The sequence below is a fragment of the Phacochoerus africanus genome, chromosome X, assembly GCF_016906955.1.
Source record: "Phacochoerus africanus isolate WHEZ1 chromosome X, ROS_Pafr_v1, whole genome shotgun sequence".
In the NCBI taxonomy this organism is placed as follows: domain Eukaryota; kingdom Metazoa; phylum Chordata; class Mammalia; order Artiodactyla; family Suidae; genus Phacochoerus; species Phacochoerus africanus.
The window spans coordinates 45,449,886-45,585,447 of NC_062560.1; the positions used below are offsets into that span (position 1 = coordinate 45,449,886).

Here is a 135,562-nt window from a genome sequence, read left to right on the forward strand (position 1 = left end):
GCTGCAGCTCCGATTCAACCTCTAGCCTGAGAACTACCATACCAAGGTAGTTGATAGGTAGGACCAAGGGTGTGGCCCTAAAATGCAAAAAAATAAAAAATAAATTAAAAAATATATCCACAATGGAGCAGGACTAAGAGGAGGTTTGGCCTTATCCAGTCTGATTGTAATCAATATTGATTAAAGATAATATTCCAGAGCTGCTGCCAAAGAGCTTGGCTGGGCATAATGCAGGTGGTTTGGAAGCTTTATTCTTAATCCCTTGGCAATTTTACCATGCACGTCTCATTACCGCCACTTCCAAGAAGGGTACACTGAGGCACCAGACAAAGCAGTAGTTAGGATTCCTCTTTCTGTAGGTCTGCCTTTTGTCTGGAGCCCCCAACCCTGCCAGCTGCCTTGGTGACCTGAGCACGGCTCCTTCAACTCCAGTCCTGGCCTCTAATCCCCAGATTCGTGGCGCTGCTGGTATCAGCTCTGAGGGATCTCCCATCCAGGGTAATGTCCCTACAGTTCGTCCAAGGCCATCCTTGGACCTTTCATACCTTGCAAACTCCCCCAAGAACGAGCATCTCCCAGCCTCAGACAATTCCCCATCTCCAAACCCATGAACCTCCATCCAGTTGGCAAATTCCTTGTCCCATTTCTCAAGCATCTTGGCTGTGGGATACTTAGAGCCCGCCCCTTACCATCCACCCATCCTGAACTTTTTTTTTTGTCTTTTTCTAGGGACACACCCGCACCCACGGCATATGGAGGTTCCCAGGCCAGTGGTCCCATCGGAGCCACAGCTGCCGGCCTACACCAGAGCCACAGCAACGCCAGATCCGAGCCGCGTCTGCGACCCATGCCACAGCTCACGGTAACACCAGGTCCCCAACCCAATGAGCAAGGTCAGGGATCGAACCCGCAACCTCATGGTTCCTAGTCAGATTTGTTAACCACTGAGCCATAACAGGAACTCCCATCCTGAACTTTTGACAATACTTCTCTGCAAGGCTCTCCCATTAAGTGATCTATGGAACCTCAAGCACCCATTCCTCACTCTTTAAGCACCCCTCCACCACAACCACTGGATCCCAAAGCCTTGAAACCCAGATTGGAAGCTACCATCGCCATCTCCAGTGCTTGGTCTCCATAACAACAGGGTTAGGCAGGAGCTTTCGCTGTGGCAAAAGGGGATCAGCAGTGTCTGGGGAGCCCTGGGATGCGGGTTCGATCCCTGGCTGGGCACCGTGGGTTGGGGATCCAGCATTGCTGCAGCTGTGGCTTGGTTCCCAGTTGTGGCTGGGATCTCGGCTCTGATCCCTGGCCTGGGAGCTCCATATGCCCGGGGATGGCCAAGGGAAAAAAAAAAAAAAAGAACAGGATCAGGCCCGAGGGAAAGTTACTTATACTCTCTGGGCTTCCATTTCCTAATTTATAAAACTGGGATAATAGGTATGCCTTGCACTGGCTATTTCTCATTCTGTAAGCCATTCAGAAGAGGTGTACACAGCATTTGACAAAGAAAGCAGCATGCTGACTTCTCCAAAGAGGAACGCAGATGCAGCCATCTTCTGCGGTGGACTCCTGGAGGTTCACACATCACTCGACCCTCAGGGATGGCCAAGTAGACCAGAGCAGATCCTGGTTCAGGCAGGCAGATGGCCAGAGAGGGCAGTGATCCTGGTGACCGGCACATCCCTGCAGGATTGGGGAGGTCACCAGGGGGAGGGGTAAAGGACTGGGCCCTGGAGGAGAGAGTGGCAAGGCTCCCCAGTGGATGGAAGGACATGGATGCCCAGGGTTCAGCCTTGGTTTTTCTCCTCAACCTGATTCACTTGGGAAGATTCAGGAAAAGAAATTAGGGAGTTCCTGTCGTGGCTCAGTGGTTAACGAATCCGACTAGGAACCATGAGGTTGAGGGTTCAATCCCTGGCCTCGCTCAGTGGGTCAAGGATCTGGCATTGCCGTGAGCTGTGGTGTAGGTCGGATCCTGCGTTGCTGTGGCTCTGGCGTAGGCTGGTGGCTACAGCTCCAAATGGACGCCTGGCCTGGGAGCCTCCATATGCCGCGGGAGCGACCCAAGAAATGGCAATAAGACAAAAAAAAAAAAAGGGAAAAGAAATTAGGCTGGATTCTTCCCCACAGACAGAAGCACTTTGTCTTTTTTTTTTTTTTTTTTTTTTTAGGGCCGTATGCAAGGTCCCAGGCTAGGGGTTGAATTAGAGCTGTAGACGCCGGCCTACAACACAGCCACAGCAACTCCGGATCCTTAACTCACGCACGAGGCCAGGGATCGAACCCACATCATAATGGGTACTAGTTGGGTTTGTTAACGCTGAGCCACAATGGGAACTCCAACAGAGGCACTTTGGTTTCCAAGTCTACATAGACAATCATTCATGGTCTGCATAGGAACATGTGTTCGTTTCAAATGGAAGAATGGAGGGCTGGAGCCTTTGAACTGGGCCTTGATAACAGAGTCACCTGACAGGTGGAAAAAGGCTGTGAAGGGTCTGCTAGGAAGAGGGAAGAGCATGGGCAAAGGCAGGGAGGTGGAATGACAGTGGGCATAGCTGGGGAACTTCGAAAGCCCCATGGGGTCACAAGAACAGGGCAGAGCAGTGAAGGGGGTCCAGTGTGTCCCCCTCAGACAAGGGCAGGTCCGAGATGGGAGGCGCATGGGGTCGAAGGAAGAATGAAAGCAGGGACCATTCAGCCATGTCACCGACAAGGACCGCCAGGACCCTGAAAGGAGGGAGCGAGAGGTGGCCCAGCCAGCCAGGATGGACACCAGGACACAGTGTGCCCGTCCACAGCCCATGGTGACATAGTAACTGGGCCAAGGGACTGTCGGGGGTGAAGTGCCTGAGACCCACACTGCCCTTGGCTGAGGAGGGGCCCTGGGTCCCTCCCGCCCTCAGCTTCTTCCTCCACAAAGTGGTGGCCACAGGCCTTCTCTCCCTGCTCCCCATTCCTCCTTCCTGCTTCCACTACAGGACCACTGTGCCCAAGCATTCCCCCCTCGGGGCCTTTGTCTCCAGAGCCCGCCCACACCCCCTTTCAGACCTAGGACGGGCCTCCTCTCTCCCCTCTCATTGCCTGGGGTCCCCTCCACCCACGTGCCTTGAAAGCCTCCTCGAGGAGTTCCCGTCGTGGCGCAGTGGTTAACGAATCCGACTAGGAACCATGAGGTTGCGGGTTCGGTCCCTGCCCTGTTCGGTCAGTGGGTTAATGATCCGGCGTTGCCGTGAGCTGTGGTGTAGGTTGCAGACGCGGCTCGGATCCCGCGTTGCTGTGGCTCTGGCGTAGGCTGGTGGCTACAGCTCCGATTCAACCCCTAGCCTGGGAACCTCCATATGCCGATTCAACCCCTAGCCTGGGAACCTCCATATGCCGGGGAAGCGGCCCAAGAAATAGCAACAACAACAACAACAAAAAGAAAGCCTCCTCGAGTCCAGCCCCCTACTGTCCCTCCACTCTCCAGGAGACCCACCCTTCCCTACCTTTGGAATCCCCCAACCCTATCATGCTCAGGGCCCTGACGCCTCCCTCCCATGGCCCCCCAAGCCTCCGAGGTCACCCTCCCCCCCAGCCCCACATTCCCCGCAAATTTACTGAGTGCCTACGATGTGCAAAGCTCTGCTGGAGGCTGCAGAATACCCTGGGTAACGTGGGTTCGGGGTCCGCATCCAGTTTCCAGTTGTCAGAGCGCAGGAGGGGCCCTGAACGTCTCTGGGCCTCGACGTCCCCCTCTCCCACGTGGAATGACGACATCCCCGGGGTGGAAAAGAGGTTTCCCACGGTGCTGGGAAAGAGGGGCAGCGCCTTGCGGCAGAGCGAGGCCAAGGGCTCGCGCGGGCTCCCTCCCTGGGCCAGGCCTCCTTGCGGGCCGCCAGGTAGGTCACCGCGCTGCTTGGGGCGCCTGAGCACGGGACCGGCCGGCCTCAGCCGCGTCCAGGCCCGGGCAGGCGGCCAGGTGAGCTCGCCCAGGCGCTCCCAACACGCCGCTGGCGTCCGTGCGTCCAGCGGGCCGAGCACAGGTCATGGAGCCGCGCGCGGGGGGCGCCACAGACCCTAGGGGGAGCGGAGGAGGTACGGGGCGAACGGGAGCGAGTGGACGCGTCCCTGCCAGCCCTCGCCCCGCCTGTCTGCTCGTCACCTTTTCCTTCTGACAGGTGGTAAACAAGGCAGCCCTGGCGCCCAAGGGGCGGCGGCGGCGGCGGCGGCGGCGGCGGCGGCGGTAGAGGGCAGGGCCCCAGCGACCCGGGCTGGGCTCTGGGCCCCCTACCCGCACCCGCGCTGCGAAGCGGTGCACCAGACCCGGGGGCTCTCAGGAGGGTCCGGGGAGAGGTGCAGGAGGGGGTCTGCCCGGGGTCACTGGACACACCTGGGCACTCGGGCAGGGTCTGTGGTGGCTTCCGGAGGGTTAGGCAGGGCCCTGCGAGGATATGGGAAGGGGCAATCCGGGGCTACGTGGGCCGGCAGGGTTACCTAGGCTATCTAGAGGGGAACCGGGGGTGCCGGGGCCACAGGGGGCCGGACCGTGTTCTGTCGGGACCTCTGGGAGAGTCGGGATCCTTCTCGATGCTGGCGGGGAAGAGTTTGGGATCTGGGATTCTGGCGGCAGTTGGGGGAGGGGGCAGTAGGAAACCTCCAGAGATACCCACAGGGTGTTCGGAGGGGTCCAGGAATACTGGGGTTAAACAGCTAAGTCCAGAGATATCTTGGGGGCAGGCGGGGTCCACGGGCAAGAGAGGGACAGTCGGTGACCTTCGCAACTGTGGAAGAGTGGTCCCGGGTCTCCGGGATCTTGATGGCCACTCTAGGTCTTCGGCCATCGGGGGGCGTGAGGGCTCGCTGAGACTGAAGGTGGGCGTTGATCTGCCCTTTCCGTTCGCCAGGCGGTGGCCTTCCTCCGCGCGCGGGCCCCAGCGCCCGGGAGCGGCTGGCGCGGCTGGACGCGCGCCCCCTGGCTGCCCGAGCTGCGGCGGACGTGGCGGCGCTGGTACGCAGGGCGGGCGCCACTTTGCGCCTGCGCCCCAAGGAGGGTGCGTGACAGGGGCGGGGCGTCCAGAGGGCGTGGTCGGAGCGGAGCCGGGTTCTGGGGGGGCGGGCCTGGGATTGTTAGTTAGTGCCCTGGGTGGGGCCAGCGAGTGACTGTGAGTTGGGAGGACGAGGCTCGGCGGTGTTGAGGGGTCTGGGATTTAGCCTATAATATTCCTCTGGGAGGTGACACAGAGGTGGGTTATTGCAGTAGGTGAACGTTGCAGGATCAGTGTGGGTGCAGGGCTGAACTTTACCATTGTCAGAGGGATTTCGAGTGGCATTTCCTAGGAGGCAGGGCCTAGAGAGGGTTGGGGCGGGCATTCAGCTAAGGGGCGGGACCGTAAGGTTAGTCAAGGGAGTGGAGCTTATAAGCGGGTGAAGGGGCTGTGACTGGAAAAGTCAGCAATGGGTTTATAGGCTAACTAGAGAGCGTGGCCTGAAATCTTCAGCAGCTAAATATTGGAGTAGCACCCTGTAGGGTACGTCTAAGGGTTTAATTTGAGGGGCAGGATCTGGGTTTTATTAGGGTGGTAGGAAGGTCTGGAGAATTATTCAAATAGCCAGTCCCAGGGTTATTATTTATAAAGGCGGGATCCAGGAGTCCCCTCGTGTCAGACCCGATTAAGGATCCAAAGCTGTCACTGCAGTGGCTCAGGTTGGTGATGTGGTTAGAGTTGGATCCCTGGCCGGGGAATTTCCACTTGCTGCAGGCGCATCCAAAACGGAAAACAACAACAACAACAACAACAACAACGCCATATCAGGATAGTTATTCCTGTGAGCGGAGCCTAGTTAAATGCATGAGCAAATCTGTACATCCCAGAGACAAAGAGGCTAGAATATTAACTTACGGGGCACTTCCTAGATGGTTTCCTTATAGTACTCCTCCGACTGCCTCTTTCATTCCCCAGCCATTAGCGTGCTGGATTCGGCGGACATAGAGGTCACGGACAGTCGCCTTCCTAATGCCACTTTCATGGCACATCGGCCCCAGGTACCACCTCTTCCCCTTAATCCAAGCCACCTACCTAGAGACTGGCAATGTATGTACACTTGTGTCCTTACTGTAGCATCGTCGGTCAGAGACTTTGGGTACGCGTACAGCGCCACCCCAAGTGACCCAGGGTAAGACACGTGGTGCTTCGAAGCCGCTCCAGGCCTCTGGTCGGTTCTGTGTGGAACTGGTTCGCAGTTCCGTGGGCTTTGGCCTCACATTAAGTGGAGGCCGAGACAGAGGCGGGGACGCTCCACTGGCAGTGCGCGGGCTGCTGAAGGATGGGCCAGCACAGCGCTGTGGTCGCTTGCAGGTGAACAATGAGGCACCCTCCATTCAACAGTGCCAGCCCTCACCCTTTGTCGGTGTGCTCTCTATTTTGACTTTCCTAGAACGTTTCTTGCCTTGCACTCTTGCAGCCTGGCGACCTCGTGCTCCACATCAATGGAGAGTCAACGCAGGGGCTCACCCATGCCCAGGTCGTGGAGAGGATTCGTGCAAGCGGCCCGCGGCTCTGTCTGGTGCTAAGCAGGCCTCCTAAGACCCACCCCGGCAAGCCTGAGGGGGTGGGAGGGCCCCGGAAAGAAGACGGTGGGTTTCCAGGGGAGAGGGGTCAGGGATCTGTGAGAGGAAGAAGAGGGTTCCAGGGTGGAGAGGCTGGGGTCCTGAGCAAGAAGGGTTTGGCATCCTCAGTAGGGAAGATTGGGGGCTTGGTGTCTGTGAGGGTCGTGATAGTCTCAAAGTGGGGGGGCAGAAAGAGTGGGGTCCCACGATAGGAAAAAGGATGGATTTCGGAGGGGAGGCTTTTGAAGTACCTGGAGGGAAGAGGAAGGAAGGGGTTTGGGGTAAAAGTGGGCGTTCAGGAGTTCCCATCATGGCGCAGTGGAAACGAATCCGACTAGGACCCATGAGGTTTTGGGTTCGATCCCTGGCCTCGCTCAGTGGGTTAAGGATCCAGTGTAGCCATGAGCTGTGCAGCTCAAGTTCGCAGACGCAGCTCAGATCTGGCATTGCTGTGGCTGTGATGTAGGCTGGCAATTGTAGCGCCGATTAGACCCCTAGCCTGGGAACCTCCATATGCCCTGGGTGCGGCCCTAAAAAGACCAAAAAAAGAAAAAAGAAAAAAAAAAGGAAAAAAGAAAGAAAGAAAAAAAGAAAAAGAAAAGTGGGTGTTCAGCAAGAAAGATTGTGGTCCTCAGATAGGAAGGCATTGTGAGTCTTAGCGGAGAGGGGATGGAACAGGGCTCCAGAAGGTAGGGGGGGTCTAGTCCCAAAAGACAAAGGGTCCATCAGGGGAAGGGTTGGTAGTCAAGGAAGGGTGGATGAGCAAGGATAGAATCTGGGATCCTAGATGGGAGGGGGTTGATTTCCTTTGGACTGTGTGGGAATTGATTTCTGACGGGAGTGTTCTGGATCCAGGAGGGGAAGAATTTCAGGAAAGAAAGTGTGAGGTCTTTGGTGGCCCCGGTTCCTGAAAAGCACATCCGTGCCTCGACTGGAGGTTTCTCTTAGTACCAGGATCTCGGTCTCCCGCAGCTCTTAGAGTTTTCCAGCCACTCTCAGCTAAGGGGCCCCATCTTCATCCCCCACCCTATCGCCCAGTCTAAACCACAGTCTTGCCATCCTCAGATCTCAGCCCAGATCCTGGGAGACCAGAGGTGATGAGGTCTCGCAGCGCCAGCGCTTCCCCGCTTCAGCACCCTCGACCCCGTACGACTCCCCAAACCCGGGGCAGCGCGGAGCTTAGCCCAGCAGGGGCAGCCGACGACCCCGCGGATCCTCCGCTTGAGCGCTGCACGGAGGACCCGGAAGACCAAACCCCAGATTCCCCCGGACCCTGGCTGGTGCCGAGCGAGGAACGGCTCTCACGGGCCCTAGGAGTCCCGGGGGCAGCGCAGTTCGCCCTTGAGATGGCAGCCGGAAGGCGGAGGCACTGAGCGTGCATCAGACGGCGTACTTGGTAGTGCCCATCCCGGATGTAGCGCGCTCTGCCCGTGCCTATTAGCATTGCGCGGAGAGCTTCCAATTGGTCTGGTCTTCTAGCGGCTCAGTCGACCAGCCCGGGCTCCCTTCGTGGCGTCAGTGGTATGGCCCTCCTGGACCGGCTCGCCCTGCACTTCTAGATTGGGGGGGGGCGGGGAGATAATAAAATGGTTCGATCCAGTCCTGACTTTCCAGGTGCTGTAGGCCGGGTGGGGCTCCCAAGTCCAACCCGTAAAGGGGGTGGGTCGATCTGGTTTCCAGGAGGGCCTCTTCTAGCAGCTGTTGACAAGCTTACTTCTTACTGTTTCTTTCTTGCCATTAAGAGACTTCTTTGCTTCTGCTGGCATGCTTTCTGCCCACTCCGTTCCCCTTGGCCAACTCCTGCTTCTCTCCCCATTCATTCATTTCACTTTTTTGGAGGTGTGTAGGGCTCACAGTTAATTATTGTGCACGGCGTGGAGAATGCAGAAGTGGGGCCTATTGTGTCGGAAGTGCACCAGTATACCCAGAGCCCCGGTCGAGAATCGTCCAGATCCCCAGCGGGGGCTGAAATTGCAAGATTAGAACCAGGGCTGCTTCTTTAGCTGAGCGTCTGCGGTCTCTCACTTCCCCCTTGGTCGGCCAGCTTTCCCTAGCCTGTAGACTGCCACCCCCAGGGCACGAGCTGGGGCCCTGGAGCCCCCATCGGGGTGGAGCCAGAAGGTGTGAGTCAGCGGGCCGGGCTAAAAAAGGCTGTTAAAACCTTTGGGCCGTGCCCCCCCCTTCCATAGATGGTGACGAAAGGCAGCTGGGCTTGTGTGCACAAGACACACGCTGGGCGTTCCCGGTCCCGGGAGAGGCCAGCGTCTCCTCTACCCTGGGAACAGAGCCCCAAAGTCAAGGCTTATATGACCAGCCAGACTCCAATCCATGTAGCCCCAAAGCGGGCGCTGACCGAAGCTAGAAATGTCTGGTCACCTCCGATGTCACCACATCCTGAACACCTGGTCTCATCCCCCCGAAGAAGGAAGCTGTGGTCTGGAGGGAATGGGCAGCTCTTACCCCTTTGGGGAGGGGCTGGAGAGGTGGGGAAGAGAAATGAAAGGACCAGATCGTGAGTGTCCATGGCGGCTCTGGGGAACAGAGAAGGATTGTAAAGCCAGGCTTGGCGCCAGGTGAAGAGGTGAAATCTTAAATAATTAGCACTGTAGCCATTGTGGGGGAGTATGCCCGGGCTTCTAGCTGACCCTGACTCAGAGCCTGGTAGAGGTGTGGCTCTAGGGAATTCAGGCAAGGGCTCTAGAGCCCCAGTCCTATAAACACAGTCACACCCAGGAGACTAAAATAATAGTAACCCCAGCCACCATTTACTTAGCCTTATCTGGGCTACAGGCTTTACCAGCACGATCTGGTTTTCTTTTCTTTTTTTCTTAAAAAAAAATTTTTTTTTGTCTTTTTGCCTTTATTAGGGCCGCTCCCGCAGCATATGGAGTTTCCCAGGCTAGGGGTCTAATCGGAGCTATAGCTGCCAGCCTACGCCAGAGCCACAGCAACGCCAGATCTGAGCTGTGTCTGCAACCTACACCACAGCTCACTGCAACGCCGGATCGTTTAACCCACTGAGCGAGCCAGGGATCGAACCCGCCACCTCATGGTTCCTAGTCGGATTCGTTAACCACTGCACCACAACGGGAACTCCTAAAATTTTTTTATTGTAGTTGATGTACAATGTTGTCAATTTTTGCTGTAAAGTGACCCCGTTATACATATATTTTTCCTCACACGTTCCTTCACAAGTGGTCAGATACAGTTCCCTATTTTCCCATCTAGTTAGTTACACACCAACTCAACAATCCTGATGTGTCCATTTCACAGAAGACAGAAGTAAGGCCCAGTGAGTATAAATAGCCTGAGGAAGTTGGGGATGGAAGCAAGATTTAATCTTGCCTGATTCCCAAGCCTGTCCTCTTAATCTCACCTGCATTCAACAAGTATTAATTGAGCACCTTGCATTCAGAGGCAGTGGTGAGATGCTGTAGAAATGAAGCAAAGGGAGTTCCTGTTGTGGCGCAGTGGTTAACGAATCCGACTAGGAACCATGAGGTGGCGGGTTCGGTCCCTGCCCTTGCTCAGGGGGTTAACGATCCGGCATTGCTGTGAGCTGTGGTGTAGGTTGCAGACACGGCTCGGATCCCGCGTTGCTGTGGCTCTGGCATAGGCCGGTGGCTGCAGCTCCGATTCGACCCCTAGCCTGGGAACCTCCATATGCCGCGAGAGCGGCCCAAGAAATAGCAACAACAACAACAACAACAAAAGACAAAAAAAAAAAGAAAAAAGAAAAGAAATGAAGCAAAGGTTTCTATCCTTATGCAGATGATGTAGTGGGGGAGGGGTAGACAGATGTCAGAAAAGAAAAGACAGGAATAAATATAAGATTATTTCAGAGAGAAGCGAGAATTGTGAAGAAAGCCAAAAGTTATGGTGGGAGAGGTAATGATGGTGGCTGCTGGCCTCTTTGAAGACACAATATCTGAGCTGGGACCTGAATGATCAGAAGCCACATGTCTGGGGAGTTCCTGTCGTGGCTCAGTGGAAACGAATCAATTAGGAACCATGAGGATGCAGGTTCAATCCCTGGCTTGCTCAGTGGGTTAAGGATCCGGCATTGCTGTGAGCTGTGGTGTAGGTCGCAGGTGTGGCTCAGATCTCTCATTGCTGTGGCTGTGGTGTAGGCCGGCAGCCATAGCTCTGATTGGACCCCTAGCCTGGGACCTCCATATGCTGTGGGTGCGGCCCTAAAAAGACCAAAAAAAAAAAAAAAAAAAAAAAGAAGAAGAAGCTAGGTGTCTGAAGGGCTGGGAAAAGGATATTGACAGCTGTGGGGACAGCAAGTTCAAAGGCCCTGATGCAGAGCAGGGTTTGTTCTGTTCTAGAAACTCAGGCACGTCCTCACAGAGTTGGAAAGCACACAGTTGGCTCTGGGAAGTGTGCTTCATGCCTTCCACTATCCAGTCACTCTTTAGGCAACCTGGGCTGAAAGAGGGGAGCCCCTTCTGTGGTTGTGTGGGACTCTGGGTTGAGGACGGAAAGCAGACCGGCCTTGGTTGAACCATCCTGGCCTTCCAATGAGATGAGAATGAAAGCAACACCCACTCTGGAGGGTGTGCCCCTCAGCACATCTTGGGGGAGATCCTGATGCCCGTGACCAGGTGCCTGTTGCAGATGCAGAAATTGAGGCTGAGTCAGGAGAAATTACTCGCTCAGGATAACACACTCTTCAAATGTCATCAGCCTATTCACCGAGCCTGGCACCCAAGAGCCTTGCCCTCATCTTGCCAAGCTCCCAGCAATAAATAAACCTGTCCTCCTTCCCCATTCTTCATCTGGGACTGGGCTGACAGACCCTTTACTTAGAAGCAGGAAACAGAAGCTCAGCACTTAGGGCCAAGACCTCCCCAGAATTGCAGAACAGAGAATCATATCTTGGGCTCTGACACTATTAATAAAGTCCACCCTCATCTACTCAGCAGCGTGATGCTCCACAGGCTCTGTTCTCTCTCTATCTCGGGTCTGTGCACTGGCGAGGTCCCATTCCCATTGCTACTAAGAGGTTTATTCCACCGTCTATGATCTTTTGTCCACAATTCCAAAATCCAAAAAAACTCCGGAGACCCACAGTTTTCCCACCAAGTTGGGCACCATTTGGTTCATTTGGTTACAAAACTTGACTTAACCAGGAGTGATTTTTGGTCCTGGCTTATACCACTTGCTGTGAATGGCCACACCATTCCATAAGGAAATATTAACGTGTTTGTTTTTAACCGGGCAGTCTCAGACACCGCTGAGAAAAGTCATATATCTTATATGCACTGGGAAAACTCTCTAAACCCCGAAATATGCCGAATTCTGAAAACGGACCTGAATTTAATCCTGGCTTTGGCCCTTTTTCCAGCTAAGGAAACTGAGGCACTCCCTCCCCAAAGCCAAAACATTTCTGAGTTGAGGCAACCCCAGGCACATTTGTATTCTAAAAACGGGAAGGGTCGTCTCCTTTCAACACACGTTACGAGAAACTGCCGAGCCTCAGAAGCTGGTAGCTCCCCCCCCCCCCCCCCGCCCGAGATGGGGCGCCCCGGGGCGGGGTGGGGGGCGCTGTGCGCTGGGCAAGGAGAATCCTTGGCGGGCGGGGCGAGGGGCTTCCGGGGCGGCAGCCACCTGGCCCAGCCCGCTCCGGCCCCGCCCGCTTCTGCTCCGCGCGGTGATTCACTCCCTCCTTCGCCCCGGGGCCCCCTTCCCGGCCAGACGGCGGGGAAGACGGTTGGGTGTGCAGCGTCCTCGAACCCGCAAGCAAGCGAGCAGCTCCTCGGCGCCCTTCGGGACTCAGGTCCAGGCCATGGCGGATTCCGAGCGCCTCTCGGCCCCGGGCTGCTGGGCCGCCTGCACCAACTTCTCGCGCACCCGAAAGGGATTTGTCCTGTTGGCTGAGATTGTAAGTGTCCTAGGACTGGCTGGTGGGCAAAGGCGGGGTGGGGTGGCTGGATCACGCGGACTGGGGCAGCCCTGGGGGAGGCAGGCTCGCGGCCGCGGGTGATCGGCAGTGGGGCGCAGGGTGGGTGGGTCGGTGACGGAGGCCCGAAACCAGAGGCACATGCAGGGCGAGTCAGTGAGGTTTGGAGAAGGTGGTCGGCAGCTGCTGGCCCATGGAGTCAGGCACGAAGCCCACAGGGCATACGGGCGACCCCGCGGAAGGAGACCCCGTGGATTCATTAGTGGACTCATAGAAGGGGTTCCCGGGGCTGGGTGGTGGGGGATCCTCCTGCGGCAGGGCGTGGCGCGGCCTGGGCAGTGGCGGGCGGGCTGGCAGAGCGCCCAGGGGCGGGACCTGTTGGGGTGGGGCCCCCGCGCGCGCTTGTCCCGCGGGGCAGGGCCACCCGTCCTACCCCAGTTCTTCCTCGCTCCTCTGTGACGGGGCGGGAGGTCCTTAGCTATTGGGGCCGCTCGGGAGCCTCAGTTTCCCACCCCCGGCAAAGGGGGTGCCTCCTTTGAGTCGCTCGTAAAAGAGGTGCGGCGCCTTTAACAGAGCCCTGCCCCTCCGGTGTCACTCGCACCGATTCCCAAAGGGGTTGCCCGGGGAACCGCACGTCCCGCCCCGTCAAAGCCCTGAAGCTGGCGCCAGCAGCGCTCACAAAAACCACCTGAAGGCACCACTCCCCTCGGGCTATCCTAGAAGGGAAAAGAGGGGAAACTGAGGCACCCAACCCTACCTACCCCTCCCTAGCTAGGTGACCTTGGATAAGTTACCTCGTTTCTCTGTTCCTCTCTTTTCTCATCTATGACATAAAGGTATTAATAATAGTACCTGGCTCATTAGGTTGTTGCGATGATTGAGGGAATTAATACCTGTACAGCTCTTAGAACAATATCCCAAACACAGTATGCACACATTAAGTGTTTAGCTATTGGTCATCTTCCCAGTCCTGGTGGGCATCTGAGTTTGAGACCCTCCCCACCCCCAATTTAAACCCACGCCCTCAGCCCTTGGAGTCGATCGAAGCCCCCTTTCACCTATCTTTCCAGGTAGTGTGCCTGGTGATTCTGATCTGCTTCAGTGCCGCGACGTCAGGATTCTCTTTCCTGTCGGTGATAGAGATGATCTTTGCTGCTGTCTTCTTTGTCGTCTACATGTGTGACCTGCACACCAAGATACAAATCATCAACTGGCCTTGGAGTGTGAGAAAGGGGCCACAATGGCCAGGCTAGGGAGGGGCTTGGGGAGGGGGGAGGGGGGGATTTTGAATGCTGACTTTCCTCTTCTCCCTGCCCTTCACAGGATTTCTTCCGAACCCTCATAGCAGCCATCCTCTACCTGATCACCTCCATCCTTGTGCTCGTGGAGGGAGGACACAGCTCCAAAATTGCCGCAGGGGTAAAGGCTGTGGCTCTGAAGCACTGGGAGAGGGGTTTGAGGCTCCTGGGGCCATTTGTGTCTCTGCTTCTGTCAGAAAGTGTGTGACCCACAGGAGGTCACACCTGTCCTCAGGGCCTCCTGCAGAAAAGGCTGACTCAGGTCCTGGTTTTCCTCCCCCAAGTGTCATTGGCAATAAAGGGCCACAATTTGTCCAACACAGGGACTTGCGTGGGAAGCACAATGAGACGGCCCCTTTGTCAATACACTAGACTACCATCTGCTAGAGCTTTGTCTCCGTGTACAGTATGAATGGGGCCACCTATATATGGGGCCACTCTGTGGCTGCACTGTGTTGAGAGGTACTAGGAAGGGGGAGGGTGGGGGTAGAGACTCATCTCTGGCCTTTCCCTGGGGCTCTCTGACTTCTCAACCTGGGGCTTTAGTCATCATCCCTGCGTGGGGTAGTCATTGAAGGTGGTAGGTACAAGGAAGTAAAAGAATGAGGAGTGTGACGTGCCCTAATCCAACCCATCTCCTTCTCATCACCCTCTCCAGGTACTGGGCCTACTGGCTGCATGCTTGTTTGGCTACGATGCCTACATTACTTTCCCCTTGCGGCAGCAAAGACATACAGCAGCCCCTACTGGTAAGTGTGTGGGTGTGTTGGGGTTGGGGGCGGGGCGGTGTGGCTAAGGGGACTGAGAAAGCAAGAGGTCTTCCAAGAGCACGAATGCGAACTCTGTCCCTTCTTGGTACTCAAGGCTTTAGTGCCAAAAAGTACCATAAGCTTCAGTATTCTTATCGTTAAAATGGGCATCTTAAAATCTGTAACAGGAATCTGCCAATGCTGTTTCTCTCTTCTCCTCACTTGTAGACCCTGCAGATGGCCCCGTGTAGGTGAACTCCCTTCGCGCGTCTCTCAGCAACCTGCAAATAACACCTCCATCGCAATAATTCCTTCCCGCCCCTACTGAAAGTGCCTTTACCGGGAGACCGTGCCTTCCAGCCTGCCAATCAACCCTCCTGGGCGTGGCCACCCTTATGGGTCCGCCTAGATCCACCTTCCTTCTGCAGTACCCAGAGACGCTAGTTCTGCCTGGACAATGCCCCCACCTAAAGCCACAGATTTCAGACTCCAGGCCCCAGGTTGTGACCCTCTCCAAATAACTTTCTCTGTGTGTGTTGGGTGGGAGGGGTTCCATGGAGGAATAAATACATAATAAGCAGATTGTTAGAACATATGAGAATGAATAAATTAAGCCTTTGATCAAACGTAGATAAATCTCAAGCATCATCAGGAGGGGGGGGAAATTAGGCTGGAGCAAGGAAGTAAAGAAGCCAGGCCTGTTTTACAACAAATATTAAATTACTTCAGTAATACAAACAGGAGGGAGGAAGGAAGGGGATTTATGACTGAAGTTGGGGGGGGGGTCGTCATCGAACTGACTTGAGAATGGAGACCCCCCTGGACTGTCTCTCCTTCAAGCCACGATGCAGTTCTTGTCCCTGGCCTGGCGAGACATCCCTGGGCGCGAGGTCCCGGGGAGCTGTGGAGATGGGGAGTTGGGGGTCTCAGCTGCAGTGTCCCGAGCAGGCACAGACCGGCACAGGTGTGGGGGCAGCGGGATGCGTTCCCCCAGGAAGAAGCCGTCGTCCTCTGAGGAGTCGGAACTGGGGCTGGTGGACGAGCTGGAGCAAGAGCCTGAGTCTGACCCTGATCCTGAGTCACATTGATGGTGGCGACGTCTGCTCGAGTGGCGGCGGTGATGGTGATGGTGGTGGTGGTGATGATGATGGTGGTGGTGGCGGCGGTGGCGGCGGCGGGTGGGGGCCCTGGGCGGGGGACTGCGCGGCCTGCGGCGCTGGGCTGGGGGCGCACTCAGGGTCCGGCGTGGGCCTCCGTCAGACACCAGAGGGTCGCGGAAGCTGACGCGCGGGGCGCTCTGGCGACCGAAGGCTCCATCTTCCGGATGCGGGTCTGGCTGGCCCGGAGGCCCTGAGGGTGGTTCCGGGGCACTGCGGAGCCCCAGTTCGGGCATGGAGTGGCGGTGGGGGGCCCCTCTCAGAAAGCGGGCGGGCTCCTCCGGGCCTGCAGCTGGAAAAGAGAGAGATGGAGGGACTCCCTGTATCTCCCCCCCCACCCCCAACGCCCAGGGGAAGCCTTTGGAAGGGCCTTCTCTCTCCTTTCCCCCATCAGGACTGGGAAAGCGGGGGCCGGCGTCGGAGCAGGGCAGCGGGGAGAGTCCGGGAATTATGAGGCCCGGGGCAGGCTCTGGGTGGGGAGGAGGAGGTGGTTGAAAGCGGGAGGAGCAGGGCTGGATGGGTGAATGGGGTGTGGCAGGGGTGGGGGCGTGACGTCTGATAGAAGGGGCGTGGCCAAGGCTGGCGCCGACGTGGTTTGGGATGGAATGGGGGCGGAGGGCGAGGGGTCAAAGATTTGGAGGAAAGGAGGTGGAACTTGGGCGCAAGCTGGGACAAGTGGAGGTAGGGGAAGGGCCCTGTACAGAAATGGGGCGGAACCAGGGTTCGCGTGGGGGTGTCGTCTGGGACGGAGACCAAGCCTGGAATGGTTTGGGGGCGGAGTCAGGGCTGAGGTGGGGGCGGGGCCAGGGATGCTGCCGGTGAAGGACCCGAAGGAGTCAAGGGGAGGGGACAGGGTTGAGTCGGGGGCACTGGAATGGCTGGGCGTGGCTCGAGGATTAGCTCACCAGGCGCTGGCTCAGTGCTGGTGCCTTTGGTGGTGGTCTCAGAGGCCCCCTCCACAGCAGAGAAGGAGGCTGTGGAGGCCGCGAGAGGTGTGGAGACTGTGCCTGCGCTCCAGCTGCGGCGGCCGGGCCCGGGAGCTGTGGGCTCAGACCCCAGGCTGCAGGCTCGAGAGCAGAAGATGAGACCACGACGCGGCAGGAATGGGCGTCCCAGGAGGGCTCGCCCACAGCGACTGCAGCAGAAGCAGCGGTCTGAGGCATGCCAGTGCTGGCCCTCATAAGCCATCTGGCCCTGGTCTAGGCCTGCCGGGATGGACACGAGGAAGAAAACTGAGGCAGAGCCCCCAGGCACAGTCCCAACTCCTCCGGAATGGGGGCCCTTCTTGGGAAGAGGCAGGAAATAGGAGGCAGGGTACCCAGAGATGCCCTCTCTCCCCGCCTCTCCAGAATGGGTCCCTTCTCTGGAGAAAGCAGAAAACTCAAGGTTTGGTTCTCACCCCAGGGTTCCTCATCCTCCTTCCCTCCTGGAAACTGGCTGATAAACGTCTCTCTTGCCTCCCTTTCTTCCCCCACCCGGGGCGGGGTGTGGGGGGAGGCTTCCAGTGTGGGGGTGGGGCCCTGGACTCTAAGACGTGGGTCAGGCTTCGACATATAAGACGTGGAAGGAGAGTGGATGGTGGGCCTGAAGAACAGGCCCGGGTGGCAGTGGCAGGGCATAGTAGGAAGGGCATGGCATTGATGGGAAGGGAATGGGTTTTAGAGGGTAGGGCCTGGGTTAGAAGGTAGGGTTTACCTAGGCTGATGGAGGAGGGTCTTAGAGAATAAGGCATAGCTTGGAGTAGGGGCTAGGCTGAGAGGGTAGGAGGGTAGCATTGGGGGGCTAGGAATTAGAGGGCACTCTGGAGGTGGGCCTAGATGTCTAGTGGTGCCTAGTGTTGGGTAGGTGGCGTTTAGAAGTTATGGCATGAAGGGGGACATTGGTAATGGGGTCGCAGTGAAGGGTATAGGGCTGTGGTTCTGGGGCTAGACTTAAAATATGGGGTCTAACGAGAGATGGGGCCTGGAAGATAGGAGGAATCCTGGGGGTGGGGCTGTGATCCAGCTGTCTATCCATCCCCCCTCCAGACCCATGTTCACCCACCAATGTGCTCCCCACAGCCATCACAATACTCCGCGTGGCGGGCCTCATAGCAGGCGCAGCAGTGGGGGCGGCTCTGACGCATGACATAGCGCTGGCCTCCTAGCGAAGCTTCACACTCGAAGCAGCAGAAGTGACCCATGTGCCAATGCCGGCCCTCAGCCTCCGTGCACTCAGGAGAGAAGATGATCTGGGGGACACAGGCCATCAGTGGCCATCAGAAGGGCCCACCCCTGGCCTTGCCCCCCACTCCATTCGCGCCCCCGGGAGAGGAGGGAGAGGCACGAACCTCATCACAGGCTTGGCAGCGGGGGCGCAGGCGTTCGGCATGGTGGCGACCACAGTAGACCTTGCCGGTGTGGTAGAAGTAGATGAGGTCCACCAGCAGCTCCCGGCACGTGGAGCACACGAAGCACTGGGGGTGCCAGCAGGCACCCAGGCCGGCACGGCTGGCAAACACAGCGATGTCCCCGCCTCCAATCTGCTTCCCGCACTGCCAAATGACAGATGGACACCGTCACCATTACCAAGATGATCAGATGGATGGGGGTCAGCCATAGCGTGTCACACTGAGGCCTTTCCCCATGGCCTCTGTGACCAGCCCCATTCTGGGGGTGACGTTGAGACAAGGCCCTGCCTACATGACCAGGGGTGGGGTTGGGAGAAAGTCCCTAGAAAGTCACCCTGTTCCTGGAGGAAACCACAGAGACATGCTCTATTCCTCCTGAATGGCCTTAAAGAAAAATCTTGCCTTTAAGGCGTTGGGGACATAGAGACAGGCCAGGCCCAGTTGGGGGAGTTTAATAAGAGACCTCACATAACAGTAAGATCTAAAGTCTGGCTCCGCCCACAGGGTTTGGGGCTTACAGACAAATCCCAACCATGACCCAGCTCTCGAGACAGGCCCTGTCACTGTGCCTTGGCTCTTTTTTTTTTTTTTTTTTTTAAAGGCCACACCTATGGCATATGGAAGTTCCCAGGCTAGGGGTTGAATCAGAGCTGCAGCTGCCGGCATATGCCACAGCCACAGCAATGCCAGATCCCTACCCCACTGATCAAGGCCAAGGATCAACCTGCAACCTGCAACTTCACGGTTCCTATTCGGATTCGTTTTCACTGTGCCACAACGGGAACTCCTGTGGGCTGGTTCTTAAAGACAAGTCTGGATCAAAAGAGGACCAGATAGCCCACACACCATATGCACGGCCTGGAAGGGAGGAAACTAATAGATAAGATCTACTAGGGCCTCTATCTTTTTTTTTTTTTTTTTGCCTTTTGGGGCCGCACCGTGGCATATGGAGGTTCCCAGGCTAGGGAGCCAATCAAAGCTACAGCTGCTGGCCTGCAACCACAGCCACAGCAATGTGGGGTGGGATCTGAGCTGTGCAGCATCTGCGACCTACACCACAGCTCACGGCAACACCAGATCCTTAACGCACTGAGCAAGACCAGGGATTGAACCCAAAACCTCATGGTTACTAGTCGGATTCGTTTACACTGTGCCACAACGGGAACTCCTACTAGGGCCTCTTTACAGGTAGACCAAACCTAACAGTGGGATCTAAGGGCACCCCCCCGCCGCCCCCCGTCCACTAGGGGGGCCCTAGAGACAGACCTTGCTGGCCAGGGAGGCCTTAGAGAAGGTCCCACCTAATAATAAAACACAAGGAAAAGACACTAGACAGACCACCAGGGCTCAAGCGACAGGCCTCACCTTCCAGGGGCTGTAGAGACGGACCCTGCCCCCCCAGGGCTTAGAGCAAAGGCACTGCCCCCCTCCCTGAGGCCCTCCATGGCTCACCTCCTCGCAAATGGCCCCAGTGATGGTCACGGGGAAGATGCGAACAGTACCACGTCCCAGATTCTCCCGCTTCCGCTGCTGGCTGAAGGCTCGGAGCTCTTTCTTCTCCTCCTCTTCCAGGGCTGTGCAGTACTGTGCCTGGGGTAGTGCGGTCTTCCAGGCTCCTCCCTGGATGCCTGCCCCCACCCCACCCCCCACCCCCAGGACCCTCTTCCCAATTTCATCCACGCTCAAATAAGTTTCCTTGTAATTTTTTTTTTCTTTTTGGCCATTTCTAGGGCTGCTCCCGCAGCATATGGAGGTTCCCAGGCTAGGGGTAGAATTGGAGCTACAGCTGCCTACACCACAGCCACAGCACCGCGCCAGATCCAAGCCACGTCTGCAACCTACACCACAGCTCATGGCGATGCCGGATCCTTAACCCCCTGAGCGAGGCCAGGGATTGAACCTGCAACCTCATGGTTCCTAGTTAGATTCATTTCCATTGAGCCACAACAGGAACTCCTGCCCCTGCTCCTTTCGTTCCAGCTGCCCAGCATCTATCCAGGCTGCACCCCTCTACTGGGCCTGCCCTTCCCAGCTCCTCTCTCCTCACCTCACTGTCGTGTGGGGGCAGCTGGTGCAGCAGCTGCTTGATCCTGTATTTCTCCCCAGGACTGTTGACATAGGGGACCTTGTCCTCTGGGAGGCAGCTGAAAAATTGGTACACCTGGGAGGACATGGAAATGGGAGAAAACAATTGAGACTAGGGGTGAGCCAAGATGCAGAGGGATTGGGGGGGGTCCCTACTTCTCTGAGAAAATGAAAGTCATCAGGAGGGAATTTAAAATGACCCCAGGCCATTTCTGCCACTTCCCCCCGCCAAATGCTGAGGGTTCCCTCATGCCGTGACCCCACGTTTCCCTCTGGCGACTTTTCTTTCTTTTTTTGTCTTTTTTAGGGCCGTAACCACAGCATATGGAGGTTCCCAGGCTAGGGGTCTAATCGGAGCTGTAGACTCTGGCCTATGCCAGAGCCACAGCAACGCCAGACCCGAGCCGCGTTTGTGACCTACACCACAGCTCACAGCAACACCGGATCCTTAACTCACTGAGCAAGGCCACGGAACAAACCTACAACCTCATGGTTCCTAGTCGGATTCGTTTCCACTGTACCACGATGGGAGCTCCATATATCTTTTCGGATGGTTTTGAAAACCTAGGCAGAACACTCTTTGACATAAATTGTATAAATACCTTTTTTTTTTTGCTTTTTAGGGTTGCACCCACAGCATATGGAGGTTCCCCGGCTAGGGGTCTAATCGAAGCTGTTGCTTCGGCCTACCCCACAGCTACAGCAACGCAGGATCCGAGCCGCGTCTGCAACCTACACCACAGCTCATGGCAACGCCGGATCCTTAACCCACTGAGTGAGGCCAGGAATCGAACCTGAAAACTCATGGTCCCTAGTTGGATTCGTTTCCGCCGCGTCATGATGGGAACTCCGGCTCCTCTTTTCTATTCCCCTTTCCGGCAAAATTTCTCAAAAGAGTCGTGTGCCCTTGCTGTCTCCACTTGGTCTCCAGACCCCATTCCAGTCAGGCCTCCCTGCTCTTCCATCCCTGCCCCGCCCCAAGCTGTTCCTGTCACAGGCAGCAGTGACATCCACATGGCTAAACTCATTGTTCAGGTCTCAGTCTTCATCCAACTTTTTTTTTTTTTTTTTGGTCTTTTTGCCATTTTCTAGGGCTGCTTCCTGTGGCACATGGAGGTTCCAGGCCAGGGGTCGAATTGGAGCTGCAGCCGCTGGCCTACCCCAGAGCCATAGCAACGCGGGATCTGAGCCACGTCTGCAACCCACACCACAGCTCATGGCAATGCTGGATCCCCAACCCACTGAGCAAGGCCAGGGATCGAACCCTCAACCTCATCGTTCCTAGTCAGATTTGTTAACAACTGAGCCACGACCAGAACTCCAGTCTTCATCCAACTTGACTTGCTGGTAGCACTGGACGCAGCTCATCCCCTCACTCTTCCTGGAAACACTGTTCCTTGAGCTTCCAGACCACCACATGCTCCTGGCTTCATTTCCTTCTACCTCATTGACTGCCTCTTCTCTGCCCCTCTTTTGGTTCCTCCTCAACCAGCCGACCCCTAAAGGTGGGAGGGTCCCCAGGCTCAGTCCCTGGTCCTCTTGCCACTGTCTACCTTCATTCCCTCGGGAATCGCATCCAGCCTCATGGCTATAAATACCTTCTCGTGGCTAATGTCTCTCCAGCACATACCTCTAGCCCTGTGACCTCCTACTTGAGTTCCAGACAATGTGACCACTCAGATGTCCAACCCACATCTCAAACTCTAGATAGCCCAAACCAGATTTATGCACTTAACCTTCAAACTTGCTCCTGCTTTGGCCTGCTGGCATCAGTCAATCCCCGAGGTTATCTTTGAACCCCCACACCCTTCTCACACACCCACAAGCAAATCCTCTCAGCTCTACTTTCAGTACAACCAGGCGTTCCCATTGTGGCTCAGTGGTAATGAATCCAGCTAGTATCCATGAGGATGCAGGTTCAATCCCTGGCCTTGCTTGGGGGGTTAAGGATCTGACATTGCCATGAGCTGTGGTGTAGGTCGCAGACACGGCTCAGATCCTGTGTTTCTGTGGCTGTGGTGTAGGCTGGCAGCTACAGCTCCAATTCGACCCCTAGCCTAAGAGCTTCCATATACTGTGGGGGTATCCACGAGGACCTGGGTTTGATCCCTGGCCTTTCTCAGTGCCTTAAAGATCCAGCATTGCTGTGAGCTGTGGTGTAGAGCTCAGATGCAGCTTGGATCCTGTGTTGCTGTGGCTGTGGCTGTGGCCAGCAGCTGCAGCTCTGATTCAACCCCTAGCCTGGAAACTTCCATATGCCAGAGGTGTGGCCCTAAAACAAACAAACAAATAAACAAACAAAAAAAAACCAGACAAAACAGAATGTGATCACAGCTCGCTGCTTCCACTGCCAGTACCCGCATCAATCATCTTGACTATTGCAACAGCCTCTCTCTCACTGGTCCCCTGCTGTCACTCACTCCGATAGTCCATTTTATACTCAGCAGACAGAGGGATCCTGTGAAATCCTAAGACAAATTACATACCTTCTCTGCTCACAAGCCGTTTGTGCCTCCTCCCTCATCCAGAATATTTGTGCCTCCTCCCTCATCCAGAATAGAAGTCAAATTTCTCCCCAAGACCCCTGCCATCTCTCTGACCTCACGTCCAACCACTCCCCACATTGCTCACTGTGCTCCAGATACACTGGTCTCCTCACTGTTTCTCACACATGCCAAGCACACTCCTGCCTCAGGGCCTTTGCATTAGCTCCCCCCGTAGCCTGGATGGTTCTAAGCTTGGATATCTGTGTGGCTCACATCCTCACCTTCAGGAAGCTCAAATACCAGAGGCTGAGCTAGGCACCCTATTCACAATTTTTTCCCCATTTTTGGCAGCCCCAGGGCATATGGAGCTCCCGGGCCAGGGATTAGATCTGAGCCGCAGCCTTGACCTAAGCCACAGCTGCGGCAACGCTGGATCCTTAACCCACTGTGCCAGGCTGGGAATTAAAACCCGAATCCCATAGCTCCCAAGAAGCTGCCAATCCTGTTGTACCGCAGTGGGAGCTCCCCTATTTACAGTTCTAACCTCTCTCTCTCCCCCACTTCTCTGCTCTTTTTATTCCATAGCCCTTACACCATCTGACCTATTTTTACAGGTTTGCTTATTGGCTCTTGCTCCCTTGGGGAATATAACGTCCATGTGCGCAGACATATTTTTGTGTGTTTTGTTCACTGCTGTGTTCTCATTGCCTGGGTGTCTGACACACCTGAAGTAAGGGGAGGAGTGGAGTGAACAGGCCCCAAGAAACTGGCTCAGTGATGGATGAGGGTTCCTTGCGAGTTGTGGGGAGCTGGGCAACCCCTCCTAGATCACAGAGGGATCAGACGGTCTTTGAAGTCTGACCACACACCCTAGCATTTCCCTGGAAATGACTTCCCACCTGAGTGGTGTGTGTGTGTGTGTGTGTGTGTGTGTGTGTGTGTGCGCGCGCGTGCGCACGTGTGCACCCACTAGTGAGCAAGAGTGGCTAGTGGGGTCTGGTCACCTGCTCAGGCTTGAGACCAGGGGGCACCCAGGCGTACTCCTCTGAGGCACAGCCGGAGTCGTCGTCAGAGATGGAGTGGCGCTGGAAGTCTGAGATTAGCCGGCACATGATGCGTTCCAGGTCCACAGGCACTGCGTGCATGGCGTGCTCCTCTCGCGGGCATTTGCAGTGCTGGCAGATCTTTCTGAGCGGTCCACGAAGGGGGTCAATTACTAAGGGATAGCCCACTTGGACCCCCTTGGCATCCCAAGCAGTCCAACTGAGGAGCAGGGACAGGGCCCCGGAGATGTTGCTGAGCGAAGGTGAGGCTGTGAGCCAGACCGCAGTTTGGGAGTGGGCGGGGGCTGTGAGGGGCGGAGCGGAAATCTGGGGGCGTGGCTGTGGGCTGGAGGGTGGGGCTTTGGGCCTAGGACATGAAGACCATGGCGGGGTGGGGTGGGGACCTCAAGGCCATCTGTGACTTAGGTCAGACTCTCCGGGCAGCCGGCCTGAGGAAGGGCAGGGCTCTGAGTCTGAGAATAGAGTTATAAGTCCAAGGGCTTCCCCTCAGGATTTTGGACACTGTGGGGGGAACTTTCCCTAGGGTCGGACTCCGGCTAGCACAGAGGCTCCGAACCTGCGGGCGGCTGGGGCTCTGAGCCTGTGGGTACGGCGCTGCCTGTGCTATTTTACAAAACTTTTTTTTTTTTTGGTCTTTTTGCCTTTTCTGGGGCCACTCCCGAGGCATATGGAGGTTCCCAGGCTAGGGGTCGAATCGGAGCTGTAGCCGCCGGCCTACACCAGAGCCACAGCAACGCCAGATCCTTAACCCACTGAGCAAGGCCAGGGATCGAACCCGCAACCTCATGGTTCCTAGTCGGATTCGTTAACCACTGAGCCACGACGGGAACTCCCACGAAACGTTTTGAGTACAGGGTTCCACGAAGAGGATAGGACCCTGCATCTAGGGGAGGAGTTCTGAGCCCAAGAAAGGGGGTCAGTAGGCTGTGCTCAGAGCCTGGGACAGATGAGCTCCCTAGAGATGGGACTCGGAAGCCAGGGGAGAACACTTCTGAGGGCGGGACGGTAGAGGGGGCGGAGCTCTCCTGGGAACTGGACAATTGGGAAGGAGTCAGGGGAGGGGCTCTGAATCCGAGCTTTCTTGCCAGACCCGGCTCAAGCCTGGGGGCGTGGCTTGACTTACTCTGGAGGTTCCACTGAGGGTAGGACCCTGACGAAGGCAAGGCCCTGGGAGAGTCACCTACCTCCAACCGTGCAGCAGGAAGCCGGGGCACTGCTCCCTGCAGGAGTTGCAGGGCTGGCCGCGGTCCGGGTCCTCGGCCTCTGGAGGCTGTAGTGGGCGGACGCACAAGCAGGATCCGGCGAGGTGCGCGGGGGAGGGAGAGGGAAGTCAACGCCCGCCTCTCCACTCCAAGGCCAGCAGCAGCACGCCGGGGCCTGTCCCACCAGAGCAACGCCTGGCAGGCTGGGACAGCGCCCAGAGCGCGGGGGAGGGGGGACACAACCGAGGCGGAGGCGGGGGAGCTGAGGCCACCTCTCTATATGCCCCCCTTTCAGGGAATTCCCCTCCCCAGGCCAGCCTAGGACGCCCCTCACCCAGCCTGACACCTCCCCCAGAACTCAGAGTACTCTCCCCACCAGCACAGAGTACCTAATCTGGGGTGTCTCCTCCCTGGCCTCTTCTGGGCCCCTTCTCCACCTATGAAGCCAGCAGCACTCCAATTCCACAGGGTGGGAGTCTCAGACCCTGTCCTTACTTGGGATAAGTACACGAATTCTGCTCCTCCTTTCAGAAGCTCAAGACCCCCTCCCCCAAATCCCACCTTCACCCTTTCATATCTAAGGACCCGAAACGCTCCTCTAGGATCTCAGGAGGCCCCTGAGCCATTCAGAAACCCACACCCCAAAAAGTCTTCTCTCTCGGATCTGAGGGCTATTCACTCCTTCTCTGGACCACCAAAACCCAGAGCCCACCCAGACAGCCCCTCCAAAGGAAAAAAGAGAAGCCCACCTATCTAGGAAGTCAAAAGCTCCTTGCCTTAGAGTTCCCGTTGTGGCTCGGTGGTAACGAAACCGACCAGGATCCATGAGGACTCGGGTTCCATCCCTGGCCTCACTCAGTGGGTTAAGGATCTGGCATTGCCATGAGTCGTGGTGCAGGTCGCAGAGGCAGCTCAGATCTGGCGTGGCTGTGGCTGTGGTGTAGGCCAGCAGCCGTAGCTTGGATTTGACCCCCATCCTGGGAACTTCCATATACCTCGGGTGCGGCCCTAAAAAGAAAAAGAAAGAAAGAAAAAAAAGCTCCCCTGCTTCATTCAAGCGGAGGCCTGGAAGCCCTCTTGCCCCCAATCCAAACTACCGGACTCTCTTGGTATTTGGGCACCCCAGGAGTGCAGGGCTCCAGGACCCAGTCTTCTGGTTCTCAGAATCCCCTCCTATAATTCACTCCAGAGGGGAGGTCCGTGGAGTGCTGATAAAGGTGAGCGCAGAGGTGATAAGGCAGCAAGGGCCACCAGATTTCCTTCCTTCATCCACACGCTTCCAGGCCCTCTAGTCGGGAATCCTGGGGCTGGGGATTCCCGGATCCTCTGTGGAGCACCTCCTCGCTCTCCCTATCCCTTGCTCCAGCTCCTGAGCCTCAGTTTACCCCGACCCCAGAATTTCGCTCACCGCGCGCCCAGAGCGGCGCCTCCGGGACCCACGCGCGAACATGGCGCGTCCGGGCAGGGTCAAGCCGGCCGGGCCAGGCGAATGGAATCCTTGTGGCCCTCTGGCCACCGCGCGTCGGGCAGGGGAGCTCGCTGTTCCGTAAACCTGACACCGGCGTGGGAGGAGCGCGCCCAGCAGGGTCCGCCCCTGGGCCTCGCAGTTTCTCCCGGGCCGAGGCGCCCTCTGCCTAGAGGCGAGGGGCTCGCAGCCCAGGAGCGCGGTGCGCGCAAGCTCTTCTGACCTCCTGCCCCAGCGGGAGCTGGGTCTCTGAAGGCAAGGCCTCCGGAACCCCAAGGTGCCACATGGTGTCTCATACATTCTAGGGCCTGAGGACTTGGAAGTGGCGATCTGACTCCATGGGGTGTACGCTACGGTACTTGGGTATTTGTATTGATGCTTGGAGTGGATTTATTTTGGATGTTTATCCGGGGGATGGGTTAAAGCACCTCGTGGCTCCCTCCCCATTGGTAATGTTCTCTTTCTCTTGGATGAATGCGGCAAAAATGGTCCTCAACCCCATGGCAGCCCCTGCTGACTCTCCCTCGCCCCCATCGGAGAGCTAGGTCTTATACCACCACCATCCCCACCGCGCCCCAACACCTATCCCCTTTTATTTTATTTTTTTTCAATATTTTTTTTAAAGGAAACGCTTTTCTTTCTTTGTTTTTCTTTTTTTGTTTTTTGCCTTTTTTGTCCTTTCAGGGCCGCACCTTCGGCATATGGAGGTTCCCAGGCTAGGGGTCTAATCGGAGCTGTAGCCACCGGCCTACGCCACAGCCACAGCAACGCCGGATCCTTAACCCACTGAGCGAGGTCAGGGATCGAACCCGCAACCTCATGGTTTCTAGTCGGGTTCGTTTCCGCTGCGCCAGGACGGGAACTCCTCCTATCCCCTTTTAGAGCCAGGGTTATTTGAGATTTATGGGAAGTGGGTTAAAGTTACTGGCCAGGTGCTGAGGCCCCCCCTCTTCCCTGCTTGCTCCCCATCTTTACAGGCCCAGCTGTGGTGCCCCCTAAGTCCTGAGAACTAGATTTTAAAGCTTTCCTTGCCCTGCTCTTGCTTTTCGCTCGCCAGTTATTCTTTCCCTGAGCTCTTTCCTAGGGCTAGGAGTCTCTCCTTCGTGCTCTCAATGCCTCAGCCTGGGAGGAGGGGTCCTCCGTCCACAGTCAGAACTCCAGTGCCTGGCTGGGGTCTCTAATTAGGCACCGCGGTGCTGGCGGTCAGCCAGGCCTTTCAGCGTGGGGGCCAGGGACCTCACCCCCACACACACACATCCTCCCCCTGACGCAATCTTGGTCACCTCCCAGCTCCAGGGAGGAGCCCAGGACAGATTACAGGGAATGAATGAAAGAACTAACGAGTCACCTTGGCTTCCTGCCTCCCGACCTTGCAGCCTAGTCGGCCTCCTGGTTCTCCAGCTGCAGTGGCGGCAAGGAAATGGAGCGATTCCAGGGTATGAAGAATGCGAGGAGGGTGGCTAGGGGTAAGTCTCTCTCTGAGCCATGTGGTTCCTATTTGAACCCTTTGGGGATTCAAGGACAGGGCTCACAAGGGCTGGGAAGGAGTTAAGGCTAAGGGACCAGAATTAGAACAGAATCCTAGAAAGAGTGGGTATTCCGCGGTCCGTAGTGGGGCAGTGGGCAGGGCTACTTAGAGTGTGATTTAGAATGATCAGCGGAGGCGGCTTCACAGAGGATGGGGCTGCACAAAACACTGTTGGAGGGGCCAAAACCAGCGGGGTGACTCCAACGGTGTACAGCAGGTCGGGGGTGGAGCTTCCTCTTGTCTCCTCTTCCTAATCTTTCCCTTCACCCCCATCCCCCAACAAAAAAGACGCACTGAGAAGTCAGAGCCGTGTGCACTAGGTGGTTGAGGACTTTATTTAGGGGAGGAGAAGTAATCGTATTTGTTCTTCCTCGGGGAGGGAGTCTTCAAACAATACCGAAGGGCATGGGAAGGGGGGGGTGTGGCCTGGAGGGGCGGGGGGCGGGGCCACAGCCAGACAAAATGGCAACACACAATCACAGGCACTACCGACATCACAGACACAGCAGAGGGTGCAGGACGGGGGCTCCAGACCGGGCTTCCAACCACCCCGAAACGGATGGGGGTGTGGAGGGAGAGAGGGATGAGACAAGGGAAGGGGAGAGGGGGGAGGTCGGCCCCACAGACCCTTTGCCTCTGTCCTCTGATTACCTAGCTGTCGCATCGCAGGGTGGACAAGGGTACGGGGGCGGGGGGGGGGGGTTTGCCTCTCTCTGGATCCCACCTTTCACCCTCCGAACCTTACCTCTCAGCTCTTCCCAGGTCACCTCAGTCCCCAGCCACCTCAATCCCCAGCCTTGTCATCCCCCCGCCCCACCCTTAACAAGACCCATGCCATCGCAGCCCCTAGCCAAGCCTCTCGCCCTGCCCTTCCCACTGCCGAACCCACTCACTCTAACACCTTGTCTTCACTGTTCCATTGCTGGGGTGGGGCTGCCTCCTTTGAAACCCCCAGGCGTGTCCCACTCCAAGCCCCGAACTTTCTAGAACCCGGACTCCAACCTCATGCCAACTTTGACCCATTCCTGAGTCACTCTTCTTGCCTTGCCCAAGATCTCTGCCCCCTTCAGAATCACATTCGGTCTCCCGAATGTTCCAAGCCACACCTCTTCCATAGATTCTGGTCCCAATGCAAAACCAGCCCACTCTGGAGTCTCACTCCACTATACAGTTCAAGCCCCACCCCTTCTAGTACCAGACTCTCAGTGTTTTTTGAAAACCCAGTCCCCAGGTCCCAAATCACTCCTTCCCTAGTACCCTGTCATACTCCAACCTCCGCCCACTCTGGGCCCCCCTGCTGCCTCCCTCAGGGCTCCACCCCTTCTCGAACCACACTCTTTCCAAGCCTCCTTCCAAGCCCCAGTCTAGAATGCTCCAGAGTACCCCTCTTCTTGAGACTCCAGCTCCAGTATGTCTGGAACCCAATGCTCCTCCTGCTTACTGGTCTCCTCCACTCCAGAGCTCCTCTCCAAGACCACCTTGGGTCCCAAGCTCCCCTAGTCTCTCTCTCTCTCCCCCTCTCAGGGTTGAATTTTCCCTAATGGCCCTTGTTCAGGCATTGCTGGAAGAATCAAGGCCAGTTGGGTAGAGGCGAGGGAGAGGGGGAGAGAGTCTGAAGTTGCACCCACCCTCCTGACACAGCCTTCGGTCTCCTCCCTGTCCCCCTTTCAGAGTCCCACTACTCCAGGGCACAGGGCCAGGGGACAGAGAGGGGCCAATGGATGAAGGGGAAGGGGTAGGGGTAAGAGAGGGGCCCACTCAAGATCGGGCCCCTATTGCATGAGGAGAGTGGAGTGGGGGCAGGGCTCAGACAGATAAATAGATATTTATATATAATATATATATATAAACAGCAAAGACAGTTAAGGGTCTCCTGGTTTGAGGGATGGAGACCTGGGGTGTAGGAGTGGGAAGGGGGGCAGGCTTTCTCCTGAGCTCTTGCCTACCCATGGGATCCTCTCGGGCTGCACTGACCTGTGGAGACAAAAGACACAAAAAGGAGAGGGAGGAGTTCCCTGGTGGCCTAGCAGGTTAAGGGTCTGGTGTTGTCACTACTGTGATGAGGGTTTGATCCCTGGTCCAGGAACTTCCACATGCCACAGGTGTGGCCAAATTTTTTTCTTTTTCTTTTTAGGGCCACACCCACAGCATATGGAGGTTCCCAGGCTAGGGGCCGAATCAGAGCTATGACGCAGCCACAGCAACGCGGGATCCGAGCTGCGTCTGCGACCTATACCACAGCTCATGGCAACGCCGGATCCTTAACCGCCTGAGCAAGGCCAGGGATTGAACCTGCAACCTCATGGTTCCTAGTCAGATTCATATCCGCTGTGCCGCGACGAATCCGACTAGGAACCATGAGGTTGCGGGTTCGGTCCCTGCCCTTGCTCAGTGGGTTAACGATCCAGCGTTGCCGTGAGCTGTGGTGTAGGTCGCAGACGCGGCTCGGATCCCGCGTTGCTGTGGCTCTGGCGTAGGCCGGCGGCTACAGCTCCGATTAGACCCCTAGCCTGGGAACCTCCATATGCCGCAGGAGCAGCCCAAGAAATAGCAAAAAGACCAAAAAAAAAAAAAAATAGGAGAGGGGAGTTCCCATTTTAGCTTAATGGGTTACAAACCCATTTTTTTTTTAATTAAAAAAAAATAGGAGAGGAGAGTTCCCATTTTAGCTCAGTGGGTTACAAACCCAACCAGTGTCCATGAAGATGTGGGTTTGATCTCTGGCCTCGCTCAGTCGGTTAAGGATCCGGCATTGCTATGGCTGTGGCATAGGTTAGCAGCCCCATCTCCAATTGACCCCTAGCCTGGGAACCTCCATATGCTGCATGTGTGGCCCTAAAAGAAGCAAAAAAAAAAAAAAAAGAGAGAGAGAGAGAGAGAGAGGGAGTTCAGACATAAGGGGTGCCGTCTTCGGGGAAGGGGTGGGCTGCTATGCCTCTGCCCCGGCTTTACCCTTCACCTGCCATGTCTTTTCTTCCTTCCTTCTTCCTTTACTTAGAGTCTTGGGGTCAGCTTCCTACTGGGAAGATATACCTACTGGGAAGATATACCTTGCCCCCACTAGACTATGTACCAAAGAAATTATGATCCCCCCTCCAACAACCCAGTAAAGTCTGTTAACAGGCACTGTTCTCATTGGTGATAAACTATATTGAGCAAAGCAAAGATCCTTATTTTTGTGAAGCTTACACTGCAGCAGGGGAGACAGATTTCATTGACCTTGATGTATTAGTGAGATATCTAGTATGATGTATGATGATAATAAGTAAAATGGAAAAACAAGGAGTTCCCGTCGTGGTGCAGGGGTTAGCAAATCCGACCAGGAACCATGAGGTTGTGGGTTCGATCCCTCGCCTTGCTCAGTGGGTTAAGGATCCGGCGTTGCCATGAGCTGTGGTGTGGGTCACAGACGTGGCTTGGATCCTGTGTTGCTGTGGCTCTGGCGTAGGCCAGTGGCTACAGCTCCAATTAGACCCCTAGCCTGGGAACCTCCCTACGCCACAGAAGCGGCCCTGGAAAAGGCAAAAAGACAAAAAAAGAAAAAGAAAAGTAGACTAGTGAAGAAGTTCCCTGGTGGCTCAGGGGGTTAAGGATCTGGCATTGTTGTGGGTGTCCCCCCCCCAAAAAAAAGGAAGAAAGGGGACTTGTAAGGAGCTGGCCAGGAAAGGTAATCAGTGTGTGTGGGTGTGACACTCCAGAGCGAAAGCAAATTCCAAGACTGTGCAGTTGAGCTGTGCCTGGCACATCGAGGTAGCCAGTGTGGCTGGAATAGGGTGTGTGTCTATGGGGTGGGGGTAGCGGTTGGAGGTGAGAGGTCAGAGAAGTGAGGGGTGGGCCATAATGAAGGCTTTGGCTTTTAATCAGAGTGAGATGGAGTCCCCATCTGAGCTCTGTGCATAGAAAGGTCATGGCTTGATTTAGGATTTAACAGGATTGCTCCCCACACTGTGAGTAGAATATAACGGGAATAGGGGTGGAGGTCCAAGGGCACAGTGGGAAAATTATGGGTATATTTTCAAGGTAGAGCCAACAGAAGTTTTTAATGAATTAGATCTGAGATGCCTAATACACTCCTCCCTGTCCTTTCCATCCTGGCCAAGTGCCAGAAGCTACATCCACTCACGTGTAGCCATCTCCTTGCCTTTCCCATCTCAAGTCCTCCACCTGCTTCTCCCCATCTTCCCATCTCAAATGTGCGGAAAATCTCACTTCTCTTTTGAGGCCCAACCAGAAGCCCTCACTCTGCCCCGCCCCTTTCCCCCTTTGAAATTCCATGCCACCTCCGTCATCTCCAGGGTTGCTATCACCTCCTTCCGAATTGGTGAGTTTGTGTGACCTTCATGATTCAAGCCCGTTTACCCTCACTATGTGTTGGCTTTATCCTAACATATTGGCTAAGACACCCCCGCCTCCTCTTCCTTCCTAGGTTCCTGCGCCCGACCGATCCCCCACCACTCAAGTCCTTCTGCTATTCCCTCTTCTCCACGGTTGTTCTGCTCGCTTCGCTCTCAACTCCCTTCCCTCAAAGCAGTCCTTCTACCTCTCTCCCATTGGCTCTTCATTCTGCCCATTTTCAAGCACCACTCTCCTGCTCTCCATCATTGGCTAGTTTTTCCGCCCTTAGCATGCAGCTCCGCCTCTCCATTGGCTCCTTCAAACTCCCATCCTTATTTGTCAGGTCAGTGTCCTATGTACCATTTAATCTTGACTCTCATTGGTTCATTGACCCGCCCGTCTACGTTCATGAGCCCTCCTGGGCCGCACCGCCCGCCCGTCACTCACCAGACTACATCTGATTGGAGAAGGAGGTGGGCGCACCCTGAGGGCCGTAGCCTTGCTGCCCGTAGTCGCCCTGAGGCCCGTAGCCACCGCCACCGCCGCTGGCTGGCTGCCCGTAGTCAGGCTGATAGCCGCCCTGGGGCCCGTAGGAGTCCTGGGGCCCATAGCCGCCCGGGCCCTGCCCGTAGCCTGCCTCGCCGTAGGCATCACCGGGCGCCGGTTGCTTCTCGGGGGCGCCGGGAGGAGCGCGCAGGAATGGGGCAGCCCAGCCTGTCTCCTTGAACACGAACCACAGGTTGCCGACCCAGAGCACCAGGTTCAGGAAGCCGAACACCTGTGGGAAGCAAAGCTCGGCTGTCGTCCTGCACCCATTGCCTTGCCGGCCCCGGGGGACGTCGAGGCCGCTTGCGTCGGGCTTGGATTTGCAGGCTCCCAGAGGGTAGTGGTTTCTGAAACCCTAGACCCTCTGAGTCCCAGCGCATGAATGTCTATGTGCAGAAGAAAATCACCTTGGCGGGGAGTGGGGTGCGTGGCGTGTTAGAATTCAGCTTCCCAGAGATGTCGAGATATATCAGTATTACTTATGTGTTTATATATTTGCATATATATAGTTTATATATGTATAAAATATGGTAAACGAATCCTAAATTGTAATATATAGTAAAATGTTAAGCATACATTTTTATTAAATATGTAGATATGCCACTACTAAATGCACATATGCACATACATATGTATATACAAATATATAAATACACATGTATAAAGTATATAATTGTATACCTTTATATTAAAACAAAAATATGGAATTTGTATAGATATATACAACGTAATTCAATTTGGTGACGGGAAGTAATATTTCCACTTTACAGCTGAGGAAACTGAGGCCCAGAGAGGCTAAGCTGCACAAGATCTCACAGCCAACAACTGACCAAAAAAAAAAAAAAAAAAAGGAGTTGGAATCCTAGCATCTATAACACTTGTATTCCACTTACCATGTGCCAGGCCCTTTTTTAAGCGCTTTGTATGTTATTCATGAAATACTCAACTTCGGAGCAGGACCTCTTATTTTCAAGTTATATACTCAAATTGAGGCCTGACAGGCTGAGTAATTAGCTTTAGGTCACAGAGCTTGCAAGTGGCAGAGCTGGGATTTGAGCTTATCTGATTCTGGCCAGTAGGGGGCGTCCAGATGGGCAACATTTCAAGTTAAATGCTTTCATTTTGCTTATGAGGAAACAGGTCCCAAGAGGGTACTTACTGAGTCGCCAGCGATTCTACATGACTAGGCTGGGCCTAGGATCCAGGTCTCCCACACCTAATTGGACAGACGATCTCACGTTCCCCTCTCGGGGACAGTCTGGTGTCACAGGGGTTGCAGTTGCTATCTCATCCTTCAAGTCTCTTGTTGGCATGCCTCCTCCAGGGGGTCCTCTTGAATTTCCTCTGAATTTTTCCCACGTTCTCTCTCTCTACCACTCCCCATGCCAGACTTAAGTTTCCCAGCCACCCTCCCCAGCTGCTCAGGCCAGCTTCCTAGGGCTTACCACCGAGGTGTTGAGGCCAGAGGTCACAGGGTCCCTCAGCTCCTTGCAGGTATTCCCAGGCTGGTGGCAGACATCCATCTCATTGATAATGTTCTCTGGGTCCGTGGCCATCTTCACATCTGACAGCCCCTTGGCCCAGGCTGATGAGCTAACCAGCCACATGAAGGCGAACACTGCGGTGGCCAGAAAGTCCTAGGATGGGCAGGGGAGCACCGTGAGTGGGCTGCTTCCTGCCGGGCTGTGGGGCCTCCTCAGATCACAGGCTTTCTTGGGAGGAGGGATCCCCCTGAAGAAGTTTGTCTCTCCCCTGCCTTTCGAGCTCTTGAAGCCCTCAACACTCACTTGAAGGTGGCCCTCCTAGCCTTGTGTGTGTGACGCAGAGGATGTGGGAGTGTGATTGCGGCATGTGGTGTGGGTGGGTAGAGGAGGATTCTATGGGATGGTTGTGGAATCCGTGGAATGCAGTGCGTCTTTCCACTTTCATCTCAATGTGGGAATTTGTGTCATTTTGTGTCTGAGATGGGGCTGAATGAATACAGCTGTGTAGGAATCAGTGTGTCTGTGTGGCATGATGACAAGCCTGACTGTCACAACGAACCTCTGTGTGCTCTTTTCTTTCATCTAGACTGTGTGGTTTTGTGAGAGGTGGCAAGTTTCCAGGTGTCTGGGATTCTGCGTGGGCTGCAGACGTGTCCCTGTCACTCTACGATTTGGTGTCTGTGATGCTTATAGCAGCAGCAGCAGCAGGAACGTGTGTGGTTATCAGCGCCAATTGCATGTGGGCCTGTCTGGGATTTGGCGTGGCCTCTGAACATGGCCGTGTCCCCGAGGATCCAGGGCCCCTGGCCCCTGCATGCAGGTGAGTGGCTGGGGGTGGGGTGGGGTGGCGGGAGCTCACCAGCATGGGCCCTTTGTTGTTCTCTCGGTACTTGTTCTGCAGGAAGATGTAGGTAGCCAGAGCCCCCATGGAGTAGAGGAAGGCAAAGACGGCCACGGTGACAAAGAATTCAGCCGATGAGGAGTAGTTCCCCACAAGGAAGACTTTTTTAGTGCCCGCTTGGCAGGTGGGTGCCTCAAAGTACACTTCGTGCAGCCTGTGGAGAGAGGTGGGCGGGTGTGGCCCAGGCCCTAAGAACTCCCTGCGCCTCCCGATTGCCCAGCCACGGGTCCCCCAGATTCTGACAAGGTCCCAGGAATAGGAGGGAGTAATCACGCACGAGCACCTACTGTGTACCAGTCACATCTCATTGATTGCGGACAGCATCCTGGTGAAATAGGTGTTATCCATCCCTCACTCCAGCCTGGATGCTTTGGCCCCTTTGTTATTCATAGAACATACCAGGCACCCTCCCATACTAGAATCTTTGCACTGGAATGCTAGTCTCCTAGATATCTTCATGGCTTACCCACTTGATCTTTTTTTTCTTTTTCTTTTTACAGCTGCACCTGCGGCATATGGAAGTTCCCAGGCCTGGGGTCGAATTGGAGCTGCAGCTGCCAGCCTGCATCACAGCCACGGCAACACAGGATCCAAGCCTCATCTACGACCTATGCCATAGCTTAAGGTGACGCAGGATCCTTAACCCATTGAGCAAGGCCAGGAATCGAACCCGCATCCTCACAGAGACAACGTCAGGTCCTTAACCCCCAAGCCATAACGGGAACTCCCCACTTGATCTTTTTCAAGTTTGTCACCTTCTCCATGAGGCCTTCCCTGATCTCAGTCATTCAAATTAAATCTAACCATTCCCTCCCAGCACTCTTTATTCCCTTTCTTTGCTCCATAGCTGTGACACCCCCATCTGACATACCATGTATTTTACTTTTTTGCTTGACTGTTGCCATAACTACAGGAGGGTAGGGCTTTTTCCTTTGTTTCGTTCCCGGTGGTCCCCTTAAGGCCTGGAACAGTGCTGCCACAAAGTAGGCGCTCAATACATGTTTATTAAATGAAGTAGACGGAGACAGGAGGAGTTCCCGTCGTGGCTCAGTGGTTAACAAATCCAACTAGGAACCATGAGGTTGTGGGTTCGATCCCTGGCCTTGCTCAGTGGGTTAAGGATCCAGCGTTGCCGTGAGCTGTGGGGCAGGTTGCAGAGATGGCTTGGATCCCAAGTTGTTGTGGCTCTGGCGTAGGCCAGCGGCTACAGCTCTGATTAGACCCCTGGCCTGGGAACCTCCACATGCTGCAGGAGTGGCCCTAGAAAAGGCGAAAAAAAAAAAGTAGACAGAGACAGAGGCTCTGAGAGATGCACTAACTTGCCTAGAGTCACACAGCTGGCATGGGAATGACAGAGTTGGGATCTGAACCCCGTGTTTTTCCCACATTGACTCTTCTTCCCACTTCCCTTCAGGTCCCCAAGAGAAAGACAAATGTGTACATAGCAGAGGAAGGCCCAGAGACTACAAAATAGGAGGAGACAGACAGACAGAAAGACAAGCGGGTAGAAGGGATGCTGGAACAGGGTGCATGTATGTGAGGTGTGGGTGGGGGGTGGGCAGGCAGATTGAGAAGCATCTGGGGCTAAGGCCTTTCCTATGGTGTGATGGAAGAGGGGTCATCAGGAGTGTGTGCAGGGAGGGAGCTCCGTCGTGGCTCAGCGGGCTAAGAATCTGACTAGTATCTATGAGGTTGTGGGTTCGATCCCTGGCCTTGCTCGGTGGGTTAAGGATCCGGCGTTGCCATGAGCTATGGTGTGGGTTGCAGATGCAGCTTGGATCTGGCGTGGCTGTGGCTGTGGCTGTGGCGTAGGCCAGCAGCTGCAGCTCCGATTGGACCCCTAGCCTGGGAACTTCCATATGCTGCAGGTGCGGCCCTAAAAAGGAAAATAAATAAATAAAAATAAAATAAAATAAAATAAAATAAAATAAAATAAAGGAGGGTGTGAGGGGGGACAAAGACTAGGGTGAGGTCCCAGAGCTCTGGCCTCACGTCAGCGAGGGGAGGAGAGGCAGGATCCTGAGATGAGCAAATGGGGCCAAGGGCCCTTGTGTAGCAAAGGGCCTAAGGGAAGGGCTTGCACTTATTTATTTATTTATTTTGGTCTTTTGTCTTTTTAGGGCTGCACCCATGGCATATGGAGGTTCCCAGGCTAGGGGTCCAATCAGAGCTACAGCTGCCGGCCTACACCAGGGCCACAGCAACGCCAGATCGGAGCCGCATCTGTGACCTACACCACAGCTCACGGCAACGCCGGATCCTTCACCCACTGAGCCAGGCCGGGGATCGAACCCTCGTCCTCATGGATACTAGTCGGGGTTTGTTAGCCACTGAGCCATGATGGGAACTCCAGGACTTCCACTTATTGATGACCTCTAAGCATTTCACACAACTGCCTCATTTAATGACCCTCCCCCACAAAAAGCAGGCATTCCTATACCTGTTTTATAGATGCACAAACCAGGCTCAGCAAGGTTATGTTACTTGCCCAGGGCTGTATGGCTGCTAAATGGTGGTGCTAGGAGTTGGATCTGGGTTTGAGTTTCCAAGTTTCTAGGGGGAATAAGGGGCCTTTGGGGGGATTATTGAGGCAGTGGTAGGGTTAGTCATGGGGACAGAGGGCAAAGTATTTTTTTTCTGGGAGACTCGTGGGTAAAGGGAAGATCCTCAGGACCTGAGGTCCCAGGCTTGGGAGGTGTTAGAGTGGGGGGGGGGTCCACAGATTTCTGTAGTCTTCTGTGTCCCCAAAGGGCATGCTCTTGGCATTATCCCATGCTTCAACGCCTGCTCCTTTCCTAATCTCTCTTGGCTTCTGTGAACCTGTGGATCCCCCGTTGCCACCAGCCCCTCAGCCTCTCAGACCACGCCTCCTTGGCACCCCTTTTTCTGTCTTTCTTTCTTTTTGGTTCCCATCATGGTGCAGCGGAAGCAAATCTGTCTGGGAACCATGAAGTTGCGGGTTCAATCCCTGGCCTTGCTCAGTGGGTTAAGGATCTGGCATTGCTGTGGCTGTGGTGAAGGCCGGCAGCTGTAGCTCCGATTAGACCCCTAGCTTGGGAGCCTTCATATGCCGTGGGTGTGGCCCTAAAACAAACAAACAAAAATAATAATAAATAAATAAATAAATATTTTTCAGCTGCACCCACAGCATATGGAAGTTCCTGGACCAGGGATGGAATCTGAGCCAGAACTGTGACCTATGCCACATCTGTGGCAATGCCAGGCCCTTAACCCACCGAGCCACAGTGGGAACTCCGGTACCCCCCTTTTTTTTTCCTTATTGCTCAGGGCCTGTGCTGGGTTTTCCTCTCTTCAGTCTTCCTTCTCATCCTGGGCCTATATTTACACCTAGTGCTCAAAAATCCCTTCTTTCGGGAGTTCCCATCTTAGTTCAGTGGTAACAAACCTGACTAGTATCCATGAGGAAGCGGGTTCGATCCCTGGCCTCACTCAGTGGGTTAAGGAGCTACAGCTCCGATTAGACCCCTGGCCTGGGAACTTGCATAAGCCATGGGTGTGGCCCTAAAAAGACAAAAAAAAAAATCCCTACTTTCCAGTTCAATCCCTGACCTCTTCCATGAGTTCCTTAAATGTATTTATTTTTCTTATATATTAACAAATGTTTATGGAGCACTTATTGTGGGCCTGACACTGTGCTAAGCATTTTACAAGTATTAATTCATTTACTATGTATCATAAGTCTGTAAAGTGTGTGTGTTTTTTTTTTTTTGTCTTTTTGCCTTTTCTAGGGCCGCTCCCGTGGCATATGGAGGTTCCCAGGCTAGGGGTCAAATCGGAGCTGTAGCCACCGGCCTATACCAGAGCCACAGCAACGTGGGATCTGAGCTGCATCTGCAACCTACACCACAGCTCACGGCAATGCTGGATCCCCAACCCACTGAGTAAGGCCAGGGATCGAACCCACAACCTCATGGTTCCTAGTCGGATTCGGATTCGTTAACCACTGCACCACGACGGGAACTCCTGTAAAGTGGTTATTACCCCCTCTTACAGATGAGGACAATGAGACCCAGAGCAGTTATTCGATTTGTCCTAGTAGTGGAAGCGCCTCAGGAGCCTCTGATGAAATTGTATCTGTGGATCTCTGTCTCCCCACTCCTAGGAGGTATGCGTCTATCTGCATGAGGGCAATGACCTTGCCTGCTTGTGCTCACTCTCAGGTACCTAGCATCCAGGGTCTGGTCTGAGCTCGAGAACTCTCAGAAGTGCTGGATTGGATTTCATCATTCCTTAGAGCTAAGCAGCACCCCTCATTTTTCCCCATCATAAAACCCCGCATGAGGAGCCCCTGCTTGGATTTCTCCTAACCTGCAGTTTGTTTATTTGTTATCATGCTGGCTCCAGGAGAGGAAGGAGCTTGGTCTGTTTTGTTCACTGTTATATCCCTTTGAGCAATACCTGACATATAATAGGTTCTCAAAAAATGTGTATGGAATGAATGAATGGCATTTAAGTAATGATATTAGTTACCATTAATTGAGCACCTACTGTGTTAAGTATATATATATATATCTCCTTGTGTGTGTGTTTGTGTGTGTGTATATATATATATATTTAAAATTTTGAATCTTGTTTATTGCCAGTCTCCTGCCCCTCCCCTTCACTAGAACATAGCCCCAGAGGGCAAGAGCCTATGCCTGTCTTGGTTGCCACATATTCTAAATGTCCAGAGCAGTGCCAGGCACAAGGTAGGTGCTCAGCGCATGTGCAGTGAACTGAGTGGGTGTGGTCTCCTGCGGTGGGGGCTGGGCAGGAGCCCCTGGGGAGAAGGTGCTGGTGAGTCCCCCTCCCCCACTTCCACTCCCCCCCCCCAGTCTGTCAGGATCCCAGGGGTGGGTTGGGGGGGGGCCACACCTGAAGGGGTACTCGAATTCGACCTTGATGTTGAGGTCACTCTTGGTCTTGTTGGCACATTCCACACTCAGCTGGAACTCCCCACTGTAACTGCCGCATGTGGCAAAGGCGAAGATGGCAAAGACCTTGGGCAGCAGGGACGGGGATGACCATGGTGAGCCTGTGTGGGCCCGGGACAGGGATGCCCTCCTCTGGACAGATGGGGGCCCAGCATAGGCAGCAGCAGATGGACCGGTCCCCACCCCCATCCCCTAATCAGGGCTCCTCAGTCCCAAGGACAAGCTGATTAGAGGGGTGTGGCTACCTCTTCCAGTCTTTCTCCTGGTGTCTCTCTTGGTCTCTTGCCTCTCAATGCTCTGACCCCTTTCTTCTGCCTCAGTCTCTCGGCTCCTCTGTCTGCCTCTGTATCTCTATCTGTTTTCTACCTATCTCTGCTATTCTCTGTGTCTCTATTTCTTTCGGTATCTCTGGCTCTGTTTCTTGATGTGTCTGTGTCTTTCTCAGATGTCTCTCGTCTCTCTGTATCTCTGCTTGTCTCTGCCTCTCTGGTAGCTAAGTCTGTCTCTTTCTGCCTCTTCTCTCTGTCTGAATGTGCGCGTGTCTGTCTGTCTGTCTTTCCATTTCTTGGTCTCTCTCTATCTCCCTGGTCTGTCTCTGACTCATTTTCTCTATGGTGCGCGCTCTCTCCCTCCCTCCTGCCTCTTTGTGTTTATCGGTTTCTCTTTTCCTGGAGGGTCTCTTCTTTCGATCTCCCTCACCCCATGTCTCTTCCTCTCTTCCTAGGTCTGGTTTCTCTTGGCTTCTTCTTTTCTCTGTGCATCCTTCTCTGTCTCCCTTTTCTTTGTCTCTTTCTGTTTGTCTCTCTCTCATCTCTGTATCTCTTTTTTTCTTGGTATTTCTATCTCTGTCGCCATCATTTCTGTTCTCCCATCCTCCCTGTCTCCATTACTGTCTCTGGGCTTCTCTGGTTTTGCATCTTTCCCTATAGCAACCACCTTCGGGCTCCATCTCCCCTGACCCTTTCTCACCTCCAGAGAGGAGGAAATAGGACGCCACAGTCTTCCACTTCACAACGGGGGTACCCTTGGCCTTATGTTATATCACAGCACAGCCTGTCCATTCTCTGGTCCCAACCCTCTGGGACTTCACCTTGGAACCCAATTTCCCCATCCCCCTTCAGCCCCCCCATTCCCCCCTCCCCATCCCTTCTCCACCCCTGCTCTTCCAGACCCCACTACCTCCCTCTTTCTCCCTACAGCCCAGGCCACACTCACCCATTGCAGCACCTTCACGAAGCCGAGGGGCTCCTTGACCACCCGGAACTGACCCCCAGCCACCAGCTGAAGAGACAAACGGTGGGGAGGGGTGGTGTTGTTGGGGATGGAGAAGGAGGTGAGGGGCAAGGCCACCAGGCAATGACCCCTGGGGATAAGGCATGTGACCTCCGGAACAGAGTGACGTTGGGAGAGGAGGTGAAAAGGAGAAAGTGACACTTTGGGAAGGTGTGAGCTCAGGGTCTCTGAGAGAAGATTCTCTGGGGTTCAGGGCTGGTGGGGAGGTCTGGGGGCTTGGTGAGATAAACGGCAGAGGGGGTCAGGGGTGAAAAAGGTGAGGATGGAGTCAGGACTAGTTAGGGAAGGGGAGAAGGTCCGAAACGGTAAAGGTGAGACAGATGGCGAAAGGGATTGGGTGGAGAAAGTGAGGAAGGAGTTGGGGTTCATTAGGGTGGGGGAGGGGGGTCTTGGGTGGCGAAGGTGAGTCACACCAGGGAGGGAGTCGGGTTGGCTAGGGTGGGGGAGGGGTCTGCAGCGGTAAAGGTGAGTCAGATGATGGTCGCGGGGTGTCTGAGGTGATGAAGGTGGGAGGGGTTAGTCCTGGTTAGAGATGGGCGAGGTTCTGAGGTGGTGAAGAAGAGTGCAATGGCAGAGAGGGTCTGGACCGATTAAGGAGGAGGAGGGCTGGGACATGGCTTCACTGCATACGTGCCGGGGGAAGGGAGAATAGGGGTCTGGGAGAAGCAAAACCGATCGTCTTCCCCCTTGGTCTGCTCTGGGGGACGAGGTGGTCGTCCACCAGGGTACCATCTCTGTTTAGAAGGGGCAGGTGTTAGCCCTCGCTTCCATCCCCGCCCCCACGCCTTCTGTCGCTCTATTTCCTAGCTCATCCGCAGCACCCCCCATCTTCCTTCCACCCTCCCCTCCCCTCCCTCCTTGCCTATACCCTAGCTCCCAGACCCCTCTCCTTCCCGGTCTCCTATAAGGAACTGGCTTCTGGCGGCCCCCGCTGCGGCAGTGAGGTCGGCCCTCGCTGCGGCAAAGGGCGCACCCCTTCTTTTCTCCACCTCCCCCTTCTTCCCCTCGCCTGCCGCAGACCCCATCCCCAGAGCCAGGGACCAGTGGTCCGCTGCTTGGATTCTGGCCACCACCTCTTAGAGTCCGCGGATTCGCTGCGACCGGGCGAGGAGGCCGGGCAGCGGCGGGCTCTGTCCGCGGTGCTGGAACGCGTACCTGATTCACCACGTCCATGTCGGCCAGCAGCAGCATCAGCAATGCGGGGGGCGGGAGGCGCCTGCCAGCAAGGGCGGGCGCGGGGCGCGGCGGGGGCGGCGCGCGATCGTCGGAACAGCCCAGGCGGCCGTAGCTCCGCCCCCCGCGCCCCCTTCTCGCTCTCCGCGCGCGCCTGCGCACAGCAATGGTACCTAAATCTCCCGGCCGCCATTCCAGCCCGGAGCCTGGAACCATGAGGATGGTCCCCGATCATTATCTTTGAAAACACAGAGATCTGGGGAGAGGTGCACCGTTCGGCCCTCCAGTAAGACAGTTTGCCAGACCCTTTACTTAATTTGTTGACCGTATTCACTTATTTAATCTTTAGGACAGCCCTATGTGGTAGGCACTATTGGCCTCATTTTTACAGGTAAGGAAAATGAGTCCCCAGAGAGGTTAAGCGACGTGTACAAGGTCGCTCAGCGGGTTATCGGCAGTGCCCAAAGTCCCTGCAATTTAAACATTTAAACATAGGTCAGGGTCTTGAGGGTTTCTTCTCGTCTGCATTTTAAGCACAGAAAAAACCCTCCCCGTCCAACCATCTCCTCTGTTTCTCTCTTCTTTAGTAAAAGTGTTGCCTTTTCCGACTCTGCACTTTATATCCTGTTCATTCTTCAGTCCTCTCTTAATTGGACTACCCCTCCTTCATGCTACTAAGACCCACCAAGGTCAATGGCAGTTGCCGTGTTGCAAAATCCAGCGGATAAACACAATTGGAATTTAAGATGCTCAACCTCACTCATGCTAAAAGAAATGCCTATAAAATATAAGACACTGTTTTTCACCTTTGAGGGTGGTGAATATAAAAAAAGTTTGGTAATGCTCAATAATAGCAAGTTGGCCAGAAACAGGCTTTCTCATAAATTGCCAGTGGAAGTTAAATTGGTAGAATGTTTATAGAGGGTAATTTGGCAAAATATAGCAAACTAAAAAATACATATATGTGGCTCAGCATTTACACTTCTATGGATTTATCTTACAGATAAATTCATGCATGTGCTAAAAGAGTTATGTATAAGATAATATGCTGTGTGCTGTTTATAGTAAGAAAGTATGGACACTCCTTAAGTGCTCATTACTGGTGGCCTGTTTAAAAACAATCTCAGAGCCTCAGAATGGACTGCTATGTAGCTGTCATTACTAATGATATGGAGCTGTGTAATTACCACCAAGATAGTTGAGTAAGACATGCAAACTTATTTAACTCTCTGGGAATTGTATACAAAGAGAAGGGGGTTCCTGCTGTGGCTCAGTGGTTGACGAACCTGACTGGTAACCATGGGGTTGCGGGTTCGATCCCTGGCCTTGCTCGGTGAGTTAAGGATCCTGCGTTGCCCTGAGGTGTGGTGTAGGGTGCAGACACGGCAGGGATCCTGTGTTGCTGTGGCTGTGGTGTAGGCTGGCAGCTACAGCTCTGATTCGACCCCTAGCCTGGGAACTTCCATGTGCCGTGGGTGTGGCCCTAAAAAAGACAAAAAAAAAAAAAAAAGAAGGGAAGAATTATAATTATAGAGAGAATAGCTGCCATTTTAAATTGTGGCTATTCTATGAGCTTCAGTATACTACTCATTTAAATCCTCACAATGACCCTATGATCAGGTACTACTACTATCTTCATTTTACTGCTGAGTAAACTAAGGTGCAGAGAGGTGAAGGAATTTTCCTGAGGTCACACATCTGGTAAGTGGTTGAACTAGGATTTGAACAGCTGGTACGTGGCAGAACTAGGATTTGAAACCAGGAAGTCTGGCTCTGGCACCTGTGACTTGTAGCCACTGTGCTAACATCAGAACAGCATCCTATACGTGTATAAAAGATATCTGATAACACTGGTTGCCTCCAGATGGAATCTTTGCCTTTATATGCCTTTGTACCTTTGAATTTTGAACCATCTGAATGTATTACCCATTTTTTAAAAATTTTAATGGTAGTTGATTTACAATGTTGTGTTAGTTTCAGGTGTACAGCAAAGTGATTCAGTTATACATATACCTATTCTTTTTTTCAGATTTTTCCCCATATAGATTGTTACAGAATATTGAGTAGAGTTCCCTGTGCTATACAGTAGGCCCTTGTTGATTATTTTATATATTGTATGTCTATTTTTTAAAAACACACACTCAAATTCACACAAATATGTAATGGGCACTTTCCAGTTACTGCCCTTTTAGGGGAAGAGCATGGGTTTTGACATTCAGTTGCTTGAATGTGAATCCTACCTCTAATATTTGTTCCTGTGTGACTTGGGACAGGTAAGATACTTGAAAATGGTACTTACAGGATTGTTGCGCTGATGAAACAAGATCATCACTGTAATACATTTAGCACCGGGCACAATACATGGTTCATTTTATCTTCTACACATCTCCGGAATCTACTCACTTCTCACCATCTCCTCTGCCACCTCCCCTGGCTAAGGCAACCATCATTCCTGCCAATTTTAGCACCTCCAGTCTCTTCCCCTCCCTTCTGTTTTCAGCACAGCCGTCAGAGCATCTATTTAAAATGCAGAGTTAACTATGTCACCACCCTGCTCAAATCCCTCCCCTGGCTTCCCTACTGCTTTCCGGAAAAATTCCAGGGGTTAGAGCCTGGCATTCAAGGGTCCACATCCTCTGGCCTCAGGTGGCTTGTCCCACCCTATCCCTCAACAATCTCCTTTTTTCACTCTTGTTTCCATGCCCATGACTTACTTTCCCCTGTACACCAGCCCAACCACTCCGAGCCTTTGTTTCCAGACCCAGCACAACTCTATATATTCCGAGTCCTAGTCTCCAATTCTGGCTTCCCTCAAATTTCAGCCCTGGCTCGATTGATACCCGTTGTTACCAGTGAGAAACCCCAGCTCGGAGAGCTGGGAGGAGACCTTAGGTCAGATCCTCCCCAGGGAGGGCCCCATCCAGTGCCACTTCCAACACTACTTCCCATTCCTTTGGAGTGGGGATGGCCACCACTTCTTCTTTTTATTATTTTTTTATTTTTGTCTTTTTAAGGCCACACCCGTGGCATATGGAAGTTCCTAGGCTAGGGGTTGAACCGGAGCTGCAGCTGCCAGCCTACACCACAACCTCCACCAGCAGTGCACGGCAACGCCGGATCCTTAACCCACAGAGCGAGGCCAGGGATCAAACTTGCATCCTCATGGATCCTAGGTGGGTTCATAACCTGCTGAGCCACAACAGGAACTCCCCTGACTACCACTTTGGACAAGCCCTATCACATGTCTAAGCCAGCTCCATTTGTGCGGAGGGAAAGCCAGAATAGCGCCTGGCACAAAATAAATGCCTGGAGTTCCTGTCGTGGCTCAGTGGTAACGAACCCGACTGCGATCCATGAGGAAGCAGGTTCAATCCCTGGCCTCGCTCAGTGGGTTAAGGATCCAGCGTTGCCATGAGCTCTGGTGTAGGTTGCAGATGAAGCTCAGATCCCACATTTCTGTGGCTGCGGCGTGGGCCAGCAGCTGTGGCTCCGATTCAGCCGCTAGCCAGGGAACCTCCATATGCTGAGGGGATGGCCCTAAAAAGACAAATAAAATAAAATAAAAATAAATGCCTGAAAAACTTGCACTAAATGAATGAGATCCCAAAGGTCGGGTGATGACTAAGGTGGGGCAAGAAACAGAAAGAGGATCTCTGGGGGCTCGGGGCTGGGGTAGTTGGTCTTCAGAGAGTCAGCTGGGCCCTGAGTGGGTTCCTACAGGCTAAGAGCCTTGCCCTTTGCTGTCACCCATGTCTTCTACCCACAGATTCAGATTTCCTTTTTGTCAGGCAGAAGCAGGGAGGTAGGAGACAGGGTGATCCCATCGTAGCCTCCCTGACATTCCTGAAGCTGTCAGAGGACCTCTCTGCTTAAGACACATCACATGCCAGACTAATTCTAACCTCCAGGCCTTTCTACTGGCAAGATTCTCCTGGAGGTTTCCTTGTCCTTTCCCTTCCAGCCATCTGCCCTGCCTCAGTCTGATCTGCCTGACCCCTAAGTGGAATCTCTGCCTTTCCCCCAAGCCCCTATCCAAGCCCCCACGCATCCTCTCTCTCCACGGTCTTTCATCTCTGTCCAGCACCCTCCCTTCCCCCACCACCTCCACTCTGTCTCCAGCTTTTTTTGGCTGCTGTCTCTTCCTCCTCCTCCTCCTCCTCCCTCCTTCCCTGACGCTGAATAATCAGGCCTGGCTGTCCTGGTTTCTGGAAATACCCATGTGTGGGCAGTGGCTCAGGGCTGAAACGGGATGGATGGATGGATGGATGGATGGATGGATGGATGGATCGGGGCTGCTGGGTGGCCCCAGGCCTCCAGGGCAAAGACACCAAAATCCAGGGGTGTGGTCCATGCCTGTCTCCTTCCAAGGAAGGGAGGATTGGAGGTTTACTGAGCAGTAGGGGAGAGGTGGGAATTCAGAGGGCATGGACGCAGGCCATCTCGTCTCCCAGGTCCTCCTCATCAAAGCGGGAGAGGATGGACTCCTCATCACTATAAAGGGAGCTGGTCCCCTGTGCCAGCAGGTCACTCGCGGCACTGTCCATCTCGTCCAGTGTCAGGCGACATGCATCTGCAATCTCCTGCTTGGCCAGAGCCACGAAGCGTGGGTCGCGGGCAAAGAGGCCCAGTCCCTCGGAGATGAGCACCTGGGGGGCACAGAGGAGGTCGATGTTGACAGAGGGCCCAGCATGGAGTTGCTGCAGCGTGTGAAAAGGGGCCGTGTGGATGAATGATGAACCCATGAGGACATGCAGGGAGGTCAGTGGAAGCACACATCATGCTGAGCAGAAGTCGCCGAGCAAAGTGATGGCTATGCGTGCAGCACAGACTGGAGACCCCTTTCCCCGCCTTCCCAAGCTCCCCTCTCCCCCCTTTCTCTCCCATCCCTCCTGCCCCCTCCCTCTCTGGACTTACGGCCTCCACCAGGCTGTCAGCGCTGCCCCTTTTGCCATGGCCGGGGTCCGGGTGGGTTCCAGGCACGGGCAGACAGGTGAAAGTGCGAAGTGGACCACTGGATTTGCCGAGGTATCCCTCTCCGGCTGCACCCTCCTCCACCAATAACAGTGGGGCATATAGAAGCCGGCCCCGCTGAGGAGGGGTGGCCCAGGAGCCCTGGACCAAAATAAACATCAGGGACATAGTGATTGAAAGGGTCAGGTATGAGGATCCAGGATTCACTCCTCTGCCTCCCTCTTACCCCTCCCCCAAACACACCTGTAATTAAGTCCAATGGGTATAAATCAGACTTGAGTTTATTTCAGAGCAGAGAAGATCTGGGTTTATTTATTTTTTCTTTTTTGGCTGCCCCGCAGCATATGGAGCTCCCAGGCCAGGGATCAGATCTGAGCCAAAGGTGAGACCTGAGCCACCGCTGTGGCAACATCAGATCCTTAACCCACTGTGCTGGGCCAGGGATCGACCTTGTGTCCCAGTGCTCCTAAGACGTGGCCATAGCGGGAACTCTGAGAAGGCCTGCATTTAAATCTCATCTCTGCCACTTACTAGCTGCGTGATCTTGGGTAAGCCTCTCTGGGTCTCAGTTTCCTCATCTGTCAACTGGGGCTAATAACAGTACCCACGTCACAGGTCCAGTGATGATTGTGTAAATGCCTATGTGCCCCTTTTTCAGAAAAGCCAGACTTGTAGTGTATTTGATAAATTCAGCCTAAGCTGCCCTTGCCCCTCCAGGCCTCAGCCCCCCTTTCCCACCTTACCTGTGCCCTGCTGGGCCCCGAGTTGCGCCCACGATAATAGGTGCCTGGGATGGGTAAATCCTCACAGCTGCCCTGTCGCCGCAGACACTGGATGGTGAAGGAAGGCTTTCGACCTTGGGGTACCGGGGGCAAAGACAAATGTCAGTGCCTCCCAAGCCCTCTGCCCTGATGGCCCTTGGTTGCGGGGTGGGGTGGGGGGGTCCCCAGGACCCATGCCCACTCTTTTTTTTTTTTGTCTTTTTGCCATTTCTAGGGCTGCACTCGCAGCATATGGAGGTCCCCAGGCTAGGGGTCAAATCAGAGCTACAGCTGTCGGCCTACACCACAGTCACAGCAACGCAGGATCCAAGCCGCGTCTGCAATCTACGCCACAGCTCATGGCAACGCCAGATCCTTAACCCACTGAGCCAGGCCAGGGATCAAACCCGCAACCTCATGGTTCCTAGTCGGATTTGTTAACCACTGAGCCACGAAGGGGAACTCCCCATGCCCACTCTTACCTGCCGGTGTCGGGGGTAGCAGACGACGTCGTGGTGCTTGGTGCCCATCCATGTATCTCTGGGGTCTGTGAGGTGGCACAAGGATGGGGCGTGGGGGACTCCCTGCCTGCTCATCTAGGTACGAGAGCCTGTTCGGAAGGGAGGGCTGGGGTGAGCTCAGACCTGGGCATGCGCAATGGGATGCCATCAGTCCTCCCCTCCCGCACATGGTTCATGGGCTCATCCTACGTGTCGTGGCCAGAGTGCTGGCTGGGGACTTCCTCTTGTTCATCCTGTTTCTCCTGCCCTTTGGTTCCTTTGGGCTGGGAACTTTCCTCTTCCGGAATGGTGAAAATGAGAACCCCAGAGCTTCTCCTGGGGAAAGTGGGGCAAGTTAAGTAGACCAGATCCCCCCCCCAGTATATGGCCCTGCACCCCCTGTTACCTCTCATCCCATGCTCCACCTTCTACAGAAACACTGGGCTCTAAGTTTTTTTTTTTTTAATTGGGAAAATTCAGATAACATAAGAATAACCTGTTATCATTCTAAAGCAGACATGGGCTTTATTATTATTAGTTTTTTGGCCACACCTGCAGCTCGTGGAAGTTCCTGGGTCAGGGGTGGAACCTGCACCATGGCAGTGGCTGGAGCCGCTGCCAGTGTCAATGCCGGGTCCTTAACCCCCTTCGCCACAAGGGAACTCCTACATTGGCTTTCTTTTAATATGTGTTTGTCTCATTGGAAGCACCCAAAGTTTTTAAAAAAATCAAAGTTGGCCTGTTGAGACACAGAAACTGAGCGTGTGTTGGGGGGTGGTGGTGAGGGGGTTGGCTGTAAAAGCTAGGTGTGACTTCATTTCATCCTCCCATCACCCCCATAAGGTAAGTGCTATCATCATCCCCCTTTCACTGGTGAGGAAATTGAGGACCACGGAAACTAAGTGACCAGCCCGAGGTCACCTAGAAAATGGCAGAGCTGGGATTTGAACTTAACCCCCCCGGAGTTCCCTTAGGGAGCAAAGGTTAAGGATCTGGCATTGTCACTGTAGGGGCTCAGGTCGCTGTTGTGGCAAGGGTTCGTTCTCTGGCCCAGGAACTTCCACATGCTGCAGGCGTGGCCAAAAAAATTAAAATATTAAAAAATTTTTTTTTAAATGAACTTGGAGTTCCTGTCGTGGCTCAGTGGTTAATGAATCCAACTAGGAACCATGAGGTTGCGGGTTTGATCCCTGGCCTCGCTCAGTGGGTTAAGGATCTGGTGTTGCCGTGAGCTGTGGTGTAGGTTGCAGATGCGGCTCTGATCCAGCGTTGTTGTGGCTGTGGCGTAGGTTGGTGGCTATAGCTCTGATTCGATCCCTAGCCTGGGAACCTCCATATGCCGGGGGTTCAGCCCTAAAAAGACAAAAGACAAAAAAAAATGAACTTACCCCCCCCATTTACCTCCACATTGTGTGTGTGTGTGTGTTTGCTGCACCTGCAGCGTGTGTTAGTTCCTGGGCCAGGGATCAAATCTGAGTCACAGCTGTAATCTGAGCTACAGCAGTGACAACGCTGGGTCATTAACCGCTAGGCCACCTGGGAACTCCATCACGTGCTTTCTTTTTCTTTTTCGCCTTTTAGGGCCGCAACAGTAGCATATGGAGGTTCCCAGGCTAGGGGTCGAATCGGAGCTACAGCTGCCAGCCACAGCCACAGCCGTAGCAACACCAGATCCAGCTGCATCTGCAACCTACACCACAGCTCACAGCAATGCCGGATCCTTAATCCACTGAGCGAGGCCAGGGGTCGAACCTGCAACCTCAAGGTTCCTAGTCGGATTCATTTCCGCTGTGCCACAACTCCATCCTCATGTGCTTTTTTTTTTTTTTTTTGCATTAAGCTTTGCATTGCCTTTCTCATATCAATCTCTTATTATTCTCTGTTCCCACCCGAGCCCTTGAATCTCCTCCATCCTTCCCAAATTTTGAAGGCCCTCTTACGCTCCCTCAACCGCCCCCTGAAGTACCCCCATCCCTGTTTTCCCCCAGACCATCGGCCATACCTGTGGGCATGGGACCCAGCCTGGGGCACACTGGGCTGTCTGGAGTTGAGAGCCCCCCCATCATCATCACTGGGTCCAAGGGAGAGTGAATCTGGAGGTTTGTCTCCGGCAGGCAGAGACACAGAAATCACAGAGCTCCGGCGGGATGGGGGCTGGGAGCCCACGGAGGCCTGTGGAAATCACAGGGCTGAGCTTTGCATCCAGGTTATATCTAAGTCACTTGGTCAAATGGTGTGTCTCCAGTGAGCTCCCCAGGGACTGACTCTGGGCCTTACCCTCCAACGGGGGGGTGGGGGGGTGCCCAACAAACACTTGTCTGTTGGAGTTCCTGTTGCGCTCAGCAGTAACAAGCCCAACAGGGATCCATGAGAACGCAGGTTGGATCCCTAGCCTCACTCAGTGGGTTAAGGATCTGGCGTTGCCATGAGCTGTGGTGTATGTCGCAGACGCGGCTCGAATCCCAGCAGCTGTAGCACGGATTGGACCCCTAGCCTGGGAACTTCCATATGCCGCGAGTGTGGCCTTAAAAAGCCAACAACCAACCAAAAACCCACTTGCAGGGGCAGTATGGAAGTCGCTTGGGAGTTGAGGGGGGCTATTTTACAATCAAAAGTTCCTTGGGGGAGGAGTTCCCGTCGTAGCTCAGTGGTTAACGAATCCAACTAGGAACCATGAGGTTGTGGGTTCGCTCCCTAGCCTTGCTCAGCGGGTTAAGGATCCGGCGTTGCCTTGAGCTGTGGTGTAGGTTGCAGACACAGCTCAGATCTGGCGGTGCTGTGGCTGTGGTGTAGGCTGGCGGCTACAGCTCGGATTAGACCCTTAGCCTGGGAACCTCCATATGCCATGGGAGTGGCCCTAGAAAAGGCAAAAAGACAAAAAAAAAAAAAAGAGTTCCTGGGCGAGCGAAAGCTTATTGTCCTTACTTTGTACGTTTCTGGGTCCTTCTCCTCTTCCTCCTCCTCTCCTTCCTGTCCCTCTTCCCCCTCCTCCTCATCTGTGTCACAAGTGAGGGCCTGCCGGATCTCAGGACCCAGGTCTTGCAGGCTCCTCAGACCAGCCTGTGGGGAGGCGGGGGTGGAAAAACGGGGGAGCGGGCATCTCAGGGTCTAAAACTTTTCTGGCCCTGAGTAGGAGTGTGGGGTGGTGGAAGGCGCCCCACAGCCACCCCTGACCCTCTGGTGGGTCCTGCGACCTCAGTTTCCTCATCTGTGACATGGGCTCCATGAGCTCGAGCAGGCAGTCAGCCTCAGCCACAGCGCTCCCACATACCCCCCACCCATCCCAGGCCCTGCTCCCAGGACCTGAAGGGCAGAGGACGTGCTTGGGGGGGCCTCCGTGCCTAGCAGCCCCTTTTCTTTCCTCCGCCGGAATTTGCGGAAATAGTCCTGGATCAGGAATGTGGCGTAGAATTTGCCCACGGTAACCTCCTCCTCTGGGGGCAAGGGAGAGGAGGCAAGGTCACTCAGGAGTCCTTGGCTCCCCCCCTCCCCCCCACCCAACCCTCCGCACGGACTCCGCCTCCCCGCTCCCCTCCCTCTCCAGCTCGTGCTGGTTTGGCAATGGTGAGCAATCATCGACATTCAGAGGCGGGCTTAAAGACCTGGGGTGGGGCTAGCTCACCGTCAGCCGGCGGAATGACCTCATCGAGCAGCTTTTGCTTCATCCGCTTCCAGATCTTTTTGATGACAATCCGCAGCTCCTGATTGGCTTGCTCCAGGTTCCCTGCATTGGGAGAGGATGTGAGGCATGAGCCAATGGGAAGAGCCCTTCACGGCCACGCCCTCACTGTCGGAGGGGGCTTACCAAGCTTCTACCGCAGCCACACACCGGCCCCACTGGACCGATGGGAAAACAAGCCTGGAGAAGACAAAGTCACCTAGGTTGGGGTCCAGAGCCAGGAGTGGGACCCATCCCTTAATTGATTTGCTCCTGGCATTTTCCCCAGGGACGTCCCACTCCGGCCCCTCCCCCTCCTCCCCCGCACACCTTCGGTCTTGATCTTCAGGGATGTCCGAACCAGGGCAAAGAGTGTGGCGTTGAATGTCACTGTCCCATCTGAGCTGAGAGGCATGTTCATCGCCACGAGTCTCTGCGCACATCGGGGAGAGAAGACCCACTTTGGGCAAAGGCTAGGGATTCAGGCACGAATGCCCAAGGGCAGAAACCTTTGAGGATTGCCACCAAACACCCCTCCCCACCCAAGGCAAGGTTCCTGCCCACCCCCGCTGGTTCCTGCCCACGTCCTTTCAGAGGTGGTGGTGGGCAGGTGCACAGACCTTGCAGGCCACTCGGTGTGGGCATAGCTTCCCGAATCCCAGGGGGGGTTGGATGCGTCTCAGCAGGGCAACCACATCCAGGTGTTTGATGCGGCCTCTGGGGAAGGTGGGGAGTGGACTGGGTTGGAGGTACCCCCTCGAGTCCTTTCTCAAGGCCCTACCAGATCATCCCTCCCTTCCCCCGCCAACACCCCCAGAGCCGGCCAGGGAAGGGCATCTACTGACTGGGTAACGAGAGGCACGGGTCAGGTTCTGGGGTTAGAGGACCATGTGAGGCAATGCATGATCCTCTGGAATCCCAGGGATGGGGTTAGAGGGCGTACTTGGCCCCAGGGTCATATTCAGACCAGATCCTCTTGAATTCATCAAGGTGATGGGGGCCCAGGATGGACCAGTCTCTGGTCAGATAATCAAAGTTGTCCATAATCACAGCCACAAAGAGGTTTATGATCTGTGGGCCAGCAAGTAGGGGAGGTTAGGCGAAGGGCACAGCAGGGTGTGGGGGTTGGTAGGAGGACGAAGGAAGCTTATATGGGCACCGAGTCCCAAGTCCCTGGTTTGATCTGGTCGTCAGGCCAGCCCTGTCAACCACTCTGAAGATCTGGGGCCCTGCCCTAATCCCCAGACCCCGAAGGGCCAGCCCCCAGGGCAGTGGGGGTGGTTGCGGGGAAATGGTCCTTACCAGGAAGGCACAGAGCATGAAGAAGCTGATAAAATAGGCGATGGCAAAATTGCTACCACAGCTAAACTCCTCACCAGGGCCATAGTCAGATTCGGGGTCACACCGGCTCCCAGGAAGGCTGGCAAGCATTATCTCCTGCCATGCCTCACCAGTAGCACACCTAGGGGTCATACAGGGGTGCCATCGTGGAGTAGAGGCTATAAAGTCATGACAAAGGACATTATGGGGGCTGGAAGGGTGAGGAGATGATCTGCTTCTTGCCAGGGGCTACACCTGGCAAAGATAGCATTTCAAGATTTTTTTTTTTGTCTTTTTCTAGGGCCACACCTGCAGAATATGGAGGTTCCCAGGCTAGGGGTCTAATCGGAGCTGTAGCCGCCGGCCTACACCACAGCCACAGCCACAGTCACAGCCATAGCCACACGGGATCCGAGCTGCGTCTACGACCTATACCACAGATCATGGCAATGCCGGATCCTTAACCCACTGAGAGAGGCCAGGAATTGAACCTGAAACCTCATGGGTCCTGGTCAGATTTGTTAACCACTAAGCCATGATAAGAACTCCACATTTCAATATTTTAAAAGCTGGTACGTGGAATTTCTGTCATGGCTCAGTGGTTAACAAACCCAACTAGCATCCATGAGGATGTGTGTTCGATCCCTGGCCTCGCTCAGTGGGTTAAGGATCTGGCATTGCCGTGAGCTGTGGTATAGGTCATGGACGTGACTTGGATCCCACGTGGCTGTGGCTGTGGCGTAGGCCAGTGGCTATAGCTCTGATTGGACCCCTAGCCTGGGAGCCTCCATATGCCACGGGTGTGGCCCTAAAAAGACAAAAGACAAAAAAAAAAAAAAAGCTGGTATGACCGTGTTGATGATGGTAATGTTTGAATTTTATAGATGGGATGTTGAGCCCTATGAAGGGGATACATCTTGCAGCCAGAAAAAGGATGGCTGAAGATAGAATATTCTTTTGTCTTTTTCTTTTTCTTTTTTTTTTTTTTTTGGTCTTTTTCTAGGGCTGCACCCACAGCATATGGAGGTTCCCAGGCTAGGAGTCCAATCGGAGCTGTAGCCACTGGCCTACACCACAGCCACAGCCATTCGGGATCTGAGCCGCGTCTGCGACCTACACCACAGCTCACGGCAATGCCGGATCCTTAACCCACTGAGCCAGGCCAGGGATCGAACCTGCCACCTCATGATTCCTAGTCGGATTTGTTAACCACTGAGCCACGATGGGAACTCCAAGGATAGAATATTCTGAAAGAACACAGCCAGAAAATGTCTCAGGCAATATGGCACTGCATGCTTTTTTTTTTTTTTTTAGGGCCAAACCCATGGCATATGGAAGTTCCCAGGCTAGGAGTCGAATCGGAGCTGCAGCTGCCAGCCTACACCACAGCTCACGGCAATGCTGGATCCTTAACCCACTGAGCAAGGCCAGGGATCAAACCCACACCCTCATGGATACTAGTTGGGTTCTTAACCACTAAGCCAGGACAGGAGCTCTATATACCAGCTTTTAAAATATTGAAATGCTATCTTTGCCAGGTGAAGCCCCTGGCAAGAAGCATTTCATCTCGTTACCCTCACCAGCCCCATGGATACTTGTCAGGTTAGTAACCCACTGAGCCATGGTGGGAACTCCCTGGAGCCCCACGCTGCCCTATTACTTCCTCAGCTCAGGCACTCTGGAACACAGAGAGGATGTGTGGGCACCCAAGAGCATGCTAGGGATCAAAGTAGCAGGGGAGGAGGACATAGGTCACCTGAACAAAAGCAGAACAGCCTGTGGAAAGGTCTGGAAATTGTTGTTTCGGTTAATTTGTGTGCCATCCTGAAGAGCCACTTTGCCGAACATCTGTGGGCACATGGGGCTGTGTCAGAGGGGTGAACCTATGCCTCTCCAGGTTCACAACATCTATCACCCAGAGGAGCCTCTCCAGGTTCACAACATCTATCACCCAGAGGAGCCTCACAACACTGACAGGTAGGCATGGCTGACCCCATTTCACAGACGTATGGACTGACTCAGGGTCATCCAGCTTGTCTGAGTGTCTGTCTTTCCACCTCTACTTTGGGTGCATTTCCTACCTAACCCCATTCAGCAGAGGAGGGCCTGAGGGATGCTCCCTAGGGTCCCTACTTGCCTGCATCCCAATGACTGCATAAATGAAGAATATCATTGCGATGAGAAGAGCCACATAGGGCAAGGCCTATGGAGGTGGAGAGGAGGATAGATACTCAGGTCCAGCAGAGAACTGTCAGCCCCAGAATGCACTGCTCTCTCAAGCCTGGGCCGGTGAAGAGCTGTGGTCCATTCCCAAAGTGCCCATGACTTGCCAAGGTCTCCCAAACGTGGGCACAGTATTATATACAATAGAGTAAGGTCAACAAGGCCAAGACATGTTGGGAATTAAGAGCCCAGAAACGAGAGAAAACTGGAAATGATAAGATGTGGATGGGTATGGCATGCTGGAAGATGTAGTTCTGGGGGTGGTAGAAGGAGACACTGAGAGGTATGAGGTGGGGGTGAGGGGTGGACAAAGGAGTAGAGGGGGGGTTACCTGAAAGGACTTGATGAATGTCCAGAGTAACGTGCGAATCCCTTCCCCCTTACTGAGAAGCTTGACCAGCCGCATGACTCGGAAGAGGCGAAAGAAGGTGATGGAAATGCGGGAACTATCCTCAGAACTCTGGGGTTGGGTGGGTATGCTCAGTCCACATTTGCTCCCAGCCACTTCCCTGTCTCATGCTTTGTACCCCCCCCCCACACACACTGCCCCCAAATCCCTCAGAACCCAGGCCCCAGGGTGGTCAGGGAGCATTTCTAAGGAAGAAAGGAAAGGGGGGTAGGGGAGGAAAGAAGCAGAGAGTCCCTGTTGTAAGGTGAGGGGGTTACCTCGCCAAGGTGGCCACCGTTCTGAGGGGGATATTGCCAAAACAGAAGTGATGGAAGAGTTGATGAGATCACAGGCCCAAATGAACAAGGGGAGAAACGATGGAGCAGATGGAGGGGGACAGTGAATGGTAGAGTTATCATCCAAGGGATGATGAGGAAGGGTATGGATCAGGATAGATGAGGCAAATGTTGGTAATGAGAGTCATAGGGAGAGGAGAGGGCACAGGAGATGATGGAAGAGAGATATTGGAGTCAATGGAGGAAATGATGGAGCCAGTGGTTTCGTGAAGATGAGAGAACCGATGGAGGACCCAATGGAGAAGCCATTGATGGAGATATGGAACCAGCAGTATTGTCCATTGAGAACATGTAGTACCCAATGAAGGAGATGATGGAGTCAACGGTGCAGTCAGTGTTGATGACAGAGCCGTGAAAGATCCAGGGTTGGAGACGATGGTGGCGGTGGAGGAACCAAAGCCAATGAAGGAGTCAGAAGAGGTGATGGAGCCAAAGGAGCAGTTGGTATAGATGATGGGGCCCATGGAGGAGGATGAAGAGGCAATGAAGGAAATGATAAGAAATAATAGGAGAGTCATTTTAGGAGATGGTGGAGCCAGAGGATACCTTGCAAATGAATGAGGGGGAACTGGTAGAAGGGGGCTTTGGATAAACCCAACAGAGGCTCAGAAAGGATAGAGTTAGAGGGAGGAGCTCTGAGTCTCCAGGAGTGGGGTGGATGTGAGTGGGAACCACCTACGTGTGTGAAAGAAATCCCTGGGGCTGAGGTGGGGGAAGGTGGTTAGGGGGAGAGTGGGTTAGTGAAGAGGCCAGTTCTTACGTTGACTTCAGTAACAGCAATGTCCACTACGCTGCCCACCACGATAAGAGCATCAAATGTGTTCCAGGCATCAGTAAAGTAATGCTGTAAATGGGAGGAAAGGAGTGCCCTGTCTTCTCAGAACTAGCAAGCTAGGGTATGGGTCCAGGAGTTGGGGTGGGGACCACTGGGGAGGCAGGGCCTGGCTCGGACCACAGGATAGGGCTGCATCCTGAAGGTCCCTCTCCTCTCCCATGATTTCCTGGTTGCTGTTCCCGCCCCCAAACTCTGCAATGAGCTCTACCCTAAGGAATAGGTCCCGGGCTGGAGAGGTACCTTGGGTTTGAAGGCGATGATTTTGAGCACCATCTCAATAGTGAAGAGGCCAGTGAAGACCATGTTGAGGATGTCCATGGCATAGTTGAAGGGAGCAGTCTGCTCATAGTGCTGGGGGAGAAACTCAGGTGTGGGGAATGTCCTGAAGCTGAGACGACCCCTCCCCACCAAAGATTCTCTAGCTTGGACTGAGGTGAGTCTGAGCATGTGATAGCATTATGGGTTGGCCCAACCTCTCACACTCTCTGCCTCCCATTATGGATATTTCAAAGCCCAGTTCTTGAGTTCCTAATTTTCCTTGCAGCTAGTACTGACCAATGAGGCAGAAACATAAGTCTGCTGCTCCTTGGGCAGCTTCTGTGAAAAATATTTTTGGTTTCCAATAAAAGGCTCAAACAAAGAAAGTCCCTTGGTGTAGCCTTCCCTCCTTTTTTCCTGCCTTGAATGTGGTTTTGATGCCTGGAGCTGTGGCAGCCACTTTGTGACCATGAAGCAACAATCATGCGAATGAAGCCAACTTGCTAAGAATAGTGGAGCAGAAAGACAGATCCAGGATCCCTGATGAGCAATGAGCAAATAACCTACCTCTGCACTGCTTGTTATGTGAGGTAACTATCATATGTCATTGACTCCAGGATGCACATATTTTCACATTTTAGAATCTCTGAAATTGAGGTGCATCTCACAGTCAGTGGCAATTTACGATTGCCCCCTGCTGATTTTTTTTTCATATTCTTCCATCTCTGAAATCAGGAGGCAACTTATGATTATTGGCCTTAGATTTAAAGAAATATGGCACATGCCTTTAATGCTTAAGTCTATGTCAGTTGGGGTTTAGTTACTTGCAGCCTAAAGAATTCCTGATGGGTCCCAAGGAGGTGTGTGGACAAAATAGGGTCAGGCATACGACAGGGGTCAGGGTGGGGTGTTCAGACCTGCATGGCTAGAGCAACTGTGTTGAGCAGGATGAGCAGGAACATGAGATACTCGAAGGCAGCAGAGTTCACAGTGGCCCACACGCGATACTGATGTGGGTTCTTGGGGATGTAGCGGCGGAGTGGCTGGGCCTTGAGGGCATACTCTACGCATTGGCGCTGCATATGGGTACGAGGCAAGCGTGAGTGGTGGGGTCCCCAGGCAAGGAGGTGGGTGGGTGGGGGTTGGAGCTTCGGGGCTCAGGGGTCACCTGGTTCTTGTCTAGCTCACAGTCTTGGTATTCCTGCTCGCCCTGGGCACGGAAGGTGATGATGACGAAGCCCACAAAGATGTTCATCATGAAGAAGGCGATGATGATGATATAGACAATGAAGAACACTGAGATCTCCACGTGGTAGTTGTAGATGGGGCCCTTGTCCTCTGCATGTGCATCAATGGCCTTGTAGAGCAGCCTGAGGAGCCAGTGGGGGCAAGCGAGGGGATATTCCAGACCTCTCACACCTGCCCCCAGAGATCTTAGACACCCCCAGAATTTTCCCCAAAGATCCCCAAATCCACCTGAGACCTCCACACCTACCTCAAGAGATCCCCATCAGGCCCTCAAAGACCTCCAAATCCCTTACGTTCCCAGAGACCCTCCATTCTCCTCCAGCCATCCTGAGATTCCCAGGCAGCTCCCTGGAAGTCCCCTGAGATCTCTAACTCTCTCATCCCATCAACTTGAATTCCTTGCTCCATCACTCCCAAATGTCTTCAGCTGGTACTCTCAAAGATGTGGGCAGCCGTCTGCAAATCCCTGAATCTCCAGCTCCATCTCCTCTGAGACCTCCACCCAGTCCTCCTAGACGTCCATCTATTTTTTTTTTGTCTCTTTGTCTTTTTAGGGCCACACCCGTGGCATATGGAGGTTCCCAGGCTAGGGGTCAAATCAGAGCTGTAGCCGCCAGCCTACACCAGAGCCACAGAAATGCCAGATCCGAGCCGCTTTTGCGACCTACACCACAGCTCATGGCAACTCCGGATCCTTGACCCACTGAGCGAGGCCAGGGGTCCATCCCGCCACCTCATGGTTCCTAGTCTGATTCGTTAACCACTGAGCCACGATGGGAACTCCTAGACTTCCATCTACCTCAGAGACCTCGACCGAATTCTTGGAGGCTCCCCAACCCAGGTCACCAAAGCACCCCCAGCCAACTTCTGGGAGAGATCCCCACCTAGTCCTCTGATACACCCACCCATCCCCAGAAACCCCTATCCAGTCTCCAGAGACCTTGGTCACATCCCAAGATACCCTTCCACCCATCCTCAGGATAACCCAAACCAATCCTCTAGCGACTCCTGCCCAGTTCTCTGCCCATCCCCGGGGCCCTTGCCCTCACGCAGGCCAGCCTTCGAAGGTGGAGACCGTGAACAGGGCCATCATGGCTGAAAGGACATTGTCAAAGTTGAAATCGCTGTTGACCCAGAGCCGCTCCCGGACCAGGGGCCGTGACACATCTCCATCGGGGTACACCAGGAAGGAGCCCCTGTGGATGTTGCAGACATGCGGGGTGGGTGAGGAGGGGTGGGGAGCTGGGGAAAGGGGACTGGTGTCTCCGGTATGGGCATAGTGGTGGAGGGCATCGTGGTGGAGCTGGAGAGCCTGGGTTCCAATCCTGCCCTTCCATTTACTGGCTGGATGACCTTGGGCATTTAATCTTTGTGCTTCAGGGTTTTTTGTTTTTTTTTTTTCCATTTATGAAATAAGGATAATGACAGAATGCATTTCCTGCCTTGTTATAGGGATGAATTTTTTTCTGTCTTTTTGTCTTTTTAGGGCTGCACCCACAGCATATGGAGGTTCCCAGGCTAGGGGTCCAATCAGAGCTGCAGCCTCTGGGCTAAGGCCACAGCCACAGAAACTTGGGATTTGAGCCGTGTCTGTTACCTACACCACAGCTCACGGCAAAGTCGGATCCTCAACCCACTGAGTGAGGCCAGGGATTGAACCCGGATCCTCATGGTGCTAGTCAGGTTCGTTAACTGCTGAGCCACGATGGGAACTCCTATAAGGATCAACTTTATCGGTCATTGAGAATGGTGTCTGGCACATTGTCGGTACCATATATGTTAGCTAGCATCAGCATCCGCATCATCATTGCCCTCCAGGAAAACGTAATGCCTTTATTTATTTATTTATTTATTTATTTATTTATTTATTTATTATTTGGTCTTTCTGGGCCACACCCTCGGCACATGGAGGTTCCCAGGCTAGGGGTTGAATCGGAGCTACAGCTGCTGGCCTACACCACAGCCACAGCAACGCCAGACCCGAGCCGCATCTGTGACCTATAGCAAGGCTCACGGCAACGCTGGATCCTTAACCCACTGAGTGAGGCCAGAGACCAAACCAGTGTCCTCATCGATACTAGTTGGGTTCCATACCACTGAGCCACAATGGGCATTTCCGAAAAAGTAATGCTAATAAAAGCCAACATTTACCAGCACCAAGCATATGCCAGGCACTGAGCTAGGCTTTATAGGTAGTAATTTTACATTGTAGTATGTGCTCCGTGTAGTAACTCATTTACTCCTCCCAACAACTTTGCAAGGTCCACACTCTTTTTACCCCCTTTTTTCTTTTTGTCTTTTTAGGGCCGCACCCAAGGCATGTGGAAGTTCCCAGGCTAGGGGTCAAATCAGAGCTACAGCTGTTGGCCTACACCACAGCCACAGCAATGCCAGATCCCTAACCCACTGAATGAGGCCAGGGATCGAACCCGCAACCTCGTGGTTCCTAGTTGGATTCGTTTCCGCTGTGCCATGACAGGAACTCCACCCCCCACTTTTCAACTGAGGAAAATAGGGTTCAGCAAGGTGAAACACCCCCGGTCTCAAGAGATGAATTTCAACCAGGAACATCTGATTTCAGTTAACTATTACCCTCTACAGGCATCTCAAGGTGGAAGCTGGGGACTTAGTGGGTGGGATGGGAATTTCTGGGGAGTCTGGAGTGTAGAGAGGGGGTTTGGGGAGGTATCAGGGGACCTCTTAGGGACTGATGAGATTTGAGGGTCTTTGCAGTTCTTGGGAGAGTTCTGGGGGTGTATTTTGGGAACTTGAGGAATTCTGGCATCTTGGGGGGCAGGGCTTGATAAAATCTAGGGGGATCTACAGTTCTTGGGTGAAAGCTCTAGGGGGTTTTGGAGGCCTGGGTGACATCTAGGGGCCTCTTGGGACTTTTGGGAGAGGTCCTGGGCTCCGTGGAGGGCGGGGTTTCGGGCACTCACTTGCATTCTTGGGGTGTGTGTTTGGCCTCATCGGTGCAACTGTAGAATTTCCCCTGCAGGAAGGATATTTGTCAAGCAGCACGCCGTTCATCCCCCTGCCCCCACCCCGGCCTTGACTCATGCCTGGGCCTCCCGCCAGGGTTTCCTCCTACCTTGAAGAGCTGCACGCCAATGCAGGCGAACATGAATTGCAGGAGTGTGGTCACGATCATGATATTCCCGATGGTCCTGATGGCTACGAACACACACTGCACCACGTGCTGCAGGCACCCACACATACAGCTCCTGGATACCGCAGGCCATGGCGGCCCCGGGGCAGGGACTCGGGGCAGGGACTCTGGGCAGGGAGAGCGCTCAGGGACTTGGATTGGGAATATGTGGTCTTGGCTGAGGGACTATGTGTGGTCAGGGACACGTGGTCATGGGCAGGGGTGTGGGCACCAACCAGAAATAAGTGTTTGCCAGGCAGGGGTCTGTGGCCACACGTGACGTGGATCCCACTAGTGTGTGGCCTTTGCTAAAGAATGTGTGGTCACTTGTAAGGAACACGGGATCAGGCCATGTGGCCAGTGGTCAGGGGCCATGTGGTTATATATTGGATCTAAGCTCTGAGGTCATGTGTCACCGCACGTGGCCGATCTGATCTGGGATCCGGGCCCCCAGGGCGGGGCCGGGACTGGGTCCCGAGGATTTGGGTGGAGCGGGGTTACCTTGAGTCCTTTGGCTCTGTTGATGGCTCGGAGAGGCCGCAGTACTCGGAGTACTCGCAGAATCTTCACCACCGAGATGGCGCTGGAGCTGGGGAGGGGGCAGTCCTCAGGCCATGGCCCGGGGCCTGGCTTTGGCTCTGGGAGGAATGGGGTGGGCAGAGCCTCACTCACTGGATGCCAAAGGAGATGAGGGACACGCTGACCACCAGCAGATCCAACAGATTGAACCAGCTACGGCAGAAGGAGCCACGGTGCAGGAAAGCCCCGAACACTGTCATCTGGGGGTGGGGTGGGAGAAGGACATCGGGTAAGATAGATCCCAGAGCCAGGGATAGAGAGGGGAGTTGGCGGTGGATACAGGAGAGGTGGGCTGCAGCGGGCTGGGGAGTAGGTTGGGGCAACTGGGAGTATGATGAGGGGGGTGCCCACTAGTCACCTTCAGTAGAATCTCCACAGTGAAAATGGAGGTGAAGGCATAATCGAAGTACCCCAGAATCTGGGGAAAGAGAAAGAGCCATCGAGTCATGGCTGAGGGGGATCCTAGGTGTGGGTACCCGCTCACTAAGTTTTGCTGCCCCTCTCTTCCCCCCCTCCTCCCCTCCCTGTCTCTCTTTCTCTCTCTCTCATCACCATCAAAGATTTCTCTACAAGGCAAAAGCCTTGGCCATCAGAAGGACAAAGCCTGAGGAGTTCCCACTGTGGCTCAGCAGGTTACGAACTCGACTAGTATCCATGAGGATGAGGGTTCGATCCCTGGCCCGCTGAGAGGGTTAAGGATTTGGTGTTGCCGTGAGCGCAGCATAGGTCACAGATGCGGCTCAGATCACATGTTGCTAGGAACTGTGGCGTAGGCTGGCAGCTGTAGCTCCGATTCGACCCCTAGCCTGGGAACTTCCATATGCCACAGTTGCGGTCTTAAGAAAGCAAAAAAGAAGAAGGAGCAGGAGCTGGAGCAGAAGCAGAAGAACAAGAAAAAGAAGAAGAATGGGGAGGTGGGGAGGGGGAGAGGGAGGGAGGAGGAGGAGGAGGGAGGAGGAAGGGGAGGGAGGAGGAGGGGGAGGGGATGGGAGGGGAGGAAGAAGAAGAAGAAGAAGAAAGGAAGACAAAGCTTGAGATTTGGGCTCCTCTGCCTTTACCCAGCTACACGGGCATCCTTCCTCTGTTCAACCTCTGAGCACAGCTTCCTCCTCGGCCAGATACTGATCACCTCCCTGGCACCTCCCCAAGCATGTTGCACATACAGTAAAGGCTGGCGCTGCAGCAGCTGCCCTTATCGCACCTCTCTCTCTGCCCGACTAGGGGTCTTCCCCCTGCATCTACCCTGGCCCAGCCTGTGCCCAGTCGGACACCCCCAGGAGTGTCCCCCAAGCCCCTAGCCCAAAACTCACATGGTTGCGGAAAGAGTGGGCTCGGATGGGGTCCTCAGCGGCCAGGGACACACTGCTGAGGATGATGAACACCAGGATGAGATTGGTGAAGATGTGATGGTGGATGAGGGTGTGGCAGGCCTTCCTCAGCCTGGGGAGTGGACAATGGGCCATGGTTAGGACTCGGGGCCACAAAGTGGACCCAGGGAGCCCAAAGATACATCATGGGCCCTGTGGCATCAGGCCATGCCCCCCACCCTGGATCTCCCCCCCCCCGACCCCAGCGCCTCTTGCGCTCCCCCACCCCACCCCCCGCATATTCCCAGCACTCACGGGTTGGTTTGGCTGAGGCAGAAGAAGGCGCTGCCCTCAGGGATGGGTACCACCTTCTCCTTGGGTACAACTTCCTGCAGGAGTTCCACATGCCCTGCACCCCCTTCCTCCTCTTCCTCTTCCTCCTCCTCCTCCTCCTCTTCCTCCTCTTCCTCCATGCCTGGCAGCCGTAGATCCAAAGAGGGAGAAGTAACTGAGAAAATGCATAGGAGTTCCCGTCGTGGCTCAGTGGTTAATGAATCCGACTAGGAACCATGAGGTGGTGGGTTCGATTCCTGGACTCGCTCAGTGGGTTAAGGATCCGGCGTTGCTGGGAACTGTGGTGTAGGTCACAGATGCGGCTCCGATCCCGTGTTGCTGTGGCTGTGGCGTAGGACGGCGGCAACAGCTCGGATTAGACCCCTAGCCTGGGAATCTACATCGGCCGAGAGAGCGGCCCAAGATAACGGCAAAAAGACCAAAGGGGAAAAAAAAAAAAAAAGAAAATGCATATAAAGCCCCTAGAACAGGGCTTGTCAAATGGTAAATTCTCATCTCCCTGTAGAATGTCAGCTCCTGAGAGAAGAGAGTTTAGTCTCTTTTGCTCACTGTGTGTCCTCAGCGCTAGAACAGGGCCTGGGCTACAGTAGGGGCTCAATCAATGTGTGTTGCATGACCACCGCCGTCCTCACAGTCATAGATACACTATTTTATTATTTTATCTATTATTTTGTATTTTTTGGCCACACCCACAGCATATGGACGTTCCCTGGCCAGGGATCAAATCCAAGCTGCAGCTGCGACCTAAGCCACAGCTGCAGCAATGCTGGATCCTTAGCTCCCTGGGCCACAGTGGGAACTCTGATGCACTATTTTATTTATTTTATTTATTTATCTTATTTTTATTTTTTTGCTTTTTAAGGCCACTCCTGCGGCACATGGAGGTTCCAAGGCCAGGGGTCAACTCAGAGCTACAGCTACTAGCCTACACCACAGCCACAGCAATGCCAGATCCAAGCCGCATCTGCCACCTACACCACAGCTCATGGCAGTGCTGGATTCTTAACCCCCTGAGCGAGGCCAGAGATCGAACCTGCAACCTCATAGTTACTAGTCGAATTCATTTCTGCTGCTCCATGACTGGAACTCCTGACACACTGTTTTATAATTAAAGGCTCTGAGAAGCTCTGCAGTAAAACACAACATCTGTTTCTCTTCTTTAATTTCAGTGTCCCAAATGTTGCTGGCCACACACCAAGCCCATTATTTTCAAGATGATCTCCGAGAAGGCTGCTCCCCAGACTGGAGGGTCTCAGGGGTCAAGAGCTCTGCCTAGGTGATGTCCCCAAGGTCCCACACTTCCTCTGTCTGGCCCTGCCCACTTGCCTGCTCCGTCATTCTTTGCACCTTCCTCTTCCTCATTCTCCCCACCAGGCACCTGGGGACAGGAAGAGGGCGGTCACTGAAGTCATTCAGGAGACGCCAGGGGATGGACATGGGAGAGGCATGGAAGGGTCGCAATGAAGAAGGAATGAATAGGTCGAGGATGGGGGTTAAAGACACACACACATCGATGGAGTTCCTGTTGTGGCTCAGTGGTTAATGAATCCGACTAGGAACCATGAGGTTGTGGGTTCCATCCCTGGCCTTGCTCAGTTGGGTTAAGGATCCGGCGTTGCCGTGAGCTGTGGTGTAGGTGGCAGACGTGGCTCGGATCCCACGTTGCTGTGGCTCTGGTGTAGACCAGTGGCTACAGCTCCAATGAGACCCCTGGCCTGGGAACCTCCATATGCCGCAGGAGCGGCCCAAGAGAATGGCAAAAAAAAAAAAAAAAAAAAGACACACACACATCGACAGGGATTGGGAGGTGGAGACAGCGCCCAGGCTCCTAACTCACCAATGCTCCATTCTCCTTTGGAGTTTCCTCTGTGCTCTTCTCCCTGTGCGGGGAGATTGGCGGGTGGGTAGTGACTGTTCAGCATCAAAGCAGATAGGTGAGGCTGAGCATTGCGGGGGGTGGGGGGTGTCACTGCAGTCAGAACAGACCTTTCTTATTTTATTTTTTAAACTTTATTTTTGGTCTCTTTTTGCCTTTTCTAGGTCCGCTCCCGCGGCATGGAGGTTCCCAGGCCAGGGGTCTCATTGGAGCTGCAGCCACTGGCCTACACCAGAGCCACAGCAACGTGGGATCTGAGCCACGTCTGCCAGCTACACCACAGCTCACGGCAATGCCGGATCCTTCACCCACTGAGCAAGGCCAGGGATGGAACCCGTAACCCCATGGTTCCTAGTTGGATTCGTTAACCACTGCGCCATGACAGGAACTGCAGAACAGACCTTCCTTAGATCCCATAGGACGTCTTTGCTTCCTCCCTTATCCCCATAGTCTAGTCTTACAGCAGCAGCAGGAGGAATCCTGTTAAATCCTAAGTCTGGGAGTTCCCTTTGTGGCTCAACGTTAAGTTAACGATCCCGACTAGCATCCATGAGGATGCGGGTTTGAACCCTGGCCTCGCTCAGTGGGTTAAGGATCTGGCATTGCCCCAAGCTGTGGTGTAGGCTGCAGACACAGCTCAGACCCCGCATTGTTCTGGCTCTGGCATAGGCCAGCGGCTACAGCTCTGTTTGGGCCCCTAGCCTGGGAACCTCCATATGCTGGGGTTGTGGCCCTGAAGAGACAAAACAAACAAACAAACAAACAAACAAACAAATCCAAAGTCTGGCGCATTCCTCCTCTGCTCACACCCCTCCCATGACTCCCCCTCACTCAGAGCAAAACCCAAAGTCCTCACCATGGCCCAGGATGCCCTTGACCTGGCTTCCCTATTTCCCCCATTTGATATTAACCTCCTACCACTCTCCTTGCTCATGTCACTCCATGGCGTCCGTGTTATCTGGCTGGTGGTTTTTTTTTTTTTTTTTTTTTTTTTTGCTTTTAAGGGCCACACCTGCGGCATATGGAGATTCCCAGGCTAGGGGTCAAATTGGAGCTGTAGCCACAGGCCTCCACCATAGCCACAGCCATGCTAGATCTGAGCTGCATCTGCAACATACACCAAAGCTCACAGCCACGTTGGATCCTTAACCCACTGAGCGAGGCCAGGGATTGAACCCGCATCCTCATGGATACTAGTCAGGTTCATTACCACTGAGCCACGATGGGAACTCCCATGGTGGTTTTTTTTTTTTAATGTGCCAAGAGTATTATCACCTCAGGACCTTTGCACTTGCTGTCTTCTTGCCTTGAACACCCTTTCTCCAGATATTTGCATGGCTCACTTTCCCACTTCAATCAAGCCTCTCTATTCAACTGTTACCTCCTCTTAGAGGCCTTCCTTGATCACCCTAACCAAAACAGCAATCTTTATTTCTCTCTAGTCTCTGATCCTGCTTTCTTTTGCTTCATTACATATTATTAACATATTTAATTAAATTATGTTATTATGTATTCATTTGTTTGTGTTTTGCTTGCCTTCGTCAACTAGAATGTCAGCTCCCCGAAGTCAAGGACTCTCTCTACCTTGACCCCTGCTGTCTCCTCAGCATCTAGAGCAGGGCCTGGTAAAAAATAGGTGCTCAATAAATGCATGTCACAGAGTTCCCGTCGTGGTGCAGTGGTTAACGAATCCGACTGGGAACCATGAGGTTGTGGGTTTGGTCCCTGGCCTTGCTCAGTGGGTGAAGGATCCGGTGTTGCCGTGAGCTGTGGTGTAGGTCACAGACGTGGCTCTGATCCCGTGTTGCTGTGGCTCTGGTGTAGGCTGGTGGCTACAGCTCTGATTTGACCCCTAGCCTGGGAACCTGCATATGCCACAAGAGCGGCCCTATTAAAGGCAAAAAGAGAAATAAACAAATAAATAAATGCATGTCACATGAATGAGGACGGGCGAGTTGGATCTGCAGATGTGGGTTGCCAGGGTGACCAAGGCATCTCTGGGGATGTGGGATGTGTGTGTGGAGGGGTCTCAGACAGGGATCCCAGGGAGAGTCCTGGAGGCAGAGCCAGATCTCACCTGCCCTTGTCCTTGTCAGTGCCTGCATCTCCGCTGGCGAGGTTGTCCACAGCGATGGCAAGAAACACATTCAACAGGATGTCTGTGGTGAGCTCAGGCTACAAAGGATGGAGAAACAGCCTACCTGTGGAGTGCCCCTGTCCTCCTTCTCCTCCCTCAATCCTGCCACGATCCAGCCTCCCAAGGCTCTAAGGATACAGTTGCCGCAGATGAAGAGGATGATGAAATACACACACACCAGCATCCCAGGGAAGAAGGGGCCGCCATAGGCCATGATACCATCATACATGACCACATTCCAGTCCTCACCCGTCAGGATCTAGGGGTGGGAGGTCACCGTGAAGCTCCCCGCAATCGTGGGCACCCCCACCCCCACCCGTTCCATGATCGCCAGGTCCCACCTGAAAGACAGTGAGGAGGGCTTGGGGGAAGGTGTCAAAGGTACTTCTCTTGGTGTGGGTCTGGTCGAAGTTGAACTTGCCCCCAAACAGCTGCATGCCAAGCAGGGAGAAGATGATGATAAAGAGGAAGAGGAGAAGTAGCAAGGATGCAATGGATTTCATTGAATTGAGCAGGGACGCCACTAAATTGCTCAGAGATGCCCAGTGCCTGCAGCAGAGATGGAAGGGGAGGGGTCGACATGTCCAATGGTGAGTCAGGAGTCAGGACGGGACTCCAGCTTGGGATGCACTGGGGCGAGTTGGGTTGGGATGAACTTGGACGTTAGCACTGGGGCGCAGTGAGAATAAGAAGTAAGGGGGAGGTTGTGTTTGGGACTAGGGTTAGCGATGAGGTTAGTATGGAGGGTGTATGGAAATGGGTGAAACCAAAATTGGATTTCAGGTGGGACCTGGGTCTGGGGTTGGAGTTAAGGATTGGAGCTGGGGCTAGGGTTGGGGAATATTTGGAGGTGTAGATGACTGAGTCGGGGATAAAGTTGTGATTGAAGGTGGAGATAGAGGAGAGGATGGGTTGGGATGAGATCTAGACGGGGACTGGGGACGAGTTTGCTGTTGGAGATAGGTTGATGGTGATGGGTTTGGGATGTGCGCGTTGTGGTTAGTGATGGGGCTGGGGCTGGGAGTTAGGAATGAGGTTGGAGGTAGGCTTGGGCTTGGCCGTGGGTATCAGGGGTGTAATTGAGCTTGTGGATGAGAAGCACTTGCCGTTAGAGATGGGGTTCCGGGTGGGGTGGGGGATGGGGTTTGGGGTGGAGATGAGTACGGAGCTGAGTTTGGAGATGGGACTGGGAGTAATGTTCTGGCTGAACCTGAGGTGGAGGGAGGGGATGGAAGTGGAGTAGACACCCTCCCCAATGGACTTTAACTTGCACGAAGGCAGGAACGTGTGTCTGCTTCGATTCCTGGTGTTACCCTAGGGCTTAGAAGGGCGCCTTGTATGCAGTAGGCACTCGATGGATATTTGATTAATGAATGGTGATACAGATACAGTCGTCATTGGAGCTTGGGTGGTGCTGCTGGGACTGTGTTTGGGGCTCCAGTCCTCTCCCCCATCACACACACACACACACACACCTGGTGACCTTGAAGATCCTGAGGAGACGCACACATCGGAGCACTGAGATGCCCAGGGGCTGCATGGCGCCCACCTCCACCAGGGTGGTCTCCAGGATGCCCCCACAGACCACGAAGCAGTCAAAGCGGTTGAAGAAGGAGGAGACATAGACAGAGGGCCCCAGACCATAGAGCTTGAGAAGCATCTCCACCGTGAATAGACAGAGCAACACTTTGTTGGCATACTCTGCAGAGAGAGTGGGAGAGGTTTTGAGAGGCTTCGAGCTGGGGCAAGAGGCAGAGCTAGGACAGACCTCGGCCAGCCTCTATGAATATAGAAAAACTCCAAGGGGAGGGTTAGACCCCATGGTTTAGTTGGGAATGGGGCTGGTTTGAGGGTAGGGTTAGAAGTGTGTTCAGTATTCAGGCTGGGGGTCAAGATTAAAATGAATAACAGTAACATGTATAAAGTATTAGCTTTATGTGGGCTGGGCAATGCTGTAAGCATTTTTTTTTTTTTCTATTTCTTGGGCCGCTCCCGCGGCATGTGGAGGTTCCCAGGCTACGGGTCGAATCGGAGCTGTAGCCACAGGCCTACGCCAGAGCCACAGCAACGCCAGATCCGAGCCGCATCTGCAACCTACACCACAGCTCACGGCAACACCAGATCGTTAACCCACAAGCAAGGGCAGGGACCGAACCCGCAACCTCATGGTTCCTAGTCGGATTCGTTAACCACTGCGCCACGATGGGAACTCCCTGTAAGCATTTTTGACCTTAACTCATTTAATCCTCCCAACCACCCCGTGACGTGCATAACATTATTACTCCCATTTTGTAGATGGGGAAATTGAGGCACGGAGGGTTTTAACTTGTCCAGACAGTGTGGTGCTAAGAGCCTGGACTCTGGGGAGTTCCTGTCATGGCTCAGCGGTAACAAACCCAACTAGGATCCATGAGGATGTGGGTTCAATCCCTGGCCTCCCTCAGTGGGTCAAGGATCTGATGATGCTGTGTAGGTCTCAGATGAGGCTCAGATCTTGTGTGGCTGTGGCTGTGGTGTAGGCTGGCAGCTGTAGCTCCGACTGGACCCCTCGCCTGGGAACTTCCACATGCCCGTGGGTGTGGCCCTTAAAAAAAGAAAAAAGAAACACACACACAGAAACAAAAGAGCCTGGACTCTGGAGCCAGACTGCTTGGGTTTACCACTCACTGAGCCCTGGGATTAGCTACTTTAACTCTTCAGCATCTTGGTGCTCAGGCACTAATTAAGCCTTCGGACTTCATTCACATAAAGTTGCAGTGATGGGAATGTGAGTACATGTAAAGGGCCGAACACAGAGCTTGAGGCACACAGGGCAAGAGCTGTGTTAAGTGTAAGCTACAAGGTAGGATGGGACGGGCTCAGGTTTCTGCATTTACCAGGGTGGGAGGGCGGGGTCTGGGGGGCGAGGCACCTGAGAGATCCTGGATTGGAGCATCTGCAGTGGAAAGAATCAGGGCCTGGGGGGCGCACGCACCCTGGATCTGGGTGAGCCATACAGGCTGCCCGTGGTGCTCCGAGGCGATAGTCAGCGTGTTGAGGAAGACCAGCAGCAGCACGGCCCAGTAGCAGGCCGTGGACTTGACAGCTCGCCGGCAGCTTGCCCGAAGGCCCCGGTTGGCTCTGCGGAGGCGGCGACTGCGGGGATGAGGAGCCCCCTGGCTGAGATCCCCTATCTAAGCCTGTCCTGGGTCGGGGGGCGGGGCTCAGGTGGGGGAGCTCGGTGGTCATGGGAGTGGGGGTTGGAGGTGGGGGGCTCATGACGTCATGGGCTCCAGGAATCACACACATTCCCCAACTCACCAGACCCTGGTTTTCATGATCTTGTTCCTGGAAAAGAGGGGCATGGGAGGTGGGGCTGAGGGGCACTCAGCGGCTGGGGTTGGAGGTCAGGGCTGAGGTCAAGGTTTGAGGCTAAAGGAAGGACTGGGATCAGGGTCTGGACTGGCTTCTGGGCTGGGTCAGGAGTCAAGGGCTGGGGGCCCCTCACAGGCAGCGTGTACAGCTGGCCAGAGGCCCCTCTTCCTCTTCTTCATCCCCTGGGGTCTCTGCCATCGAACCAGTGTCACTGGCTGGAAGGCTGGCTGTGGGCAGGGCGGGAAGAGAGGTCAGCTCATGAGGACCCCAGGCTTCTGCCCTTGGCGTTCTCCTCTGCATCCCACCCCCTCCTCAACCGGGCTGGACCCCCACCGTGGCTGCTGGTGGAGTGTGTGGAGCGGGTGGAGTGACTGAACCAACGCAGCCGTCCTCGTCTCCTACTGATCAGCTCTGCCAGTTGGGGCCCTGTGGGGACAGGGAAGGTGGTTGTGGAGCACAGCTTGGGGTAAAGTTAGAGCCCTGTGTGTGTGTGTGTGTGTGTGTGTGTGTGTGTGTGTGTGTGTCGGGGGTGGGGGTGGGGAGGGGTTATTTGGGTTTTTCTTTTGGTCTTGCTTTTTAGGGCCGCACCCACAGTAAATGGAAGTTCCCAGGCGAGGGGTCCAATCCTCCCCGGGGGTTGTTATTTAGAGTTTTTCCGGGTACAGTCTGGGAAGGGTATCCTGGTCTGGGTTGTGTGTCCCAGGCCATAACTGGAGGCTGGGCCTAGAGCTTGCTGCAGGATGGGGCTGGATCTCAGGAGGGCAGCCCACATCTGAGGCTTGCATGGAGCAGGGAATGGGCCAGGTTGGGATTGCCTACGGTGGCCGGCCCGGCCCTCTTCAGCCACAGAACCAAAGTTGCCATCAGCTGAGGGATCGTCCACATCCAGCTCCTCCGCCTGTGTGATCCAGTCCAGGTAGCCCCGCAGGTCCTCCTCCAGCTGCTGCTTCTCCCGAAGCTTCTGGAAGTCCCCTCGTGCTTTTGCCTTCTCTCGCTCCTTGGAGAACTCCCTGAGGAAGGATAGAGGGTTAGGTGGGGGAAGCACCCTGGCCCCTTGCCTTCACCATCCCAGTCACACTCACCCCCTTGCTGTTCTTTGAATATGCTAAGCATGTTCTAGCTCTGGAGCCTTCTCCATGGCTGCTGTTCCCTTTGCTTGGAACATTATTCTTTTTTTTTTTTTTTTTGTTCTTTTGTCTTTTTAGGGCCGCTCCTGAGGCATATGGAGGTTCCCAGGCTAGCGGTCCAATTGGAGCTGTAGCCTCCGGCCTACACCACAGCCACAGCAACGCAGGATCCGAGCTGCATCTGCAACCTACACCACAGATCACACAAAGCTGGATGTTTAAGCCAAAGAGCCAGGGCAGGGATCGAACCCTCATCCTCGTGGATGCTAGCTGGTTTTGTTAACCAGTAAGCCACAATGGGAACTTCCCCTCTTTCTTTCTTTCCATAGCACATATTCCATGTAAGGTACTACAGGTATGTGTGTGTACCATACTTGTAGGTACACACACACATACACACACACACACATTTATTGTATATCTTGCTATTGTCTTTCTTTCCCCACCAGAATGTACCATCCAGGAAGGCAGAGTTTCCTCTTTTTTTCTTTGCCAATAGAAGTTCCCAGGCTAGGGATTGAATCCAAGCCCCAGCAACAGCTGTGGCAATGCTAGATCCTTTAACCCATTGTGCTGGGCTAGGGAATAAAACCCGTACCTCTGCAGCAGCCTAAGCTGCTGCAGTCAGATTCTTAACCCACTGAACCACAGCAGGAACTCCACAAAAGCAGAAATTTGTGTCTCGCGCTCCACTTCTAAAACAGTGTCTCACGGAATCCCCGTTGTGGCTCAGCGGAAACAAATCTCACTAGCATCCATGAGGATGCAGGTTCAATCCCTGGCCTCACTCAGTGGCTTAAGGATCCAGTGTTGCCATGAGCTGTCGTGGATGTGGCTTGGATCCCACCTTGCTGTGGCTGTGGTGTAGGCCGGCGGCTACAGCTCCGACTGGACCCATAGCCTGGAAACCTCCATGTGCCTAGGGTGCATCCCTCAAAACAAAACAAAACACCCCGTGCCTCATACATAGCAGATGCTCAGTGCTGATTGGATGAATGAAGGGGTATTTTAGACGGGTTTTGAAGGATGCCTAGCAGTTTGCCAGGAACAAAATATAGGGGCTGAGGGGCAGGAAGGCAGGGGTAGGTGTCGAGGTTCCTCACCCACTCAGGACGCCAAGCACAAGGTTGAGGACGAAGAAGGATCCAAAGATGACGAGACTCACGAAATATACCCAGGGCAGCTCATACCCCATGGCATCCTGCATCTAGGGAGAGAGAGGTGGGGGGCATGTATCCTTCAGGATACTGCAGATACTCCTTCCTGAGCGAGCGGAGGAAAGGCAGGTGCAGGAGGAAAGGACTACATGCCCGCTGTCCACCTCACCCAGTAGAGCACGTCGGTCCAGCCTTCCATGGTGATGCACTGGAAGACCGTCAGCATGGCGAAGAAGAAGTTGTCGAAGTTGGTGATGCCTCCGTTGGGCCCTGCCCAGCGTCCACGGCACTCGGTCTGGTTCAGCGTGCAAGCTCGCCCCGATCCCGACGATGCACAGGGCGACGGGTCCTCCTCCGCCTCTACGTCTGTAGGAAGACTAGAACTGTGGAACGCCAAGCACGCCCACCCATGGTCATGGCCCACCCACCTTGGAGGCCCACCCACCTGGGAAGCTGGGCTCAGGGTTCTTGATTCTTCTAAATCAAAGACAACCCTTAGCCCTTGATTCTGCTGGGTCAAGATTCTGAACCACCTGGGAAGCTGTGAGTGTCAACCACAGGGATCTGGGGCGTGGGATTGTAAATCTCAGGGCAGAATCTTGGGAATAACCATGAAGCGTGAGCCTGGGAGAGGAGCTTTGTGAATTTGAGAGGGTCTCTTAAAAAAAAAGGGTTGAATAGCAAAAAGACAAAAAAAAAAAAAAAAGGTTGGGGGTATGGAGTTCCCGTCGTGGCTCAGTGGTTAACGAATCCGACTAGGAACCATGAGGTTGCAGGTTCGATCCCTGGCCTTGCTCAGTGGGTTAGGGATCCGGCATTGCCGTGAGCTGTGGTGTAGGTCGCAGACTCGGTTCGGATCCCACGTTGCTGTGGCTCTGGTGTAAGCCGGTGGCTATAGCTCCAATTCGACCCCTAGCCTGGGAACCTCCATGTGCCACAGGAGTGGCCCTCAAAAGGCAAAAAGACAAAAAAAAAAAAAAAAAGCGTTGGAGGCAAGGCTTGGGTTGGGGTCTGGATGAAAAAGGCCTGACTATATGGGACCAGTCCTGAAGGATGGCGCCATAGGTGTGGGACAGGGCCTTGACCAGGGGATGGAATCTTGAGATAGGGCGGAGCTATTCGTTAGGGGAGGGGGTTGTTGTCTGGGATTGAGGGCGGAGTCTTGAAGAGAGGGGAGGGACTTGTTTGTCGGGGGCAGAGCCTGACCCTGGGGCGGAGTCTTGTGCATTGGAGAGTGTTTCCGGGAGAAGAGGGTGGGGCTTAGGTGCCAGTGGAGGGGGCGTGGCCTGTATCAGAACGGGTGGGCTTGCTGACCAGATCCCAGGAAGTAGCACGTCTTATGCATGCGTCCGAGGAACAGCTCGAGTCCGATGATGGCATAAATGATAATGACGAAGAGCACGAGAAGTGCGATGTGCAGCAGGGGCACCAGCGCCTTCATGATAGAATTGAGCACTATGTGCAGGCCTGTGGGGAGTGAGGAGTGAGCAAAGTAGGGGAGGGACCAGCCCAGCTACGCTCCGGATCCTGTCCATCACCTCCGAGCCTGGGACGGGGAGGGGGCGGCGTGCCACTCACTCGGGACCCCAGACACCAGCCTCAGTGGCCGCAGCACCCGAAACGCCCGCAACGCCTTCACATCGAAGCCCCCCGGCTTCCCTCCGGTATGCGGGGCATCCCCCGGGCGTCCGGACCCCTGCTCCAGCAGCACGCTGAACAGCCTGATGGGGCAGCAAGGGACAAAGAGGCGGCGGTCAGGCCTTGGAACCCCCCCCGCCCCCCACCCCCTTCCCCTCTTGGACAAGTACAAGTTCCTGTAACTGGAAGGGCAACTGGCTTAAAATATGTTCCCATTCCTGATTCTGGCTGCCTGGCGAGGGGGGGCAGTCTGTAGCAGGCGCTTCCCTGAGCCCCGAATCGCGCGGGCCTGGGGTGGGGGTGCCCCCCGCAGATGCGCACCCCACCACGACGATGATGAAGTCGAGCAGGTTCCAGCCGTTGCGGATGTAGGCGCTGGGGTGGAGCACCAGCCCGTAGGCCACGATCTTGAGCACGGTCTCCACCGTGAAAATCACCAAGAACACGTACTCTACCTGCTCCTGGGGGCGGAGCCGGGGGCGGGGCGGGAGATGGGGAAATTACCAGGGAGCGAGGTTTGACAGGGGGTAGGGGAAGGGGACGGTAGCGGAGCGGGGCTGGGCAGGAGAGGGTCTTCTGGGTTAAGAGAGGGGCAGAGCCTGGCTGGAAGGCTTGAGGAGCCTCTCTCCTGGGTCTGTATCTAGCTGAGGGCAAGAGTCTCTCCCCCCGCCCCGCCCCGCCCCCCGCATGCCCCCTACATGTCTCACCAGGTTGTGGTTGGCAGTGTTGGAGTCGTCCTCTGGGAAGGGGATATAGACCCCCAGGGCGACGCAGTTGGCAAAGATGGTCAGCAGGATGAGGATGTCGAAGGGTCTCAGGTGGGCACAGTCAAGGACCCAGGCAGAGTGGCCTCAGAACCCCACATTCCCTTGGGGCCCTCCCCACTCAATGCTGACCCTTGACCTTAAGGTGCCCAGCTCTTGTCCTGGCCAAGGCCTTGACTCTGACCCCCTTGGAAAGCTTAGGCATCCTCAACTCTTGCTGAGATTTAGTCCACACCCACCCCGACCCCCACCGTGACCTCCACTGTTCTCAACTTCCTCTTGATCCATTTCTTGACCCTTGATCCCCAGTGACCTCAGCCCTCTTCCATTTCAGCCCTGGCACAATCCTTGCTTCTTGGTACCCTGGGCGACCTTCACCCTTGAGCCCTGCCCCTAGCCTTCCAGGATGCTTCCATTCCACGATGCTGATGCAGGAGCGCCTCAGGGGGTTAGCCAGGGTGAGGCAGAAGAGTGCCCGGGGTGACCGCTGGGCACTGGCTACTGCCACTGTCTTGTGCTTACTGTGCTGAGTCCTTCGCTTAGGGGTCCCCAGGCCGGATGCTCCACCGATTTCACTACCTGATGCCGGGGGCCCAGGGCACAGCCCCCATTCGGGCCCAGGGCCTGTCCCATTGGCTGGACTGGGCTCTGGGGTGGTATCTGTGTGAAAAAACCAAGTCGGGGGTGGGCAGTGGGGGACAAACCTGATCCTGATCCTCTGTCTGAGGGAAGGAGAGAGGAGAATGTAAAATTAGGGAGAGCTGAGGGTACTTGAGTTAAGGATTGGGGGAGAAGGGTTGGTATTGGAATGGATTGAGTGTAGAGTTAGAATTTATAGGAGAGCGAGGGCAAGATTTTGTTTCTAATTGAAGTAGGGTTTGGTGTTAGATGTGGGGGGTAGAGCTTAAGCTGGCATGGGGTAGGATTAAATTTACAGCTGGAAGCAAATTTAGGGTTACATTTGAGTGGTAGATTTGGGGTGGGGTTTAATTACAGGTGGGAGTGCACTGTACCGGAGATATGATTTAGGGTTAGGACTGGATATTTGAATGAGTTGGGATTAGAATTGGGATCAAGGAGTTCCCATTGTTGCACAGTGGTTAACAAATCCGACTAGGAACCATGAGGTTGCGGGTTCTATCCCTGGCCTCGCTCAGTGGGTTAAGGATCCGGCGTTGCCGGGAGCTGTGGTGTAGGTCGCAGATGCAGCTCAGATCCTGCGTTGCTGTGGCTCTGGTGTAGGCCGGTGGCTACAGCTCTGATTCGACCCCTAGCCTGGGAACCTCCATGTGCCGCGGGAGTGGCCCTGGAAAAGGCAAAAAGACAAAAACAAAACAAACAAAAAAAAAGAATTGGGATCAAAGATTAGGGTTTAAATTGAGTTTGGGTGGGATCTGAGTTGTCCATTGGGGTCTTCTGATAAAGCCCTTCCCAATTCCCATGGACTTGTTTCAGGCTCTGAGAGGCAGTGGGTTGGCCTGGTTGAGACACCCAGCTTTGGGAGTTCCTGTTGTGGCACATTGGAAATGAATCTGACTAGTAACCATGAGGACACAGGTTCGATCCATTCAGTGGGTTAAGGATCTGGCTTTGCTGTAAAGTGTGGTGTAGACTGGCAGCTGCAGCTCCCATTTGACCCCTAGCCTGGGAACCTCCATATGCTGTGGGTACGACCCTAAAAAGACCGAAAAAAAAAAAAAAGATGCCCAGCTTTGGAGGAAACAAAGCTGTCTGAGTTTAAATCCTGGCTCTTCTTGGTAGCTGTGTGTGGCCTTGAGCAAATTATGTAACCTCTCTGAGCTTCAATTTCCTTATCGGTATAATGAGATGACAAAAAGAGTGCCTACAGGGTTGTTGTGAGAATTAAATGAGCTCAGCATTTAAAGAATGTCTGAGACATGGAATTATTCCCATTTTGCTGGTAGGAAATTGATGCAGAAAGAGAGGTTAAGTGATTTGATGAAGCAGCTGACTTGGGAGTCCAACCCAGGCAGCCTCTGACTCTAAGCCTTCATGACTTACTAACTACTACCATTAAGTGTGTATTCTCTCTCTCTGGTCCTTAAAAATGGGTCTGCACTCTTTCCGGAAAGTCAGAGACCCACTTTGATATCCAGGGGTTGGGGTTGAGTTTCAGTGACTTTAGAGCTCATGGTAAGGTCTGAATCCATGTGGGGGTTTGGAGTCTACCAGGGGTTGTCCTCTAGTAGGTAAAGTCCGTGTTAGGATTAAGCTTAGGGGTTGGCACTGGTGTTGAAATTGGGGTGGGCACTGGGACAGGGGATCAGGGCCAGGATTGGAGTTGGATTTCAGTTGGGATCTAAGGCTGTCTTTGGGGCTGGCTGGGATGGGAACAGGGTGATGTAGTTCTGTTCCCCTAAAGGCTCTCCAGGGGTGGGGTGTCCTGGTGGGTAGTGGGTGGGTCAGAGGGGCTGAGGATGGAGCAGAGCCCAGGCTGGTTCCAAGGGTCTGCAGGGGTGGAAGGCTGCTCTCACCTTTCCCGCCTTCAGATGCCGACATCCTCCTTTCAAGGTTGAAGAGCCATCTGCACACAGCCCCCCTCTCTTCCCCCAGCTTTGGAGGGATTAAGGTCACAGGGCGGGGCCATAACAGGGTCCCATGGGAGGGTGAGCAGGAATGAAGATGCGACACTTGTGGTCCAGATCCTGGTGATAGAAAAGGCACCGATTAAAAAAAAATTTTTTTTTTTTTACAATATATATTCCAGCACCAGAGTCAGAAACTAAAATAAAAAAAAACGATAATCATTTCCCAGCAGTATCTGGAATTTGAAGTATGTACGAATAGACCTAATGTAACATGTGGAAAATCTCCATGAGAAAAAAATGATCAAATATTATCAAGTGGTTAAAGGGGAACTAAATAAATGGGGAGATACTTTAAATTTACTAATACATAATTGAAATAGTCGATATTGTTTTTTGTTTTTGTTTTGCTTTTTAGGGCGGCACCCGCAGCATAGGGAGGTTCCCAGGCTAGGGGTCAAATCTGAACTGTAGCTGCTGGCCTATGCCACGGCAACGTAGGATCCAAGCTGCGTCTGCAACCTACACCATAGCTCACAGCAATGCCGGATCCTTAACCCACTGAGCAAGGCCAGGGATCAAACCAGCATCCTCATGGATACTAGTCGTGTTCCTTATTGCTGAGCCACAGTGGGAACTCCGTGGGTGGTCTTTTTAATGAACGGTGGTTACGTTGATGTTTACTATGTAATTATTTTTTGGAATGTACACGTGTATAACATTAAAATAAAGCATTTATTGAATGCGTGAATACTAGTAACTGTAACTCACATAATACTTTTTATTGTCTTATGTATCAGGCACATAGTACAACAGTGCTTTAGACGAATTAATTGTTTTAATCCTAGGAAGCAGGTACTATTAATAGTTCCATTTTACAGGCGAGGAAACTAAGACACAGGGAAGTTATGTAACCTGCTCACAGTGGCACATTTAGCAAGTTGCAGAGCTGAGACTCAAATCTAGTCGCTTTGAGCGAAAGCCCCTGCCCCTGACTTGTTTCTTTTTGCAATCTGGAAATTGAATGACGCCTGAAATGAATGAGTCTAGAAACCACCCTCTGTCCCGCCCCTTCCCTCTTGTAGCACACGCGTGCGCGCGCGCGCGGTAGAGTCCGTTGTTCACTTGGAAGAGCGCACTGCGCTGCGGGTAAAAAAACAAAAAACAAAAAAACAACCAAAAAAAAAAAAAACCCCAACAAACCCTACAACTCCCAGCAGCCATTGCGCGTCTCAAGCTTGCGCGCGCCCATTCACACCGAGGCGACAGGCATCCGGCTTGCGCCGAACTCTCTCTCTCGGAACTACATTTCCCGGCTGTCCCCGCGCAGCCCGTGACACTCCTTGGACTGCGAGCTCCGAGCGGGCTTTCCACAGCTGCGCCTATCCTGCTCGGACCCGGCCCTGGACCCAGCCTCGGACTCGAACACGGCTCCACCATGGAGGAGGCGGACCGAATCCTCATCCATTCCCTGCGCCAGGCCGGCACGTAAGGACACAGCCCCCGCCCACCCCGAAATGCCCGCATCCGGGACTCCAAAACTCCGGACCCAGTCACCCGGGAACCTTAAAACCCCGGACCTTGACATTCAGGGCTCCAACTTCCAGAACCCTAGGATCCTCCCTTCTCTTTACACACACAAACGCGCGCGCACACACACACACACACACACACACGGCCTCCCAAACCCTTTGACCCTGACACTTGGGAAACCCCAAACTCCAGGACCTAGACACTTTAAAACCTTGGAACCTTAAGACCTGGGGTTCTGAGACCTGTGGATTTGACGTCAATACCCTGGAACCCTGTTACCTGGAGATTCTAAGATACCTGTAACCTGAGAACCAGGGAACTTAAAACTTTTGGGACCCTGGCACTCAGGGACTCCAAAAACCCCTGGCACTGGCTGCTTAGGAACCTTCGAACCCTATTTCCCAATACCTGAGGCTTTTAAATTCCCAGGACTCTAAAATCTGGTGGTCTTAATGCTTGGTTACCCCAACACATAAGGACTCCAGCATCTAGGAGCCTAATTTATGGATTGCTTGAACTAGGTGTTCTTGCGATCCAGGGACTCTGACATTTGGAACTCCTGAAAACCCCAGCCTCCCAGCATCTAGTCTCAAAACCCTAGCAGCTCAATATCTAGGGACCACTGATCTGCAGGAAACATGATCTCTGGGGCTGCAGAAAACCAGAGACCATTCCACCTGGGCTCCTAGCCCTTCTCTTTACACACACAAACGCACGCGCACACACACACACACACACACACACACACACACACACACACACAGAATTTTGGAGCTTTTAGGCATAGGGAAAGTTGAGATTTTCTTTTGAACTCAGATCCCTTCCATCCACCATTCTACACCAAGGTCTTAGGACCTGAGGATTCCGCCAGTTCTTAGTTTGCCCAATGGAAGTCAGCCAGCAGCACCCATGACCTGTCTGAACTGTGGCAGTCCTCCCCACCCACATCCCAGTAACTAGGGCTTCCAGCCTCATCCCTGTTTCCTGGCTGCTCCCCCTCATTGAGCCTGCCCTCTTCTTCTTCAGGGCAGTTCCTCCAGATGTGCAGACCCTGCGAGCCTTCACCACTGAGCTGGTTGTAGAAGCTGTGGTCCGCTGCCTGCGTGTAATCAACCCTGCTGTGGGCTCTGGTCTCAGCCCCCTGCTGCCTCTTGCCATGTCTGCCCGGTTCCGTCTGGCCATGAGCTTGGCTCAGGCCTGCATGGTGAGTGCCTTCCTTTCAATACACACAGCCTCTTCCTTCCTCCTTCAGAGTCACCAAGCTCCTTTGAAACTCTTGCCTTTCCTCTCTGCCAGCTTCCCTTGTGGCTTAATGTTCATTAGTGGTTAAGACTGCTGACTGGTAAAACTGCTTGAGTTGTTCAGACCCTGGCTAACTGTGAGACCCTAACCCTTGTGAGCCTCAGCCTCCTAATCTGTGACACTTAGATGATAAAAGTAGGGTTGTTATGAGCACTAAATGAGTTGATCCAGTTTGTGCCCGGGCTGCCTCTGGCTCCTGTGTCTTGAGTTTAGCACCAAGAACTTTTCCCCATACAATATTCCATTTCCCAGTTCCTGAAAAGGCCCTGTTTGGCTCACATGCTCAGGCTGAAATTAACCATCTGTGCTCTGATTGGCCAACCTGGATCACATGGTCATCCCTATAGGGCACTGGGATTGGCTGCTCCTTCAGGATCACATGGAGTTGGGGGAAGGAGGGTTACACAAGGGAAAATATGCTGGTTAACTAAAAAGCAGTGTCTCTGCACTAAAACTTCATTCTGCTCTGTGGCAGCCACACTCAGCCTGCCTCTCATGGGGATAATTCCTATATTGTCTCTGTCATAGATAAGTGCCTTCTGGTGAAGCACTTACACCTCCCCAGTACAGACTTGTGTCCAGTTACTGTATCCAAAGTCTCCGGGTAAATGTCATTGCTCCTGGCTCACTAGCTCTGGGACTTTAGGCTAGTCTCTTAACCTCTTTGGGCCTCAGTTTTCTCTCGTGGAAAATGGGTTGTACCTACCACATAGGGTTGCTATGAGGATTCAAAATGAGTTCGGAGTTCCCGTCGTGGCTCAGTGGTTAACGAATCCGACTGGGAACTGTGAGGTTGCGGGTTCGATCCCCGGCCTCGCTCAGTGGGTTAAGGATCCAGTGTTGCCGTGAGCTGTGGTGTAGGTCACAGACACGGCTTGGATCCTGCGTTGCTGTGGCTGTGGCGTAGGCTGGCAGCTATAGCTCTGATTCGACCCCTGGCCTGGGAACCTCCATATGCTGCAGGAGCGGACCTAGAAAAGGCAAAAAGACAAAAACAAACAAACAAACAAACAAAAACCAAACAAAAAACCCCAAAATGAGTTCATAGGGAGTTTCCTGGTGGCTCAGCAGGTTAAGGATCCAGCATTGTCACTGCTGTAGCTTGGGTTGCTGCTGTGGCGTGGGATTGATCCCTGGCCCCAGAACTTCCACATGCCATGGTGTGGCCAAAAAAAAAAAAAAATAGTTCATATGTGAAAAGCTGGATATAATAAGCTTTGTGCAAATGGTATTAATATCATTGGATTAATTGCTTACATTGCATTACATTGCTTACCATTGCTTACATTCCTGCAACCTCTGGCTACGTAATGGATGTCAGCATGGCCAACATATTCAATACATGGTGGTAGAGGGACAAGAGAGAAACTGCAGTGAACCCTTCTGCTTATCCCCAGGGGGCAGGTTTCTTGAATGTGTAGCTTGCTTGTCCAGTTTCTATCTCTTAGAAATAGGCCTCAGACTCTACCTAACCCATCCAGGTTCACCTAACTCTCAGAAGTTCTCAGGTTCTTCTGTCTGGGGCTCTTGGTAGCCCTCGAGGGAGACAGTCTGTCCCCTGGCCCGAGGCTGTCTTCTCAAGGATGACACTTTATGCAGGGGAGTCCTCTGTTTGGCAAGGAGGGTGCACAGTGGGAGGTATTCAGTGGGGGCCGAGGGGTCAGGCTTCCCCCAGTTCTCAGTTCCTCTTTCTCTCAGTGCTGTTGCCCAGTGGATTGGGTGGTGACCTACTTTTGCTCACACAAACTTTAGCCAAGGGCAGAGAGTATGGCTTTCTCAGTGAGCAAGACTTTCTGGGAATTCCCGTTGTGGCTCAGTGGTTAACAAACCCGACTAGTATCCATGAGGATGCGGGTTCCATCCCTGGCCTCACTCAGTGGATTAAGGTACCGGTGTTGTTGTGAGCTGTGGTGTAGTTCACAGATGTGGCTCAGATCCTGCGTTATTGTGGCTGTGGTGTAGGCCGGCAGCTATAGCTCTTATTTGACCCCTAGCCTGAGAACTTCCATATGCCGCAGGTGCGGCCCTAAAAAAGACAAAAAAAAAAAAAAAAAGACTTTCTGGCCCCAGAGCCTTGGTTTGTTCTAAGCAGGTAGAACAGGTCTCTCACTAGCATATAGGAGGGTTCCCAGGCTAGGGGTCCAATCGGAGCTACAGCTGCTGTCCTACACCACAGCCACAGCAACACTGGATCCGAGCCATGTCTGTGACCTCACTGCAATGCCAGATCCTTAACCCACTGAGCGAGGCCAGGGATCGAACCTGCAACCTCAGGGTTCCTAGTCAGATTCATTTCTGCTGAGCCACAACGGAAACTCCGAAGAGGTCTCTCTTAACCCAGCTGGGTGCTGCCCTTGTACCCCACCTCAGCTCAGCACTGCCGCCTTCTGGTGTCTGCCTCTACATGGGCCCTACTCCTGGCGGCACCATTTTTTGCGACTCAGCCACCTCCGTATTTTGACGTCCGTCATTTCACACACGCCACTCCTGGAATGAGTTTCTGTATCAGTCACAACTCTGATTGCAGGTGTCGGAAAAAACCCATAGCAAAGTAGTTTAAAAGCCAGTGGTTTTCACACTTTTGTGACTTATGACACTCTGAAATAAACAAATCTTACGTCATGATCAAACACGCAGATGTGTGTCTAATGATGTTTTCTGAGGGCGTGCTCTGTGCTGGGCATTGTGGTAACAGGGCATTAGCTCACTGAATTCTCATGACAACTTTCTGAAGTAGGCGCTGTTGTTATCCTTTTTCTCAGATGAGGAAAATGAAGGGCAGAGAGGTTAAGTGATTTGCTTGAGGGCCCACAGTAGTAGGTAAGGAGCAAAAATTGGATTTTTTGGTCTTTTTTTTTTTTTTGTCTTTTTAGGGCCGCATCCGTGGCATATGGAGGTTCCCAGGCTAGGGGTCTAATCGGAGCTGTAGCCACCAGCCTCCACCACAGCCACAGTAACACCAGATCCAAGCTGAATCTGTGACCTACACCACAGCTCACGGCAACACAGGATCCTTAACCTGCTGAGCGAGGCCAGAGATCCAACCCGCAACCTCATGGTTCCTAATCGGATTCGTTTCTGCTGCACCACAACGAGAACTCCTGGAATTTTTTTTTTCTTTCTTTCTTTCTTTTTTTTTTTTAGGGCCACACCTGTGGCATATGGAGCTTCCCAGGCTAGGGGTCCAATCTGATTTGTAGATGCCACCCACAGCCACAGCCACAGCCACAGCCACAGCCCACACGGGATCTGAGCCGCATCTGCCACCTGCATCACAACTTGAGGCAAAGCCACATTCTTAACCCACTAAGTGGGGCCGGGGATCAAACCCAGATCCTCATGGATACTAGTTAGGTTCTTTACCCACTGAGCTACAACAGAAACTCCAGATTTTTTTTTTTGTCTTTTGTCTTTGTTGTTGTTGTTGTTGTTATTTCTTGGGCTGCTCCCGCGGCATATGGAGATTCCCAGGCTAGGGGTTGAATCGGAGCTGTAGCCACCGGCCTACGCCAGAGCCACAGCAACGCGGGATCCGAGCCTCGTCTGCAACCTACACCACAGCTCACGGCAACGCCGGATCATTAACCCACTGAGCAAGGGCAGAGACCGAACCCGCAACCTCATGGTTCCTAGTCGGATTCGTTAACCACTGCACCACGACGGGAACTCCAGATTTTTTTTTTTTTTAATGCTTGATTTTTAAAAAAATAATTCAATGAATTTTATTATATTTATAATTGTGCAACCATCATCACAACCTAATTTTAGAACATTTCCATCAAAAACCCTCAGTCCACCCCTCCCTCCCCATGGCCCCCCATCTGTCTGTTTCTGTTCTGCAAGTAAGTTCATTTGTATCCTTTTTTAAGATTCCATATATAAGTGATTTGAATCCAGGAAGTCTACTTTCAGAATCCATGCAGCTCCAGACCAGAACCTTAATGGGCCCTTTTATCCCTTAAAGCATCCACACAGGGAAAGTACTGTCAGCCCCACCTCCTAGCTAGGAAGCTGAGCTTCTGGGCGGCTTCTGGGGGATTAAATAACAGTTAAGTAGCAGGCTGGATTTCTTTTTTTTTTTTTTTTTGTCTTTTCTAGGGCCACACCCGTGGCATATGGGGGTTCCCAGGCTAGGGGTCTAATCAGAGCTGTAGCCGCTGGCCTATGCCAGAACCACAGCAACGTGGGGTCTGAGCCGCATCTTCGACCTACACCACAGCTCACGGCAACACCGGATCCTTAACCCACTGAGTGAGTCCAGGGATTGAACCCACAACCTCATGGTTCCTCAAGTCGGATTCGTTAACCGCTGAGCCACGACAGGAACTCGCAGTCTGGATTTTGATACCGATCTTTTTGACTCCAAAGCCTGTAGTCTCTCGGAAAAATGTTGTTTAGTGGTTTGCATAGGTCATTTTTATCAGTCAGGGTCCAGTCTGGAGACAAAAAACCCAGCAATAATTTGAATAGGGAAATTTTCCTTTTTTTTCTTTTTTCTTTTTTGGCTGCCCCACAGCATCTGGAGTTTCTGGGCTGGGAATCAGATTCAAGCCACAGTTGCAGCCTATGCTGCAACTGCAGCAATGCTGGATCCTTAACCCACTGTGCCAAGCCGGGGATCGAACCTGAATCCCAGTGCTCCAGAGATGCTGCAGATCTCGTTGCTCGACAGCAGGAACTCCTGAATAGGGACATTTTAATATAAAGAATTTTTAACTAGGTAGGAGTTCCCATCATGGCTCAATGGTTAACAAACCTGACTAGTGAACATGAGGTTGTGGGTTCGATCCCTGACCTTGCTCAGTGGGTTAAGGATCTGGCGTTGCCATGAGCTGTGCTGTAGGTCGCCCACACGGCTCGGATCTCGTGTTGCTGTGGCTGTGGCATAGGCCAGCAGCTGTAGCTCCAATTCAACCCCTAGTCTGGGAATCTCCATATGCCGCAGGTGTGGCCCTGAAAAAAAAAAAAAAAAGACAAGAATTTTTAACTAGGTAAAAGATGGTTAACTACTGAAAGGGTGAAACAAATCGCCAAGGCGTGTCAGAAGTAACACGATACCTTGAGAATTCTCACTTGCACTCCAAACCATTTACCTCCTTACCCTTCTGCTGCAAGAGGATCACTTAGATTAGTTTCTTGTGTATTCAGTTTTTAAGAAATGAAGATATAAGCAAATATAAATACATATTCTTATTTTCCCACTTTCTTACACAGAAGAGAGCATATAGGGAGTTCCCATTGTGGCACAGTGGAAACAAACCCGGCAAGCATCCATGAGGACACGGGTTTGATCCCTGGCCTCATTCAGTGGGTTAAGGATCCGGTGTCACCATGAGCTGTGGTGTAGGCTGCAGACACAGCTCGGATCCTGCGTTGCTGTGGCTGTGACATAGGCCAAAAGCTACAGCTCCGATTTGACCCCGAGCCTGGGAACCTCCATGTGCTGCAGGTGCAGCCCTGAAAAAATAAAAAAGCATATACGTAGTTCCTTCCCTCTTCCCCCCCTTTCAACATATCCTGGAAATCATTTCCTATCAGACAATAAAGATCTTAATCATTTTTTCTTTTTTGCAGCTGCAGAATAGTTCATTGTAGTTGATATTCAACCTCTGTCCTATACTTGGACATTTAGGGAGTTTCCAATATTTTGCAAGTAATGCCGTACTGAAAATAATTCATATATATTCTTGAATTGGTGCAGGCATATCTTCCTGGTAAACTCCTAGAAGTAGGCTCGGTAGGTGGAAGTGTACATGCCTATGTCATTTTGTTAGATTTTGCGACGTCGCCATCCGTGGGATTAAATTTTACATTCCTAACAGCAGTGGATGAGAGGGTGCCCGTTTTCCTCCACAACCTGGTCCCCGGAGGGTATTGTCAGAAGATGTCCATATAGTTTTCTTAGCTTTGTCCTTAGAAAGCCTTTCAAATGTAAGACATGAAAATAGAACAATAACACCCTTCTCCTAGCTTTCTATATTGTTAACGTTTTGCTCCATTCTTTTCTGTCTATGTATAGATACACACACACATTTTTGCTGAACCATTTGAAAGTGGCAGACATCATGACACTCTGTTCAGAAAACTTTCAGCGCACTTCTCCTAAGTAAAATGACACTGGCCAGAATATCCACAGTACCCCATACTGGGATCACACGCATGAAATTGAATATTGCTAGAGTAATAGTATCCAGGATCTGGAGCAGTCAAATTTCCTCCATTCTTACAAAAATATCCATTATAGCTGGGGGTTTTTTCAGCTACAGCTTCCAATCAAGGCTCATGCATTTTATTTCACTGTTACATCTCTAGTCTTCTGTATCCAACAGTCCTCTTTAGTTTTTGCTTCTTTGTTTCTTTTCACGAGGACACATATTTTTGAAGCAGTGCAGCCTGTTGTTTCCTGGAACAGCTCTGCAGTCTGAATTGCTCTGATTGTTCTCTCGTGGCTGGATTCAGGTCTGGGACAGGAACTCTGCCTCAGCGATCTTATCTCCCTCCCTGAGTGGACCTCAGAATGAAACATCACGTTGTCCGGGATCAGATCCGGGAGGCTCCCGTGGGGGTCTCTCAATTGTGCTTTCAATGCCAGTCTCTCTTGTAAGCCAGGTTGGACATATTCACATATGTTTAAGCTAGGGGTCGAATCGGAGCCGCCACAGCTTACGGCAACACCGGATCGTTAACCCACTGAGCAAGGGCAGGGATAGAACCCGCAACCTCATGGTTCCTAGTCGGATTCGTTAACCACTGCGCCACGACGGGAACTCCCCGTTTTGCATTCTTTTTCTGGGAACTGTCTGTTCCTATCTTCTGCCTCCTTTTCTGTTGCACTGCTGGTCTTTTTGCCTGCGTAGTTTTAGGCACTCTTTTTTTGGCCATGCCCACAACATGTGTAAATTCCTCGGCCAGGGATCGAACCCTCGGACAATGGCGGATCCTTAACCCACTGCACCACAAGAGAAGTCCCTAGTCACTCTTTATAAACTAGGTAGATTTGCTCTTTGCTTATGACAAATACTTTTTTTCCCAGCTTGTGATTATTCTTTTTAACTTTGCTCATTGCATTTTTTTTCTTTAAAAATCTTTTTTCATATATTCAGAAATCCCCATCTTGGAGTTCCCACTGTGGCTTAGCGGTAATGAACCCACCTCGTGTCCATGAAGGTGTGGGTTTGATCCCTGGCCCTGCTCAGTGGGTTAAGGATCTGGTGTTGCGTTGCCATGAGCTGTGGCATAGGTCACAGACACTGCTCGCATCCCTTGTGGCTGTGGCGTAGGCGGCCAGCTGCAGCTCTGATTCGACCTCTAGCCTGGGAACTTGCACGTGCCATGGATGCGGCCCTAAAAAGCCAAAAAAAAAAAAAAAAAAGGAAAGAAAGAAAAAGAAAAAAAAAAAAAGAAATACCCATCTTTTCTTTTACGGCCTCTGGATTTTGAGTCACCTTTAGAAAGGCCAGAGCTTTCATCTTAACCCTCTGGAGGGCTTAGGGAGCCAAGGGGAAGTTCAGAGGGTGGTGGTTGGGGAGCGAGTGGGAACATTTGTGGTCTAGGGCCTGGGCTCCCAGGGCAGGAGGCTCCTGCCTGCCAGACTGATTGGGGTCGCCCTCCCCAACCCCCAGGACCTGGGCTATCCCTTGGAGCTTGGCTATCAGAACTTCCTCTACCCCAGTGAGCCTGACCTCCGGGACCTGCTTCTCTTCTTGGCTGAGCGTCTGCCCACTGATGCCTCTGAGGATGCAGACCAGCCTGCAGGTATGGGGTGCCTGGGGCGTGGCGGGGGCTGAGAGGGGTGAAAGGGGTGAAAAGGTTGGCTGGTGGGGGTGGACTGTGAGAGCTAGGAGGGAGGCCTGGGAGAGAGGATGCAAGGCAGAGGGGAAGGGGACCGGGGCTTGAGCTGACCCAGGTAAGGAGGTGCCTCACTTCCTCCTGCCCTGCCCACCCCCATTCTAACCCACACCAGCCTCCTTTTTTTTTTTTTTTTTTGGCTGCCCTATGGCATCTGGAGTTCCTGGGCCAGGGATCAGATCTGAGCCACAGTCGGGACCTACGCCGCAGCTATGGCAACACCGGCTCCTTAACCCACCTGTGCCCCCACCATGCCGACCAGGGATCGAACCTGTGTTCCAGCGCTCCAGAGACGCCACGGCGGGAACTCCCACACAGGCCTCCTTGATGCTCCTCAGCCAGCCAGGCCACCCCAGCCTCAGGGCCTTTGCCTCTTCTGGCTGATGCCGCCCCCAGATAGATTCATGGTTCCTTCGCTGAACTCTTGGAGGTGCCTGTTCACATGTCACCTCAGGGACACCTTCCCAGGATTGTCTTGTTTTTTGGTTTTTTTTTTTTGCCTTTTCTAGGGCCACTTCCTGTGGCGTATGGAGGATCCCAGGCTAGGGGTCTAATCCTACGCCAGAGCCACAGCAACATGGGATCCGAGCCTCGTCTGCAATCTACACCACAGCTCACGGCAATGCCGGATCCTTAACCCACTGAGCCAGGCCAGGGATCAAACTCGCAACCTCATGGTTCCTAGTCGGATTCGTTAACCACTGCGCCATAATGGGAACTCCAGGACTGCCTTGTTTCAAATTTTATGTTCCTCTCAAGGGTCCTTATCCTCCTTTGCTGATCACCGCCGGACAGGTTTTTTCCATTGTCCTTATGACCTTGGTCCTGCTTTTCTCTACCGCCCTGCTGCCCCGGGAGGGCAGGAGGCTATTTATCCATCTGTTTGCTGAGGTCGCCCGAGGGTCTGGAATGGGGACTGGTACAGAGTAGGTGCTCAGTAAATGTTTGTTGAATGACTAAATGTGAGAATGATGGGGCAGGAAGTCAGGCTGCTTTCCTAGGGTGTGCATTTTTTTTTTGTCTTTTTTGCCATTTCTTGGGCCGCTCCTGTGGCATATGGAGGTTCCCGGGCTAGGGGTCGAATCGGAGCTGTAGCCGTCGGCCTACGCCAGAGCCACAGCAACGCAGGATCCGAGCCGCATCTGCAACCTACGCCACAGCTCATGGCAACGCCGGATCCTTAACCCACGGAGCAAGGCCAGGGATCGAACTCGCAACCTCATGGTTCCTAGTTGGATTCGTTAACCACTGAGCCACGACGGGAACTCCAAGGTGTGCATTTTTGGAGTTGTGGCATTGTCATCTGATTGACCCTCCCTCCCCACTCCCTCAGGTGACTCAGCTATCCTCCTCCGGGCCATCGGGAGCCAAATCCGGGACCAGCTGGCCCTGCCCTGGGTCCCACCCCTCCTTCGCACTCCTAAGCTTCAGCACCTCCAGGTGGGACCCCTCCCCAACTCACGTCGATATTGCTCATCCCCCACCTTGCCTGCCTTGTCCCCATTTGGGCGTCAGGTTTTTGGCCCCTTCCCACTGGTGCTCTCTCCCCCCACCCCATCACAATTCATCCTCGAGGCTCTGATTCTGCTCTCCTACCAGGGCTCAGCCCCTCAGAAGCCTTTCCATGCCAGCAGGCTGGCCATGCCTGATTTGAGCTCCAGGGCAGGTGAGTGTGAGGCTGTGGAGAGGGGCTGGGGGGCAGGGGAGGGAAGGGGTAGAGGTGGCCCTGACTACATAGTGAGACAGGAGGGCTGGCTTGACTCTGTTGCTGCCTCCAGAACCTCAGGAGTTCCAGGCGAGTCCTCTGCTGCTCCCAGCTCCCACCCAGGTGCCCCAGCCTGCCGCGAGGGCAGCCTCCCTCCTCGAACACCATGCTGTCCAGCTCTGCCAGCAAACGGGCCAGGACCGCCCCGGGGACGAGGACTGGGTCCACCGGGCATCCCGCCTCCCCGCCCAGGTACCCCCCAGTACTTGGCCCCCTGCTGATGAGGCCCTGGCTCACCACAGATCCCATTTCCTGTCCTGTTCGTTCGTCCCCTGCCCCTCTCGTTCCACCCCCACCCCCGCTTTGTCCCTCTCTTCTATCCTCTCCTCCCTGCGTGCAACTTCCCTGCTCCCGGCCTGAAAGAACACTGGAGGCAGAAAGACCGTGACTGGAGTCCCCATTGTGGCTCAGCAGTTAGCGAACCTGACTAGCATCCATGAGGACACAGGTTCGATCCCTGGCCTCACTCCGTGGGTTAAGGATCTGGCGTCACTGTGAGCTGTGGTGTAGGTCACAGACGTGGCTCAGATCCTTTGTTCCTGTGGCTGTGGTGTAGGCTGGCAGCTACAGCTCTGATTCGACCCCTAGCCTGGGAACCTCCGTGTGCCCAGGGTGTGGCTCTAAAAAGCAAAAAGCAAAAAAAAAAAAAAAAGACCGTGATCCACGCACAAGTCAGTATGGCCCCTCGGAGCCTCGGCTTCCTGCCCTGAGACACGGAGGGTGATACTGCTCTCTTCTCAGGGTGAAGTTCCACCAAAGGATGTGCATGGGCCGCCAGAGCCGCCAGGATCTGCTCCCTTTCTCCCCGTTTCTACTGTCTTTTTCCTGCCCCTGATTGACTCCCTCTTTGTCTGTCTCTGCCATCACAGCCTCTAGATCTCTGCTCTATCTCTTCTAGTCAACTGTCTTTCTCTTCCTGTGATTTTGCTGCCTGTCTTTCTCTCTCTCCTCTCGCCTCTCATTTCTTTTCTTTTTCCTTTTTTTTTTTTTGGCCAAGCTGTAGCTGCGGCAACGCCGGATCCTTAATCCACTGTGCCGGGCTGGGGACCGAACCCACATCCCAGTGCTCCCATGATGCCACCACTGATGCCGCCACTGATCCCGTTGCACCAAAGCGGGAACGCCTCCTTTCCTCATTTCTGTACTATTTTCCTCATTTCTGTCTCTGCCTCTGTCTTACCTCTGTATCTACCCCCATCTCCCCTCTGTCCACCTCTGTAACTGACTCCTTCTGAGTCCCCCAGTGTCATTTGTCCTGTCTTTATCTTTTTCTCTCTTTTTTAAACTTATAGGAATTTCCTTTTTTTGAGGGCCTCACCCACGGCATATGGAGGTTCCCAGGCTAGGGGTCTAATCGGAGCTACAGCGGCCAGCCTACACCACAGCCACAGCAACGCAGGATCTGAGCCGCATCTGTGACCTACACCACAGCTCACGGTAACGCTGGATCCTTAACCCACGGAGCGAGGCCAGGGATCGAACCTGCAACCTCATGGTTCCTAGTCAGATTCGTTTCTGCTGCGCCACGACGGGAGCTCCTAAACTGACAGGAGTTTCTTTCTTTTCCTTTTTCTTTCTTTCTTTCTTCTTTTTTTTTTTGGCCACCTCGCCCATGGCATGCAGGAGTTCCTGGGCCAGGGATCGAACCCGCGCCACAGCAGTGACAACGCCGGATCCCCATCCCGCTGTGCCACAAGAGAATTCCAAACTGAAAGGAATTTCAAACACGGAAGGAGAGAGACTATCATCAGTCCCTGTCATCTACCTTCAACTATAAGCATTTTGCCCATTTTTCTTCATGTCTTCTCTCGATTTTTTTTTTCTGTATGATTTTAAAGCAAATCCCAGACATCCTGTCCTTTTACCTTTAAATACTTAAGCATACACCTCTTCATGCATAAGGGCATTCCTTTTTTTTTTTTTTTTTTTTTCATGCTTTTTAGATAGGGCCGCACCTGAGGCATATGGAAGTTCCCAGTCTCCAGGCCACATTGGAGCCACGGCTGCGAGCCTACGCCACAGCCACAGCAGCACCAGATCCAAGCCACATCTGTGACCTACACCACAGCTCACGGCAACACCGGATCCTTCACCCACTGAGCAAGGCCTGGGATCAAATTCGCCTCCTCATGGATTCTAGTCGGGTTCATTAACCTCTGAGCCATGAAGCGAAGTCCATCACCTAACAAAATTAACAGTGACCTCTGAATTGCATCCAACACTGAACTCATGATCAGATTCCACCATTTGTCTCAAAGCTGCCTCTGTTCTCATGACACTCTCTCTCTCTCAGTTCCACTCTGCCTCTGCCCCCTTATCTGCCCAGCACCTCTGACTTGGTCTCTGCTCTGTCCCCATATAGCCTCTCCGTGTCAGTCTCTCATTTGGGGGGCTGCCAGCATACTTCTCTTCCTTCCCACAGCCTCCTCCGGTGCGGGGAGCGAGTTGATGGAGAGGAGTGGGGCCGAAGAAGAGCAGACCCTGTCCTCAGGGAGCTCCCAGGCCCGTGGGCGGGGAGTTCGGGCACGGGCACCCTGGGGGGGCCCATTGGGAGTGGGCGTGACTTGTCGGTAGCACCCCGTCGGGTGGCTCCCTGGTGAGGCAGGGCCTTGGGTGCCCAGCAGGCCTCCACACCCTTCCACTGTTTCCAGGAGGATACACGGGCTCACCGGCAGCGGCTGCAGAAGCACCTGGCCGAGCATCTGCGCCAGACCTGGGGCCGACTAGGGCCTCCCCCACAAGCCCGCGACCTGGGAGAGCTGCTGCAGGCCTGGGGTGCTGGGACCAGGACTGGGACTCCCAAGGGCTCCCGCTTCACACACTCAGAGAAGTTCACCTTCCATCTGGTGGGTGGGCCCGAGTGGGCCCGGGGCATGCTGATGGGGGCCAAGGCGGGGTTGCTTTATGTACAGACACCTCCCCCCTTTATCCACACAGGGTCCTTGCTCTATGTACAGATACACTTTATCCACACTGGGTCCCATGCATGTTCCCACCAGGCATGCCCTCTCCCCACTAGGAGCGGGTACCTGGCCAGGGTGGGGCGGTGGTGGCAGGGGTCCTCTGGCTTCCTGGGAACTTCCGTGGAGAAAGGGTAGAGCGGCTGGAACCATGTAAGGGTGTAGGGGTGCTCTTTGTGCAAACCCCAGCTTTCCCCAGGCACTTTTCTCTGGACGTATTTCCTCTCCTTGGATGGTCACCCAGAGGGGCCCTCGTTGCGTCCTTCGCATGGGCCGGCAGGCAGGAGCTGTGTCAGGATCAGGGGGGGTTTCTTTACAAGCAAACACTCCAATCCGAGCTCACAGGGAGCGCCTCGATTGTCACGCACTCACATGCTCTCCGTCATCGGGGGCACCATAGTATTGGACCTGAGTACAGGGCTGCGAGGGCGCTTGCGTGGGGTGTGGGGGGTGCCGAAGCTGGGCTCTGGGAGCAGGGCCTACCCCAACAGCCAGGATGCCCCTTTCTCACGCCCCAGGAGCCCGAGGCCCAGGCAGCGCAGGTGTCAGATGTGCCGACCACCTCCCGGCGGCCTGAACAGGTGGGCCAAGCAGTGCTGGCGGGCGGGGGTGTCCGGGGCCATGGGCTGTCGATGGGGCCTGACACCATCACCCCGATGGGCCTGTGCCTCCCAGGACATGTGGGCAGCTCAGGAGCAGGAGCTGGAGTCTCTTCGGGAGCAGCTAGAGGGTGTGAACCGCAACATCGAAGAGGTCGAAGCCAACATGAAGACGCTGGGCATCAGCCTGGTGCAGGTGGGGTTGGGCAGGGGCTGCCCGCCGGAGTCGGGGGTCATAGGGCGGGCTTAGAGGGACTTGAGGGGACTGAGAAGTACTCTGGAGAGGTCTGCAGGTGTCAGAAGAGTCCACGGGAGACACCGGCGACCTGTGGGGCTCCTGAAGGTTCAGGAGAATCAGTGGGAGCGAAAGGGGTGGGGGTGTAGGAGTTCCCATCGTGGCTCAGTGGTTAATGAATCCGACTAGGAACCATGAGACTGCGGGTTCGATCCTTGGCCTTGCTCAGCGGGTGAAGGATCTGGTGTTGCCATGAGATGTGGTGTAGGTTGCAGATGTGGCTCGGATCCCGCGTTGCTGTGGCTGTGGCGTAGGCCGGTGGCTACAGCTCTGATTCGACCCCTAGCCTGGGAACCTCCATATGCCGCGGGAGCAGCCCTAGAAAAGGCAAAAAGACAAAAAAGGGGGGTGTGTATATATAGGGGTTATAGGTGCCTTGTGGGCGTCAGTGGGGACGTGATGGGTCTGCATGGGCAGAAGCCTGTGTGGCTCATCAGGGCTCTTGTGTGGGCGGGGGGGGTGGTGTCATTGTGGAAGTGGAGGGGTCAGAGGGGCCTGTGTCCGCCTGTCACTGCTGATAGGTCTCTGTCGCTATCTGGTGGGGTTCAAGGGCCCAGTAGGGGCTAAAGAGCTATGTGAGGGCTTGGGCTAGGCCACAGCTTTCCAGGCCCAGTGGGGGCTGGGGGGGCTGTGCCGTGTGGCAGGGCTCCCCCACTGACTGTGAGTGTGTGTGTGTGGGGGGTGGTCCTGGGGTGCCAGGTGGAGACCGAGTGTCGGCAGAGCGAGCTCAGCACAGCGGAGCGTGAGCAAGCCCTGCGCCTGAAGAGCCGGGCGGTGGAGCTTCTGCCCGACGGGGCTGCCAACCTCGCCAAGCTGCAGGTGGGGCCAGCGCTGAGGTGGGGCTGGGAGGCTGGGGGTTGGATGGGCCTAGCCTGTGTGACACGTAGCCGCCATTCCCCCCCCCCCACTCCGCCCCACACCACTCCCACCCCAGCTCGTGGTAGAGAGCAGTGCCCAGCGGGTCATCCACTTGGCGGGTCAGTGGGAAAAGCACCGGGTCCCGCTCCTTGCCGAGTACCGCCACCTCCGAAAGCTCCAGGACTGCAGAGAGGTAGGTAGCGGGGTGAGGGTGGGGGTGGACTCTCCAGGGCTCTGGGTAGGGGCAGGTTCGGGCCCTCCTGAGGGGCCCCTCCAGTGCTCTGCCTCACTGCCCTCTACCCACGGGGCCCTGGGCAGCTGGAATCTTCTCGACGGCTGGCAGAGATCCAGGAGCTGCACCAGAGTGTTCGGGCAGCTGCTGAAGAGGCTCGCCGGAAGGAGGAGGTCTACAAGCAGCTGGTAAGGTCCTTGCACGGTGGGGGGGGGGCAGGGGGGCGGTGTAGGGGGAGAGGTTGGTCCTAGGGGCGCGCTTGTGGGTCTCTGCCTAGATGTCAGAGCTCGTGACCCTGCCCAGAGATGTGTCCCGGCCGGCCTACACCCAGCGCATCTTGGAGATCGTGGGCAACATCCGCAAACAGAAGGAAGAGATCACGAAGGTGCGCCATCGTGGCTGTGCAGGGTGGGTCCCATGGGCAGCCGTGTCCCCAAGTGGCAGATGTGTATCGCTGGGCCACATGGGGGCCTCACACCCTGCGAAAGGCAGAGCTGCCAGACACAGAACAGCCCCACCCTGTCCCCTCCAGCCACTCCGGACCCTGTCTGGATGTGATAGCTCCATCAGGGATGCCCTCAGCCGGCTGCCCGCCGGCCCCCGCCCCCACCCCCGCCCCAGACACCAGCTCACGGCTACCCCGTTCTTTGCCAGATCTTGTCTGACACGAAGGAACTTCAGAAGGAAATCAACTCCCTGTCAGGGAAGCTGGACCGGACGTTTGCAGTGACCGATGAGCTCGTGTTCAAGGTGCGGGGCAGGCTGGGCTGGGGGCTGGGGGCGGGGGGCTGGGCCCTGTGTGAGCCTCGTAGGTACCACTGATGGCTGGGGCCTGGCTTTGCCCTGTGGAGTATGCAATCGGCCAAGTGGGAGAGGGTGGCCTTGTGGGGGCCTGGAGGCAGGCAGAGGGTGGGGGCGGGGCGGGAGCAGCCCCCTGACACCTTTGAGGTCCTCTCTCTCTGATCAGGATGCTAAAAAGGACGATGCTGTTCGGAAGGCCTACAAGTATCTAGCTGCTTTGCATGAGGTGAGGGGAGACGCGTGCCTGGGGGCTGGCTCGGGGAGGGGCCGAGTTGAGGTGCAAGCCTTCTGTTCCTGCCGTCCCCAGAACTGCAGCCAGCTCATCCAGACCATCGAGGACACGGGCACCATCATGCGGGAGGTTCGGGACCTTGAGGAGCAGGTGAGGCTGGGGGCATGGTGGGGGACGGGGGTGGGGCTCACCAGGGCGGGCCAGGGAACAGCTCCTTGGTTTATACCGAGAGAGGCTGTGGAACCAGGCACAGCCTGCAGCTGGAGTCTCAGCCCTGCCTGTTAGTAGCTGCATGTGTGACCGGCGACAGCCCAGCGGCCTCCTCTGATCCCTCCCCTTCCGCCCCGAGGGTCCTCCTGCTTGCCTCCCAGGGCCATGGGCAGAGGCTCCAGTTTAAGAAGGTGGTGGGTGGGAGTTCCCGTCGTGGCTCAGCGGTTAATGAATCCGACTAGGAACCATGAGGTTGCGGGTTCAATCCCTGGCCTTGTTCGGTGGGTTAAGGAGCCGGCATTGCCGTGAGCTGTGGTGTAGGTCGCAGATACAGCTCGGATCCTGCGTGGCTGTGGCTGTGGCATAGGCCGGCGGCTACAGCTCCAATTAGACCCCTAGCCTGGGAACCTCCATATGCAAAAAAAAAAAAAAAAGAAGGTGGCGGGTGGTCCTGCCACACAGCGAAGGATGCTTTAGGTGGATGGAGGCCTCATGCAAGGGCCTGCTGGTGGGACAGAGCAGGCTCTTATGGGAGGGGGTGGGAGGCCTAGGGGAGGGGCCCGAGTGGCCATAATGGGGCGGGGGGGTGGCGAGCGGGAGCTGTGAAAAGGGCCCTGTGTGCTGAAGGGCCATGCTTGCCATCGCCTCAGATCGAGACGGAGATGGGCAAGAAGACCCTCAGCAACCTGGAGAAGATCCGCGAGGACTACCGAGCCCTTCGCCAGGAGAATGCTGGCCTCCTGGGCCGGGTCCGTGAGGCCTGAGCAGCCCCCAGCAGAGGTGTCCCCACCCTGCCACCCCCTCGTCCCCCAGCTCCCTGGCCTCAGGCAGGGATTGGGGGCACTGGGGGTACTGGCCAAATGCTGGCCCTGGCCGTGCCCCCTGCTTTGCAGTCCAGCTTCTTCTGCTGCAGCCTTGGCCGCAGACCCTGGCCCACCCGACTGTGACCCTTGGCTGGGGCGATCATCTGGAGTATGGGATCTCGGCTGCAGTTTATTGTGGAGGGCGCTGGGGGGCGTGGGGCCTTGGATCTCAAATAAATGAGGGGCTCTGTCTGCAGTCTAAGCTGAGGAGTGGTTGGGGCCATGGAGCTGGGGGTGGGGAGGGGCGGGTGGCTGGCGAGACACTGGGGATTTTGTGTGTGTGTGTGTGTGGTGTGTATATGGCCTTGGGTGTCCGCGTGGGACTCAGGAGGCCTGGTGGGGTGCTCTGTGGGTGTGAGTTCAAAGAGCCTGAGTGACCAAGCATTTGTGTTGGGAGCCATGTGATGTACCGTTCGTGACCAGTGTGTGTCTGTGTGGCTTTCTGGGACCGGAGATCCTGAAGGTACTGAGGCCACTTCTTGGGCGGGTGTCTGGGCACACCCTGTGTGACCCTGCACCCGCGGGCCTGGAGGCTGGCTGCGGGTGCGTGCTTTGGGGTATGTGGGTTGCCAGGACTGTGCTCGGCTGTGACTGTGCGACTGCAGGTTCGAGATGGTCTGTGCGTATTGAGGCAGGCGCTTCGTGTCTGGGGGTTTGTGTTGAGTCCAAGGGACAGGACTGTGACTCTTGGTATCCTTCCCAGCCCCCAGGTTGTCTGTGAGAGCGACTGAGGCAGGCTGTTGTGTGCGGGTCGGTTGCCAAGGCTCAGTTTGGCTAGAGAGCCCATTGCAAAGGGGCTGGGGTGGGGGTGGGGGGGCGGGGCTGGGGCCAGGGTCCCCCTAAGCGGCGTTGGTGCAGAGCATGTGATCCAAGAGGGTGGTCAGCTGGGGAGCGGTGTCCTTGGCCAGCCAGCCAGCGCACACCTTATGTCTTGGTCCCCCGCAGGCACGTCCGTGGTCGGTCGCCCCTCCCTTGGCCACTTCCACCCCCAGTTTTGGCCCCTGTCCATCCTTCTTTCCTTGGCTTTGCAGTCAGGGGCCGGGGGTGGGGTTGGAACACCTGCTGGGCCTCTGGCTCCTCTTCTTGCGAAACTCGAACTCGTCCACGGTCCACACGGCTCCCTTCTCGCTCTCCACGCGCACAAAGCACTTGTGCAAGCTCAAGTTGTGGCGAATGGCATTCTGCACAAGGAGGACCAGCCGGCCAGTCCAGGAGGTGGGGGCGGGAAGGGAGCGAGCAGGCCGTCATCCCCCATGGTCGGCAGTGCCCACCAAAAAATCGACCTCCCGACCCTTCCCAACACACCCACAAGCCCAGTCCCGGGCCCTCTGGCTCCTGACCTTGACCCAGTACCCCAGTGGCATTTGATGGCCCTCCAGGCCACTGCCACCTCCAGTGGCACTCACCTTCCAGGTGGCAGGGTGGTTTCTGAAAAAGGCGAACATGCGTGTGAACCAGTGATAGATCTCGTTGAGTGTCCGCTGCTTCTCTGGAGCCTCCAGGATGGCCTGGCAATTGGGGGGTAGGGGGATAAAGGGAGCCGTTCCCCCAAAGTCAGGCCAAAAGGGGCAGTGGCCCACTTTGGGCCTTCTGACCTGGGTGGAATTGTGGGGGTTGGGGAAGGGAGGGAGATAGTGTAGGGTGATGGGTCAGAGACTGGGTTAGAAGTCGGGTGAGGGTGGGGCTGGGATGCGCTTAGGTAAAGGGTCAGGGCCGAGGGTAGAGTAGGGTCCGGTATAGGGTTAGGGCTGGAGATAAGTTAAATGTCCGGGGTGGAGTTGGAATTCTTTCTAAGAGTGAGGTTTCAGGGTTTGGGAAGGTTAAGGGCCAGGAGCGGGGTCCAGTGAAGGATTTGGAAGGGGCAAAGGACCAGGCAGTCAAAGATCAGGGAAGCGGCGGGACAAGGGTCAGGCTGGGATGGACTGGGGTGAGTTCAGGGGCAAGAGGGTGAGATGACACACAGCATTCGGTCAGGGCTCAGAGATGGGCCTAGTTGATGTAGTTATTTTATGTGCCAGGGATGTGGTTGGGTTCAGGGTCAAGAATGAGGTTGAACACAGTGGAATACTACTCAGCCATCAAAAAGAACAAAACAATGCCATTTGCAGCAACATGACTGAAACTAGAGACTCTCATCCTGAGTGAAGTAAGTCAGAAAGAGAACAACAAATACCATATGATACCACTTATATCTGAAATCTAATATATGGTACAAATGAAACTTTCTACAGAAAGGAAACAAACTCATGGACATGGAGAACAGACGTGGTTGCCAAGAGGGAGGGGGAGGGAGGGGGATGGACTGGGAGTTTGGGGTTAGTAGATGCAAACTATTGCATTTGGAGTGGATAAGCAATGAGGTCCTGCTGTATAGCACAGGGAACTACATCTAGTCACTTGTGATGGAACATGATGGAAGATATTGTGAGAAAAAGAATGTATATATATGTACAACTCGGTCACTATACTGTACAGCAGAAATTGATAGAACATTGTAAATCAACTATAATTAAAATATCTCAAAAATGAAAAAAAAGAAAGGTTGTGTGTGGTCGGTAAGGGTCAGGGAAATTAAGCTGCTTGGAGTTCCTGTAGTGGCTCAGCAGAAACGAATCTGACTAGCATCCATGAGGTTGCAGGTTCGATCCCTGGCTTCACTCAGTGGGTTAAGGATCCGGCGTTGCCGTGAGCTGCGGTGTAGGTCGCAGGCGCAGCTTGGATCCTGCGTGGCGATGGCTGTGGCTGTGGTTGGCAGCTATAGCTCCGATTCTACCCCTAGCCCGGAAACTTCCATCTGCCTTGGGTGTGGCCCTAAAGAAAAAAAAAAAAAAAGATCTGCTTGGACTTAGGAATGAGATCACATCAAGAATTGGCAATTATGGCTGCCGTGAGGCTCTGGGCCAGGATCAGGATGGGGTTAGGCAGGGTAACGTGTTGCATCGTGTAGGGTTAGGTCTGGGCTTAGGATGAAGGTCCAGGCGGGCTCTGGTGAAGCTTCTGGGAAGCCATCAGGGAGACAGATGAAGGGGTGGGGATGGGGTGAGGTCAAGGGTCGGGTGTTGCAAAGAAGGGGTTAGGGACGGGGTCTAGCTGGGGGATGTGTTGACATACAGGGGTATGTCAGGGCTGGGGAAGGAGTTAGGGTGTCCCTGGGGTGGGCGTAGGACACAGGGCGAAGATCAGGCTGGTGTGGGAGCTACGTATGGGCCCAGGGGGCATTTAGGTACGGGGTTGGGGTGGATATCAGGAAGGGGTGGGTCTAGGGCCAGAGCTTGGCTTGCACTGGCTTGGATGGCAGTTTAGATGTGGGTTTGGGGGCAGGTCTGGGGTGAAGATGAGGGATCACGGCTGAGGCGTGGATTCATCCCTGTAGGAGCCCGCCTGGGGTGCTCAGAGGGAGGCAGGTTCTCCAGCCCGGCACCCTGCTTACCCAGCGGATGAGGGTGGCGTAGGTGAAAGGGGGCCGCATGTTGTGGAACTTGAAGTAGTCCATGTTGTGAAAGAAGTCTGTCAGAGGGGGGGAGGGATCAGGTCTCAGCCAGGGAACGTCTCGCTCCCTCCCCTCCCCTCTGAAATCCTGCTGTGAACACGGCTTTCCGTGATCACGGCCACTGTTTGCGAAGCACTCGACATACACGAGAGCATTTCCCCTTTGCCACGCTCCCACCGAAACAGGGCTTATTCTCTCCAAGGTTTAAAAGAAGTCGCAGAGTTCCCGTTGTGGCTCAGTGGTAACAGACCCAACCAGCATCTATGAGGATGTGGGCTCGATCTCTGTCCTCACTCAGTGGGTTAAGGATCCGGTGTGGCTGCGAGCCATAGCGTAGGTCACAGATGTGGCTCGGATCCCGGATGGCACATTGCTGTGGCTGTGGCTGTGGTGGAGGCTGGCAGCTGCAGCTCTGATTCGACCCCTGGCCTGGGAACTTCCATATGCCGCGAGTGCAGCCCTAAAAAGCAAAAAAAAAAAAAAAGTCAAGTAACTTCCACACCAAAGAGATGTAACTGGTTAAGTGGCAGAGCCAGGATGGCACGCGAAGGCCCTGATCCCCGTTAAGCCCACAGCCCTAGGTCCCCACGTAGTGGGGGACGGGTGAGCAAGTCATCAGGGTTTTCCTTGGTCAGAAAGAGGGAGTTGTGGGGGGAGGGAATTCCTAAGCTCGCTCCCTCCCTTCTGACGACTAGATGGCAGAGTGGAAGCCCAGTGAGGGAGCCCCAATCCCCAGGGGAGACAGGGCTGGGGCTAGACATCTGAGACCACATTCGGGGCTGGAAGCCCATGAAAATCCGGAGAGGAAGCTTTTGCAAGCAGATGCGATTTTCCCAAGGCTGGGTGACTGGGGTGCCAAAGAGCAGTCCCCCGCCCGGGCCAGGCAGGGGGATCAGAGGCTCAGGGGGCACCACGTAGGGCACGGACTGCTCTTACCTGGGAACGTGCTGTTTCCATGGCTGCCCCAGAGGTGCCTGCGCACAGCAAACAGGCCGTCAGGGGCCTCCTGGGGGCCCGGCCAAGCTGGGACGGCGGTGCCCGGGGTGCCAGTGGCTACAATACAGCAGGAACCCTTGTCAGATGATGCCTGGGAATGGAGGGAGAGGCTGGTAACCGAGAGGCTTTAAACTTTCCACTTTAGTTTTAAATAACTGTATTTTGTATATTTTTTCTTTTTCCTTTTATTCTTTATTTTCTTTTTTCTTTTCCTTTTTCTTCCTTTCTTTTTTTTTTTAAGGGCCATACCTACAAGCATATGGAGGTTCCCAGGCTAGGGGTCAAAAAGGAACTGCAGCTGCCAGCCTATGCCACAGCCACAGCCACACGGGATCCGAGCCGTGTCTGTGACCTTCACCACAGCTCATGGCAACACAAGGATCCTTAACCTCCTGAGTGAGGCCGGGGATCAAACCTGAATCCTCATGGATACTATTTTGATTCTCAACTTCCTGAGCCACAATGGGAACTCATTATTTATTTTATTTTTTGTCTTTCGAGGGCGGCACCCGCGGCATATGGAGGTTCCCAGGCTAGGGGTCGAATCAGAGCTGTAGCCTCCAGCCTATACCACAGCCACAGCAACGCCAGATCCAAGCCGCGTCTGCGACCTACACCACAGCTCACTGCAATGCCAGATCCTTAACCCACTGAACAAGGCCAGAACCCGAAACCTCATGGTTCCTAGTTGGATTTGTTTCCACTGCGCCACGATAGGAACTCATTATTTTTAAAAAATTTTTATTTTATTTTTATGGCTGCACCCACGGCATATGGAAGTTCCTGTGCCAGGGATTGAATCTGAGCCACAGCTGCAGCAATGCCAGATCCTTAACCAGCTATACCACAGCAGGAACTCCAAATAGGTGTTTTTAAAAGCAAGGGCAGAGGTTCCCCTTGTGGCTCAGCGGGTTAAGAATCCAACTAGTATCCATGAGGACACAGGTTCGATCCCTGGTCTCGCTCAGTGGATTAAGGATCCAGCATTGCCGTGAGCTATGGTGTAGGCCGGCAGCTACAGCTCCAATTTGACCCCTAGCTTGGGAACCTCCACATGCTGCGGGTGAGGCCCTAAAAAGCAATAAAATAATAAAAAACTTTAAAAAGTCAAGGGCGGAGGCTCTCGTTGTGGCACAGCGGGTTAAGAATCCAACTAGTATCCATGAGGACGCGGGTTCGATCCCTAGCCTTGCTCCGTGGGTTAAGGATCTGGCATGGCGGTGGCTGTGGAGTAGGCCGGCAGTGGTAGCTCCGATTCGACCCCTAGTCTGGGAACATTCATATGCCGCAAATGTGATCCTAAAAAGCAAAAAAGAAATGCCGCAAATGTGATCCTAAAAAGCAAAAAACAAAATAAAAGCAAGGGCACCCTCTTCTCAGTTCTACCCATCATGGGCCATATCAATTAGAGTGTGCGTGTGGACACTGATATGTGTAGTGAGCCACTGTTGGGGTCATGAGCTGGGGGTGAATTGGGCTCCTCTGCTACCCAAATGCAGCTTTGGGAAAGTCACCTAACCCTTTCTGGCCTCAATTTTCCTCATCTGTGAGTTGGGGATGATAGTAATACCTAAGTCACAGTGGCATCACTGTGTCTGCACCCAGGGCCGACTTCTGGGTGTGTGGACTGTGCAGGCACCCAGGGCCCCGGGATTTTTTTTTTTTTTTTTTTTTTTTTTTTTTGCTTTTTAAGGCCAAACCCGCAGCATATGGACCTCCCAGGCCAGAGGTCAAATGGGAGCTGCAGCTGCCAGCCCACGCCAAGCCACAGCAACATGGGATCCAAGCCATGTCTGCCACCTACCCCACAACTCACCACAACTCACGGCAATGCCAGATCCTTAACCCACTGAGCGAGGCCAGGGATCGAACCCACAGCCTCGTGGATACTAGTCAGGTTTGTACCCCACTGAGCCACAGTAGGAACTCCCACCCCCTGCTTTGTTTAATGCTCTGCGGGTCATTTTGAAATTTGAGCCCCATATGTTCATTTTGCACTGGGCCCTGTGAGTTATACAGCCAGTCCTGCCAGTGGTCTGCATTCAATATTTGGCGATTTGCTATTGCTTTGCAAACTCAGGATCACGATGTTTGGGGATCTTAAGGTCAGAGGGTTTGTAGTTGGAGAGGGACAGATTCCCAGGTCTGGGCATGTGTGGACCTGGGGGGACAGGGGCCCGGAAGATCCCAGGGCCTGGGTGCAAGGATAGGTCCAGTGCCCCCTGCAAGGGCCCCTCCCCTGCCCCCCTGCAGTCCGTGCCACCTGTGGGCCTGGGGTGGCTCACCGCGGATGGAGCCTTGGGTGAGGGCATCTTCCCGGCCAGGTGGGCCTGCATAGCACCCAGCTTCTCCTTCTCCAGCACCAGCTGTGAGGACAGGCACAGAATGAGGCCTCAGCCTGGTCTTTCTCTGCCACATCTTTGTCCAGGCTGTAGTTTCCATGGGAGCCCCTGCCCCCTTTCTTCTTCCATGCCAGCTAACATCCTGGATAACCCTGGCTCCTGGCACAGGGTGGACGTTAGGTTCACCCACCACCACCCCTGCCCCCTCTCCCCACATCACCTGTTGCTCCAGAGACTGCACCACCTCCCTCTGGAGGAGACACTGCGCCCTGCCCTTCTCATCCAGGAGATGGTCTGCCTGGCAGTGCCTGGGGAGGGGGAAGAGTCCATGCAGGTGACCCTGGTGGGTCCAGCCTCCAAGTGGAGAGGGCTCAAGTGGAGAGGGCTCAGAGCCTTGGCCTCCCTCCCCTCTTTCTTTCTTTTTCTTTTTCTTTTTTTTTTTCTTTTTTTTTTTTTTTTTTTTGGCCTTTTCTTGAGCCGCTCTTGCGGCATAAGGAGGTTCCAGCATAGGGGTTGAATCGGAGCTGTAGCCTCCGGCCTATGCCAGAACCACAGCAACCCAGGATCCGAGCCGCGTCTGCAACCTACACCACAGCTCATGGCAACCCCAGATCCTTAACCCACTGAGCAAGGCCAGGAGTTGAACCCACAACCTCATGGTTCTTAGTCGGATTTGTTAACCACTGTGCCACAACGGGAACTCCTCCCTCCCCTTTTTCTACCCCAGTCTCCAGGTCACACCTGTCATGCCTTCAACTCATGCTACCTGTCATCTACTGTATGGCCAGGGTGCTGGAGATGACGTGAGAAGAGTAGGGAGCTGAGAGCAGGCCAGGTAAGTGAGAGCAGGAAAGGCATTCCAGGTAGAGGGAACAGCCTGTGCGAAGGCCTGGCCGTGAAGAGAACAAGGTTCATTGAGTTGCTACTGATAGTTTGGTATGGTTTGAGAAGGGGTGTGTGTATGAGAGAGAGAGAGAGTGTGTGTGTGTGTGTGTGTGTGTGTGAGAGAGAGAGAGAGAGAGAGAGTGATAGTGTGTGTGTGTGTGTGTGTGTGTGATGGGCTTGACAGGAGGCAGTAGTGTGTGTGTGTGTGTGATGGGCTTGACAGGAGGCAGCAATAGTGGACTTTGGGCATCAATGAAAGCAGGCTGGTGTGTTGCTGGTGTGTTGGCATGAGGGGTTGTAGGACAAAGCAGTTAGGAGTGTGGATTCCAGAGCCTGGATGGTGATCTTCTTTTTTTCTTTTTTCTTTTTACGGCCACACCTGCAGCACATGGAAGTTCCCCAGCCAGGGGTCCAATCAGAGCGACAGCTGCCGACCTACACCACAGCCACAGCCACGCCAGATCGGAGTTGTGTCTGTGACCTACCCCACAGCTCATAGCAATGCCAGATTGTTAACCCACTGAGCGAGGCCAGGGATGGAACCCACATCCTCATGGAGACTAGTCAGGGTCTTAACCCACTGAGCTACAACAGGAACTCCCTGGTTGGTGATCTTGATCACGACACTTAACCTCTTTTAAGTTTCTTTTTCTGTAAAATGGAGGGAAATCATAGCACATGCCTCTATTGTGATGCCCCCATTTTACAGATGAGGAAACAGAGGCTCAGAGAAGCCAAGGAACTTGCTCAAGGTCCCAGAGCCAGTGAGTGATGGAGTGAGACTGAACCCACAATCGCAGATTTTGCCTCTCTCATCTCACCCCCTATCGGGATGAGGTGAGAGCTGAGACCTGCACCCCAGACCTCCTCCCACAAACTGCCCCGCCCCACCCCCACCCCCACCCCCACCCCCAGACTGGAATGGATCTGGCCCCCTTACTTGAGGAAGTCCTCTGGCTCCTCGAAGACCTTCTCACATCCGGGCCACTTGCAGACACCATTTGCCAGCAGGGAGTAGGAACCCTGGGGCACGGTTGAAAGGGTGCTGAGGGGACAAAGGGTGTCAGGGGAAGGACTGGCGGGCCAAGGGGCCTTCCCAGCCCTGTGCACTGACCTGTCCTTCCTGGGCACACCAGGGCTTGGGAAGGTGCAGAGCAGTGCCGGCTCCCTGGACACCCACTTCAGGCTGGCCACGTTGATCCCTGCGGGTGGGGACAGGGCACCTCTGGGGACTGTGGGCCAGGCTCTGGAGCTCAGCCCACAAGGCCTCTCATGTTGAACTTCCCACCCTTCTGAGCTTCACAGGCCCAGACTCCATCCAGCGGGGCTGGGTGGTTCCGAACATCCAAGGCTTCTGGTGGAGCAGCTCAAAGACTGCCATTCACGGAGTTCCCGTCGTGGCTCAGTGGTTAACGAATCTGACTAGGAACCACGAGGTTGTAGGTTCGATCTGTGGCCTTGCTCAGTGGGTGAAGGATCCGGCGTTGCTGTGGGCTGTGGTGTAGGTTGCAGATGCGGCTCGGATCCCACGTGGCTGTGGCTGTGGTGTAAACTTGGCAGCTACAGCTCCGATTCGACCCCTAGCCTGGGAACCTCCATATGCCACGGTTGTGGCCCTAGAAAAGACAAAGAAAAAAAAAAGACTTCCATTCATAAGTACTGACTTTTTTTTTTTTTTTGTATTTTTAGGGCCACAGCCTACGCCACAGCCACAGCAACACGGGATGTGAGCCTCGTCTGCAGCCCACACCACAGCTCACGGCAACGCAGGACCCTTAACCCACTGAGTGAGGTCAGGGATGGAACCTGCGTCCTCATGGATACTAGTCGGGTTCGTAAACCCCTGAGCCATGATGGGAACTCCCACAAGTGCTGACGTTTCTTTTCTTTTTCTTTTCTTTTTTTTTTTTTTAGGGCCATACCCACAGCATATGGAGGTTCCCAGGCAAGGGGTCCAATCGGAGCCACAACGCAGGATCCGAGCTGCGTCTGCAACCTACACCACAGCTCACGGCAACGCCAGATCCTTAACCCACTGAGCGAGGCCAGGGATCGAACCCTCACAGATACCAGGAAGGTTCTTAACCCACTGAGCCACGACAGGAACTCCCGCAAATGCTGACATTTCGACTAACTCTGCAAAGATCTGCAGTTCCGTGATTTTGACATTCTGCGTCTTTAAGGTTCTGAGCCTGACATCTTTTTTTAGAGGTTGGAATTTCCAAGCTGATTAGACCTGACATCTCTGGCCTCCTGAGGCCTGAGCTTCAACAGCCCCACAGCACTTATGTTCAAGGGTTTGGGGCTCTGGGGTTCTGTGGAGCCGTGGGGTACAGTGTTACCAGGTGGCAGGCCAGGCCGGGCCTTGAGGGAGAAGACCCCTGTGGCAGCGGTGGGCGGCGGGAGGCTGATCATCGCTGGGCTGTCCAGTGGGCGCACCTGCAGCACGGGGGTCCGAGCATGGGCATCCACCGTGGAGAGCTGGGGGCACATACGGGCCAGGGTTCAGCCTGGTCCCTTCTCCACTTCCCCCGCCTGCTCCCTCCTCCCTTCCTCTTCCCGGTCGGTACCTGGTGGACAAAGTGCGGCCTGTCCTGGAGGAGTGCCTGCAAGTGGGGTGAGGGACCCAGCCGTGCTCCGGAGGGTGCCACCATGACGAGGGGCACTGTGGGCAGCTGGGGGGAGAAGGCAGGAAGGGCAGGTGGGCAAGAGGCCATCCCCATCCTCACTAGTTTGCCTACTCCGCCCCAACCCCACCTGCCAGGTACTAGGACCATCCCCGTTTTACATATGTGGAAACTGAGGCCCAGGGAGATTGGGTGACTCTTTCCAGATCAAACAGCTCATAGGGGGCAGAGCTGGTCTCTACCCTGTCACCTCACCTCCCTGAGCCTCAGGGAGGCTCTCCTCTGTCACATGGGGGATGGAGACACCCATGGCTCTGCCCATGGGACCACGGTAAAGCCCCCTCTCCTGAGACAGGGATTTGGGAGGTCGGGGAGAGCCTCGAATCTCTGAGACCTGCCAAAGTGGGGACTTTCTTGGCCCTGCGACATCTGCATATGTCACAGACTTGCCTGGGACCCAGAAAACCACTTCCTGTGCCCCAGCTGGGCCCCCCGCCCAGTGCCACAGTAAAGGTCAACACCTGTAGGCCCAGGTACCCCACCCTGCCTGCCCCATCCTGTGCCCTAGGCCTCACCTGCAGCTGCGACGGTGGCATGGGGTTCAAGGAGGAAGAGGAGGCGTGGGCGCCACCTCGGAGCTCCCGGCCCTGGAAGGCTGCCCCGGGGCCCTTGGCTCCCTGTTGGTCTGAAGTCTTGGGTACAGCCCTCCAGCTGGGCGAGGCTCCTGGGGATGGGCTGAGGACCAAGGAAGGGGCCAAGGGCTTGGCTGGCCTGGGGTTGGGCATCGGGTCCTTGTCGGAGGGCAGGCTGCAGGGACACAAGGGGAAGGAGTTACACGTGTGCTGAGTGGCAGAGGGCCAGCAGGAAAATACTCAACCATCTGAACCACGCGGCCACCCCCTCTGGTCGGAGCAGGCATTGGCTGGGGCATGTCCCAAAGAGACCCCAGCTCTGGACACGTGTGCACGCGTGTGCACACACACACACACACACACACACACACGGTGTCACGTGTCTCCAAGCACATCTCGGGTGCAGACGAGCACGGGGCCCAGCACACGGCGTGCCTGCACATGCGGCCACAGCCCTGGCGGGGATGTGTCCTCTGTGAGGGCGGTGGGGGAGTCAGGGTGGTTTTTGAGACCCCAGCCAGCTCAGGTCGCAGCACTTGAGTGGTGGTCTTCAAGCCTCAGTCCTCCTGGCCTCCCCGAACCCTCTACAGGCCATACAACCTTTGCCGATCCTACCATGATCCTACCGGGTCCGGTTTCTTTCTTTCTTTCTTTCTTTCTTTTTTTTTTTTTCAGTCTGGGGGTTGAATCAGAGCTGTAGCCACCGACCTCCTCCACAGCTGCAGCAACACAGCCACATCTGGGACCTGTGCCACTGCTTGCAGCAACACTGGATCCTTGAACTCACTGAGTGAAGCTGGGGATCGAACCTGCATCCTCAGGGATACTAATTGGGTTCTTAACCCACTGAGCCACATTAGGAACTCCCTCGACCTGGTTTCTGATGTTCTCCTGTAGGAGCATTATATTACCCTAGCGACTTGGGCCTAAAAGCGGGGGTTGGTTTCAAAAGATCCCTCTGGCTGCTATGACAGGGCCAGACTCTAGGAAAGTGAGGGCAGAATTAGGGGAAACTAGTGAGGGGGCTACTGCAACAGTCCAGACAAGCCACTGTCCAGACCAGAAGGATGGCAGTAGAGATGGTGAGAGGTGGGTAGCTTCGGAGTATGTTCTGAAGGTTGAGTCAGGAGAATTTGCTGGCAGCTTGGGTGTGGGGGGTGAGACACGGAAGGTCAAGGTGACTTCCGGGTATTAGCCCGAGTGGTTGGAAAGACACGGCTGAGTTGGGGGAAAACGGAGGAGCAGGGTGGGGAATGACGATCCAGGTGTGGGTGGACATGTAGAGTCTGGTGTTACACATGCCAGTGGCAAGGCCGAGGGGGGTGCTGAGCACAGGAGGCTGGAGCTCAGACGGGCAAGGTCTGAGCATTGCTGGGCTCCTGTCTTGCACAGAGCTGGCAGGGCAGGTAGGTGCCAGAGACAGGGACAGATGGACTCTCTTGAGCCAGGGCCTATGTGAGCTCCTCAACTTGGGAACCCGCCCCCCCGCACCCCAACCCTGCTAGAAATTTACCCTGCTCTCCACTCTCCAAGCCTTCGCTTATGCTATTCAACTTGGCTGGAAGGTCTGCTCCTCCTCGCCTGCCCCGCCCCGAGCCCTATCCAGAAAGCCTTCCAGGATGGCTCCAGAACCTTACATTCCCTGACAGGCAGGGCCTAGGTTTCTCAGAATCCTGTACACCCAGTCTGAGAGGAAGCCAGCCCTGGAAGGGACCGCCCAGTCCAACTTCCATTTTACTGAAACAAACACCCGGGTGTAAGGTTCCACCGTCCCGTGGTGACTTGAGAGCCCTACTTCTTTCTCCAGAAAGTCTGTACTGTGCGTGCGTGTGCGTGCGTGTGTGCGTGCGTGCGTGTGTGTGTCTTCCCCACCCCACCCTCCAGCACTGGGTTGGGCACATGGCTGCTGATTGCAGCCCCGGGGGCTGGGGGTTGGTGTACAAGGAAGGTTTTTTTTGTTTGTTTTGTTTTTTGTCTTTTTTGCCTTTTCTAGGGCCGCTCCCACGGCACATGGAGATTCCCAGGCTAGGGGTCTAATCGGAGCCATAGCCACTGGCCCATGCCAGAGCCACAGCAATGTGGGATCCGAGCCGCATCTGCAACCTACACCACAGCTCATGGCAATGCCGGATCCTCAACCCACTGAGTAAGGCCAGGGATCAAACCCGCAACCTCATGGTTCCTAGTCAGATTCGTTAACCGCTGCGCCACAATGGGAACTCCAAGGAAGGTTCTTGAAGGAGCCATTCTCCTTCCTTTCTATGCTGTTAGCTCATGGGGATTATCAGAGGGAGCCCATGGGGGTTGTGTTGAGGGAGGTGGAGGTGAGAATCGAGGTATCAAACACTTAGTCTCTTGGGGGGGGGGGGGGTTGAACATTACTGCGTGAGAATCCAGAGCTTGGGGCTATGGGGGCTCAGAACAAGGGCCAGAGAGAATGTTGATGACCCTGGAGAGGTGAGTGAAATGAATGAGAAGATGAAGGCAGGTGGAGATCAGGGCGATGTTTGTCTCACACAAGGAACGCTAGAGACTGCCGGCAAATCGGAAGCTAGGAGAGAGGCACGAACAGGTGGTCCCTCGTAGCCCTACAAGGAACCAACCCCGCCTTCTGGCCTCTGGAACTGTGAGATGAGGCACTTCTGTTGTTTAAGCCACCCGGTTTGTGGTCCCCTGTTACACAAGACCTGAGCAAACCAAGACCCGACGTTGGTGAACGGGTGGATGCTTTCCACCACTCTGGCCTGGCCCACAAGGCTGGCCCGCGGGCACTTCTCAAGCTGCCTGGACCCTTGGCCAGCACGGAAGAGAAATCTCCTCCCCAGACACAGCTGGAACAGCCTGACTCAGGGACGCGTAGACACATTCTCAGAAAAGGGCTGTGGATAGGGTCTGTCTGGTGGTGGGGTACCTGGGGGACCAGGCTGGGCAGCCGGCTTCCTGCACCGTCTGTTGGGGCGGCCCTTTCTGACTGTTTCTCAGAAGCCACATGGAGGATGTTTCTGGGACCCAGATTGTGTTTTCCTATCGGGGTCTGCATCTGGGCCCTGGTGTCACAGCCCCCGACTTCCCCAGATATTTCCGCCATTGACGTCATGGCGGCCGGATGCGCTGGGCTTCATCGGCATCAAGGAGGAAGAGAAGGGGGCAGATTACCCCACCCCACGGGTTTCGTTCCGAGAATTGGCCGTCCCATCCTGCTGCCGGCTTGGCCCAGGTGGGGTGATATGGGTGCTGGCGGATGTGGTGAGTGACGTCCATCTGGCCGTGACAAACCCTGGGCCTTGTAGACCTGGCCCTTCCTGGGCCACAGAGAGGGCCAAGGTTTGATGCTTGGGGATGGCCATGCAGACCCCACAGAGACTGGGACCGCCCCCCGCCCCCAGGGTCTTCACACAGGTCTATGCCGAAACCTCAGAATCGTAGCGCCATCCATGTCTTAGATTCAGGGGACCCCAGACCAAACCCACAGGCCCTGTGGGATCCCTGGGCCCAACTCCTCAGTAACGTGAAGGCCAATGTCCCTGGTGTCCAAACTCCTTGGTACTTCCCAAAGGTCGGGAGGCTCACTACCTCATAGTGCCTCCTGCCTGCCAGGCCTGGAATTGCAGCAAGCCTCCTCTCAGCCTCCTTCCCAAGTTCTATGGGAGCAGAAGAGCCAGAGTCGCTGCCTCTTGCTCTTCCCCGCCCAGGGCCAGGCTGTGACACTATTTAATTGTAACCCTCCTCAGGCTCGTATGTAAACTGGGACGATAATAGTACCCATCTTCCAAAGTTAAAGTGCATGTCCCTGCAGGGCCTCCAGCTCCCTGTCCAATCTGGTTCCCAGCCTCACAGCCACTCTGCCAGAGATGGGGGCAGGGGGGGGGGAAGGAAGGGGATGCCGAGGCCAGCGCACCTTGGGCTTAGGGCCTCATGGCAGGAAAAGGCCAAGGCCCTGGCTTTTGCCAGTAGAGAGCTCAGCACCAGACTTTCTGGGGGGACCCCTCCTGGGATGGAGGTTCCCAGGGACCAGGGCCAACTCTGAGGACAGGGCTGAGCTCTGTCCACAGCCAGATCCACACAGAAACTGACTGATTTGTGTCCCTCCAGTATCACCACCCTCTAGCCACGAGGCCTCCTGACCCAGGGGGGCCCTGGGACCACCCCCCTCCCCCCGCCACCAACTTAGCTCTCGTGAGGCTGGCCCCCACTATGACCATGAAGGCCCAACTTGTGACAAGGCAGAAGGGGGAACAGCAGCAGCTGAGAGGCAGCCCAGAGAACCCCTCCCCTTGCCCCCATCATGGGGGCCAGGGGGTAAACTGAGGGCCACAGTCAGGGGAAGACAGACAGAGCCGGGGAGTCCCGAGATCTGAGCTGGGATCTCAATGCTGCCACTGCATCTCTGGGAGGGCTTCAGAGGTACCCCTACCCTGCCCATACCCAGGCCTCAATCTGCCTCTCTGCACGTGGGGAAGGGGAGCGGCGAGGGGTGGATGAAGAGCCGGGGCCTGGCTAGGGGGACAGGGATTCAGAGAGAGAGAAACGGAGATTGGAGCTCGACAGATAGACCTAAGCAAACAGACCCAGGGAATGGGAGCTACAGGGAGAGAAGGGGGAAACGTGAGGGGGATGGAGAGAGATGCCCAAGAGAGACACTCAAGAGAGAGGATGCTGGAGTTCCCGTCGTGGCGCAGTGGTTAACGAATCCGACTAGGAACCATGAGGTTGCGGGTTCGATCCCTGGCCTTACTCAGTGGGTTAACGATCCGGCGTTGCTGTGAGCTGTGGTGTAGGTTGCAGACGCGGCTCAGATCCCGCGTTGCTGTGGCTCTGGCGTAGGCCGGTGGCTACAGCTCCGATTAGACCTCTAGCCTGGGAACCTCCATATGCCGCGGGAGTGGCCCAAGAAATAGCAAAAAGACCAAAAAAAAATAAAAATAAAATAAAATAAATTAAAAAAATTTAAAAAAATAAAAAAAGAGAGAGGATGCTGAGCGAAGGAGAGACAGCGAGGAGGGGGGAGCAGCGCAGAGGAGCGGGAAGTCAGAGAGAGAGAGAGAAACAACACAGGGAGATGGGGAGAGACCTGGTTGGTGGGGGGGAGAGGGAGAGAGAAAGGAGGGGGAGCGGGAGGGGGAAAGAAAGAGAGAGAGGGACAGAGAAGGAAGGAGAGAAGGAGAGAGAGGGAGAGAATGCGATGCTCCAAATAAGAACAGTTGGTGGTCTCTGGCTGGAGAGGCTGATGCAGCCTGAAATAATGAGGAATAACAGAGGGCGAGATGGCAGGGCCTTTGGGCCTGTGCTGTACCGTATTGTGGAGCAATAATCAGCAAAGTGGTACCCCGCTGGCACCCCCACAACCCCACCGCCCCGCCAAGAACAGACACTGAACTATATGGGAAAAGAATCTGAAAAAGAATGGATGTGTGTATACGTGTTACTGAATCACTTTTTTTTTTTTGTCTTTTTTGCCATTTCTTGGGACGCTCCTGCAGCATATGGAGGTTCCCAGGCTAGGGGTCGAATCGGAGCGGTAGCCACCGGCCTACACCAGAGCCACAGCAATGCCAGATCTGAGCCGAGTCTGCAACCTACACCATAGTTCCCGACAATGCCGGATCCTTCACCCACTGAGCGAGGCCAGGGATCGAGAACCCGACACCTCATGGTTCCTCGTCAGATTTGTTAACCACTGACCCATGACGGGAACTCCCTGAATCACTTTTTTATACAGCAGAAAGGATCACGTTTAAAAATGAGGAAAAAAAAGAAAGAAAAAGAAAGAAAGAAAGAAAGAAAGAAAGAAAGAAAGAAAGAAAGAAAGAAAGAAGGAAAGAAAAAGAAAGAAAGAAAGAAACGAACAGACACAGCGGAACAGAACAGAAGAGAAAAGCTCAAATACAGACCAGTCTCTAGAGGGCCTCGAGTTTGTGATGAATGTGGCATTTCAACCCAGGGGATGCTGGGGGATAGAGTAACACAAGTTTCTGGGATAATTAAGGGGAAAAGTGAGTTAATGACTGATCAGTCCATTTTCCCGCCAACCCCTCCCTGCCCAGTTTGAAACGGCATCGGCATCGTCATCACACAGCCTTACATGAGTTCCATATCTATGAAAGAGATAAATAATAATATCTGATATTGATCTTGGGTTTATTGTACATGAAGCATTGAACAAGGTTGATAGATTTAATCCTCACAGCCACCCTTTGAGGTCGGTACTATTATAACCATCATGGTAACACATGAGGAAATGGAGGTGCAGAGAGGTTAAATGCCTGGCCAGAAATCACACAGATTGCTGCGGGGGGCGGGGGAGAGGCTGGGTTTGTCCCAGACAGTCTGGCTCCAGTACCCACACTCTTCACCTCTAGAGTAAGTGGAAAAAATGAAGCCATAAAGGAGAATAGAAGCCAACAGAGGTGAACATTTATCTCATTTTCAAGTGGGAAAAGACTTTCGAAGCACAAAACCAGAGACAGTAACCACAGAAGAAAAAACTAACCTCCTCGACACTAGAAAAACATCACAAGCATCACAAAACAGCATCGATAAATAGGAAAACACCTTTAGCAAATGATGAATTGGGAGAAAATATTTGCTATATACCTATGGCTGATGGATGGTCAGTATCTTTTATATAAAGAGCTGGGACAAATCAATCAATAAAAATGATGACCCCCTATTAGGACTAAGGACGTGACCAGGTAACTTACAAAAAGAAATGAAAAAAGCACAAATGGTCAACAAATAGGATAAGTAATCAAAAGATGCAAATTTCAACAACATGGTACTATTTTTCTTACCTGCTATGTTGAGAAAGGATTAAAAAATGATAATACCCACCCACGGTTAGCTTGAGCAGAGGGAGCATAAAACAGGATGACCTTTTGGAAGGACAATTTGCAGAGAGGGTCAGAGACCTTAAAAAGGCACAAACCCTTTGCCCTAGCCACTCCACTGGGAGCAATCTGAGAAACTAATCAGGGATGGTTAGGGGGGAAAAAACTAGAAACAACCCAAATGCCCCCAAATCAGCACTTGGTGGAACCAGTCGTGGTTCATACTGATGTGAGGACAGTCTGGACAGTTATGGAAGGGTCCCATGTTGAAACACTTTTCGGTGATCTACAAAAACGCTCCTATTCATTGACTAAAGCAGAAAAAAACCCAATAGTTGGGTAGATGGCATGATTCTCATTTGGTTAAAAAAATACTAACAGTCAGGAGATGCAAACGATTACATTTAGAATGAATAAACAACCAGGTCCTACTGTATAGCACAGGGAACTATCTCCGATCTCCTGGGATAGAACATGATGGAAAAGTAATATAAAATATAACTAATAAAATCAATTATATATATATATATATATATGACTGAGTCACTTTGCTGTATAGCAGAAATTGGCACAACACTGTCAATCAACTACGCTTTCATAAAAAATAAAATACAAACAGTTAACAGTCTGCGAACACCTGCTAAGCCTGCAGAGACGAGGTCACCACAGCCCTGAATGGCCTACTCTGTTCCTGGACTAGATCCTGGCCACACACACCACACACACACACACACAGACACACACACACACACACACACACACACACGGTCCTGGGGGTAGGACCCCATAGCTAAACCAGGTTGACAGAGGCATGAAGGGCCCCCCAGGAGGGAGACCCTCCTGCAGTGCAAGCACGAGTTTAAGTTAAGTGTTCAGCCCAACCCACCAGCCCACAGTCCTCCTTCCGTGGGGCAAACAGAATTGATGCTCATTCTTATAAAATGTAAATGTCCTCCTCGATGTTACAAAACTCGCTGTTATTAAGCGACAGCTGTACACAGCTCTTTGCTGGGTGCTGGGGGGGGGGGGGTGGGGGGGGATAGGCAGGCAGGGGGAAGGCAAGATGAAATGAACCAGCAGGAAAGGTGGTGGGAGAGATGAGGAAAGGGGACAGACAGGAGTGTGGTCAGGAGACAGCGACAGGGAAGATGGTCAGAGCCAGAGAAAGACAAGAGGGATGGAGAGGCTGCGTGCCAGGGAGACACAGAAAGAGAGGGGCAGAGAAGCACGAAAAGAGCGAGACAGAGCAGGAGGGGAGCTCTCTCCAGAAAGAGGCGAGCCGGAGAGATGAGAGAGAGAGAGAGAGAGAGGAGTTGAAAATTCCAGTTACACCTGGACAGTGTTTCAAGTTGGTCAAAGCGCTGCAATGCCTAAAGACAGGCAGTTGATATAGTTAAAAAAAAATCCTACCCATCCGCACATCGATCCATTGATTTATCTTTGCCCTGTGCCCCAGCAAAGATTAAGGACTTGACCCGTCGGTCTTCTGGCATTTGTTATTACGATTATTACTGTAAAAAAAAAACAAAAAAACAAAAAACCTTACCTGACCGGGACCTCGGTAGTTGCGTGCTGTCCTGATTGTCCTGGGAGGGCCCTTGATCCCCCAGTGCCTACCTCACTGTCGCCTCTTCCGCTGGACCCGCATCTGGTGGGGGAGAGCAGGGACACTCACCTTGGTGAAGTGGACTGACAGAAAAGGATCAGCCTGGCTTGTGGGAAACTGTCACATATCAAAAACAACTTTGCTTTTATACCGAGAAGAAAAACCACGGTGTGGAAGCCACAGACCTCTCTCTCTCTTCTAATAATCCAATTTTTTTTTTTTCGATGAGTGTGTATGCTGATAATCACAGGGTTGGGGGGGGGGTTCTCATAGCTTTCCTCTCTCTCTCTCTCTCGCTCGCTCGCTCGCTCGCTTGCTCTCTCGCTCTGTTTCTCCTCTTCTTGATTATGAGACTTAAACGGAAATTTTGAAATTTTGGGTTTTTTCTTTGCCCTTTACGAGTCATCTGAAAATATGATTTCTTCCCCTCACTACCGAGGTGAGAGGTATCAATGAGATAACAGAGCTCATGAGAAACCACAGGTTTTTAAACAAAAGTGTGTAGAGTTAGAAAAAAAGAAAAGAAAAGAAAATGAGGGGGAAGAACTCTAATAAATCACAGGGGCGTCCTGGGCAGGCAGAGACGCCGCTCTGTAGAGTGAGAAGATATTGGAGAGTCTTGAAGATATTGAAAAGGAAGAGAAGCATTGAGTGTAATAGGTGTGTGGGAAACATCAGGGAAAGAATGGAATAGGGCTGGGTTTCCTGGGGCTTTGCTTCTGGTCCAGGCCTCAGTTTCCCCATAGGGGGAATTGATGAGGTCATCACATTTTTACTACCCAGGGATGGGGAGCCCTGGACACGGCTGCGACCCATCTTCTCACAGAGGCTAAGGGGCATGGAAGTTACTTCGCGGAGGAAAAAAGCAGGGGGTCCCTCCCCAACCCCACCTCCCCCCCGCTGCCAACAATTCACAGAATCCAAGAGTCTGAGAATCGCTGGCTCTCAGAAGCCACTGAACATCACTGAAGGAACAAGGGGCAAAGAGTCTTGCCTCATGACATCTTAGGACCTGAGGGCTCTGACTCAGAGGCCACCCTATAGGGAAGATCCTAACCAGGCCCCAGGATGGACGCACCCATCCTCACAAAGCTCTGAGGCCCGTTGAGACCCCAACCTTCTCATGGCCCGTTGGGGCCCCAACCTGCTCGCACTCAGAGACACCACTGCCTGATGCTTCTGAGGCCCTCGGCCTTTGCCGTTTTCTGCTTTGAAAACTTCCGGTTTCTAAGGATTTCGGATTCCAAATCTCCTCCATCGTCCCCACAGCGGACACTTCTCTCGAATCGTCCACGTGCCAGACACAGCGCCGAAAACGCTTCTCACAGCCGATCTTGTTCAATCCTCACCACGGCCCTCGGAGATCCATCTTGTCATCATGGCCCTTGGACAGAGGGCGAAAAAGAGGGGACGAAACAGTCAGGCAACTGCTCCCAGATCACAGAGCTGGCAGAGGGGGGGCCTGCGTCCCAGGGGTGCTGGGCTCTGGAACCCTCAGGTTTCGTTGAGCACAAGGGTCTCAAATTTTACATTAGAAGCTGCAGAGACCGGGAGGGTCTGCGATTTGGAGATTCTTCTGGAGGCTGGAAGGTTGCAGGGTGTCCAAGATTTGGTGGCTGCCTTTCTTCACTTCAGCGGGGACCCCCTCCAATCAGTGGTCAACAGAGGAGACGGGCCCCTAGGGGCTTCTCCTGATAAGCCGTGGCTGGGACTCTCAGCCTCAGGCTCTCCAGCGCCCTGCATGGCCCAGGGTTCCGTCCTCCAATGTCCACTCCAATTCCTCTGCAAGACCAGCTTCAGGCCTGGGAAAGAGAAATTGGAAAGAGCTTTTTATTCACATGGTGTAAACCTAATGGCCAAGACCTGCTCCTTTGCCTCTTCCCCCCGCCCCCCGCAACCTCCCAAATCCTCAAAAGAAGGAGAACCTCTTTCCTCAACTCAGACTCACCTTTTTGGAAAAGCCCAGAGGGGGCCTGGTGGCCTGACTTTGTGAAGACAAGAAAAAAAAAAAAAAGTGAATAGAAAAAAAAAAAAGACCTTCAAAAAATCAGCTAACAACAACAATAAAAAAAAAAAAAACCCAACCCTCCCTACCATTAGTTCAAAACAAGACTTTCACTGGTTGAGGCTTCTGAGTTGGTGGGACATGTCTGAGACCCAAGGATGTCCTGTGTGTGCCTGGCAGCCAGGGGAGGCACCAGTGAGATGAGGTCTCAGGTTGGAGGCCTGTAGGGACCCAGCATTCAGTAGGGGCTTAATAGATGGCATGTGGCATGGGGTTGGGAGCAAGAGAGGGGAGGAGGTGGACTTTAGGGATGTCCCTGAGGTTACTTAATAACCCCTTGCTCCCCGTGGACTTGGGTCTGAATGTTGCCGACACATCCTGGGTTACCATAAACCAGGCCACTTCCAGAACTCATTCCTTGTCCCCAGCCCTGTTCCCTCCCGAGAGAGGGGGGCTGGTTTTCTCTTTCAGGGTCCGAGGTGTGGCCTGTGTCCTTGCCAAACCATCTCTCCCTTACTGCCACTCCCTCCAATGACAGGTGGCCAGAGAAGGCGGAGGATGGCTGAGGGAGCATGGTGGCCCAAAGCGTCCCAGCCAGGAGGCCACTGGAGAGGGACCCGGCGTGGTGGAAGGGTGATGCGGACACTGCTGAGAGCCAGGACCCTTACAGAGTGAGGGTTGATGGGTCAGGTGGGCAGAGAGGGGGCAGCAGTCACCACTTCCTCTCTGCACTGGACTATGCTGTCTCCCATGAGAGGTTCCTCGGGAGGAGGGGGTTGGATTAAACAGAGAGATCGGCGAACGTCCCCTGAGAAGGGGGCCTTTGACAGAGACCTGAAGGAAGGAGCCATGCAGATTCTCTGAGTAATTCCAGAGGCAAGAGCCAGCTCAAAGATCCTAATGTGGGAGTACAACTGGCCTGCTCAAGGTCTACTAAAGAGGTCAGTGTGGTTAGAGTGGCGTCAGGCAAGAGGAGGAGGGGTAGGAGGCGAGGTCAGAGAGTAGGCTGGGGAGCGTTCAACCAGGCAGGACCTTGTTTAGCCCATGGTAAGGACTTTGGATTTTACCCTGAGTGAGCAGGAGGCCAGAGGAAGGTTGTGAGCAGAGGAGAGGCATGAATTGTCTTAAGGATTTCACAGCATCCCTCTGATGGAGTGTAGAATGGACCATAGGAGTGAGGATGGAAGCATGGAGACCAGTGAAAGGGAGGCTACTGGAATAGTCCTGGTGATTGATGGAGAGGGTATATTTGGGAAATATATTGAATGGAGAGCTGACAGGATTTTTTTTTTTTTTTTTATGGCTATGGGTGTAGCATATGGAAGTTCCCGGGTCAGGATAGAACCTGAGCCTCCCAGGCGACCCCAGTCAGATTATTAACCCACTGTGCCACAACAGGAACTCAAAGCTTTTTTTTTTTTTTCTTTTTCTTTTTCGGGCCGCACCTGTGGCATATGGAAGTTCCCAGGCTAGGGGTCGAATCAGAGCTACAGCAGCTGGCCTACGCCATAGCCACAGCAATGCGTGATCGAAGCCTCGGCTGCAAACTACACCACAGCTCACGGCAAGGCTGGGTCCTTAACCCACTGAGCCAGGCTAGGGATGGAACCCGCATCCTCATGGATACTAGTTGGATTCGCTTCTGCTCAGCCATGACGGGAACTCCATACGCTTTTTTTTTTTTTTTTTTAATGGTTGACAGGATTTGTTGAAGGACGAGAGTCTTGGGGCCAGACCAGGACATGGACAATGCCCTAACTCTGGGCAGGAAGGAGTCCCTGGACTACTTACCAGCTTGAACTTTTAGGTGTGAAAACAATAAAGTTCTATCTTGTTTAAGCTCACATTATTTTGTGGGTTCTCCCTGCCTCCTGCTATTTGCAACTATACATAATTGGTTCCTGACCCATGACCCCATTCTGGACACTGAGACCTGAGGAGAGGAGCCCACTGGCGGAACTGCCTCCTTTCTAGGGATGCTGTGAGTCAGAGCCTTGCATACAGTAGGTGTTTAGAAAATAACCCAGGATGGAGGAGGGAATATATGAATTGCCATGTTCCTACAGGAGGTGGGATCTCGAAGGTAGAGTGGAAAAAGAGAGTGAGAGGACATGAGGAAGCAGAAGGAGCAGCACTCTTAGGAGAGGGAGCAGTAGGAACAAAGACTGGAGACAGAAAGATGGGCGGTGAGGCCACTGTGGGCTATGGCGTTTGAGTCAGGCAAGAAAGACAGGGATTTTATTTGTGATAGTCAATGTCTGCCAACATGGCCAACCAACTCCCGGCTGCATACAGTCACGCTCAGAGTTAGAAAAAGCTAATTAAAAAAAAAAAAAACCCAAAAAACAAAACCAAAACCTCAATCTCTCCTTCATTCAACAATGGTGCCAAATCCTGGAGAACACTGAGAATGATAATCAGGGGCATTCTCGGCTAGTGGTACTGCCCAAGCTAAGGTTCGGAGGTGGGCAGGGGAGAACCAGCAACTGTGACCGCAAAGTCCGTTTTGCTTTCTTGATCTCACTAGGGTGCGGTTTAGGTTCTCGGGGGCTCTGGGCATTCACAGCCCTGGGGCAAAAGGGAGTGGTCACGGAGGGTTAAGGAGAAGGTAAAACCATCCACGAGAGGTACACTTTTCCTAAAGGCTGCCTGTACTCTACGGTTCTGTAGCCCGACCACCCTACAACCTAGACTACCTACGCACCATCCTCTCCTCCGGCCTCCTTATTGGCTGCTCAGCCTCTCCTTCACACCACCTACAACACCCTCGTTGGCTCTGCTCTTCGCCGTCCCACCTCCGGATCCTTCGGTCCCGCTATACTTTCTAGTTTTGGTATTGGTTCACCCCGTTCCAGCACCCTTTGACGTCTCAACAGTCTTCACTCCGGCTCCTCCATTGGCTATCCGCCATCTCTCTTTCCTGCTCCCGCCTTCGCCGCCTACCCATTGGCTTTTCCCCTTCAGTCCCGCCTCCCGGGCAACTCACACACCGCCTCTTGGTCACTTCTAGTCTCCGCAGTGGCTAGTTCAGCCCTGGCACCGCCCCTTGAAGGCGTAGTGCATATTCACAGGACTCCTCATTGGCTCGCTGCAGCCATTAGCGTCATCTCTTCCGTACGCCACAGGCGCGCGACTCCCCATTGGCTCTTCGCTGTCTCTAGCTTCCATCCCACTACCTACGCAACCCACGGATCTCCTGCTTTTCTGGTCTCTCCGTTCGCTTCCGCTGCCCCCCATCGCCTGAAACCATTCCATTTTCCCCGGCGCCCATACACCGCTCCCGCTTCCCTATTATCTGTCCTACGACTGCTCTCTTCATCCCGGACCCCGCCCCCCCATTCAGGCCTCCCCATTGATTCCCCGATCATCCCGCCTCCTACACCGCCCACTCTCGGGCATCTCCATTGGCTGCACGCTTCCCCTGCACGCGCTTCACCGCCTACGTCACGCGTGCGCGGCTCCTCATTGGCTCTCCGCTACACCTGTCTTCGTCTCGCCGCCTACGCCCCCCGTGAGTCGTACCCCCCCGCGCTGGCCTTCCCATTGGCTGCTCGCCCCTTCAGGCCCTGCCCCCGCCGGTCCCGCCGCCGGTGCCGTCGGTGCCGCCGCCGCCGCCGATATGGCGCGCACGGCCCCTGTGGAGCCCCCGCTGCGGCATCCCGCGCCCCCCTCGCCGGCCACGGGCGAGCCCCGCACCTCAGTCGAGGTAGCGGTGGCCCCGCGGCGGGTGCTGTTCGCCGATGAGGCCCTGGGGCTGCCGCTGGCGCAGCTGCGCCGCTACCGGCCGTGGGGCGGGACCGGGGCGGGCAAGATGGCGGCGGCGGCCGGGCAAGATGGCGACGGCGGCGGGGCTGACGAGGACGACGATGGCGAGGATGGGGATGAAGGGGAGGAGGAAGAGGAGGCTTGCCCCGAGCCCTCGCCGCTGTGCCCCGTCCCCGCTGGCGGGGGGTTTTACCTGGTGCCCACATTTTCGCTGCCGCCCGCGTCAGGCCGTCTGGAGCGCTTGGGGCGCGTCATGGTGGAGCTGGAGGCTCTGTTGCCGCCTCCCGGAGCGGTCCCCGGGGGTGCCGGGGTGTGGGTGCCCGGGGGGCGCCCGCCCGTGCTGCGCGGGTTGGTCCGCGTGCTGAACCGCTCCTTCGAGAAGGCGGTGCACGTGCGGGCCTCACACGACGGCTGGGCTTCCTTCTGCGACCACCCAGCGCGCTACGTCCCGCGCAGCCCGCCATGGGCAGGAACGGGAGGACCAGGAGCAGGAGATCCCATCCTGGATCTGGCCCTTGGCCTGGGCCCCGGCCAGGCGTCCGCCTCCTCGCCCGACGACGGCGGCCGCACCGACCGCTTTGCCTTCCAGCTGCCCTTTGCTGAGGGCGCGGGCGATGGGGCGCGCCTGGACTTCGTGGTGCGCTATGAGACCCCCGAGGGCACTTTCTGGGCCAACAACCACGGCCGCAACTACACAGTCCTGCTCCGGATTGCACCCGCTCCCACACCCACTGATGCCGAAGGGCTGCCCCAGCAGCAGCAGCTGCAGCAGCCGGAGCCACAGCCCGAGTGCCAGGGTCCCGTGGAGGCTGAGGCCAGGCAGCTGAAGAGCTGCATGAAGCCGATGAGGCGCAGGTAATGTCTGCCAGCGCCACCTCCGCCAACGCAGGGCTGTGTCTAGGATGGAGGACAAGCAGTCTGGCCCAGGAACCCCTCAGGCTTGCTCACCAGGACTGGGAGGAGGGCTCATTCAGTCAGTTAGTCAAAGAGTAATGGAGACCAAACGTGTGCTAGGCTGTGTTTTAATTACTGGGGTTTCATTCATGTATTGAATTCCACTGTAGAGCCCTGAACAAGACAGACATCTTCCCTGCCCTCCAGAATCATACAGGCTTTTATGAAAGACTGGAAAAAAAACAACCAGCAGGTGGATGAGCTACATAGGGATAAGGTTAGCTGCTGAGAGGAAAGGAGAATAGGAATAGTTGGGGAGGCAATAGCTGCTTAAGGCAGGGTGTTGGGGGAGGGCCTTTGAGGAAGTAAGTCCTGGATGCTGATTAGCAGAGTTAATGCTCGGGCGTGGGGGGAGAGTTTGTAGAAAAGGGAACAGGGAGGACTTTCTGAGGAAGTGCTGTTTCAACTGAGCCCTGAATGATGAAGAGGAATAGTTATGCACACATAATGGGAGCAAGGATGTTCTAAGGAGTGAGAATAGCAAGTGCAAAGGTCCTGAGGTAGGAGCAAGCCTGGTGTGAGTGAAGGGTAGTGTGTTGGAGCGGAGAGAACTGCAGTGAGAATGCTGGTGTGGACCAAGGGCCTTGCCTATGAGGCAGGGAATCTGATCTCCATTTGACAGCACAGGAAGCCAGGGTTCTAGAGGGAGAAACTGGTTGAGGAAGCGATGGCGCCTGGCTTTTCCAATTCGGCCATGTCTGACCTTGAGGCCTGTGCACTCTTTTTACTGTTTTTGCTCTTATCTGGTCTGTTAGCTTCTGTGGAGTTGAGGGGCTGAGCCCCTGCTCTCACGGGGAAGCTGTGGCTCTGGCTGAGGCAGAACTAGACGGGCCTGGCCTGGAAGCTCCTGACCTTTGTTTTTGCTATACCACCTGTGACCATTCAGGGCCTAGGAGGAGGAAGCAGTTAGCCCCGGAAGGCCCTGATAACAAGATTCTCCTAGGTTTTTCTCTCTCCAGCCATGGGTTCTTCAAGAGTAGCAGCTAGGCCCTGATTTGCTGGGGAGATCACCTCAGTCTAACGTGGGCTAAGTAGATTCTCCATGCACTTGCGGGAAGTGCAGACATTTCCCTGTTCCGGGGAGGACTGGAAACGGGAATGAGAAAGGTGCTTTTTGAATCTTGGATATGCTCGATCAGAAGCCTGTGGCTCCAGCAAGGTGTCTGCGATCCTGGCAAGGCCTCGGGCTGTGAGTGGTTCTGAAAGGTCGAGCTTGGAGCGGGTGGGCAGATGTGCCTGGGTCAGTGAGCAGGCAGACAAGTACCCATCTGCCAACCTGTGACCCCCCCACCGTAACTTGGGACTTCGTCTGAGCAGGGCAGGCAGCATGGCTTTCCTCGCAGCGCGGATTCTGACATCAGAGTGCCGGGGTTCAAATCCCACTCCTGGCAGCTGCGGGCCTTGTGACCTTGGCCGACTCATTTAACCGCACTGTGCCTCAGTACTCTCATCTGTAAAGCAGATGATAATTGCACCTGCTTCACGGTAGATGCGTCAAAGCATTCCGAACCGAGCCTGGCTCTCAGTCGTGCCGTATAGGTGTTTGTATCAATACTTACCCATAGTTCCTTGGATTCTCCTCCCAAGCTCTGCTCTGCCCACCCCCAGCTGTGTAGCCTTGCCTCAGTTTCTTCATCCCTAAGCCTCAGGCTTCTCATCGGCTAAAGGGAAATGACAGTCACTTTGTGTGCTTGGATTGGACGTAGCAAGCGTGGGGAAGGTAACCGAAGCATGGTGGTAGCTTCGAGAGATTAACCGTGGCCAGCAGTTACTGATCTCTGTGTCGAGAGCTTCAAGTGTGTTCTCTCCCGAGTCGTGCTGTGCATGCCATGTGGTGGAGGTGCTATGATGATGCCCGTTTGATGATAGAGGGGGACACCGAGGTAGAAGTGAGCCAGCTTGTTCACGTACACTCAGCCAGTGAGTGACGGGACCAGGGAGGAGGCAGTAGGGACTTTAAAAAAAAACAAACAAAAACCCAAGCAAACCCCAAACACTACTGTTCCCCTTGAAGGCCTGCTAGGATTCAGGGGAAACTTCCTGTCGCTCCTGGTATTCCCATGTTCCCAGCATGTCTCGCTTTCCTTTTCCACTTCGCGATCTGAAGTGTGAAGCTCGGTGGATTTTTACGTGTACGCCCGCGTGAAACCAGCACCCAGATCAAGGTATCAAGCTGTGGCAGGGGCCCCAGAATCACCTTCATTTCCGTCACTTTTCCCGAGTCGTCATCCCAGCTGGCTGTCGTGGGAGCCCTGTCTGTAAGACGCGACAGTTTGAGTAACAAGAGTTCGGTCATTTTAGAGTGTGAAAGGAAAGGAACAGAGAAATCAAAAGCTTGCAGGGCCAAGGTGGGTGGAGAGGGTGTTTTTCTTTTAAAATACATGCGTGGTTTTAAGGAGAAATTGAAGCAGCCCGTTCAGACAATTGTTTTGGTATCTGGCCCCAGGTCTGTGGTTCCTAACATGACTTGTGATATTATTTTAAGTGGGCAGATGGCTTTTTGATAGCTTCTTTATCTTGATCTCAGCTCTTGCAAAGGGGAGGCTGATGCTCATTGCAAGATCAGCGGTAAGATTTGCTTTGTAGGTCGGTGGCTTTCTTGGCGAGTACATTTCAACTTATTATTGTTTCAAAACCTGCATGCTGCCGGTGACATGGAGCGCTGTTGAAGAACAGCCTGCTCCCTGCCACCCAGCCCTCTTGGGCCACGGTGGAGGACCTCAGGGGGTAGCCTCAAGCCTGTGGGAGCCCTGTTGCAGAGGGCTTCCCATTCAGGAAGCGTTGGCTTGCAGGCCCACTGCGCACTGGGCGCAGCCACGTCAGGTCAGGGCACAGGGGACGTCTGTGCCAGCCATCGGGGAGGCAGCTCAGAAAGCGAAATGGCTGCATTCCTAGAGTGGCTGGACCAGGCTTTTGAAAACCCTGAGGCTTAGAGATGATCTATCAACAAGCATTTATTGAGGGCCTCCTATGTGCTGGGCACAGCACTAGGTTCAAACAGCAAAAGCTGCAGACTGGCGCTGAGCCGCCCAAGGGCTGGTGGTGGAACTGGGTGGGTGGGGCAGGTGAGGAGGGCTTGCTGTACCAGACCTGGCAGAGGCCCGGCCGAGCATTTGCATGCACAGTCTCATCGAACGAATCCTTTCAGTGTTCCCTGTTGAGATAGACGGTTTTGCTCCCTCTTTTCTGGATGAGCACACGGAGGCTCGCAGAGTCCCAAAATCCCAGGGCTGGTGTGGGGAGGAGCCCCTCAGGTTCTGCCTTGGCTTAACACCCTTGGACCGTGTCCTCTTCCTCTTAAAAATAAAGACCAGGAAAGCCTCAGCCGGCCTTCAAGCACCCCCCCCCCCCCCCCCCCGTCTGGCCTCCCAGGCTGCTGTTCTCACCTCCCGCCATCCTCTGCCTTCTGAGCATCCGTCGCCACGGTCTTTCCAAGGCGCTTTGCCCCTTCCTGCCTTAGGGCCTTTGTCCGTGCTGTTTCCCTCACCAGGAATGTTGGTCCTGGGCCCCCTAGCAGGCTCCTCATTTTGATCCTTCAGCTAAGAGGGCTTCCTCCTGGAAGCCTGTCCACCCCTACCTCCTCAGGCCCTGTTTAAACGTTTGGTACTGTTTTTATTTTGTTTTGTTTTGTTTTTAAATAGCACCAAGTAGTCAAGCTGGCAAGCCCCGTTAGAGAATGGCATATAGCAGAGCAGATGCACATTGCCACAAATCCAGGACCATTTTCCACCCTGCTTGGCAGTCCTACTGTATTATTCTGATCCACTCTTGTCTCCTCCCTGAGGTGACTCTTTCAAATGTTCTTTGCCTTCAGACTTCCTGCTTTCAGAAAAACAAGTAGAAACAAACCATAAGAATGGAACTCCCCAGCCCTTGTAGCCCCCAAGCCTGCAAACCGGGATTTCCCTCTCTTGTGTTACAGGGGAGGAGAGGGCCCTCTTTCTCCCTCAGGCCAGTCCCCCCGACTTGTGCTCCGGGTTCCATTTTTCTGCCACTGGCTCTAGAACCTGATGTCATCAGTTGCCCTTTCTCTCCTGGCAGCTTTTCACTGCCCTCCTTGCCTGAGGCTCTCTGTTGGCCTTTCTAGATGCCAGCATCTCTGCTATCTTAAAAGTCTGTCCTCTGACCCCACCTCTGTCCCCACTGCTCCTTGCCCGCACCCAGGTACCCTCCTCCCCTTCATGGCCAGCCCCTCTCTCAAGAACTGCCTAAATTTTATCTGCACTCTCTCCTGCCCCCTGCATCTGCCAGATTCCAGAGGTGGCTTTTTCGTGTTCTTCTCAAAGCGGTCAAGCAGCCCTACTTCAAACACATTCTTCCCTTGCCTTGGGACCACCCTCTGCTGCTTTTCCTCTGAACTCTCTGGCCCTTCTCTTCCCCCCCCCCCCCCCCCCCGGCTCTTTCCTTCAGCCTCACCTTTACAAACTCAGTGTCTCCACTTGGCTGATGTCCCAAAGATGCCTCACAAGGTCCCTCGTTCAAGATGATATCCATCACCTCCCCCAAAGAGCCCTGAGCAGCCTCTCCCTGACCTCTCCCTTGCTCCTTGCCCCTCTAAGCATCCTAAGCCCTCGCTGACCCGGGAGTCAAGGCCAGGGCCCCTTGTTCTAGGACCTTCTTTCTTTTTCCGAAGGCCCTGACCTGTCTGTAGTTAGGCCTTCATCAGGGGATTGTTGGCCGACCCTCTCTGCCCTGCTAGACTGTAAGCTCCGTGAGGGGTAGGGACACGGTCTGCTTTTGTTCACCGCTGTACTCCCACAGGGCCTGCTGCGGTGCTTGGCACTTAACAGGTGCTCAATAAATGTTTGTTGAAAGAATGAGTGTGAGTATCTTTTTTTTGATGTCTTCCTCCACCCGAAACTGGAAGTTTCCTAGTCGAGTTTGCTCCCCATTGTGTCTCCAGGGTGTGTCCCTGGGCTGATGCACAGTCCGGCCTCAGGGACTTTCAGGTGTGCCTGTAGCCGAATGGCTGGAGACCCAGTTTGCTCTCCAAGTTGGCAGTCTTTGGGAAAATCAGAACCACCAAAGTTGAAACAGGATGGGCCAGGGATCATCTTAGTTGGCTGGAGAGTGAGGATTTTAGTGTGCTGGTGAGCCTCTTTTACTCCACAGGAAACTGGTAGGGCATCATGGTCAAGAAAGTGGGCCTGAGGCCACATGTTATGAAAGTGGCAGAGCCGGAATCTGAGCCAGGTGGTCCCGCTCTGGTGGCCGGATTCTCAACTTCTGTGCCGGGCTGGGTGATGTGTCTTTACCAGCCGGGCGGTGCTGGGCAAGTTGCTTTCCTTTTCAGAGCCTCAGTTTCCCTCAGTGGGAATTTGGAGGGGAGGACTGGGTTAAGCACCTTGGACAGGCGATTTTTCACATAGTTCCTCAACCCGCCCAACAGCTCCCTGTGGTAGGTATGACTCTTCTACCCTCTTCACAGATGTGGAAACTGAGGCACAGAGAGGTTAAGTCACTTGCTGCAGGTCCCACAGCTGGCAGGTGGCAGAGCTGGGGTTATTCAAAACTACACGCCATGACTCTTTATTGAGATGTGAAATCAATTTACTGGGTTCCAACAACCATTAACAAAAATAGCCTAGGATAAAATCAGAGCGCATCACAACATGTAGCAAAGGTAAGTGTTGTTTCATTCAAGGAACAACCGGTTTTCAGTTTGTGTGTGTGTGTGTGGGGGGGTGGTTACACCTATATGGGGGTATGCTGGGTTATGTAAAATGTATTTCTTATGGTGGGTCACGGCCAAGTGAACCAAGTCATTGCTGTAACAGAAGCTCATGGCACCAAAAACTGCTCAGCCCCTCTGCCCTGCTGGATTGTCCAAAAGTTCCAGAGCCGACACTGACAGACTATCTGGGGAAGGCAGAGCCGTTCCCCATAGAACTTGGTGACGTTCACAGCCTCCTTCAGAGCCTGCTCTGTTTTTGGTGTTTTTAAGGCCGCACCCACGGCATCTGGAGATTCCCAGGCTAGGGGTCCCATCGGAGCTACAGCTGCCAGCCGCAGCCACAGCCACGCGGGATCCAAGCCGAGTCTGCGACCTACACCACAGCTCACGGCAACATTGGATTCTTAACCCACTGAGCGAGGCTGGGGATCAAACCCGTGTCCTCACGGATGCTAGTCAGGTTTGTTAAGCGCTGAGCCATGACGGGAACTTCCAAGGCCTGTTCTTTACAGAAAGCAGAGGGCTTGGGGTAACTGGGATTCCGAGTATCTCGGGCAAGTTTCTGAAGCCACCTGTCCCCTTGGAGAGTCAGCATTATCTTGAGGCTGACTGCACGGGAGCTGGGGTCGGCTAAGTTTCCCTTGGGTTTCAGTGCATGACCCACTTTGGGCTGGCCAGGTTCTTTGAAAACATGAGTGTTGGGGGTGCTCTCAGAGGACTTGGGCGGTGGCGGCGGTGGCGGTGGTGGCAGTGATGAGACGGCTCTGAAAGTCTGCTTTGCTCTTCTGCACAGGGGGTTGTCAGCCCTGGCTGGCTCACTTGCTCTCTGACTGTGGCGATTCACTTTTTTGGTGCTGTCTCAGCTGGCCTTGGCTGCAGCCCACGGCACCTCTTTCTGAAATCTCATTCCCCCTGGTCTCCCCAGGTGCTGTCTTGAGGTCAGAGGCCACTGAGTTTCCTGGTGGCAGGAGGACTTTTCATGCCCAGGAGACAGGCATGCAGGCCTGACCCAGCCCCCTCTAGGTTGCGCTGCCTTGAGTAGTTCTCACCAAGGATGTGTGACCCCGATGCCCCCTGGTCTGTGTGCCCCCGCCTGTGACTGCCCACTGCCCTTGAGGCGGTACCACGTGGTGGGTGTGGGGTTGGTGCCAAAAAAGCAGGTTTCTTTCTCGAAAATTAGCAAGCATGCTGGAGGTACAGTTTTGTTCTTAATCTCCTCCCTCCCCATTTTTCTAAGAACCCCTCTTCTCTGTTACTGATTAGTGAGTCAGTAGACATTTGTACTCCATTTCTTTCACTATCCTCATTTTGATTAAAGTCACAGTTGCCTCCGAATATTTACCGTGAAAGACAGTTCAAGGATATTTAGTTTTTTTTTTTTTTTCTTTGTGTTTTTTTCAGCCCACGGTTTCGAACACTGTCTTTAAAATGGAGCCCTCTTTGGAGTTCCCTGGTGGCTCAGCGGGTTAAGGATCCGGCGTTGTCCCTACTGTGGCGTGGGTCCCATCCCTGGCCTGGGGAACTTGCACATGCTACAGGCTCGGCCAAAGGGGGGAAAAAAAACGGAACCCTCTTTGGATGTTATCAGTGTGGTATGTAGTTAGTAGTTAGTGGGTTTAGACACGGTTCCTTGAGCCTCAGTTTCTGCATTTGTAAAAGAAAGCATGTTGCTTTGAAGGATAGATGTGAAGGGTCTCACACGACTTGGTGTATCAATGAGAAGGGCCCACAGTGGAGGAAGTGAACAATAGATGCTTATTGGTGCCTCCTGCTTCTGTCTCTCTTGCCTTCAGAGGTAGGGAGAGTGACCTGCGATCTTCTGCTGACTTCATGGATCTTGGGATTGGCTAGATTGCTTGACCTGATTTTTGAATGTTCCCCCTCTTCTCACCTTCCCCGGCTGTGGAAGAAGAGATGTTCTGGAGGCTGAGGGATTTGTTTTGTATTCGTTTTTCTTCTCTCTCTCTCGTCTTCCTTCGCGTGGACGGTGGAGTTCTTCTCCTACGGATTGGCTGCATCCTGAGTTCCCCCCTCTTTTCTCTCATGTACCTGCAGGACTCTGGAGTGGCTTTTGTTTTGTTGGCATTTTTTTGTTGTTGTTGTTTTGTTTTTTTATTTTTAGAGTGGCTTTTAGAAGCCTGGTTGTCATGCACATGCTTCGGACCAGATAGCAGGGAAAGGCTTGCCTAGGCCTGTCCTGGGAAGCGGGCTGCCTTTCTTTCTGTTTGTGTGTCTTCTTGAGGATGCTTGCTGTGGACGATCCTAGGGAGTTCCCTGGCAGCTCTGTGGGTTAAGGATCCAGCGTTGGTGCTGCTGAGATTCTGGTTACTGCGGTGGCACAGGTTTGATCCCTGGCCTGGGGACTTCTGCATGCTGTGGGTGCAGCCAAAAAAAAAAAAAAAAAAAACTACACTTAGGAAGATGACATTTTCTTTAAGGAAGGACTCCACCAGTAAAAGAAGTCAGCAAAAATTGTGTTGGGTCACGAATCCAAAGACCTGGATTTTCCACCCACTCAGGGACTGGTGCAGGATGAACTCAGTTTGCTCCAGATCCCCCTTTGTCATCTGTAATGTGTAGGAGTTGATGGCTGGGCTCCTGGAGTCACCCACTCCCTGCCCTGGAGTCTTCTGATTGAAATACCTCCGGGGGGGGGGGGGGCGGGAAATGTGTGAACCCTAGTCTGTGGAGAAAGACAGCCGGTCCCTTCCGGAGCTCTCAGCCTCTGGATCCATGTACATGGTTCAAGCTTCCTCCCCAAGGGGGCTGATAAGAAGCAGTTCGTGCCACCCCCTTCTGCGTCTGGTGTTCTCTCAGTTTCAGGTCTCACGCCGCCAGGGAAGCAGGGAGTGACTCTGAGGGCAAAAGGCAGGTCCAAAGGGAAGCTCGAATGAAGGTGGAGGCAGGGGTCTTGTCCATTACCGCTGCCTCCTTCTATGAACTCTGGCAAGGCTTGGCAATGGGGCTGCGGGATGACCCCCCCGCACCCACCCCCATAGCCTCCCTCCTCCAAGAAGCCGCAGTTTGTTGGTTGAGGACACAGACTCGGGAACCGAAAGGCCTAGGTTTCACTCTTCGCTGCATGACCTCAAGCTACTGACTCGGCTTCCGTTTCACTATCTGTAGGATGAGGATAATTACCCTGCCTACTTGAGAAGAGCCAGAGCACCACTCTCGGGGGGTTCTCGCGAGGATGAAGTGAATCTCTGTGAAGCTCTGCCGTGAAACGGCACAGTAAGCACTACATATGCAGGTCAGCTAGTGGTCTGTTTCTGTAGGTCATGGTGATGGTAGCTGATGATGTGGGGTTTTTTTGTTTTTGTTTTTTTATTTTATTTTATTATTTTTGCCATTTCTTGGGCTGCTCCCGAGGCATATGGAGGTTCCCAGGCTAGGGGTCGAATCGGAGCTGCAGCTGCCGGCCTCCACCACAGCCACAGAAACGCAGGATCCGAGCCGCATCTGCAACCTACACCACAGCTCATGGCAAGGCTGGATCCCTAACCCACTGAGCAAGGGCAGGGACTGAACCCGCAACCTCATGGTTCCTAGTCGGATTCGTTAACCACTGCGCCACAACGGGAACTCCTGATGATGTGTTTTCCAAAACAGCGCAGCTGCTTCCAGAAAGGTCCACATCCTCTTGTTCCTTCTCAGGAAGAAGGAGGTCCAGGCTCTTGCCTCAGGGCTTCTCAGGTCCCCACACACCATTTTTAGCTAGTGGTTCCCAGGATCCTCGTGACCTCCCCTGCTGGCAGGGACTGGCTGAAATACCCTTGGTTTCTGCCACTCAGACCTTGGGGTCTGACTTGCCTGGTGAAGGAGGGAAAAGACCACCAAATACCTATGGTCGATGCAGCCCCTGCTCTGAGCCGGGTCCTGGGGTCTGGCTTGAGGTCCCCATTTCCCTTGGCTGCCCTGTGCTTGGTGTACACATCCCAGCTCCCCTATGCTCCGTTTTAAGGTGAGGAGGGTGAGGCCCACGGAGGTTAAGTGGCCTGCCAGGCTGATATGGTGACAGGGGGAGGAATTGGCCGAGGGACCTAGGCCTCTGTGACCTCAGGTTACTGCCTTTCTTGCTTACCTCCTTCCCGAGCTCTGGTTGCTTCCTCCCCCTGCCCCCTTTTTTTTTGTCTTTTTAGAGCCACATATGGAGGTTCCCTTGGCACATGGAGGTTCCCAGCCTGGGGGTCTCATCAGAGCTACAGCCGCCAGCATTCACCACCACAGCCACAGCCTGGCAGGATCCCAGCTGCATCTGCGACCTACACCACAGCTCCCGGCAATGCCGGATCCTTCACCCACTGAGCGAGAGGCCAGAGATTGAACCTGCGTCCTCACGGATGCTAGTCAGATTCGTTTCCACTGCGCCATGACGGGAACTCTCCTTCCTCCCCTTTGATGCTCCCTGTGTCCCTCCCTTGCCCTTGCCTGGAAAAGATGCTTTCCTCCCCGGCCAGAAATGTACCCTAAAGACATGATCTGAAAAGATCATTAAGGCCATGCCCAGCGATGTCTGCTGACGTCCGCTGTGCGAGCGCAAGCCGAAGGAAACAAACCTAGCTGCCCAGTAGGAGGGGAAGGGCTGTGTACACTCTGGGGAGCCCACGTGATCGGAGCAGTGCGCAGGCATTTTGGAGGTTCGCTAAAGTACATAATGAGTCGTCGTCGTCTTACTGTTAAACGGCCAAAGCCAGCTGCAAAATTACGCCTGCAGCATCTAAACGATTCATAGAATGTGTGGAATGAAAATTTCCAAAATGGTAATGGTGGTTGCCTCTGGCTGGTGCGTGACTTTTCTCCCGCTTCTTTATGCTTTCCCGTATTCTTGTCCGTTTTCTATGATGAGTACGTAGGATTAGAGGGTAGGAAGAGGCAGCAAGGCCGCAGAAGAGAAAAACAGCAGCTGTCAGGTGAGGGTGGGCCCACAGTGAGGCTCAGAAGGTGCCGGTAGGTGGTAGAACCGGCCTTGCAGAGCATCAGATCCACGCATTCTCTCCTCCACCCCACAGGCCTCACGAGGAAGAGCTGAGGATGAAGAGTGCGGAAGATAATGCCCCTGCTGTGGGTAAGCAACTGGCAGGCTGTGGGAGCTTTAGCTTTTCCGTCCCCATTTCTTTCTTCCTCCCCTTTTCTTTCCACCCCAAATTAAGAGGCGCCCTCTGCCTTA

At 54.2% G+C, this 135,562-nt stretch overlaps 8 protein-coding genes across 17 annotated transcripts in view; 4 read left to right on the plus strand and 4 right to left on the minus strand.

Annotated features, from left to right (window-relative positions):
* Positions 1-3,972: 3,972 nt before the first annotated feature.
* MAGIX (MAGI family member, X-linked) lies at positions 3,973-8,191 on the plus strand. Of its 6 annotated transcripts, XM_047765328.1 has the most exons (6): positions 3,973-4,080; positions 4,890-5,036; positions 5,946-6,028; positions 6,105-6,341; positions 6,448-6,619; positions 7,658-8,191. In XM_047765328.1, exons 1-6 carry the CDS (start codon positions 4,032-4,034, stop codon positions 7,963-7,965), a joined length of 996 nt encoding a protein of 331 aa, XP_047621284.1. In that variant the 5' UTR covers positions 3,973-4,031; the 3' UTR covers positions 7,966-8,191. The 6 variants fall into 6 exon arrangements, with proteins under 6 accessions (XP_047621284.1, XP_047621287.1, XP_047621286.1 ...); XM_047765331.1 differs by lacking the exon at positions 6,105-6,341; XM_047765330.1 differs by lacking the exon at positions 4,890-5,036.
* Positions 8,192-12,211: 4,020 nt separating this feature from the next.
* PLP2 (proteolipid protein 2) lies at positions 12,212-15,174 on the plus strand. The gene is made up of 5 exons (XM_047764972.1): positions 12,212-12,479; positions 13,568-13,720; positions 13,821-13,916; positions 14,454-14,544; positions 14,773-15,174. The coding sequence occupies exons 1-5, from the start codon at positions 12,384-12,386 to the stop codon at positions 14,793-14,795; spliced, it is 459 nt and encodes a 152-aa protein (XP_047620928.1). The 5' UTR covers positions 12,212-12,383; the 3' UTR covers positions 14,796-15,174.
* A 114-nt stretch (positions 15,175-15,288) lies between these two features.
* On the minus strand, positions 15,289-26,472 carry PRICKLE3 (prickle planar cell polarity protein 3). Its single transcript, XM_047764971.1, has 9 exons — positions 26,336-26,472; positions 24,910-24,995; positions 23,666-23,849; positions 20,138-20,251; positions 19,543-19,680; positions 18,031-18,234; positions 17,745-17,931; positions 16,607-16,906; positions 15,289-15,993 (listed from the first exon to the last, which is right to left on the minus strand). The coding sequence occupies exons 1-9, from the start codon at positions 26,375-26,377 to the stop codon at positions 15,380-15,382; spliced, it is 1,869 nt and encodes a 622-aa protein (XP_047620927.1). The 5' UTR covers positions 26,378-26,472; the 3' UTR covers positions 15,289-15,379.
* Positions 26,473-28,228: 1,756 nt separating this feature from the next.
* On the minus strand, positions 28,229-42,646 carry SYP (synaptophysin). Its single transcript, XM_047765458.1, has 7 exons — positions 42,569-42,646; positions 41,336-41,401; positions 40,062-40,186; positions 35,145-35,340; positions 34,247-34,438; positions 32,703-33,033; positions 28,229-29,894 (listed from the first exon to the last, which is right to left on the minus strand). Exons 1-6 carry the CDS (start codon positions 42,602-42,604, stop codon positions 32,707-32,709), a joined length of 942 nt encoding a protein of 313 aa, XP_047621414.1. The 5' UTR covers positions 42,605-42,646; the 3' UTR covers positions 28,229-29,894; positions 32,703-32,706.
* Positions 42,647-46,712: 4,066 nt separating this feature from the next.
* On the minus strand, positions 46,713-79,071 carry CACNA1F (calcium voltage-gated channel subunit alpha1 F). The gene is made up of 48 exons (XM_047765388.1): positions 78,996-79,071; positions 76,803-76,812; positions 76,489-76,594; positions 76,103-76,242; positions 75,722-75,864; positions 75,458-75,610; positions 74,313-74,509; positions 74,090-74,193; positions 72,679-72,869; positions 72,193-72,285; positions 71,993-72,086; positions 71,806-71,832; positions 71,480-71,640; positions 69,981-70,206; positions 68,847-69,054; positions 68,644-68,764; positions 68,446-68,527; positions 66,330-66,372; positions 65,819-65,870; positions 64,454-64,613; positions 64,142-64,271; positions 63,190-63,249; positions 62,925-63,031; positions 62,754-62,841; positions 62,196-62,303; positions 62,044-62,096; positions 60,154-60,300; positions 59,025-59,226; positions 58,774-58,932; positions 57,839-57,949; positions 57,524-57,607; positions 56,686-56,706; positions 56,351-56,479; positions 55,934-55,999; positions 55,553-55,644; positions 53,779-53,938; positions 53,420-53,547; positions 53,097-53,193; positions 52,807-52,909; positions 52,441-52,542; positions 52,122-52,252; positions 51,744-51,878; positions 50,821-50,990; positions 49,029-49,154; positions 48,801-48,928; positions 48,301-48,413; positions 47,501-47,698; positions 46,713-47,232 (listed from the first exon to the last, which is right to left on the minus strand). The coding sequence occupies exons 1-48, from the start codon at positions 79,063-79,065 to the stop codon at positions 47,002-47,004; spliced, it is 5,760 nt and encodes a 1,919-aa protein (XP_047621344.1). The 5' UTR covers positions 79,066-79,071; the 3' UTR covers positions 46,713-47,001.
* A 1,281-nt stretch (positions 79,072-80,352) lies between these two features.
* On the plus strand, positions 80,353-98,791 carry CCDC22 (coiled-coil domain containing 22). The gene is made up of 17 exons (XM_047764759.1): positions 80,353-80,579; positions 81,651-81,828; positions 89,549-89,681; positions 91,108-91,214; positions 91,374-91,440; positions 91,553-91,731; positions 94,191-94,385; positions 95,018-95,080; positions 95,175-95,294; positions 96,093-96,212; positions 96,328-96,444; positions 96,570-96,671; positions 96,761-96,868; positions 97,138-97,233; positions 97,451-97,510; positions 97,592-97,666; positions 98,377-98,791. The coding sequence occupies exons 1-17, from the start codon at positions 80,530-80,532 to the stop codon at positions 98,488-98,490; spliced, it is 1,884 nt and encodes a 627-aa protein (XP_047620715.1). The 5' UTR covers positions 80,353-80,529; the 3' UTR covers positions 98,491-98,791.
* On the minus strand, positions 98,707-118,283 carry FOXP3 (forkhead box P3). 4 transcript variants are annotated; one of them, XM_047764762.1, is made up of 13 exons: positions 118,006-118,283; positions 117,799-117,899; positions 109,505-109,736; positions 108,873-108,977; positions 108,645-108,783; positions 107,417-107,504; positions 107,243-107,347; positions 105,638-105,725; positions 105,361-105,441; positions 103,016-103,166; positions 102,020-102,096; positions 99,996-100,097; positions 98,707-99,770 (listed from the first exon to the last, which is right to left on the minus strand). In XM_047764762.1, the coding sequence occupies exons 2-13, from the start codon at positions 117,879-117,881 to the stop codon at positions 99,621-99,623; spliced, it is 1,401 nt and encodes a 466-aa protein (XP_047620718.1). In that variant the 5' UTR covers positions 117,882-117,899; positions 118,006-118,283; the 3' UTR covers positions 98,707-99,620. The 4 variants fall into 4 exon arrangements, with proteins under 4 accessions (XP_047620718.1, XP_047620719.1, XP_047620716.1 ...); XM_047764763.1 differs by lacking the exon at positions 117,799-117,899 and having other exon boundaries at positions 118,064-118,283; XM_047764760.1 differs by having other exon boundaries at positions 107,243-107,504.
* A 5,286-nt stretch (positions 118,284-123,569) lies between these two features.
* The window catches only part of PPP1R3F (protein phosphatase 1 regulatory subunit 3F), a 16,262-nt gene continuing 4,269 nt past the window's right edge, over positions 123,570-135,562 (plus strand). For both annotated transcript variants that reach the window (XM_047764973.1, XM_047764974.1), the window contains exons 1-2: positions 123,570-124,619; positions 135,405-135,460. In XM_047764973.1, coding sequence (XP_047620929.1) covers positions 123,619-124,619; positions 135,405-135,460 — 1,057 coding nt within the window. In that variant the 5' untranslated portion in view covers positions 123,570-123,618. The remainder of the gene's footprint in view (positions 124,620-135,404; positions 135,461-135,562) is intronic.

What these genes read in the sequence shown, in the direction of transcription:
- FOXP3 (XM_047764760.1), bottom strand. Translation starts at nt 117,881, where the DNA reads ATGCCAGAAGACCGACGGGTCAAGTCCTTAATCTTTGCTGGGGCACAG. An exon ending in GGCCGCACTTTGTCCACCAG is followed by an intron (nt 108,784 to 108,872) that starts GTACCGACCGGG and finishes ATGTGCCCCCAG; the next exon opens with CTCTCCACGGTGGATGCCCA. An exon ending in CCGGCCTGGCCTGCCACCTG is followed by an intron (nt 107,505 to 108,644) that starts GTAACACTGTAC and finishes CCCCACCCGCAG; the next exon opens with GGATCAACGTGGCCAGCCTG.
- SYP (XM_047765458.1), bottom strand. Translation starts at nt 42,604, where the DNA reads ATGCTGCTGCTGGCCGACATGGACGTGGTGAATCAG. An exon ending in ACATGGACGTGGTGAATCAG is followed by an intron (nt 41,402 to 42,568) that starts GTACGCGTTCCA and finishes TTGTCTCTTCAG; the next exon opens with CTGGTGGCTGGGGGTCAGTT. An exon ending in ACAACAAAGGGCCCATGCTG is followed by an intron (nt 34,439 to 35,144) that starts GTGAGCTCCCGC and finishes TGCCCATCCTAG; the next exon opens with GACTTTCTGGCCACCGCAGT.
- PLP2 (XM_047764972.1), top strand. Translation starts at nt 12,384, where the DNA reads ATGGCGGATTCCGAGCGCCTCTCGGCCCCGGGCTGCTGGGCCGCCTGC. An exon ending in TTGTCCTGTTGGCTGAGATT is followed by an intron (nt 12,480 to 13,567) that starts GTAAGTGTCCTA and finishes CTATCTTTCCAG; the next exon opens with GTAGTGTGCCTGGTGATTCT. An exon ending in GCTCCAAAATTGCCGCAGGG is followed by an intron (nt 13,917 to 14,453) that starts GTAAAGGCTGTG and finishes CACCCTCTCCAG; the next exon opens with GTACTGGGCCTACTGGCTGC.
- PRICKLE3 (XM_047764971.1), bottom strand. Translation starts at nt 26,377, where the DNA reads ATGTTCGCGCGTGGGTCCCGGAGGCGCCGCTCTGGGCGCGCG. An exon ending in GGCGCCGCTCTGGGCGCGCG is followed by an intron (nt 24,996 to 26,335) that starts GTGAGCGAAATT and finishes CGCCCACTACAG; the next exon opens with CCTCCAGAGGCCGAGGACCC. An exon ending in TTCCTGCTGCACGGTTGGAG is followed by an intron (nt 23,850 to 24,909) that starts GTAGGTGACTCT and finishes TGGACCGCTCAG; the next exon opens with AAAGATCTGCCAGCACTGCA.
- CACNA1F (XM_047765388.1), bottom strand. Translation starts at nt 79,065, where the DNA reads ATGTCGGCATCTGAAGGCGGGAAAGGTGAGAGCAGCCTTCCACCCCTG. An exon ending in ACACTGCCAACCACAACCTG is followed by an intron (nt 76,243 to 76,488) that starts GTGAGACATGTA and finishes CTCCGCCCCCAG; the next exon opens with GAGCAGGTAGAGTACGTGTT. An exon ending in GCACGTCCTCTGCCCTTCAG is followed by an intron (nt 51,879 to 52,121) that starts GTCCTGGGAGCA and finishes GCCTCCCCACAG; the next exon opens with GCTGGTCTGAGGAGCCTGCA.
- MAGIX (XM_047765326.1), top strand. Translation starts at nt 4,573, where the DNA reads ATGCTGGCGGGGAAGAGTTTGGGATCTGGGATTCTGGCGGCAGTTGGG. An exon ending in CGGCGGACGTGGCGGCGCTG is followed by an intron (nt 4,994 to 5,945) that starts GTACGCAGGGCG and finishes TTCATTCCCCAG; the next exon opens with CCATTAGCGTGCTGGATTCG. An exon ending in TCATGGCACATCGGCCCCAG is followed by an intron (nt 6,029 to 6,104) that starts GTACCACCTCTT and finishes TCCTTACTGTAG; the next exon opens with CATCGTCGGTCAGAGACTTT.
- CCDC22 (XM_047764759.1), top strand. Translation starts at nt 80,530, where the DNA reads ATGGAGGAGGCGGACCGAATCCTCATCCATTCCCTGCGCCAGGCCGGC. An exon ending in AGCTCCAGGACTGCAGAGAG is followed by an intron (nt 96,445 to 96,569) that starts GTAGGTAGCGGG and finishes GGCCCTGGGCAG; the next exon opens with CTGGAATCTTCTCGACGGCT. An exon ending in CCGATGAGCTCGTGTTCAAG is followed by an intron (nt 97,234 to 97,450) that starts GTGCGGGGCAGG and finishes CTCTCTGATCAG; the next exon opens with GATGCTAAAAAGGACGATGC.